We start from the raw sequence: 132,340 nt of genomic DNA on the forward strand, positions 1-132,340 counted from the left end.
TCACAGAAGCTGTTGATAAACCCCTAATAAACCTGCTTGATACTTCCACCCAATTTTTCCAACAGAACCAAACTCAACATGTCAGAAATGAACACATCATTCTACCCATCGAATCATGTGTTTCTGACTTTACTGTTTCCATTAGAGCAATGTAATCCTCTCAGTCATGGAAATTTAAATATTTAAAGCCACATTTCACCTTTCATTCTTCTCCCTTATTATTAGGTCTTACATCAACAAATGCCAAATTTTAAATGATTACTTCTGTGAGGACTCTCTGCCTCTTTATTCTCACTGCCACCACACTAGTTCAGACTTTAATCTTTGAACTGTTTCAATCATCTTCTAAATAGTCTCTTGATTTTTATCTCTGAGTGATTTTTTATCCCATTATTAACTAATCACTCTAAATCATATCTCTTGTACTCAAATCTTTAAATGTCTAAAATTATCTATTTTAGCTTCAGTGACCATATAATTTATTGTCCAAACAGGAACACTTTTGAGAGTGAAAGGGGCACTATTATTAATTCCACTGGGACAGCAGGTATGGTCCAGAACTGTTCAGGAAGACTGTGGTCACTTTAACTTTCACAGGGACTGTTGGTTGCCTACTCAATAATCATGCCTCCCTTTTTCTTTCTGAAAGAAAAACTTTTTTTTTTCTGGAATTCACTCCTCCTCAACATAATTTAGTTGATACAAATTAAGTCATCTTAGCCAACATGACTTTTGTCAGTAATTGATCTAGGAAGAAGCATGTGATGTAATTTTAGCCCATGAAATATGAAAGATAGTCTGCTTCAGGGAAGGAGATTTTTGAAAGATGTTTCTATACATGTATTAAGACGGTTCTTATTCCTCTGATGGTTCATGTCTTGTCCACATTGGATGCCTGGGACTATAATAGACAACTTGTGATCATGAGGTAGCTCGCAGAGGACAAAGCTGATATCCTAGCTTTAGCAGAGAGAAAAATGAACAGAACTTGGTTCTTTGATGATATGGTTGAGATACTGAATTAACCAAACCCAGGATACCCTGAATCCAAAAGCAGGGTATTTTTCTGCTAATGTGAGATAACAAATTTTCCTTATTCTTTAAATGAATTAAGGCAGAGTTTTCAGTTACTTGCTGCAGAAAGCATTCCCATTTGATGCAAGCTAAATACAAATCTCTCTTTCTGGCTTTCAAGATTCTTCAACTTATGTCCGTGTCCTCCCCGATCTACAACCTGTTTCAATACATTTCACTTATGAGCCAAACTGGAAGGCAGTAATCACTTTTTGGAAATATTCTTTGATTTCCCATGACCATATCTTTGTATAGGCTGCCCCTAATTTCAGAAACAACCTCTGTTCATTTGTGCATACTAAAATACTTAGGGCCCACTCCTCTCAGATATTATCTCCTCAGAAAGGTACCCTGATTCCTGAAATAAGTCTTATCTTTCTCTCTTTTGAATTCATGTTGCAATAATGAGCATACTTCTCTCATGATGTACATTTGACCCCATTCTCTAGAATTATGTACAATTCTTTTTTTTTAACATCTTTATTGGAGTATAATTGCTTTACATGGTTGTGTTAGTTTCTGCTGTATAGCAAAGTGAATCAGCTATATGTATACATATATCACCATATCCCCTCACTCTTGCATCTTCCTCCCACCCTCTTTATCCCACCCCTCTAGGTGCTCACAAAGCACCGGGCTGATCTCCCTGTGCTATGTGGCTGCTTCCCACTAGCTATCTATTTTACATTTGGTAGTATATATATGTCAGTGCCTTTGTCTCAGCTTACCTTTCCCTTTCCCTGTGTCCTAAAGTCCATTCTCTCTGTCTGTGCCTTTATTCCTGTCCTGCCCCTAGGTTCTTCAGAACTTTTTTTTTTTTTTAGATTCCATATATATATGTTAGCATATGGTATTTGTTTTTCTCTTTCTGACTTCACTCTGTATAACAGACTCTAGGTCCATCCACTTCACTACAAATAACTCAATTTTGTTTCCTTTTATGGCTGAGTAATATTCCGTCGTATATATGTGCCACATCTTCTTTATCCATTCATCTGTTGATGGACACTTAGGTTGCTTCCATGTCCTGGCTATTGTAAATAGTGCTGCAGTGAACATTGTGGTACATGTCTCTTTTTGAATTATGGTTTACTCAGGGTATATGCCCAGTAGTGGGACTGCTGGGTCATACGGTAGTTCTATTGTTAGTTTTTTAAGGAACCTCCATACTGTTCTCCATAGTGGCTGTATCAATTTACATTCCCACCAACAGTGCAAGAGGGTTCCCTTTTCTCCACACCCTCTCCAGCATTTATTGTTTGTAGATGTTTTGATGATGGCTATTCTGACCGGTGTGAGGTGATACCTCACTGTAGTTTTGATTTGCATTACTCTAGTGATTAGTGATGCTGAGCATCCTTTCATGTGTTTGTTGGCAATCTGTATATCTTTGGAGAAATGTCTATTTAGGTCTTCTGCCCATTTTTGGATTGAGTTGTTTTTTTTTTTTTGATATTGAGCTGCATGAGCTGCTTGTATATTTTGGGGATTTATCTTTTGTCAGTTGCTTCGTTTGCAAATATTTTCTCCCATTTTTAGGGCTGTCTTTTTGTCTTGTTTATGGTTTCCTTTGCGTGCAAAAGCTTTTAAGTTTCATTAGGTCCCATTTGTTTATTTTTATTTCCATTTCTCTAGGAGGTGGGTCAAAAAGGATCTTGCTGTGATTTATGTCATAGAGTTTTCTGCCTATATTTTCCTCTAAGAATTTTATAGTGTCTGGCCATACATTTAGGTCTTTAATCTATATTGAGGTTTTTTTTGTATATGGTGTTAGGGAGTGTTCTAATTTCATTCTTTTACATGTACCTGTCTAGTTTTCCCAGCATCCCTTCCCTTACTGAAGAGGCTATCTTTTTTCCATTGTATACTCTTGACTCCTTTATCAAAGATAAGGTGACCATATGTGTGTGGGATTATCTCTGGGCTTTCTATCCTGTTCCATTGATCTCTATTTCTGATTTTGTGCCAGTACCATACTCTCTTGATTACTGTAGACTTGCACTATAGTCTGAACTCAGGGAGCCTTATTCCTCCAGCTCCGTTTTTCTTTCTCAGGATTGCTTTGGCTATTCGGGGTCTTTTCTGTTTCCATACAAATTGTGAAATTTTTTGTTCTAGTTCTGTGAAAAATGCCATTGGCAGTTGGATAGGGATTGCATTGAATATGTAGATTGCTTTAGATAGTATAGTCATTTTTACAATGTTTACTCTTCCAATCTAAGAACATGGTATATCTCTCCATCTGTTTGTATCATCTTTAATTTTTTTCATAAGTGTCTTATAGTTTTCCACATACAGGTCTTTTGTCTCCTTAGGTAGGTTTATTCCGAGGTATTTTATTCTTTTTGTTGCAATCGTAAATGGGAGTGTTTCCTTAATTTCTCTTTCAGATTTTTTCATAATTAATGAAATTAATTAATTAATTTTTCATAACTAATTAATTTCATAATTAGTGTGCAGGAATGCAAGAGTTTTTTGTGCATTAATTTTGTATCCTGCTACTTTACCAAAGTCATTAATTAGCTCTAGTAGTTTTCTGGTAGCACTTTTAGGGTTCTCTGTGTTTAGAATCATCTGCAAACAGTGACACTTTTACTTCTTCTTTTATGATTTGGATTCCTTTTATTTCTTTTACGTCTCTGATTGCTGCGGCTAAAACTTCCAAAACTATGTTGAATAATAGTGGTGAGCGTGGGCAACCTTGTCTTGTCCCTGAACTTAGTAGAAATGGTTTCAGTTTTTCACCACTGAGAATGTTGTTGGCTGTGGGTTTGTCATATATGGCCTTTATTATGTTGAGGTAAGTTGCCTCTATGCCTACTTTCTGGAGAGTTTCTGTCATAAATCGGTGTTGAATTTTGTTGAAAGCTTTTTCTGCATCTATTGAGATGATCGTATGGTTTTTACCCTTCAATTTGTTAATATGGTGTATCACATTGACTGATTTGTGTATATTGAAAAATCATTGCATTCCTGGGATAAACCCCACTTGATCATGGTGTATGATCCTTTTAATGTGCTGTTGGATTCTGTTTGCTAGTATTTTGTTGAGGATTTTTGCATCTATGTTCATCAGTGATATTGACCTGTAGTTTTCTTTTTCTGTGACATCTTTGTCTGGTTTTGGTATCAGGGTGATGTGGCCTCATAGAATGAGTTTTGGAGTGTTCCTCCCTCTGTTACATTTTGGAAGAGTTTGAGAAGAATAGGTGTTAGCTCTTCTCTAAATGTTTGATAGAATTTGCCGGTGAAGCCATCTGGTCCTGGGCTTTTGTTTGTTGGAAGATTTTTAATCACAGTTTCAATTTCAGTGCTTGTTATTGGTCTGTTTATATTATCTATTTCTTCCTGGTTCAGTCTCGGAAGGTGGTGCTTTTCTACGAATTTGTCCATATCTTCCAGGTTGTCCATTTTATTGGCATAGAGTTGCTTATAGTAATCTCTCATGATCCTTTGTATTTCTGCAGTGTCAGTTGTTACTTCTCCTTTTTCATTTCTAATTCTGTTGATTTGAGTTTTCTCCCTTTTTTTCTTGATAAGTCTGGCTAATGGTTTATCAATATTGTTTATCTTCTCAAAGAAACAGCTTTTAATTTTATTGATCTTTGCTATCGTTTCCTTCACTTCTTTTTCATTTATTTCTGATCTGATCTTTATGATTTCTTTCATTCTGCTAACTTTGGCGTTCTTTTCTTCTTCTTTCACTAATTGCTTTCAGTGTAAGGTTACGTTGTTTATTTGAGTTGTTTCTTGTTTCTTGAGGTAAGATTGTAGTGCTATAAACTTCCCTCTTAGAACTGCTTCTGCTGCATCCCATAGGTTTTGGGTCATCGTGTTTTCATTGTCATTGGTTTCTAGGTATTTTTTGATTTCCTCTTTTATTGATTCAGGGATCTCTTTGTTATTTAGTAGCATATTGTTTAGCCTCCATGTGTTCGTATTTTTTCCTTTTTTTTTTTTTTTTTGCTGTAATTGATATGTAGTCTCATAGCATTGTGGTTGGAAAATATACTGGTACAATTTCAATTTTCTTAAATTCACCAAGGCTTGATGTTCCATGAGCACTTGAGAAGAAAGTGCATTCTACTGTTTTTGGATGGAATGTCCTATGAATATCAATTAAGTCCATCTTGTTTAATATGTCATTTAAAGGTTGTTTTCCTTATTTATTTTAATTTTGGTTGATCTGTCCATTGGTGAAAGTGGGGTGTTAAAGTCCCCTACTATGTTGGTGCTACTGTCTATTTTCCCTTTTATGGCTGTTAGTATTTGCCTTATGTATTGAGGTGCTCCTATGTTGGGTGCATAAATATTTACAATTGTTATATCTTCTTCTGGGATTGATCCCTTGATCATTATTTAGTGTCCTTCTTTGTCTCCTGTAATAGTCTTTATTTTAAAGTCTTTTTTGTCTGATATGAGAATTGGTACTCCAGCTTTCTTTTGATTTTCATTTGCATGGAATATCTTTTTCCATCCGCTCACTTTCAGTCTGGATGTGCCCCTACGTCTGAAGTGGGTCTCTTGTAGACAGTGTATATACGGGTCTTGTTTTTGTATCCATTCAGCCAGTCTGTGTCTTTTGGTTGGAGCATTTAATCCATTTACATTCAAGGTAATTGATATGTATGTTCCTGTTGTCATTTTCTTAAATGTTTTGGGGTTGTTATTGTAGGTCTTTTCTTTCTCTTGTGCTTCCTGCCTAGGGAAGTTCCTTTAGCATTTATTGTGAAGCTGGTTTGGTGGTGCTGAATTCTGTTAGCTTTTGCTTGTCTATAAAGATTTTTATTTCCCCGTCAAATCTTAATGAGATCCTTGCTGGGTAGAGTCATCTTTATTGTAGCTTTTTCCCTTTCATCACTTTAAATATGTCCTGCTACTCCCTTCTGCCCTGCAGAGTTTCTGCTGAAACATCAGCTTAACAGCTGATCCTTATGGGGATTCCCTTCTATGTTATTTGTTGCTTTTACCTTGCTGCTTTTAATATTTTTTCTTTGCATTTAATTTTTTTTTTGCGGTACATGGGCCTCTCACTGCTGTGGCCTCTCCCACTGCGGAGCACAGGCTCCGGACGCGCAGGCTTAGCGGCCATGGCTCACGGGCCCAGCCAGTCCGCGGCATGTGGGATCTTCCTGGACCGGGGCACGAACCCGTGTCCCCTGCATCGGCAGGTGGACTCTCAACCACTGCGCCACCAGGGAAGCCCTGCATTTAATTTTTGATAGTTTGATTAATATGTGCCTAGCCGTGTTTCTCCTTGGATTTATCCTGTATGGGACTCTCTGTGCTTCCTAGACTTGATTGACTATTTCCTTTCCCATGTTAAGGAAATTTTCAACTATAATCTCTTCAAATATTTTCTCAGTCCCTTTCTTTTTCTCTTCTTCTTCTGGGACCCCATAATTCGAATGTTGGTGTATTTAATGTTGTCCCAGAGGTCTCTGAGACTGTCCTCAATTCTTTTCATTCTTTTTTCTTTATTGTGCTCTGTGGTAGTTGTTTCCACTGTTTTATCTTCCAGGTCACTTATCCGTTCTTTTGCCTCAGTTATTCCACTATTGATTCCTTGTAAAGAGTTTTGAATTTCATTTATTGTGTTGTTCATCATTGTTTGTTTGCTTTTTAGTTCTTCTAGGTCCTTGATAAACATTTCTTGTATTTTCTCCATTCTATTTCTAAGAATTTGGATTATCTTTGCTGTCATTATTCTGAATTATTTTTCAGGTAGACTGCCTATTTCCTCTTCATTTGTTTGGTCTGGTGGGTTTCTACCTTCTCCTTCATCTGCTGTGTATTTCTCTGTGCTCTGATTTTGCTTAACTTACTGTGTTTGAGGTCTTCTTTTCGCAGGCTGCAGGTATGCAGTTCCCATTTTTTTTGGTGTCTGCCTCCAGTGGGTAAGTTTGGTTCAGTGGGTTATGTAGGCTTCCTGGTAGAGGGGACTGGTGCCTGTGTTCTGGTGGATGAGGCTGGATCTTGTCTTTCTGGTGGGCAGGTCTCTGTCCTGTGGTGTGTTTTGGGCTGTCTGTGAACTTCGTATGATTTTAGGCAGCCTCTCTGCTAATGGGTGGGGTTGTGTTCCTATCTTGCTAGTTGTTTGGCATGGTGTGTCCAGTGCTGGAGCTTGCTGGTCATCGAGTGGAGCTGGGTCTTAGCGTTGAGATGGAGATCTCTGGGAGAACCATCACTGATTGATATTATGTGGGGCCAGGAGGTCTCTCGTGGTCCAGTGTCCTGAACTCAGCTCTCCCACTCAGAGGCTCAGGCCTGACACACCTGGATGGAGCACCAGACCCTGTCAGCCATACGGCTCAGAATAAATGGGAGGAAACAAAGAAAGAAAAATAAAATAAAATAAAGTTATTAAAATTAAAATTTTTTTTTAAATTTTATTAAAATAAGAAAAATTTAAAATGTAGTAAAAAAAAAAAAGAAGAGAGCAACCAAACCAGTAAACAAATCCACCAGTGATAGCAAGGGCTAAAAACTAAACTAAGATAACCATATAAATCAGAAACTAATCAGTCGCATACAGCAAACCCCAAATCTACAGTAGCTCTCAAAGTCCACTGCCTTAATTTTGGGATGATTCATTGTCTACTTAAGTATTCCACAGATGCAGGGTACATCAGGTTGATTGTGGAGATTTAATCCGCTGCTTCTGAGGCTGCATGGAGAAATTTCCCTTTCTCTTCTTTGTTCGCACAGCTCTCGGGGTTCAGCTTTGGTTTTGGCCCCACCTCTGCATGTAGGTCAACCTCTGGGGTTTGTTCTTTGACCAGACAGGAGGGGCTTAAAGGAGCAGCTGATTAGGGGGCTCTGGCTCACTCAGGCCAGTGGGAGGGAGGGATACAGAAGGCGGGGTGAGCCCGTGGTGGCAGAGGCCGGTGTGAAGTTCCAACAGCCTGAGGCGCCGTGTGTTCTCCTGGGGAAGTTGTCTCTGGATCACAGGACCCTGGCTGTGGCGGGCTGCACAGCCTCCCAGGAGGGGAGGTGGGGATAGTGACCTGTGCTTGAACACAGGCCTCTTGGTGGCTGCAGCAGCAGCCTTAGCGTTTCATGCCCATCTCTGGAGTCCGCGCTGATAGCCGCGGCTCGCGTCCGTCTCTGGAGCTCCTTTAAGCAGCGCTCTGAAACCCCTCTCCTCGCGCACCAGGAAACAAAGAGGCAAGAAAAAGTCTCTTTCCTCTTCAGCTGGTCCAGACCTTTTCCCGGACTCCCTCCCGGCTAGCCGTGGTGCATTAACCCCTTCAGGCTGTGTTCATGCAGCCAACCCCGGTCCTCTCCATGCGAAACCTGAGCCTCAGCTCCCAGCCCCCACCCGCCCCGGTGGGTAAGCAGACAAACCTCTCGGGCTGGTGAGTGCTGGTCGGCACGGATCCTCTGTGCGGGAATCTCTCCGCTTTGCCCTCCGAATCCCTGTTGCTGCGCTCTCCTCCACGGCTCCAAAGCTTCCCCCCTCCGCCACCCGCAGTCTCTGCCCGCAAAGGGGCTTCTAGTGTGTGGAAACCTTTCCTTCTTCACGGCTCCCTCCCACGGGTGCAGGTCCCGTCCCTATTCTTTTGTCTCTGTTTTCTCTTTTGCCCTACCCAGGTACATGGGGAGTTTCTTGCCTTTTGGGAGGTCTGAGGTCTTCTGCCAGCGTTCAGTAGGTGTTCTGTAGGAGTTGCTCCACATGTAGATGTATTTTTGATGTATTTGTGGGGAGGAAGGTGATCTCCACTTCTTACTCCTCCGCCATCTTAAAGGTCCTCCCAGAAGAGACTTAAGATAAAGTTTTGTTTAAAGTAGACACTGCTCTTTTTGTGTAATTATCTAGCTGGATTATTGAAATAATCTTCAAAGGAGCAATTCCATTCTCCATTGTTACCAAAGACTGACATTTTTATAATTCTCTTTCCTGTTCTCTTTGACACTTTTATGAAAATCCTGACTTGACCTACCTTTCAGATCTTCTTCAATATGTTCTTTGAGTTAATTTTCCAGTCTGTTGGATCAAGGAGTTTTCCTTCTTCATATTTTACAAAGAATTCTCCCTTTTTTTTTCCACTTCGTGCTTTCTAGTTTCACTCACTCATTTGGTGCCTGGGGCAGAGGCCTCACACCTGGCTCTTCAGACCAGAGTCCATAGTGCAAAATGGCTGCCGACCTATTATGTACAATTCTAAATCTTACCCCTACACTTACTCTTCTCTGTATGCTTGCACCTGACTGTAAACAAAAGGAATGTCACTTGCCATCTGGTTCTGCAAAGATTAAGTTATTAGCCACTGCAGTCACTGACTTACAGTACAAAACAGGCCCTCAGATAGTTAGGTATATTTCAGGAGAAATTTTTATGAACGCTGATGCTTGCATCTCGACTTACAGCTCTTACATTGTATTTTTTTTTCCGTTGACATGACACAGAATTTTGCATATGCAGGAAATATTTCTTAAATTGAAGTTCTGAAAATATTTCTTTATCTCTAGTTATAGTAAGTTAAATAATATATTTTTTATAATTTCAAGGCACTGCACTTAAATCACTTTTTTGTCCTCTAATCACTATTTTTTAATTGTTTTTTATTTAGTTCGAGAGTTTTTTTTCGTAAGTTTATTTATTTTATTTATTATTTTTGGCTGTGTTACGTCTTCATTGCTGTGCATGGGCTTTCTCTAGTTGTGGCGAGCGGGGGTTACTCTTCGTTGCGGTGTGCGGGCTTCTCATTACAGTGGCTTCTCTTGCTGCAGAGCACAAGCTCTAGGCACATGGGCTTCAGTAGTTGTGGCATGTGAACTCAGTAGTTGTGGCTTGCAGCCTGTAGAGCGCAGGCTCAGTAGTTGTGGCGCACGGGCTTAGTTGCTCCACGGTATGTGGGATCTTCCCGGACCAGGGCTTGAACCTGTGTCCCGTGCATTGGCAGGCAGACTCTTAACCACTACACCACCAGGGAAGTCCTCAAATCACTATTTTAAAATAAGGAATAGAAAAAATGAGTATTTAATGATCAACATCTTTTTTTGGACTAGCAAACATATGCTACAAATAATGCAATACTTCTTTTGCACACATCAGCCCTAGGTAACCAGTTGGCCAAAGTAATTATTTTTTTGGCAGTGTATTTCTACAATAAATATCAGACGCTTTAAAGAGATATATGGAAGGTTGCCATATATGATGCTAAATTCCTTATTGAATTAAAAGGAATAGGGAGAAATACAGAAACATGTATCAGTTTATTGTTATACTTCTAACTCAGATGAAATGCCTCTGATTTAGCATGCTGTATTTCAAACAGGCTTGAGATTCTGTTCCTGTTCCAGTTACTTTATTTGAAAAAATTGAACTTAGCAAAAGAGTGAAAGGCAGGGAGAGGCAGGAAAGGACTTACTTACATTGACTGAGTGCCTATGTATGCCAGGTACTGTGTTAAGAACTTTTTGTACATTTTCTTATTTTATCCTCAGAACAATCGTATAAGGCAGGTATTTTTTTTTTTTTTTCTTTTTGCGGTATGCGGGCCTCTCACTGTTGTGGCCTCTCCCGTTGCGGAGCACAGGCTCCGGATGCGCAGGCCCAGCGGCCATGGCTCACGGGCCCAGCCGCTCCGCGGCATATGGGATCCTCCCAGACCGGGGCACGAACCCGTATCCCCTGCATCGGCAGGCGGACTCCCAACCACTGCGCCACCAGGGAGGCCCTAAGGCAGGTATTTTTAATCTCCAGTTTACCAATGAGAAATTGGAAGCACAGAACAGTGCTCACAAATACAGTCATTAAATGATAGAATCAGGATTTGGAACCCAGGTAATTGATTACCTAAACTCAGGTCACCTTTACCAAATATACTGGTAACTTAATATTTTTGGATTAAAAGTCAAAAGCTATGTTTAATAATGTAGAATTTTTAGGATGTAAATTGAGGAACTCACAAGTTTGTAGAAGAAACAAATGCCCATAAATAATATAAAGAAAAATCTAATAAGACCATAAAGAATTCAGAATTGAAGTGCTAAACTATCTGAATTTATATTTCCCTAAAGGAACTGGATGTGGATAGGTTATTTACAAAATGAATACAAAAAGTACAGTGAGAGGGTGCAGAGAGTGAGACAAGGAAGGGCAAAACACCAGTAAATGGTGCATTAATAAACAGGTACTCTGGGCAACTGATGCTTAATCCCATTGAGCGCCTCTGAGGAACTCCACCAGCAGATGGCAGAGCTGGAGTAGTTATCTACCCATTCCCATCGCTTAGAGCTTGAAGATTATCCCTGCGGGGTGTTAAATCCCCAGCACTTCTGGGCTTCCTTCCACTCCAAGCAGTGGCACTGGAGAAAGTCCTAAGGCAGAGAAGCAGAGATGCAAGCACTTGAGATGGGAAACTGTCAGATGCACATGCACAGGTACAGGACACGTCCACCACTCAGGGGAGATGGGTGAGTAACAACACGGTCAGCCACATATGGGAATGTAAAGGAGAAAATATTTAAGGAATACTGAGAGAATACTGACACTTATGATAGTTCTTGGATGATCAGATAGAAATAATAAAGCCAATATCTGTTTCTGACATTTAAGTTTACACCTACTGTGCCCTGACAAAATGAAATTCATTTGTATAGATTACCATAATTTGGAAATATTCTTAATTGTATTGAAGTTTACCTTTGTGCTAATTATGAAGAAATGGTTTGTTAAGCAAATTAATAGAGGAAAACCATTGTGAACAGAATACTTAAAGTTTATAACTAATTCAAAGAAGAAATTACTTTCAAGCAACCTCAATGGTGCTTTAAAAGCATCATTTACATTTATATGTAATACCTGGGATGATAGGCTAATTACAGTTGTTTGAGCCTATTTCTCAAAGCGTTCTCTTAAACTACATTCTCATATTCTATTATCCAGCTTCCTGGGAAATAAAACAAGTGGGTTTTTAAAATATCCAATACTTTAGATTCTTCCCTAAATCTGCTTCCACCCAATCAATGAGGTTTGCCAACACTGAATTCACCAGCCATGAAGCAACATCCTCAAATTAAAATGTCAAAAGCCCAATGCTATAAGTTTCAACATGAAGAAATTTCAGGTTTTATAGCATTGTTTGAAAAGAACAAAGAAGCACTGAGTGAATATTATTTAAGCCAGATGCTAAAAGCTCCCTCGTGGAGTATAACACAGTCAGGGAAGCCATAGTCATATAAAGCAATCCTTTGAAGGAATCTTGTGCCTTTAGAAGATAGAGGAGCAAAGAGAAAAATGACTTTCTTGAAGTGTCTCATTGTCTGAGCACTGATATCTCCATTGCTTATTTCACACTGCAAACTCTAATGTCTTTTTATCCTGATAATTGCTAGTGCTAAAAGGCATGTCTTCTGAATATTGTGTGGATATGTTCCTCCCTCCAACTATAATTCTGCCTCTGTTTCAGCCAGAAGTTCTCTGTATTTATCTGTTATACTTTGTATGAGATTGTTTGAAGAAAGAACTTGAAAAACACGTCTTTAGTGTTTGCCCTAGTAATTAGTGTGATGATTTTAGTTTTTGTGTTTTAACTCTACAATGTCATTGTATATAACATTACCAGTTGCTATATAGATTCAGTGAATGAGTTTTTCTACTAAGAATAGTTATTCATACTAACTTTTCTTTGCTCACATTTTTTTTATTCTACAAAGAAAATAGTTGCAAGCCAAAGACAGATGGGAAATAGAAAGGCATGCTGAGGATAATTACTGACTGGCACACTGGGGTGAAATTAGGAGTACAAATGGATCAGGCTTACACAGGGCTGACCAGCCGTGTCTATGCCGAAATTAGCTCCAGTATCTACTAAACAACGGAGGAAGGCAATTCATTTGATTATGCTTGGCTTAACACTCCCTTCTGTATTGTTACATCTGCCATTGAGACCCCCTACATTGACTGGTTCAGAGACTCTCTAGTTCTGTTTCACCAGAAAAAAAATATTTCTTGTCTCTTACAGGATGTGGAGGAAAGTTAGGTACCTGAAACACCTGAGTTGGGTTGACAGCCTGGAGCAATAGCTAGTCTTCATGTACATTTTCAAATCATTCTCTCATTTTTATCTACTCCATCCACTTAATCTCTCCCAAGCTTTTGTAACTAATGCTTCTAATTCTTTAGGCCTTTTCCAAATGCTATGGCAAAAAAAAAAAAAAAAATCTTCATTCTCATAGTGTCTCTCTCTGCAAACACTTAAATTTGAATTTGTTTATTCTGTTAAATCACATGCTATTTCACCACCCATTTCCATGTTCATATGTCTTAGATTAGAGTTAGACATTATCTAGAGTACATATTTAGAGAATGTGCTTCTGTGTCTTGTTCTCCTTACTGTTTGTGTGTGATTCTCCACAAGGAAAAAGAATTGAAACCTGAAGTTGAGTGTTCTCTCTTAAGAAAATCTGAAGTTAATTAAAACAGGAATGAGGCGAATGGCATTCCAGGGATAGGCAACAACGTGGTTTCTAATAGCTACTGTAAAGCATGTATGTGATAGGCAGAAGAATGCCTCCCTCCCCGCAAAGATGTCCTTACCTTAATCTCCAGAATCCGTGGATATGATAACTTACAGGGAAAAAGGGACTTTACAGTTATGATTAAATTAAAGATCTTCAGATGAGGATAGTAGCCTGGGTTATCCAGGTGGGTCCAATCTAATCACAAGGGTCATTAAAAGGAAAAGAGGGAGGAACGAGACAGATCAGAGAAGATGAGCAGAAGCAGAGATCAGAGAAGAGCAAGATTTGAAGAAACCACAATGCTAGCTTTGAAGGTGGGGGGATGGGCCACAAAGCAAGGAATGCAGGTGGCCTCTTGAAGCTAGAAAAGTCAAGGAAATAGATTCCCCCTTAGATTCTCTGAAAGGAATGTGCCCTGCCAAAATATTTTGGACCTCTGACCTTCAGAATTGTAAGAGAACAAATTTGTCTGGTTTTAAGCCACTAGGTTTCTAGTAATTCTTTAAAGTAGCAATAGGAAACTAATTAAATATATATATGTGTGTATATATATACATATATATTAATATATACATATGTGTGTGTGTGTTGGTGTGTATAGGAAAAATATAGGGAGGAAAGGTAAGTATGTAGTCAGGTGGAAAACAGTGAAGAGTCTGGTATATCAAGCTAAGGAATTTAAATTTTATCCTGAATGATATGACCATTGAGAGATTTTAAGCACAGGGATCTCACAATTAGTTTTGCACTGTGAGTTTTTCACTCCAATCACAATTTGGATGGAGATAAATTGGAGGGGTCAAAACCAAAAGCACATAAGTCAACTTGGAGACTATCTCTGTAATCCAGTCAATGAATGCAATATTCATTAGCTAAAATTATCAATAGGAATGGAGAAAAGGTAATAAACTGAAGATATACTAGAATGTCTGATTAGATATGGAATACTAAATAAAAAGCAGGATTCTAAGTGACTCACTAATTCTGTGATAAGGAGGATGCTTTCATTTTTATTTTTTTGAAAATAAAGAATGGAAAAGAAGGATTGGATTTGGTAAATATAGGAGCTGGATTTTAGATATTCTGTGTCTGAGGTACCTATAAGGCTTACAGGTAGAAACATTCAGTAGCAGTTCGGTACGTGGTAAATGGATTGGGCTTTTCAACACCCAGAGATGTATAATAAATGACAAAGAGGAAGAAAATATATGAAGAATAATTTAGAGAAACTTCCCACACCTTTTAACCTCATTTAGACCCATGAATTTAAATAATATTTATAAACTAATGATTCTGAATATATAGCTCTAGCTCTAGTCCTTATAATCTACCTGAGCTGAATCCCTACTCAACTGTTTTCTAGACCATACTACCTTAACATCTAAAGACATACTAAGTCTTATCCTTTATCTATCTAGGTTAATAGAACTATCACTCCTTGGTTTCCAAGCCAGAAACCTCATGTCATCTTCAGCAACGCCTGTTCTCTCACTCATTATATCAAATCAATCAGCAATTCCTGTCAACTTTACTCAAATATCTCTGGAACCTATTCTATCCACTCTATCCTCACTGCCATTTCTTTGGTTCAGACTCATATAACAACCTTCAATCCATCCACTGCACTGGCACAGAAGAGACGTGATAATATCATGGTTCCAACATGGCTTTAGCATCAGGTACACACAGAATACTTTTGAGGCAGGAAAGAGCCACCATACAGTGAGCATTCTGAGGTATCATAATGAGCTCTACATATGGATGCTGAAAAAAATTAATGTATTGAATTCCCAATAATTATATTTGCAAAAAAATGTAGAGGAATAGACTTAGATAGTAATGCATTTTTATGTTTAAATGTGGGAAAGCACGTGTCTGCATGGAGGTTGGATCTAAGTTCACCTAAATTGACACCACAGTTCATCTCATGGCATACATCCAAAAGTCAGGCACAGCGCATGCAAATAATTATTTGATCTCCATATGACTAGTCACTCATTTTGTGTTCATTTTAGAAGCATAACCTAATACATTCTGACTGTGTTTTCATATATTGCTATATCTGCCTATTTAATGGCAACATAGCAATTATAAAACAATAAAGTGGTCAGTGGTATCCAAATAAAGGATAGATGAAGCCAAATGAAAAGGGGAGAGAATATCACAGCCTTTTATTTTAAAACCCAAGTTTCAAAATGCATCATCTCCGTGGCACCTTCTGAATGTCAACAGTCTCTGTATTATGGTTTCTTTATTTGACCCTAAGGTGGAGCTCAATATTAGTTTCTCAGCATGTATTATCTTCTTTATTATTTTACTTTCATGTAAGTTATTGAACATAGATGTCCTTGCACCTAGACTGTAAATGACAATAAACAACTAGTACACCAAAAGGCTTACGTTACGTTACTTATAGTAAGTTTACAGCACAATCCACCAAATGTCCATTATCTACAATTATTTTTCTTCATGGACATTTCTTTTGGGTCTATTCTAGAATTCATGCTGATAATGAGTTTTTGAATATTAATTTTATATGACACAGGGTCATATTTGAAAGCTTTTTATCAAATAACTGGAGAGGTGATCTTAAATACACCTCATCAATACAGCTGTCTTAAATCTCTGAGAATAAATAGTGACAAATGAGACTTAGTTTTTGACTTGTATACCTGTAGCTGAAACAGAGTGGGTGTTTTAGTGAAGCTTTTAAGTGGATAATAGACATGCAGTGAGCATTCTGAGGTATGATAATGAGCTCTATATGTGGATGCAGGACTATATTTTTCACTGTGTTTCTGCACAAGAAAGCATTTGCAATTTATAAAAGAATCAGGAGTCTATTTACATGGCCACTGGGATGTGTGCTAAATTTCCTTATGTATTTAAATATCCCTATTTTCACACCCACTACAACCATTATTTAGTTTGCAGATTCATTAAACTGTATAATGTGTTCTTATTAACTGCCAAAGAAATCATGTCAAATTAGGTGTAGATTTTTATGACTTAAAAAAAATCACACAATAATGCAACATGCTCAAGATGTTTGAATCACAAAATGGGTATGAGGAGAAAAAAAACTTTAGATAAAAATCTTTCATCCAAGACTTCAAATTAATACATTTAATGTTAATGTACTCCAATTACAGGAAAGCACTAGCTGTGATTTTGGGGAGTGGTTTGATGAAACTACATCTAGATTCTCTAATTGCTAAAATGTGACAGACCACACAAGTGACTACAAACAGAATACAAGGAGCCATAGAATCCTGACAAAGCAGCAGAAACTCCTGCTCTTGCAAATCTCAGTGTGGTTAGTTTAAAAGAAAGAGTAAGTGAAGGTTCAAGTATAAGCTATGGTCGGGCACTTTGACAATAAAATATTCTGATTTCCTAATAAAATCAACAATTGATTTCTTACAAATAAGATAATGTAAAAGCAAATATACAAGAATTTTATAATGCCTTATATTTCCCATTATATATACCCTACAGAAGGTGAGAACATGATTTGATAGAAACAGCATGGACTTTAGTACAGACAGCTCTGGATTCCCATCCTATCTATGACACTTCCTAGCTCTATAGTTGTGGACAGACTATATATCCTCTTTATTTTTGGTTTTCTTCTTATTAAAATGTAGCAGGGGATGTACTTTTGACTCAGCTGATGAGCTGACTTCTATTTATAATCCTATGGAGTCAAGATATTCTGAAGGGCTCTCTAAATGATAAACAACTAGATATTTTATGTATGTATATAGTCTTTAAAACATTACTGGACTCACAAGAAATTTTAAAAATTCAATATCTTCCCCTAAAAATTTTTTTAAATGGAACTAAAACCAAAAGGTTTGACCTTGATGGTATCTGAATCACCCTTAGGGCCCTCCTTCTCTTTTATTGAAGGGTAGCACAAGTTCACAGCCAAAGAACTCTAAGGTCCGGTCCTGTAGGGTATAAGAAATCCATCAGCCTTCCTTCATTTCATCCTACTTTCTCTGTCCCTTTTAGTGCAAACTGGCAGTGTCTTTGCTGGCATAATTCCATCTCTATTCTTGGCCTCTGTTGAGGTGGTTGATTGCATCCATGGTTCACACCCACACTTAATCTCCTTATCAAAAAGTCATTCAGACACACCTTGGTATTCTTGTTTTTTGTATATTTTTTGTAGTATGAACAGGCTGAGAATTTTCCAAATCTCTAAGTTCTCTTCCTTTTTGCTAAACAATTCCATCTTCAATTTATCTCTCTCCTGTCATACTTTACTATAAGTAGTCAGAAGGAACCAAGCCATTCCTTCAACACTTTGCTTAGGAGTCTTCTTAGCTAAAAGTCCAATTTCATTGCTCATACATTGTATCTTCCAGAAAACACTAGAACACGAACATAATTCAGCCAAGTTCTTTGCTACCTTATAACGGGGATTGCCCTTTCTCCATTGTCCAGTAACACATTCCTCATCTCCATCTGAGACCTCATCAGAATGGCCTTTACCATCTGTATTTTAACCACCATCCTGTACATCATTATTAATGTATTTTTCAAGACAATGGAAGCTTTCCCTACACTTCTAATCATTCAGTCCTGAGCCCTTAACAGACTGCCTTTCAAAATACCTTTTTAGGGAGATTGCCTCAAGATGGTGGAGGAGTAGGACATGGAGATCACCTTCTCCCCCACAGAAACATCAAAAATACATCTACATGTGGAATAACTCCTAGAGAACACCTAATGAATGCTGGCAGAAGACCTCAGAGTTCCAAAAAGGCAAAAAACTCCCCACGTACGTGGCCATGTGGCTGACAGGGTCTTGGTGCTCCAGCCAGGGATCAGGCCTGAACCTCTGAGGTGGGAGAGCCAAGTTCAGGACATTGGATCACCAGAGACCTCCCGGCCACATGTAATATCAATCGACAAGAGCTCTCCCAGAGATCTCCACATCAACGCTAAGACCCAGCTCCACTCAATGACCAGCAAGCTCCAGTGCTGGACACTCATGACAAACAACTAGCAAGACAGGAACACAACCACACCCATTAGCAGAGAGGCTGCCTAAAAACATACTAAGTTCATAGACACCCCCAAAACACCACCCCAGATGCGGTCCTGCCCACCAGAAAGACAAGATACAGCCTCATCCACCAGAACACAGGCACCAGTCCCCTCCACCGGTAAGCCTACAAATCCCACTGAACCAACCTTACCCACTGGAGGCAGACACCAAAAAAAATGGAAACTACGAACGTGCAGCCTGTGAAAAGGAGACCCCAAACACAGTAAGTTAAGCAAAATAAGAAGACAGAGAAACACATAGCAGCTGAAGGAGCAAGGTAAAAACCTACCAGGCCAAACAAATGAGGAAATACGCAGTCTACCTGAAAAAGAATTCAGAGTAATGACAGCAAAGATGATCCAAAATCTTGGAAATAGAACAGAGAAAATACAACAAACGTTTATCAAGGACCTAGAAGAACTAAAAATCAAACAAACATTGATGAACAACACAATAAATGAAATTGAAAATTCTCTAGAAGTAATCCATAGTGGAATAACTGAGGCAGAAGAACAGATAACTGACCTGGAATATAAAATAGTGGAAATAACTACCACAGAACAGAATAGAGAAAAAGAATGAAAAGAACTGAGGACAGTCTCAGAGACCTCTGGGACAACATTAAATACACCAACATTTGAATTATAGGGGTCCCAGAAGAAGAAAAGAAAATAAAAAAGGACTGAGAAAATATTTGAAGAGATTATAGTTGAAAATTTCCCTAACATGGGAGAGGAAATAGTCAATCAAGTCTAGGAAGCATAGAGGGTCCCATACAGCATAAATCCAAGGAGAAACACACCAAGACACATACTAATCAGACTATCAAAAATTAAAAACAAAGAAAAAATATTAAAAGCAGCAAGGGAAAAGCAACAAATAACATACAGGGGAATCCCTGAAAGGTTAACAGCTGAACTTTCAGCAGAAACTCTGCAAGCCAGAAGGGAGTGACAGGACATATTTAAAGTGATGAAGGAGAAAAACCTACAATCAAGATTACTCTACCCAGCAAGGATCTCATTCAGATTTGATGGAGAAACTAAAACCTTTACAGACAAGCAAACGCTGAGATAGTTCAGCACCACCAAACCAGCTTTACACCAAATGCTAAAGGAACTTCTCTAGGCAGGAAACACAAGAGAAGGAAAAGACCTACAATAATGAACCCAAAGCAATTAAGGAAATGGGAATAGGAACATACATATCGATAATTACCTTATCGATATGTATGTAAATGTAAATGGAATTAATGAAATGTAAATGGATTAAATGCTCCCACCAAAAGACACAGATTGGCTGAATGGATACAAAAACAAGACCCGTATATATGCTGTCTACAAGAGACCCACTTCAGACCTAGGGACACATACAGACTGAAAGTGAGGGGATGGAAAAAGATATTCCCTGCAAATGAAAATCAAAGACAAGCTGGAGTAGCAATTGTCATATGAGACAAAATAGACCTTAAAATAAAGACTATTATAGGAGACAAAGAAGGACACTACATAATGATCAAGGGATCCATCCAAGAAGAAGATATAACGATTGTAAATATTATGCACCCAACATAGGAGCAGCTCAATACATAAGGCAAATGCTAACAGCCATAAAAGGGAAAATCAACAGTAGCACCATCATAGTAGGAGACTTTAACACCCCACTTTCACCAATGGATAGATCAAGCAAAATGAAAGTAAATAGGGAAACAAGCTGTAAATGACATATTAAGCAAGATGGACTAATTGATATTTATAGGACATTCCATCCAAAAACAACAGAATACACTTTCTTCTCAAGTGCTCATGAAACATTCTCCAGGATAGATCATATCTTGGGTCACAAATCAAGCCTTGGTGAATTTAAGAAAATTAAAATCGTATCAAGTGTCTTTTCCAACCACAATGCTCTGAGACTAGATATCAATTACAGCAAAAAAACTGTAAAAAATACAAACACATGGAGGCTAAACAATGTGCTACTAAATAACCAAGAGATCACTGAAGAAATAAGAGGAAATAAAAAAATACCTAGAAACAAATGACAATGAAAACATGATGACACAAAGCCTATGGGATGCAGCAAAAGAGTTCTAAGAGGAAAGTTTATAGCAATACAATCCTACCTCAAGAAACAAGAAAAATCTCAAATAATCAACCTAACCTTACACCCAAAGCAATTAGAGAAAGAAGAACAAAAAATCCACAAAGTTAAGAGAAGGAAAGAAATCATAAAGATCAGATCAGAAATAAATGAAAAAGAAATGAAGGAAACGATAGCAAAGACCAAAAAATCTAAAAGCTGGTTCTTTGAGAAGATAAACAAAATTGATAAACCATTAGCCAGACTCATCAAGAACAAAAAGGGAGAAGACTCAAATCAACAGAATTAGAAATGAAAAAGGAGAAGTAACAAGTGACACTACAGAAATACAAAGGATAGTGAGAGATTACTATAAGCAACTCTATGCCAACAAAATGGACAACCTGGAAGATACAGACAAATTATTAGAAAGGCACAGCCTTCTGAGACTGAACCAGGAAGAAATAGATAATATAAACAGACCAATCACCAGCACTGAAATTGAGTCTGTGATTAAAAATTATCCAACGAAGAAAAAAGCCCAGGACCAGATGGCTTCACCGGCGAATTCTATCAAACATTACAGAAGATCTAACACCTATCCTTCTCAAACTCTTCCAAAGATAGCAGAGGTAGAAACACTCCCAAATCATTCCACGAGACCACCATTACCCTGATACCAAAACCAGACAAAGATGTCACAGAATAAGAAAACTTCAGGCCAATATCACTGATGAACATATATGCAAAAATCCTCAACAAAATACTAGCAAACAGAATCCAACAACACATTAAAAGGATCATACATCATGATCAAATGGGGTTTATCCCAGAAAAGCAAGGATTTTTCAATATACACAAATCAGTCAATGTGATACACCATATTAACAAATTGAAGGGTAAAAACCATATGATCATCTCAATAGATGCAGAAGAAGCTTTCAACAAAATTCAACACCCATTTATGGGTGTTGAAAGTAGGCATAGAAGGAACTTACCTCAATATAATAAAGGCCATATATGACAAACCCACAGCCAACATTGTCCTCAATGGTGAAAAACTGAAACCATTTCCACTAAGATCAGGAACAAGACAAGGTTGCCCACTCTCATCACTATTATTCAACATAGTTTTGGAAGTTTTAGCCACAGCAATCAGAGAAGAAAAAAAAATAAAAGGAATCCAAATCAGAAAAGAAGAATTAAAACTGTCACTGTTTGCAGATGACATGATACTATACATAGAGACTCCTATGAATGCTACCAGAAAACTACTAGACTAATCAATGAATTTGGTAAAGTAGCAGGATACAAAATTAATACATTACTGATGAAAAAATCTGAAAGAGAAGTTAAGGAAACACTCCCATTTACCATAACAACAAAAAGAATAAAATACCTTGGAATAAACTACCTAAGGAGACAAAAGACCTGTATGTGGAAAACTATAAGACACTGATGAAAGAAATTATAGATGATACAAACAGATGGAGAGATATACCATGTTCTTGGATTGGAAGAATCAACATTGTGAAAATAACTATACTACCCAAAGCAATCTACAGATTCAATGCAATCCCTATCACACTACCACTGGCATTTTTCACAGAACTAGAACAAAAAATTTCACAATTTGTATAGAAACACAAAAGACCCCGAATAGCCAAAGCAATCTTGAGAAAGAAAAACGGAGCTGGAGGAATCAGGCTCCCTGAGTTCAGACTATACTGCAAGTCTACAGTAATCAGGAGAGTATGGTACTGGCACAAAATCAGAAATAGAGATCAATGGAACAGGATAGAAAGCCCAGAGATAAACCCACACACCTATGATCAACTAATCTGTGACAAAGGAGGCAAGAATATACAATGGAGAAAAGACAATCTCTTCAATAAGTGGTGCTGGGAAAACTGGACAGGTACATGGAAAAGAATGAAATTAGAACAGTCCTTAACACAATGCACAAAAATAAACTCAAAATGGATTAAAGCCCTGAATGTAAGGCCAGACACTATCAAACTCTTAGAGGAAAACATAGGCAGAACACTCTATGACATAAATTACAGCAAGATCCTTTTTGACCCACCTCCTAGAGAAATGGAAATAAAAACCAAAATAAACAAATGGGACCTAATGAAACTTAAAATCTTTTGCACAACAAAGGAAACGATAAATAAGATGAAAATACAACCCTCAGAATTGGAGAAAATATTTGCAAATGAAGAAACTGACAAAGGATTAATTTCCAAAATTTACAAGCAGCTCATACAGCTCAATATCAAAAAAACAAACAGCCCAATCCAAAAATGGTCAGAAGACCTAAATAGACATTTCTCCAAACAAGTTATACAGATTGCCAACAAATACATGAAAGGATTCTCAACATCACTAATCATTAGAGAAATGCAAATCAAAACTACAATGAGGTTATCACCTCACATCGTTCAGAATGGCCATCACCAAATGTCTACAAACAATAAGTGCTGGAGAGGGTGTGGAGAAAAGGGAACTCTTCTGCACTGTTGGTGGGAATATAAATTGATACAGCCACTATGGAGAACAGTATGGATGTTCTTTAAGAAACTAAAAATAGAACTACCATCCAACCCAGCAATCCCACTACTGGGCATATACACTGAGTAAACCATAATTCAAAACGAGATATGTACCACAATGTTCATTGAAGCAGTATTTACAATATCCAGGACATGGAAGCAACCTAAGTGTCCATCAACAGATGAATGTATAAAGAAGATGTGGCACATATATACAGTGGAATATTACTCAGACATAAAAAGAAAGAAAACTGAGTAATTTGTAGTGAGGTGGATGGACCTAGAGTCTGTCATACAGAGTGAAGTAAGTCAGAAAGAGAAAAACAAATGCTGTATGCTAACACATATCTATGGAATCTTAAAAAAAAAAAAAAAAAAGGTCATGAAGAACCTAGAGGCAAGACGGGAATAAAGACGCAGACCTACTAGAGAATAGACTTGAGGACACGGGGAGGTGGAAGGTTAAGCTGAGACGAAGTGAAAGAGTGGCATTGACATATATATACACTACCAAATGTAAAATAGATAGCTAGTGGGAAGCAGCCGCATAGTATGGGGAGACCAGCTCGGTGCTTTGTGAGCACCTAGAGGGGTGGGATAAAGAGGGTGGGAGGAAGATCCAAGAGTGAGGGGATATGGTGATATATGTATACATATAGCTGATTCACTTTGTTATACAGCAGAAACTAGGACAACATTGTAAAGCAATTATACTCCAATAAAGATGTTAAAAAAAATCCCTTTATGGAAACATTGGATTTTTCTAGTATGCACCTCAAAAACTCTTCCAGCCTCTACTCACTATCCAGTTCTAAAGCCACTTCCACATTTTCAGTTATTTGTTAGAGCAGAACCCTACTTCGTACCAGTTTCTGTCTTAGCTCTGGCTGCCATTATGGGAGCTCTACACTCATGACCTCATTCAAAACTACTTCCTAAAGGCTCCACCTCTAAATACCATCACACTGGGGATTAGGAATTCAACATATGAATTTGGGGGGGGGACACAAACTTTAAATCCATAGCACTGCCATGGTACCCTACCATAAAATTTATTGATCTGTACAGTTATTGGCTGTTCATTTATCTGCCATTTTTGTTAGAATAAAGAACAGTATTTTTGCCATTTTTATGGTTGTATTCCATGCATAGAGCATAGTGATTATTGGGCCCAGATAAATATTTATTGAATTGCAGAAGGAATTAATATGTGGAATAGAAAGATATAGTTCTTTTTCTAATAGAATGTTTTCAATATTTATTAATACTTCTCTAAAGGGCAGCAAATGCAATTTTATTATTTTACATATTTTCGATGAATTCACAGTTCTTTTCATTAATTTATAGTTTGTCATACCTTTTTCTGAGAAGAGAGAAATTACTATTAATTTATAGATAAACTCAAATCAGGTGATACCTCTTTCAGAAGTTAGTGCTAGCATTCAGACCAAAATCTCCTAAAAATCAGCATTCAGCACATAAAAATGATTCCTTAAAATGCTCAGTATTATGATGGTTCTTTCTGTGGTGTAGACAGAAAAAAGAACTCTATATTTTTAATAAAGAATTGTGTAACTTAATGGGGAATGTGAATGGTATAATTAGCCAAAATCCATACAGCTATTATTATTGAAAAAAGTGTTCTCATTTTTCAAAAATAACACACAAGACATTGAAAACACCATTTTCCAGAATTCATTTTTTCCTTTTTCCCTGTCTAAGATGTATTGAAGTGTTGAGAACTGGTGAATAATTGTTTTATCATTCATTCTAAACTCTACCCAATGCAGACTACATAAATCCAAGCCTATTATTCTCATAGCATTTATTTCATATTGATGTCAGTTTACTGCTTCAAGAACATTTAATTGAATCTGTTGAATAAAGGAGATGAAGCATTTTTGGAAATAGGAAATTACACTGATATTGATAAACTATAAAAAATCAACTTATAGGTGCCTCCAAGGTCTGACATGGGAGTAATTAGTTCCATTTTATCAATTTCTAATTCTGCTTTCGTTTATAGCACAGGAAGCATTTTATCAATAATGAAAAATATAAATAAAAATTAAAATCTCTTGCAATCCCACCTCACTAAAAAATCCTTTGTTTTCATATTTTATGTTCTCTTTATCATAAGAAAACAAATTTTATGCATTTGAAAGTAGTGCACACTTTAATGTTTTTTGCACTTGACAGTATGTATAAGCATTTTTACATGCTGCTGTTCTTCACAACAATATGTTTTAATGGGTGGTTTATAGTGTACATATTGATATCCTGCTTTTTACTGAACCATTTCTCAGTTTCAGACATTAAGCTGCTTTCAAGTTTTCACTATTATAATTAAGTTGGCAATGAGTACTTTTGCATGTGATTTCTTTTTTCCTTAAAATAATATAGTCTCAAAAATGTCAACGAGAGGTCCAAAAACTTGAAAATTTTCAAACTTTTTTTTTTTGCTATTTGGTTTTCAAAAAATTACTACAATTTATACTCAGGGTAGTGTGCATTAATGCAGTAGTTTCAACACACACTCACTTGCTCATATAAGGTAATTTAATAGTTGTAAAAAGATATATCATTTGATTTTACTTCTTTAATAAATAGTCACATTAAACTTTGTTCCCTATGTGATTATTGGTATGTGGACTCATTATCCCCTTCTAGATTGTGTCCCCCTGATATAAGGACTCTTAAGACAATGACAAGATTATAAAGGAAGCTAATAATCCTCTGAATGGAAAACGATCCCATCCCTCTTTTAGACCCTTTCCAATTTGCTGGTTTATTCTTTAACTATGTCTGATAGGGATTTGTATTATACTTTATTCTTACCACAAAATCACTAATTCAATATTTTCTGATGTTGGGACATGATATGTATCATTCTGCATTTCATCTTATAGAGGAAGTAGGGATACTAATTAAGTTGGGGACGTGGGTAGGTGCAAGCTCTATAATTACAGAATAGCATAGGTGTTTCTATTTTACATATAATCTAAGAAATCATATCAGTAAAGTATGAGGAACCCCTGAACTTAAGAGTACCACTGAGCTTATTCATGATTGTGTCACTTTAAGGTCGCTATTAACACTTTGATTCTAAGGGGACTTTTAAAATGTATTAAATGCTAATTTTGTAAAAAATAGCTACTATGTATCAAGTGGTATATTTTTTCTATATACCTTATATCTAATTTTGCCAATAATCCTATAAAATAGATATCCATTTTCTCCACTCTACAGGTTAGGAAACTAGGAATCAGAGAAGTTAAGTATCTTGTCCAGGTCCATGTAGTAAATGGCTAAGATGAATTTCATATCCAATGTTGTCTCTCTCTACAGCTATGATCTTTCACTTATACTGAGTTATTTAAATGGGTAAGTATATTTTCTTCTTTAAACCTTAATTTTCTATTATAAATTATACTTTAACATTAGTATATTTTAAGATATGAATAAATTATAATCCATGTAATCAAAACTCTCAACCAATTTCTATTTCTGCTTATAAACCAAAGAATATTCCTTTCCATATAAATTTTCACCTGAATTTTAAAAACCCAGTATAAATAAAAACCACTTTGGAGGCCTTATCTCCCAGTGCTCTGTTACACTAACTGTACTTTCTGGGTAACAGGCTCATTTGCCATTCTTTGAACATGATTTACACCTTCTTGCTTTTGCACCTTAGCTTATTTTCAACTGCAAACCTCCTTCTCCAGCTATTAGGGGCGTAATCCAAAAGATATCTTCCTTATGACAGATTTCTTAATTACTTCAGTCAAAGTAACTCCTACCTCTTTGGAATAGCTATACGACTTTGTTCTATGCTCTTCTACTTCATTATTTTTATTCCACACAGTGTATGGAAAGAACATGGGCTTTGAAGTTGTACAGGCGTGATTCAGTACTCTTCCCTAGTCTAAATTATGTCACTTTTCTAAAGATTGGCGTGTCAGTTAACTACTGCTGTGTAACAAATCACCCCAAAACTCAGTGTCTTAAAACAGTACAGATTTCTTCTTGCTCTTCAGTCTATGAGTAAGCTAGGTGGTTCTTTTGGTCTTGGCTGTGCTTACTTATGTATCTGCAATGAGACTTGTATCAAGGAGGCAGCTTTACTGGTCTTGGCTGGAGTCTTTCATGTATTTGGTGGTTGGCTAGCAATAGATGATGTAGAGAAGTCTCAGGACCGCTAGACTTTTTCCACATAATTTCTCATCCTCCATTAAGCTAGCCTGAGCTTTCTCCACATGGCAGTGAGCGTTCCAAGAGAGAGCAAGTGGGTGTCTTAGAGCCTAAGCTCAGAAATGACAGTCAGTTCTACCACATTCTGTTGGCCAAAAACTAATCATAAGGGAAGTTCAGATTCAAGTGGTAGGAAATAGAGTCCACCTCTTAAAGGGAGGAGCTGCCAAAATCAGCATATTGGGAATATCTACATTTCAGAGCTGTTAAGAAATAGGATATCTGATTGAAAAGTACGTAGCAAATGCTTTAAATATATATGTATACTCAACATGCTAAGTTACGTGTTCCTTACACATCTCGGCCTGCCATACCCTGCACAAAGTCCACAAGAAATACCAAATGAATGGATTATACAAATATATAATTTAGAAGACTTTCTGAAAAAGATTTTTTAAAAACATTTTAATAAAAATATGCAATTAAATAGATACACTATTGCCTCAAAATTATATTTAACTCAAGTTATGTAAAATATATAGCAAAATAAAGATCGATGCTAAAAGTTATGACAACTTTAACCATTTTTCCTTAAACTTCTGTTTCCTAATTTATATTTTTATGTGATATAAAAAGTGGGAATTTTGAGAGGAGGTATTTGATCATTTTCAGTATATGATTTGATCAGGACCATTATTTTTGGCAATAGATTTTCTTTTATGGGAAGAAAATAGAGTATATAAATTCTGCATCGCATGCTGGGAGAAAATCAGTATGGCTACACACTTCTCATGCTTGAAGGATTTTTACTATAATAGAAATCTACAGGAACATAACACCTTCGAACTTCACTGCCTCAATGGACAGACATGGTGAGAATGCATTCTCGTCAGTTTTACTTGCTGAAATAAAGCACACATTGTGTTTAGTAGCCAAACAAATGTGCTGACTTCACTTACAGTTTTAGAAACCACCTTATTTTGTCAAAGAGCTTTGAAACAATAATCTGAGAAAACTAGTATTTCCAAGAGAATTTTAAACTATATATTTATATATAGTTTATATTTATATTTATAAATTATATATATATATAAATGGTATGTTATAGGTATTACTTTTCAAATTGCTTTGTGAGCTTTATCCATATTAATATGTCTTGCTCAGGTTTGTCTGCATTATTTTTGTAACATTCTATTTTATGACTATATTGCACTATTTATTCTCCTGTTGATGGACACTGCAATTGTTTCTGATTCCTCTCCTTTTCAAACAATGCTGCCAAAAAGTCTAGGACATATCTCCTTTTGTACACATAGAAGAGTTTCTCTGCTAGAAAATGAGCAGCTCAGTTATAGGGAATATACTCCTTCAACTTGACTAGATATTACCAGTTCACAGTTCATTTGCTGTGGTTGAGAGTTCCCATTCTCCACATTTTTCTTTCTGTAATAAGTTATGTGCTTTCTTATTATCATATAATAATACCTGTAATGTGTCTCTTAACTCAGACATCAGTGTAGTACTCAACTATGGTAATTGCCAGACTCCTCATCAAGATCATGGATCATGATTAAACATATCAGTTGGTCTACCATGGTTTGCAGCAAGGAAGATGTTTATTTTGTGAGAGGAAGAAATTGGGAATGTTGAGAATGGGACCTCTCTCTGCTCCCATATGGAAGGAATGTTTGATTGGTTAAAGACTGGCCATATCCAGATGAATCCTCTGCAAATAAACATATGGATCCCACAGGGCAAGGCTCTTGGTATTTTGTAGCCTGGGAATCAGTAGTTAAGCATTCTTACCCCTCCACTCCCAAGTTCTCCTAGAAAGTCTATATATTGAGAAGCTCCTCTTGTCTTTGTAATGAGACACCTTTGGTACGTGTTGTGTTACAGTCCAAGAGACACCAGATTTTGCCCTCCTATCCCCCAGAAAGTGATAAGTCTATTTTGCCTACTGTTCTGATTTTGATCTTCCAGGTAGCATCAAGTTTGTCTGATATTATAATGATACATTACAATGGTATATCATTATAATGATATAATGATACATTAACCTCTTCAATTCCCAGCAGCCTCATTTATTCCAAGAGAGACAACTGGGAATCAGAGAGGGAAAGCATTTTCTCAGAGCAGCGAGAAACTAGCAAACCATAGATTGTAACCCAGTCCTTCTGCTTCTTAGCAAAATGTTCTTTTTCTTATACCATTTTTCCAAAATGACTCCCTTTAGTTGCTGTAGTTTTTCCTCTGAGATTTTATTGGCATTTGCAAAACTGGGTTTTATAATGTGTTCCTAGAAATAATACTGTGTAAATATGGACTTTAGTCTCAATATTATATAGGTCCTCTGCATTCAGTATTCTACCCCCTGTCGAGTCTTACAGCCACAGAATTTCAAAGCAGGAAAGGATCCTCAAAAAGTTGGCTCAACACTGTCAATTTCCAGATGAGACAAAGGTGAAAAATTAAATATAAAGAGATTATTTGCCCAGTGTCATACTGCTAGCAAGTGGCACTACCACTATCATACTAACTTCTTCTAATTGTAACTGTAAAGGACAAAATAAAACTCAGCTACAAAATCCTACTAAACAGAGATAACTACTATTAAAATATCTTTGTTTCTCCAATCTAAGTATCCACCAGAAAAATTTATAAAAGAGAAATAAAGGGATGCCTTCTCCCCTGTATGAATTGTTTATATCTGAACCATAATACATTTTTAATTGAAGACAAAGACAAATCTTTGAGTGTCCAACTTAGGCTGACTTACATTACAGTATGTCACAAGTTAGGCCACGCCTCTGTGTTTTTGCCTATCTGTGTTTTGCTCCCACTGCCTGTATCCCCTTTTCTCCTTTTACCTCCAACTGTTCATCATCACCCTGAAGGAAAAAAACCTAACCATATTGCCAGACACAACTTGATTCTCCTCCTGAATTAAGATTTTATTAATTACTCAATAATAATTGACCTCTCCTATCTTTGTAACCCATTGTAGCTTGAACATATACTTGTCATAAAATGAAGCAGTTTTTTTCATCTTTCCAAGTATATGTCTGTACCTTGGGATTACAGACTAATTCATCTTTCTTTCTTCAGTACTTAGCAGAATAGGTGTTCTGTGAATATTTGTTAAGGAAGGAGAAAAAGAGAGAAGGAAGGAAAGAAGGATGGACTCTGATAAACTGGAGCCAGACTATGGTAAGGGACAATAGCCTTTCAGCAAGAGAATTGTCTTTATGAGTAGAAGGAATTGGTCTGAAAAGAGATGGGCCCCTTTCAGTGTTAAGTTTTTATTTGTATCTGTTCTAACCCAGCTAGGATTGTGTATACGTCCAGAGAGAATAAAAAGGGCTGTGTGTCAATTGAAAGGTTTGTTTCACTAGACTCAGTAATGATTTGGGACCCAAACAACTCTGCTGTGGAACACTTCTTTTTACAACTGAACATAACATACTTCATAAGTGCAGAGGTACTTGCATATTGGCAGCAGTAATACTGGCTCATGCCATCATAGATCACTGGACATGATACCGTTAAAATAAGGGCAAAACAGTTTTGGAGCAGCAGCTGGGAAATCCCTATTATACTAGCAACCTTGGCTGTGACATCAGCAAATCTTGAGAGTAGCTCGTTTTCAATAAATTGTGGTGGTAAAAATGGTCAGATTCTAAGGCCAGTGAGAGGTATCTCTGCTTAGAGCAGAGATGTGTCATCTTGGAGCAGCATTTCTGTAGAATTTTTGAGGCTGGTGGTTGTGGAATCCTGACTCAGTTAACAGAAATGAATTAGCTAATTAATTTCTTCACAAATTCATTCATCATATATTTGCCTAGTGCCTTACCTCTATGTAAGTCATAGTCCTAAGTTTTTGCAAGTGCTGGACACACACTAGGGGACAAAACATTTGAATTTTCTTACCTTGTGGAACTAAAATTTTAGGAGGAGGAGATAGGAAATAAACAAGTAGATGAGTAAATAAGTAATGGAATTTTAGGTATTCATACACAGCATGGGAAAGAAAGGAATCAAGAATGGCGTCTAGGTTTTGGAGAATGGTTATGCCATTTACTGAAATGTAGTAATTTTTTGATTTTTTAGTGAGCAAAACCAAGTGTTTGGTTTTGAACATGTAAATTTGAGATGCTGACTTGATATTAATGGAAATGTTGATTAAGCAGTGGAATATAGGAGTCTGGAGCTTGGTGCCCAGCAATGACTCTCCACTGCCACAAGCATGGAATTAGGGATAGGAGCATTGGTAGTGCAGCCTGGAGCAATACATATAGGCTGACAGCAAGTGGCTGCCTGGACTGATTCATAATCCATATGTCCCCATCTCTTGTGTGTTCCCATATATATTTGATGATGGTTACTCTGAAAGGAAAGGACCTAGAATTGTTGAGGAGCATGTGGGAGCTTGAAGCAAGGAAGATTTGAGTGCTAATGTTGATGTGCTCACATTGATACCTACAAATTAGTAAGGTATGGCATATTCCCATAATAGATGTACATGCAGAGTGCTATGTAATTGTTTAACAGTGTCCCAATGTGATTATTTACTTTCACTATATAATTCACAATTAACATTTATTAATGTCAACAGACTAGTGGTGTTACATCAGTGGAGATGGGTGACAAAATGGGAGGGTACTGGATTTGGAACCAGTGTAAGTAATCTTCCTTCAATGAAGAACTTGTTGCCTCACTTGCTGGGAATCCTACTGGCAGACAATCCTCAGCTGTCACCACCTTCAGGGGGGTTGCTTCAGCTGCAGAGAACCACGTTTCCCCAGTTCACGCCCCTTCCCAGGGTGGCCCACACCCAATGTGGAGAGCCCATGTAGGCAGACCACGGAGAGAGCTATGGCTGAGAAGCCCAAACTGCTCTCACACTGGATGTTAGAGACTTCTCAGCCCAGGCATCAAGCATGTGAGTCGAGCCTTAGAGGTGACTTAGCCCCAGCCATCACCTGATGGCAACTGCTTGAGAGACCCCAGGTGAGGATTGACTAGCTGATCCTAGTCAACCCTCAGGTGAGCAAAGAAATGAGCGCTATTATTTTAAGCCACTGTTTTAGGGTGGTTTGTTCACAGCTACAGATAATTGCAATTATGATTAAATTATTTTACTTCTTTCAGCCTCAATTCCTCTATCTATGGTATGGGAATAATTTTATTAAAACTTCCTGAACCTAACTCATGAGCATGTTGTGGAAATAACTTTAATAGTAATGTAAACTAGGCATTAGAGGAGCAACTTACTATAATTATCACCGTAAATCATCATTAACTTGGAAGGGACTGTACAGAATACCAAAAAAGCAGGGATCTTAATTTCAAGGAGCAATGATATCACCTTTCAGTTCACAATCATTTGTCCTAACCACATAAACATTTGTGGCATTATCTATGGAATTTTTTAAATATAAATAAAGGATCTGGAATGGGAGGTGTGGAATGGAAATCAAGAAGTGGACTTCAAAGCGATAATGTAACACTTACTTTTGTTTAGCCCCTCTGTATAGCTCAGATCAGCAGGCTATTTTCAAGCATATTTGTAGAAGGCACAATTTTGTCCACTCCAGCTACAAACCTGGAAACTCGGCACTTAACAGTTAGCCTCTTTTACACTCACTAAACATGGCCTGCCCCGCACCCGTCTTCTCTTTGTTCTCTTCCCCTATATAATTTGAATGCCTATATCTCCAACTAGATATGTCTTTAAAGAAACAGATCCAGAGATTTTTTTTTGTAGTTGTGCCCTAAGAGTAACCATCATAGCACTTCATAAATAGCAGATACCTAATACATGTTTTCAAAATAGATAAATATAAAATCCAACAGTGCAAATATAATTTGAAAGATAATAAAGGATCAATGAGTACTTACTACTAAGATGCTTTTCATTTAATTGAAAGTTGAAAATTCAACTATCAGTTTAACCTGCTATTTCTTTTCTTTTTTGATTTTCTAGATTCCAACATTTTCCCCTAGTTGTTAGTGCAGCCTGCCAAATAGTCCAGTTCTCCCCTTCTCCTTGTACCTTTCCAGGCACATTTTGAGATTGCATTTCCTGAGCCCCTTGTCATAAATAGCTGTGGTGAATTGTGAGTGTAAGTGATGTGTGTCACTTTGGATGGAGCATTTTAAATTCTGGTTCTAGGCACTTCCAGAGCTCTTGTTCCCTCTAGCAGGTATCTACAAGATTCTAGGTAGTGGCTGCTCTATTAGGCTGGCTTCCTTACTGACTATGAAAAGAAGAAATGCCTCCTCCCTCTGCAATGGATATGTAGCATGAACAAGAAATAAGTCGTTGTTTTTAAGCCCTTGGTAATTTTTTATTTTTTTTCCCCACAGCATAACTTCCTGATATAGCCATTCTGATAGAGCACCTAACGCTTAGCGACCAGAACTGATTGATGGGTTTGACAAAGCCTGAGAGCAGAAGAATCACAGCTCAGGTATGATTTCTTTCCTTTCCAGTTCTTTGTCAGTGGAATATAAACCGGTTTAGTAATTCAGCACTTAACTTGAGATGCCAACTTGTTACCATAGAGACCACGAGTCAGCACTTCTAATGACTGAATCATATGCACACTTTAGGCTTTCCAAACTCTACATTAAATTCTGTTAATATAGTATCCCAAATTTTATCTGGCATTATCTTAGGTGGGTTCCCCAAAGAGTAGACTGAGACAGAGATTTGTGTGCAGTAAGTTTATTTGGGAGTGCTGTGCAGAACACCTGTGACCTAGTGCAGAAAGCAGAATTGGCCAGAGGGAGAAACCGCACTGCGATGCAGTCACAAGGCTTCAACTGATGGCATGGGGAGCTCTTTAGATGGCCCTTTATAGTTGTCCTGGTTGAAGCAAAGGGGCTTTTGTGTCCCTGCATCAAGTCACTGGATAGGGGCCAACACAGAAGAGGAGGTGTAACTTTCAGCTGGGCAGCTTCCTTCTGTGGAGGACAATGCTGGGGAAGAGGCTCAGCTGTAAGCAATCTGCAGACAACACTCCTGGCAACTGGAGGATCTCATGCCTCGACCCGAAGGAGGATTCTGAGTGGTATGGCACAGCACCCGCTATAAGAGTGGTATAAATTTCTAGTAAAATTATTGGAAGCCTGTACAGGGTTATCTCCTATCAAAACCATTACCTCCTTGTATTGTCCCCAAATGATCTGTCCACTTGGACTGTTGTTTCCCTATCTCCAACCGTCAAAGGCATAATTTTCCTTAAGGATTCAGCTCAAATACCATCTAGGAAAATCCTCTGAGGATGTACCTCTTGATGATGTCCCCAGCCATGACTTTTTTCTTCTTTTGGGCTTCCCTGGGACTCTGCACCAATCCTGTGTTACAAGTTTGCCTTATATGAGGAAAAGGTCTTTTAAGTGAATGACTGTAGGGTTGCTTCTCAAGCAAGGCATAGAGAAACTAAGATGGAAGATGGTGGGGTCGGGGGGAATAACAGGAGGGATTCCGATGGGACACTCTAGTGCCATTTGTTTTTCTGGGGTCCCACACAGATGACACTATGCCTGTGAGTCCCAGACTTGTTGACCCATGTTGTGTCTTGTAAGTTAGAGTCTTCTCTCTTTTCACCATATTCTATTGGTTGTTTCCCCAATATTATTCTTAAAGTTCTAGTCAAGGATTGTTTAAATGTTCCATTCTTGACTTGGCCTTATTTCAGAGCCTTAAAGGGAGAACAGATCATTTCAATTCCTTCTCAGGCTTTCTGTCCCCACTCCCCACCCAACTCTATCTGCACCCACAGGTGAATCCTGCATGGTGGTTGTGCTATTACTTATTGAGGTGTTTGTCGGAGGGAGAGGGAAATGTCAGATAGTAAAAATCTGGGCTGTTAGGTCTAACTGTTATTTTACAAGTAAAAATCCTACCTACAGAGTCAACCTCTGATAATCTGTTTTAATTTTTATTTCGCAGGAAAGCAATTTCTTTATACTTTGAATTAAAATCATTCATATACCTATTTTATTTCCTCATTAGACCTTAATTTATTTGAGATAAAGAATAAATTTAAGAAAATCATCAGAAGCCTTAATTTCCCCATTTGCAAAATGAGTGGCTATAATTCTTCCAGGGCCCTTCCATCTGTAGAAATTGCTGATTTGATGTGAGTCAGCCTAAAATGATAGGAGGTCACAATTCTAGAAAAGTTGAGAATACCTTATTCTCCAGTTTCCATATTAGTTTGCTGGCAGATATGCTGCCTACATCTTTTTGTTACTGTCAAGTAAAATAACCGCTCTGGAATAGAGGGCAAGAATAACACAAAGAAAGTAAAACAAAGAAATTTCACAACAGCCATCATCAGGAACTCAGGGGCAACTTGACTTAACAGCAGCTTGAAATTTTAAAAGAAAAACAGAAAATGCAGCCTGTTTTTTCATTTGCTTTCTGTTTCTTCTTTAAACAAGCATATTCTATCTCCCCAAAGATTTTCCCCTAAAAAGAAAACACATTGCACAGCTTGACCTCTAATTTAAATCATAATTAAGCTTCCAGTTAATCCCCCAGTGTTCCGTTAAATCCCCTTATCCTCTTAAACAGCATGACCCCAGTTTTATTTTCCCTAGACATAAGATGCTGAATTATAGCTTATTTATGAGTTTCATGAATAAGACTAATTTGATTGCTGTTTGCAGAGAAATTCTCACCAGGTTATTACACTTCTAGATCCCATTAACTAATAAAAATATACAAAATAAAAATTATTCTAAATTAGTCTTCCAAGCAGAATCGCTGGCAACATTTCTTTCTATAAAAAGAAGACGTGGGGGCTTCCCTGGTGGCGCAGTGGTTGAGAGTCCGTCTGCTGATGCAGGGGACACAGGTTCGTGCCCCGGTCCGGGAAGATCCCACATGCCGCGGAGCAACTGGGCCCGTGAGCCACAGTTACTGAGCCTGTGCGTCTGGAGCCTGTGCTCCGCAACAAGAGAGGCCGCGATAGTGAGAGGCCTGCGCACCGTGATGAAGAGCGGCCCCCGCTTGCCGCAACTGGAGAAAGCCCTCGCACAGAAACGAAGACCCAACACAGCCATAAATAATAAATGAATGAATGAATAAATAAATAAAAAAGAAGACGCCACCAACCAGCCCAATTAGGAAACTTTCCTCCTGTTGTCCCTGCTCAGCACTACTACCTATGCTAAATCCAATCTATTTTTTACTTTACGGGTCAAAAGATCAGGACTGAGGAAAGTATATGGCGCTGAGAGCTCTGTGAAACCAAAAGCTGTAATGTTCATTTCATGATAGATTCCTCAGCCTTATGAATGTCACAGTGGTCGCTGGTGGTATTACACAAAAAGAACACTGCAAGCTGAAAAAAGTTTTCAGTGTTAGATCAATGAAATAATCACCACCATTAACTTGCTGAATCTTATAATATTGACTAGTTTGTGGATCATGTCATATAATTCAATATTTTCCAAATCTTTCTTATTTTTTAAATCTATTCTTTCCCTTTACCTTGATCAGAAAGCAGCAAATGAATCTCCTAAATTTATTCATATTCAACCAATATTGTCTACTATGTGCTGTGTCACAAAGATATGTCACAATAGGAATATAGGTCAGAAGAAAAGTGGATAAAGGGTTAAGGGATTACAGAAAAGGTTGCAAATAAGTCACCCAGAAATGGATAAGATTTGGGGTTTGAAGTATCAGTAGAAATACACATGGGGGTAGATATGGAGAAGGGATAAGCATTTCAAGTTCAGCATGGGCAAAGATACAAAGAAGATAACAAAGAAGAGAACATCAATATTTCAGGAATGACAAAAAGTTCTTTAAGATGGCACATAAAATGCTCCATAATCTGGCTTCTGTGCATCTCCTACACTAAATGTTGCTACTTCTTGCCTCATACATTATGTTTATCTTCTATGCCCTTGCCTGTGCAATCTATTCTGTTTATAATACCTTTCACTCTTCCTCTGGTTAATGTCTTTATACATGTCATCTCTATTCAACTACGGACTCCTTGAGGACAGGCCCACATCTTATTCATCTTTGTATCCCAGAACATAGTACAATTCTCAGAATAAGGTAGGCATTCTATAAATGCCTATTGAATTCAAACATTCATTAATCTATCCATTTAAAAAGTTATCGAACACTTTTTTTTTGTCATTGGTTGGTGCTTAGTTTACAGTAGTGAACAACAAATGACATGGTAATCTAAGGAAGAAGCTGCAGGAGATGAGTCTAGGAAAGCAAGGTTGAGAATAAATTATGAAAGGCCAGGCATGCCACCTTAAAGAGGTTAGAATTAATTCTGTAGGCAATTTTCACCAAGTTTATACAGAGTAAAGAGATATCATATTTCTGATATAGAAACATATATTTTGTAGGACATTAGAGAGGGCAGAGACTGGTGGCTAATAAGTATTGTTGAAGTAGAAATTTAAGTACGAATTTGAATAATGTAACATAGAGGAAACGTTGATTACAGAGGGGCTGATCTTGTGGGAAAAAATCTAAGAGGGAAATCTAGTAAGAATTGAGTTGGTAGTAAAAGGAAACGAATGGAGGAAGGTCAAGCAGATGTGTGTGGATTTGAAATAAAAAGTAATAAGGGACCACTGTGAGAAGGGAGAACAATGAAATGAGAATGATATTTGAGAAAGGGGAATGAATAATCCTCCCATAATGGAAGGGGTGTGGCAAAGCAGAAGCGCAATGAGATGAGTAGCGCTGGCTATTAACCAGTGTGGACGTGATAAAAGCCAAGGAGAACTGGAAAAACTGAACAAATGTGAAATAAGTACAGAGACACTGGATTTTATGAGTAGTGCATGAAAATATTTTCTTAAGTGCTAGTACCAGACATCTTTCCCTGTTTTTTAGGAAAAGCTAATTTGGATGTGGAATGTGAGAATCTGGAAGCAAGGTTCAGCAGGAACAAAACAAAGATCCCTGATGTGCTTCATGAAAGGTCAATGGGAAGACCTCCTCTAACCTGGATGACTAAAATTCCCTTTATAAACTCATAGGAATACTGGGTAAAACATAACTATTGTCACGTAAACCATATATCAAGCACGGTAACAGAAAACAAAAAACACTTAGAAAATTCTAAGTGCCAGAGACAAACTGAAAATTTGAAGAGCAGGCACTGACAGGCAGCCCTCCAACATTTATTTTACACTTGGCTATAGGGCTCAGAAGCCAGTGGCTGGGCTCTAATGCACAAGCACTGGCCCTTGAGCTTCACTGAGTCAGAGGAGCTGGAACTAGGCCCTTAGGTAAAACCTGGAGCCTTAAAGATCTGCCAGTCATTGGGATTGGAAAAACTCCACCTACTAGCCTGGGTAAGAGGCAAGGAAATTTGTTCTTTGCCTGGAGCTTTGGATAGGGGAATAAAACAAAAGATCACTCCTGAGCAATCAAAACCCCAGATCTGCAACAGATATAAATTTACAATATCTGTATAATTCAGGAACCAAAAACTGAGAAACAATCATTTACAAATGTTCCCAGATCTTTAAGAACCAAAGAACCCTGGCAGAAACAAATGTGTAACTGCTCTGAAAGGACGCTTTCACACCTCAGGGCATAAGAGACTCCCATTAACAAAACAACCCCACCCCAGAACAGCACCGCAGGAGGAAATAAATCACTATGAGTAAGAGTCAGCCACAGCTGTAAACAGTAAGAGTTAGGAACTCAAAAGCTGGAAATAGTAGAAGTACCTGAAAGAGAAGACAAAGATATTTAACTTGACTAAGGAGGCAAAATAGTAGAAATCATAATGAAAGTACAGGCAGATTTCACAAGGCACCAAACAGAACATGGAGTACTGAAAAGAATATTGTCATTGAAATGAAAATGAATGTGTCCAAGCAGATCCCACAAGTGAATGAATATAATCAACTCCTTTTCTATTCCTCATTTTAAATTATGCTCAGCTGTATTTCTTTCCAAGTTTGTCAGGTTATACTTGGTGTATTCAAAATGTGCTGCTCCTCAATACAATTTTGCAGTGTGAACTTCAGTTCATCCCCTTGAACCAAAAATGAATCTCTCAACAAATTGAATCAACCTTTCCTTATTTCTGCAATGAAGGTAAAGTTCTTTCAGTTTTTTCCTTCTGTCCTAAATTCCAGGGAAAGAGGATTCACCCAGGTCCACAGAAGAACTACTGTAGGACTCCAAAATTTGAAAAGTGCACCCAGGGAAAGACGGTCCCTCCCAGTGCCCTGGAAGAGGAGAAGACCAAATCTTTTTCCTAGGTCTTGTTTTATGGCTTTTATCAGTGTCCTTGCTGGTGCTGCTGCCTTCTACATAAGGACGAAGACTACACTAGCCAGCCAGTGTTAAAGCTTTCAAAAGCTTTTGATACACGGTGATGAAACAAGAACAGTGCTCTATTTATACTATATCCACCCTACAGCCTATCTTTACTTCCAGCCCTAACCTCTCCACATTAGAGTGGTTTTAGCAGCTTTGTGCCTTGGTGTTCTCCACTTCTCTGTGGTGATCTCAGGGGCCAGTTGTAAGTCAGCCATTAGTGATTTCCTCAAGTTCACCTGTACTAACGGAAATTCCTTCGTGCTTCTGACGTGTTCTAAGACTAAAGTTGCTCTAGATCTCTCCTTTTATAAGGAATTTTCATTTTAATAATTACTTTTGGTAGTAGTTAGATGTGTTTGTTTTTATAACTACCCAGAAGTTCTTATCCAGCAAGCGTATTTGCATGTATTTTTTATCCACTTGACTTAAATAATATCAGCTAGTTATTAACTTATTAAAATAGTGCAAAGGCTAATAATGTCTGTCTTAACACTTACACTTTCACCCCAAAGAACTGTTTATCTCACAACTTGGTAAAATCCACATTAGGGTTTGTTGGCAAATTAAAATTCTTTATTCACAGTGATGAAGAGGACAGAGTTGAAAAGAAATGTATATTAAGACTGAATAGAATCAATACAAGTGAAGAGCTGTGGAGTGTAGATGAAGGAATCACAGTACACAGAGATAACTGCTTGACTAAATGATGTTAGGCCTGTAACGACTGACTTATATAAGTGGGTGGGATGAGAGTAAACAAATGAATTCTTTCTTATACAAACAAAAAACTTCATAAAACTTATTCTCTTAAGTAGAGAAAGAACTTCAAAACACTGCCTCATTCTTGGTAATTCTTGGTAGTTCGACTGGTGTTGAATATTGCAAAGCCAACCCGGGGAGAAGAAAACAACTTTAAATATACAACCTAAAACAGCATACTGGCTGCACCATCTTTTTATACATCACCTAGGAATAGACAGCACCATAGGGCACTATGAAGCCAAGCCCTTCCTAACTCATTAGTATCAATATCCTTAACTGTGAGTAAACTGGCCTTTTTTTTTTTTTTAAAAAAGAAAAGTACACACTGATAATAGGATCTGTTATTACTAGTACTGGAGTCTATATACGAAGAGAAGTAATTAAGAGTACGTGCTCTGGAGCAAGATTGCGTGGGAACAAATCTCCGCTGCTCCGCTTACTACTTGGAATAAGTTGCTTAACCTGTGACTCAGTTTGCTCATTTGTAAAATGAGTGTAATATCACGGATTTCATAGGGTTGCTACGAGGATTTTAAAAAGCCCTTGGAACGCAGCCTGGCACACGAAACGCAATAAATATCAGCTGTTACAAGGTGTTCCCCCTAAAATTCTCTGAAATGTTAGTTCTGCCATTGCTTATCATTCTACAGCTTTTCAGTGAAAGGAGGGGAACTCCTATTCGTCCAGCACCTACTATCGGCCCCACTCAATTTCTCCCCTGGGCGCTGCATAGCTCTGGCTGCGCGCCTATCGTCCCTTCCGGCCACTAAACCCGAGATGAAAAGGCCCGTCAGGCTTCGTAGCCGGCGAGGGGTGGAGCCAGACCGCGACCCACAGTCCTCACAAGTTCGGTCGGCGCTGCCCCAGTACCAACAAGGGGCAGCTTCCATTTTTGACGAATCTGCGCCAGCACGGGGAGATTCCGGGGCTTCTGAAGCAGAGCGAGGAGACCGGTAGGAAGCCACCCTGCCTCCGCTGCTCTCAGACCACACAGCGGCCTGCACCTGCGAGTCCCCCCAGGCCCGCGGGAAGGCGGGGCTTTCCGAACGCGGCGGCCGCACAACGGGGCCTGAGGCGGGGCGGGGCCGGCGAGCGCGAGGCCCCGAGGCGGAGGTGCGGGGCTGTCCGAGGTGTGCCGGACGCCGAGCTCAAAGTATGCCACCAGCTCCTTTAGTCCTCAGGCCCAAGCCGTCGCTTTCCCGGAGCCGACACCGTCGCGACCTTCTTTTCTATCTCCCTGTCACTTTGGTTGTTTGATGGAAGAGAAAAATGGAAGTCAGGCATCTCTGAGGCACCAGCCAATGAAATAGGCAGAGGAGGTGGGGTCCTTTGCTCGCGCCTAAATTCAAAGGCATAAATAGTTCCTCTCCGCTGCTGAGCGCGGGCTGAGTGTTGTAGCAGCTATGGTGGAGTTCGCTTCTTAGCGCCCGAAGCCGGGCAAGGCTGGCCCACTCTCCGTCCTAGTGACTAGGAAGAGCTTTGGTGGCGCCGCAAGCCCAGGCGGCCTGACGCAGCGGTGAGGCAGGTGCGTGCGCGCGGCCGGTTGGGCCTAGCCTGGCATTCCTGGCCGGAGATGGGCGTCGGGGGCTGGGGAGTCGAGGAGCAAGGGACCTCAGACTGAAGTTAGTTCTAAGGGGTTCCTGGCAGAATGGCTAGTTCCTGCCATTGAAGTAGGGCGAGGAAGTGTTGACAGAAAGGCCTGGTGAGGCGAGGAAAGAGCCTGAGGAAAAGCAAAAAGCTTCATCTCTTTATGTGGGATTTATCTATTTAATAAATATTTACGAACCCTCCCTCGCCCCCATCCCGCGCCCTCGAGTCAAGGACTATTCCGGCATACAGCGGTGGACATAGGCGAAGATGCTACGGAGATTACATTGTGATAGGTTGGATAGAGGAGTAAATAAGTACTGTTTAGTGTCAGCTTTAAGTTCAATGAAGGAAAAAGGAAGCAGAACGAGGGGGTGGGTAGAGGTGCTCTTTTATATAGGGAAGTCAGGAAGGACCCCAGTTAGGTGACGTTTGAGCAAAAACGTGAGTGTTGGAATGGAGAGTGAGCCATGCCAGTATCCGGGAGAAGGGCATTATGGTCAAAGGGGATGCGGTGTGAAATAATCAGCCTACGTTACCTAGAGTATGATAACGGTGGAAGATAAACCTGGAGAAGTAAGTGGTTGGCTTCCAGGTTGACTTAATGGTTTAATTAAGTTCTAACTAGAGACTAACACCTGTATATCTTTAAGTTAAAGAAAGATACCTTTGCATCAGAGGAAGTAGCTTGGCAGTTTTATTTCTATAGAGCTGTCATTCTTATGTTTCAGTCTTCTACATTTATTATGGTTCCAGTTTTATATTCCACTTACGTGTTGTTATTTGTTTTGTACAGAACTGCTTTGTGGCTTGCTTGATTTCTAGCAGAGGTTTGCCTGTCGGAGTCAGTAGTGAAAATGCACATTAAGTCAATCATTCTTGAGGGATTCAAGTCCTATGCTCAGAGGACTGAAGTCAATGGTTTTGACCCCCTCTTCAATGCTATCACTGGTTTAAATGGTAGTGGGAAATCCAACATATTGGACTCCATCTGCTTTTTGCTGGGCATCTCCAACCTGTCTCAGGTAAAGTGTAAACTTTCTCATTTATGTGAATTTAAGTTTGAGGAGCCTCGAGGGAATCCTCATTGCACTTGGAGACTATTGCCAGTATCCTCTTCATTTGCATTTTTATGTGAAATATCTTATACCTCACCGCAGTCCTTTAAAGGTCGGTATTATTACTCCATATTTAGGTGAGAAAATAGAAACTTAGAGGAGTTGCCTAAGGTTCATCTTCTTAAGATGTTTGGAGCAACACTGAAACTCAGGCATTCTCATTTCAGAGTTGTACCCTCACCCCATCCCTGCCCGCCCCCCCATTATAATGTCTTTTCAGGACCTTCTAATGGGATTGGATGAATAGTGAAATTCTTAGACACTGTCTTTTCTTAAATCTTTCAAATGAACTTTTGTTAAGAAATGAGTAGAAAACAGTTCTGTTCAGGGTTGAAAAAGTCCTATAGAGAAAGGTGCCCATTTCAGGTTGTTACCCATTTTCTTTGCTCTTCTTGCTTATGAATGCCACTGCCTATCCTTGGCTGCTTAACGGATACTACTTGGGTGATTTTCCAACAGCAAGAAGCACATTTTTTTGTGCTGTTTTGCGTAGTATGGGGTTTTGTAACTGAAACTTTTCCTTTATTTTAGGTTCGGGCTTCTAATTTACAAGATTTAGTTTACAAAAATGGGCAGGCTGGTATTACCAAAGCCTCCGTGTCAATCACCTTTGATAATTCTGACAAAAAGCAGAGTCCTTTAGGATTTGAGGTTCATGATGAAATTACAGTAACAAGGCAGGTGAGTGGATACTAAATAGTTGGTTACCTAGAAACTTGCAGGTTTGATGTGCGTTTTGGCAATGTGACTACTGGAGAGAAAGTTTATGAGCAAAATTGATGGATCAAATACTGACTAGATTCCTTAAGAATATCTTCCTTATGTTAAATTTTGATCATGCAAATTCTGCCATGTACCAAGAGGATTGAAAGGGATCTGAAATCCATCAGTCCAAGCACTCAACCATGCTTAAATCTTGAACCACACTTGAGTCTTCTCTCTCTGTGCTGGAACACCTGTAGCTCTTGGGATCTTTCTGTGTTTGAGGTAACCCATTCTGTTTTTGGAAAGGTCTAATTAGAAAGTTATTCCTATATATTGAGCCAAAGTGCTGTCTTCAAGTTTTACACATTAATCCTCGTTTTCTTGAGAGCATCAAGAGTAAATCTAATTTATTCCGTATTTCAATATTTAAGTGTTCTGTAAGCCTGTTTCCTAAGCTAAATCTCTAGGTCTTTCAATTGATATTTAGTTGTTTATAGGTCTTTCAGTTGTCTCATCACATTGAATACAAATTTGCTCCAGTTTTTTATATCTTTTTTTTTTTTTTTTTTAATGCTTGGCACCTCAAATTGCATATACCAGAATTGGTCTAGCTACGACAGGATTAAGCAGAGTTGTTGCTTCTTTTATTTTAAGTACTCTACTTCTATTTTTCTCAATATGGTGTTGGAGAGTTCATGATACATTGTGAATTCATATCTGATTTACTAAAAATCATTCTATATTGTTCATGTGTGTTATTACTTAGCCACATACTGCCAGTTCTGTATCTAATCAGGTTTTTGAAACCAAGGGAGGACCTTACATCTGTCCCTTAAAATCTTTTTTATTATAGTCAGACTGTTTTCAGTTTGTCAAAGTTTTATTTTAAAAAATTCTGTTAATTTGCATTTACTCTCCAACTTAGCATTATGTAACTTAGATTTCCCTCTCTTTTAATGAAAGCCTCTGGTGAAAAAAAAAGGGGGGGATTGACTAGATTGGGACAGAATCCTGTTCTCTGTCATTAAGCATCTATAAAATAATAACCCTTTAAGGATTTTAAGTAAGTCTGCTACTAATCTACCCAAAATTCCTGTCCTCATGCAATCCATATGCCTGTATCTTCACCATAATTTCGTTATAAAGAGTGTCTCAAATTACTTATGGGTATATTAGGACTGTTGTTCAAATATATTAATAAATAATCTACCACCCTCGTAATCCTGTCAGGGAAAAGGAGTGAATTAATATTTATTTAATATTTATTAAGTGCTTAATGTGTGCTGGGCATTGTTGAATGCACTGGGAAATACAGATAGAAAGAATGAGAAACATACCTTGTCTTTAAGGACCTCAAAATATGGGTGAGACAATCATACCCAAAAAATGATAATGCAAGTGCTGTAGTAGAGTGTGAATAAGCTGGTATCTCGTATAAGTTGTTCCTATTAAACGCATGCCGAAGTTCCATGGTTACTCTTTTTCTTTCAAGTATTTTCCAGTCATGTCTTTTACTAATCCCTTTTAGCATCTTGACAAGGATTGATATTAAACTATTTGCCTTTCATTTTCAGTATCTGACTTCTTTTCCTTTGGAAATCAAAAGGGAGGAAGAGGGGTTAACCTCTGAGTATGGAAAATTGTAGAAAGAGGGTGATCAGGGATAGAAACTACAATCTACACATACTTGGAAACATGAAGCTAGAAGGGCCCTTAGAGACCTAATCCACTGCAGCGGAGGTTAGGAGGCTTGTACTTGGTTACATAACTAGTTAGTAAAAGTCCCTGGATTAGAAGCCAGTTATCCTGACTCAGTCTCATATTCTTTTTTGACCATGTCACACTTTCTTTATTATTTACCCTATATTGATTTTGTTTACCATTAGTTGGACAGAACAAACATGAAAAATAATGTATTTGGGAATTTATCATCATAGCTCAAGATGTGTGTGTTCATTTATATCTTTTAAAATTCTTTCCTTTTTAGGTGGTTATTGGTGGCAGAAATAAATATTTAATCAATGGAGTAAATGCAAACAATACCAGAGTACAGGATCTCTTTTGTTCTGTTGGCCTTAATGTTAACAACCCTCACTTTCTCATCATGCAGGTATTTCGTTTGTGGTCTTTATATCTCTTTCATAATAGTCTTGACATCTTTTATTTTTTAACTTATAAGAGAAGTGCTTCTGTTTGGATTTTTCATTTTTTATTTTACTATTAGCCTGCTGTTTGGGCACCTGTTAAGAAATATGGGTTAGTTTTTTTGTACTTACGTGTTCTAGTATATTGTATACATTTGAATTTTGAAGAATGTCTGGAAGTAATTTTCTTCGACTTATCTTGGAGGGCCATTGTTCCAAAAAATCAAGAAATGTTCAATAATTATGCTAACATTAATTTATATACTTAACCTGTCTTAGAATTGGAGACTTCTACATCATTAATATTAACTGTCTTGGAAATATGGTCGAGTTAACTTTGTATCATTTAATAACTTATGTGATTTGTATCACTTGTGAGAAAGTGGGTAACAAAATTCTAGAGTTATAAGCTACCTTTGGTCTCAAATCTAATAAAAGAAACATCTTTTCATGTAGGTGGAAGAAATAACTCCCAAAAGATTGGTGTATTAGGATACAACAGCTTCAGTGCAGATAAACATGTATGTCTTTAGGTTATTCTTTCTGTATTTTGTTATTATCATAGTAAGTTTGCCAATTTTATTTTCAGGGCCGAATTACCAAAGTGTTGAATATGAAACCTCCAGAGGTAAGAGTACTCTTTAAGGACAGTAAAAAATAGTAATTATAGATATTGTCTTAATCTTCTAGGTAATCAATTTTTTTAACATAATTTTTTCCATTATTAAAATTCTTGGAAACATTTAAGAATGATTAGTAGAGAAAATAGTTTTGTTTTTTAATATTTAATACTGTGCCCCATTTTTTTTTTAAGTTATGTAACATAAACCTTCTGAGCCTTACTTTCCTCATCCATAAATTGGAGCCAATAATCCTTACCTCAGGGTCTGTTCTGAGGATTAAATGAGAATCCTTAAAAGAAGTAAAAGAAAAGCCTTAGGACCTTGTTAAGCAAAATTTTTTAAAAATTATTTTTTTAATTGAGATATAATTCATAAAGTAGTTTCAGGTGTACAACATAATGATTCTATATATATACATATATTTAATATATGTATATATCACAAAATGATCACAGTAGGTCTACTCAACATTTGTCACCACACAGGTAAAATTTTTTTTTAAGATGAGAACTTTTAAGATTTATTCTGTCAAATATGCAGTACAGTATTACTAACTGTAGTCACCATGCCATACATTACATCCTCAGGACTTATAGTTTGTACCTTTGGCTACCTGTACTCATTTTGCCCACCACCCTTTCCCCACCTCTGGCAACCGCCAATCTGTTCTCTGTATCTATGAGTTCACTTTTTTTTTTTTTTTAGAGTTTACATATAAGTGAGATTATACTGTTTTTGTCTTTCTGTGTCTGACTTAATTTACTTAGCATAATGCCCTCGAGGTCCTATCCATGCTGTCACAAATGGCGGGATTTCCTTTTTGTATGGCTAAATAATACTCTATTTAATTTATTTATATAGATAAATATCACATATTCTTTTTTTTTTTTTTTTTTTTTGCGGTACGCAGGCCTCTCAGTGTTGTGGCCTCTCCCGTTGCGGAGCACAGGCTCCAGATGCGCAGGCTCAGCGGCCACGGCTCACGGGCCCAGCTGCTCCGCGGCATGTGGGATCTTCCCGGACCGGGGCATGAACCTGTGTCCCCTGCATCAGCAGGCGGACTCTCAACCACTGCGCCACCAGGAAAGCCCTCACATATTCTTTATCCATTCATCCATCAGTGGACACTTAGGTTGTTTCCATGTCTTGACTATTGTAACTAATGTTGCAGTGAACATGGGAGTGCAGATGACTTTTCAAATTCGTGTGTTTGGTTCTTTGAGATAAATGCCCAGAAGTGGAGTTGTTGGATATGGTAGTTCTAGTTTTAATTTTTTGAGGAGCTTTCATGCTGTTTCTCATAGTGGCTGCACCAATTTACAGTCCCACAAACAGTGCACAAGAATTCCCTTTTCTCCACGTCCTCACCAGCACTTGTTATTTCTTGTCGTTTTGATAATAACCATTCTAACAGGTGATATCTCATTGTGGTTTGGATTTACATTTGCCTGATGATCAGTGATGTTGACCATCTTTTCATGTACTTGCTGCCCATTTGTATGTCTTCCGTGGAAAGATATCTATTCATACCCTCTGCACATTTTTTTATTTGATTTTTTTCTATTGAGTTGTATGAGTTCTTTGTGTATTTGGTTATTAACCGCTTATATATATGATTTACAAATATTTTCTCCCATTCAGTAGGTTGCCTTTTCATTTTGTTGATGATTTCCTCTGCTGTGCAGAAGCTTTTTAGTTTGATGTAGTCCCGCTTGTTTACTTTTGGTTTTAGTGCCTTTGCTTTTGGTGTCAAATCCAAAAAAAAATGATTGCCAAGACTGATGTCTAGGAGTTTTATGTTCCTGATACGGTATTAAAAGAAATTTTGCCTCTATAAAGTAGCCTTTCTCAACTGGTGTTCCATGTCAGCCTATAGAAAAAGATTTGAGTGAAATTAATTCATTACATACAATGGATTGCTTAGGACATTAAGACTTAATTTTCTCTTAGAGCCCCCTTGAGAAGAGTTGGTATGAAGGAATGAATGTTTTGTATAAGAGCAAAAGCTCTTTTGGTATTTTTTTTCTATGGAGAAGAACTAAGAAGATGACTGATATTTGATAATACTAGTCTGGTTTGACCATAGGTCATGCTTATTTTCTTTAGATAACATCTTAAGGGAAAACTTCTAATTCAAAACCTGTCAAATACATAGAAATCAAAATGGTTTTCAGAGAAATAATCCTCTTGAGATAGGGGTTGATGGTGACTAGAAGCTTCTGAAAAAGGAGTGCTAGCAAAATTGTCCTTACAAAATTGTAATTAATATTTGCCTTTTTCAGAGTACTTCTCATGAATTATTTTACTTCATGTTTACTTCTCAGCAATGTTGTGAGGTATTATCAGTACTCTGCAGAAGAAGAAACAGAGGCACAGAGAAAATTAAGTTACTTTCCCAAGTTCTTAAAGCATGTGCCACAGTTGGAATGCAGATGTTAGGCCATGCTTCATCCTCGTAGGAACAAAATGGCTGAAGTCTCACTTGGAACAATTTTAAGTAGAAATTTCTAAAATGAAAACTGAATGTTGCTAGCCTTTACTTTTTCTAAGACTCGTATTTGAAGGAAAAGAGGAGGAAGGAATTATTGGCTTCAGTTTTAAAGGAGATGTACTCTGGAACCTCAGTGTGGCATAAAGTTTGATTTTAGAATTGGCGTGAAGGCCAGAAATGTTTCTTGAATGTTAGGGTTATTAGCTAATATGTACAATTTTATGTACTTAACTTTTATGATCCATAATTTTGTTAAGATACTTAGGTTAAGGCATTAAATAATATCCTTAATGTAAATTCCAATGAGACTCATTGTCTTGGATTCTGAAAACATTAATACAATCGTCTTTCCAGATTTTGTCCATGATAGAAGAAGCAGCTGGAACCAGAATGTATGAATACAAAAAGATAGCTGCCCAGAAGACTATAGAAAAAAAGGAGGCTAAGCTGAAAGAAATTAAGACGGTAATTAAATTTATATAAAATATTTTGAGAGAAGAGAGTACTGTTGCATTTAGAGTTTCCCTGCTGTAAAAAGGGAAATTTTACCGCCCCCCCCGCCCCCGCCTAGCCTTAGTTCAGTTTTCCTTAGTCTTACATCCTACTTCTCCCTTTTAAATTTCTTTAATGGTACTTCACATACTGAAAAATATGATCTTTCTTTATTTTCCAGATACTTGAAGAAGAAATTACTCCAACCATTCAGAAATTAAAAGAGGTATGTACTATATATGTGAGGACAGCCAGCTAGAATGTCTCTCAAAATTGGTGATGTATCCACGATCATACACATGGGGATGAAATGTGTACCACTTCTCAGGAATTATTCTGGCGGATGAGATAAGGCGTTAGAGTTGATAGTCCATACTCAGCCTTCTGCTTGTAGAGGACAATGTACTTCATATCTATTAAGTCATAATGGTTTTGTAAATAGATTGCCTGTCTTAATCTCAGAAAATATGCCAGATTTTAATTCTTTGTTGAAGAGAAGTAAGTCTAAATTTTCCTGTACACTTAGAATTGAATGGAATAATATTTTATAAAGATATGGCCCTCTCAGTTTTTTTTGGTAGAGTGAATAACTTCTCCGATAAGAGGGGGCTGTCATTATAATTGCTGCTGTCAAGGCAGTTCGTAAATGAAAGGTATTGAAACAGATGACTGTTTTCTCTATAATCTTTGCAGCTTCTGACATTGTAATTAGTGTTTCAGTGAAAGAATGTGTTTATAGCACATTGGTTTTAAATTATTTAGGAATTTATTAAATGTTCATTAAAGTTTGATATTTCTCAAGCTCTCTTCTGAATCCATATAGTAGCATAGACATTATTGGAAAAACTGAAAAATTGTGATCTTGAAGGTTCTGGCTTTTGTATATATGATTTAGTAGAAAACACTAGATCATGAGTTTAAACCTAGATGTCATGTTTGATTTTGACAAGTTCTTTCTGAATCTAATAATATAGAGTGGTCATTTAATCACCCTGAATTTGTTTCTTCAAACTAGGAACTTTTTGTTATTTTGTTACTTTGTCCCAGTAGGTCCTAATGGGAATCAAGTTTAGTAATGTGTGAGCAAATACTTATAAATAGTTACATGAATGACTGTTGGGTGGGCATCATGGTAATACTACTACAAAATACATTTAATAGTGCATCATTCATGGTTGTGTAGGTTGTATTTATATAGACTTCTTATTACTGCCAGTCTGTGAATCTTATGTCTGCATTTCTTTGTTAATCCCAACTGCCTGATTATATTTGAGAAGAAATAACCACAAAGGATTCACTAGAGATGGTATTATGCTATCTAACCATAGTTGTAATGTTATTTAAATCTTCCTAAAATTTATAATCCATGATCACTCAGTTTAAGACAAAATCCATTATATCATGTAATGGGAAATTTTATACATGTTGCTGTATTTTGATTTTTTCCAAATTTGTTTAAAAATATGAATTTTGAGTTATACTTTACTGGTGATTTCTCTTTCAGGAAAGATCTTCCTACTTGGAGTACCAAAAGCTTATGAGAGAAATAGAACATTTGAGTCGTTTATATATTGCTTATCAGTTTTTGTTGGCTGAAGATACCAAAGAACGCTCAGCTGAGGAGTTAAAAGAAATGCAGGATAAAATTGTGAAGCTTCAAGAAGAATTGTCTGAAAATGATAAAAAAATAAAAGCACTTAGTCATGAAATAGAAGAGTTGGAAAAAAGAAAAGATAAGGTCAGGCATATATGTAAGAATAGAATATACACTCTGAAAAAAATATTAAATTATATATTATACAATAACTATTTAGGATTTACTGGGCAATGTCTTCTGTATCGATTTCTTAATCTTAAAGTATAATAATGAAATAGCTTATAAAAAGTCAATAATTTATGTAGAAATTATACAAGAAAAGGACACCATGAACAAATTTTTCAGTACATTGAATTGGGTGCATTTGATTATAGGAAATTGGAGGTATACTCCGATCTTTAGAAGATGCTCTTGCAGAAGCTCAGCGAGTTAATACTAAATCTCAAAGTGCCTTTGATTTCAAGAAGAAAAATCTGGCAAGTGAAGAGAACAAACGCAAAGAGCTGGAAAAAACTATGGTAGAGGTAAGCAAATGAGAAGCGTAATTTAATTCTAGTAGTATACATTTATCCATTCTGTTAATATTTATTGAGTGTCTGCTATGGATCAAGGGTAATTGTTTGGGGTAGGATGTAGCAATGGACAAAATACCTTGTAGGTCTTTGTTCCAGTGCGGGAAATGATGATAAAGAAGATAAATAAGTGAAAAATATCATATGTTATATAGTGATAACTGATGTGGAGAGAAAATAAAGCAGTGGAGAGGGTTGTAGTATAGGGGAGGCGGGTGTAGTTTGGGATTTTAAATTGGGTAGCCATCGAAGGTCTCATTGGAAGGGCTGTATTTCATTAAAGACCTGAAGGAGGTCAGAGAACAATGTAGATAAATTGGGAGGCTGTGGGGAAAGATGTTCCAGGCAAAAGAACAGCAATTGCCCCAAGTGCCTAAGGTACTGGAAAAGTAAAGAAATAAGTGTAGGGGCCTCCCTGGTGGCACAGTGGTTGAGAGTCCGCCTGCCGATGCAGGGGATACGGGTTCGTGCCCCGGTCTGGGAGGATCCCATATGCCGCGGAGCGGCTGGGCCCGTGAGCCATGGCCGCTGGGCCTGCGCGTCCGGAGCCTGTGCTCCGCAACGGGGGAGGCCACAACAGTGAGAGGCCTGCATACCGCCAAAAGAAAAAAAAAAAAAAAAAAAAGAAATAAGTGTAGCTGGCTATCACTAAGTAGTAGAAATGCAAAAAGGTAATGGGGTGTAGGATCACATGTGATTTTGCAAAACATGTGAAGGACTTTGACCTTTATTCCGAGTGGCATGGGAAGCTGCTGGAGTTGGCTGAGCAGAAGCATGACGTTTTTTTAATAGGACTATTGCTGTTTTGAGGATAAACTAAAGATAAATGGAAGAAGCAGGGAATCCAGGTAGTAGGTGTCCAGGTGATAGCCTTTGGATAAATGCAATAGAAGTTGGGATATTAGAGAAGTTGTGGGAATTTATGTGTATTTTAAGGATAGGTCCAGCAGACAGACCCAGTAGATTTTTTTTTTAATTGAAGTATAGTTGATTTACAATGTTGTGTTAATTTCTGCTATACAGCAAAGTGACTCAGTTATATGTATATACTTTTTCATATTCTTTCCCATTATGGTTTATCACAGGATATTGAATATAGTTCCTTGTGCCATACGGTAGGGCCTTGTTGTTTATCCATCCTATATATAATAGTTTTCATCTGCTAATCCCAAACTCCCAACCCATCCCTTCCCCACCCACCTCCCCCTTGGCAACAAGTCTGTTCTCTATGTCTGTGAGTCTTCCTGTTTTGTAGATATGTTCATTTGTGTCATGTTTCAGATTCCACGTATAAATGATATCATATGGTATTTGTCTTTCTCTTTCTGACTTACTTTGCTCAGTATGATAATCTCTAGGTCCACCCATGTTGCTGCAAATGGCATTATTTCATTCTTTTTAATGGCTGAGTAATATTGCATTGTGTGTGGGGTGTGTGTGTGTGTGTGTGTACATACACACTACATCTTCTTTATCCATTCCTCTGTCCATGGACATTTAAGTTGTTTTCGTGTCTTGGCTGTTGTAAGTAGTGCCAGCAGATTGGTTTTTGACTGTGAAAAAGGACTGAAGGATAACTCCAGAGATTTGTCTTTGACAGTTTGAAATATGGTTACCATTTACTGAGTGGAGGATAATAGGCTTGAGGAGCCAGTTAGACATCTAAGTAGAGATGTTGGTTTGATAGTTGAATATATGAACCTTGAATCCAGGTTGGAAATACAAATCAAAATACATATGCTGGCATGCCCTAGGGCTAGTGCTCAGACTTCTTTTATATACACTCATTTCTTAGGTGATTGCATCCAGCCCTATAGCCCTAAATACCGTCTATATATTGATGCCTTTCAAATCAATAATTAGCCTTGACTCCTTCTTTGAAGGACTCATTTGTCAAGCTATTTAATTGACATTTTTATATGGATGACTTTAGAAGTCTAAAACTTAACATAACCAAAATAGAACTCTTAAATTTTCCATACCTACCCAAACCTGCCTGAGTTACTGAATTTTCCTCATGTAAGTAAATGATACCACTATTAACCTAGCTGTTCACTCCAGAACCTGGAGTCCTCCTGAATTTTCCCTTTTCCCTCAAACTCTATGGTATCTAATTCATCAACAAATTCTGTTGACTCTAAAAGTATATCCAGAATACAGCCACTTTTCACACCTCCTTCACTGCTAACCTGGTTGAAGCCATCATGTCCCAGGAGGGATACTCAGTAGTGTCCTTAATAGTTACCCTGCTTTTACTTGCTCACTGTGCTCCAACCACAGTTCCTCTAACACCCAAGCATATTCCTCAGAGCTTGCCAAGTATGCTGTCCCCCTAGTATTAGCGTGATCACTCCTTTTGATTCATTTAGGTTTCTGCTCAAAATATCATCACAAAAGGCCTTCCCTCATTCTTAAAACAGTAGTCCCATCATTTCTTGTCCCTTTACCTTGCTTTAGTTATTTGTTTACTATGTCTTCCACCTTAGAAATGTAGGCTCCCTGAGGACCCTGTGTCTTTAATGTCTAGAATAATGCCTGGTACATATCTAATAAATATCCAGTGAATCATGAATTAAGTAAGCCAAAATTTCTGGTCACTTTCATGTAAATATGACTAGATTTTTTTTTTCTTTCAGTGCTGGTATCTTACATAGCATTAGATACCTGGTTACTAGAACTTAAAAGGTGTTAAGTGTTAGTAATGCTGTTCCCATAATTATTTAACACTTAAATTTATGGCCTTTAATAGCTTATATTTTCATATACATGCTCTTAATCCTAAAATCTCTACTTTTAAGCTTTGGGTAGGGTGGTTATTATTTCAATTTTATAGGTTTAGAACTTGATTTTTAGTTTTTTCAAGTGGTTTATTTAAATTTGCAATGATGTTTTAGTTCACTGTCTCCCAGATTTGACTATAACATATGGAATGAAAGTATTATTAGGATAAGAGGTACATTTATCCTAAAAAGTGAGAAAGGCTGAATTTCAAAATGGGAATAAAGTATAAAGTTATGATGGTTAAAGTACCATGTTCACTTCAAATTGCTGTGAAATTTGATGACATAAAGGTATATGTGTTTAAGAAAATGGATGGTTTTCGAAAATATAATACTTTCCAATCTGAAACTCTTCCTAAAGGATTCTAAAACTTTAGCAGCAAAGGAAAAAGAGGTTAAAAAGATGACAGATGGGCTGAGTGCCCTTCAAGAAGCAAGTAATAAAGATGCTGAAGCTTTGGCTGCTGCACAGCAGCACTTCAATGCTGTTTCCGCTGGCCTGTCCAGTAATGAAGATGGAGCAGAAGCAACTCTTGCTGGTCAAATGATGGCCTGTAAAAATGACATAAGTAAAGTTCAGACAGAAGCCAAACAGGTAAATATAGACAGTAAGCACTATGTGATTGCAGTTTTTATTCACTTTTTTATTGTCATTTTTTTTTTGAGAAGCTCCTTGACATTATGCTTTGGCAGTTGTTATAAAATGTTGAAAATAATCAGATCAATATCAAGGAACTTGTTTATTGTTTACTATATTCTGTCACTCTTTAGCACCTAAAACAATGAAATTCAAATATGTTCATTGCTAACTGTTGACAATGTTAGTTTAAGATGCTATAAAACGTAAAATACCTTTATAGATTAATTGAAATTATAAGTGCCATAAATGCTCTGTTCTGCTTTCAGCATTGTATGGAATATTTGAGGTTAGTTTGTTTTCATCTTTTTGCTATTTTATTGACATCATAAAATTGAAGTTTTAAGCTTTAACAGGAAAACAAAAATGTCTTCATTTCTATGTCCACCACACTTAGTTCTTTAAAACCTTGTTTCTGAAACTTTGTAGTATCCTCCTTGGAAGTATCTCTACCTCCCATTTACCCCCATTCCAGTCTTTGGTTTCCCTACTCTGATTTCATAATCTTCAATGGCTTTTCGATCTATAAAATTGTTTTCATATTTGTTTAGATAGTTGTGCAGCTTAGAAGTCCTATGAACGCAGGAGTTTTGATGGCAGAAAGAAAAAATGTATATATACACACGCACATTCTTTTATTTTTTAATGGAGGACTCATCTTTAAAAATATACACAGATGTGTGTGTATTAATCCCATTCAATGTTTTCTATTATATATTTGCAACTTTTTCATTTGAAGATTATGGTCACAAAAAAGGTGATGGTCAGTTTTTTTTGTTAACTTATTTTATATTGGGAAAAGTCCACCATTCAGTTTTAAAGGAAGTATACATTCATTTAGATCTTAGAATACTAGTTCATGGTTTTAAGGAATAGTGCTCAATTATATAAACTAGCATTTAAGTATCAGACTTACAGCTTTTAAATTTTTCTGTCAGTTTAGCTTCCTTTTCCTGTATAATTTTATTTCTCATTGTTCAATACAGTTGTACAGTTAATTATACAACACAAATATACATAAATGCATATCTAAGTGGAAAAGGAGGGAAGAAAGTGATAGAAATAGCTTTCTATTTTGTTTTTAATTTAACCAGCTAATGACAGTTATTCTTTGATATAATTTTTGAGCTCATTGATGTCAGTTTTATAAATATTAAAAATATGGACTTAAATTGCAAATTATTTAACGATTGGAGCTTTTATTCATTTATATTCTGAGTAGTGTTTTGAGGTGAAAACATTGGGAAATGATTGATCTATTGAGATATTGATCCAAGTGACCAAACAGTTGCATTTTCAAGGCTGATGTCTCTTAAAGCAGTCTGAATCTGTGGCCATTTTATCACTAGCAGTGTCTGCCTCATATAGTCTGTTACATTTTTCTGTTATAGGCTCAGATGAAGTTGAAACATGCCCAGCAAGAATTAAAGACTAAACAAACAGAAATTAAGAAGATGGATGGGGGCTATAGGAAGGATCAAGAAGCTTTAGAAGCTGTGAAGAAACTTAGAGAAAAACTTGAAGCCGAAATGAAAAAGCTAAATTATGAAGGTTGGCCTTTAAAGATGTTAAATCATTAGGAAGTAGTGATTATTGATAGAAACTTCCTTAAATAAAGGAAATAGCAAGTAGGAAATATTTTATCCCATTAATATTAATAGGTATTAGTATAGGAATTATTTATAAATATAGTCACAAAAAATAAGTATAAATCAACCCTTTGAATTTTTGAAAGCTCAATACTGAGAATTTCCTGCTTCAGTCACTCTGAAGTGCCACTTGAAAACTCAAAAATGTTATTTATATATTTCTACGTTAGTAGGTATCCAATTCATATGTTGTTTCTTGGCATGAAAATGGTGTTATGTGTTGGAAATATGTCTACTTGACACTTGATAGAAATTTGAATGTCAAGCATGCTTTTATTAATAATACTTACCAGAAGTTTGTATTTTGCTTTTAGAAATGCTTTGGAAATAGAGGTTACTAATATTTTCCTTAAAGCAGTAGAATATTTGAGTTTTTAAAACTTGGTTTCAATTTACTTATGACTTATTGTTCAGAAAACAAGGAGGAATGCCTTCTGGAAAGGCACAGGCAGCTATCTCGTGATATCAGTAGATTGAAAGAAACGTATGAAGCTCTCTTGGCCAGGTTTCCCAATCTTCGATTTGCCTACAGGTAAGAGAGCTAAACATTGAATTCTAACATCATGGTAATAACCAGGACATATTTTTGTATGAAAGTTATTGTAAGCTGCTTTTCCTTAATTGATATTTTTTCCTTAAATGTTTATTGAATGTTTCAGATTTGTAGGCAGGGGAAATTCTTGTGAAGTTTAAGGCTACTAATGCCACTAATCTTAAAACCAAAATGAGGGGAATTTAATCTCAGTTGGAAAGTTCCTTTAAAGTTATTATATCATTAATATTAAATAACTGTAAACATTAACATTTTACAGTTTATTTTACTATATGGTTCTTTTTTCATGGAATACTTAATATATGTATTACAAAGATTAGAACATCAAAGTTATTTTGTTACATTGAAAACATATATACTGAAAGATCTTTCAATTGATTTTAAAACAATAGTCAAGTGTATAGTAGCATACTGTGTAAAAAAAACCAATGTCATACCTTAATTAAAAAAGGCTTTATTACTGAAAAATACTATCAGCTGACAATGCAGGGTTGCCATAAACCTTCAATTTGTAAAAAGCAAAACAACAACAAAAAACAGCAGTATTTGTGAAACACAATAAAAGGTATGCCTGTAGCTGGCTAGTCACTTGAGACATTTGAAATTTTTTTGTTTCATTAAAACTATATGATTCTTGTGCTATCACTTTAATGTATTGTCAGAAAGAGCTCTTGACTACTAAAGTACAACTTTTTCTATTTTCTTATCTAAGATTTATTTTTGTCCACTTTTCTGTTTTAGGGATCCAGAGAAGAACTGGAATAGAAATTGTGTGAAAGGACTTGTAGCTTCACTGATTAGTGTGAAAGATACATCTGCAACCACAGCTTTAGAATTGGTGGCTGGGGACCGACTCTACAACGTTGTAGTAGACACAGAGGTAAATTGATTTTAATGAAAGAAAACCTATAATTGCTGTTTAGCTTGAAAAATCATGTGCTCCTAGTACAACTGGGTACTTTCTTGATGTTTTAAGCTTCTCCTAAGGCTGGATGCTTATCTTTACAGGGTAAAACTATAGAATTAATGACTTTTTTATTATGTTATTGATTATATTTAATTAACTGTATTCTGTTCTTTATTATGACTGAGTAATGCTAACTCAGGAGCCCAGAATGCATATTATCGATCTTAGAATTTTGATTGTTCAGGATAGTGGGCACTCAGCATTTATTTGATTATGGATTCCTAAACTTGCACTCATTACATTTAAATGTTCTCTGTCATTAATATTTTTTTCATTTCTAATGCACAATGTTTTAGGTTACTGGAAAAAAGCTACTAGAAAAGGGGGAATTGAAGCGTAGATACACTATAATTCCACTCAATAAAATTTCAGCCAGATGTATTGCTCCAGAAACTCTGAGGATTGCTCAGAATCTTGTAAGTCTTTTTTATATGCTTTATCTGCATCTTACTTTTTTTTTTTTAATTACAGGACATTAGCTTTGTCCTTTGAAGTAAATTGGGATTTAAATCATATATCAAAGCACAAAATTTTATTGTGATACCATGCTTAAAAAAGTTAAGATACCAAAGAGAATAAGTTGGCTTTTGTTAAATTAGATGGAGAGAGAATAGAAATGTTGGAAGACTAAAATACCCTTTGATATTTTAAAGTTGTAGTATTAAATGTCCTTATTTTATTTTTTAAATTTTTACTGGAGTATAGTTGATTTACAACGTTCTGTTAGTTTTAGGTGTACATCTACGTGATTCAGTTATATATATATATGTGTGTATATATATATATATATATATATATATCCATTACTTTTCAGGTTATTTTCCCGTATAGGTTATTATGGAATATTGAGTAGAGTTTCCTCTGCTATACAGTAGGTCCTTCTTAGTTATCTGTTTTATTTATAGTAGTGTGTATATGTTAATCCCAATCTCCTAATTTATCACTTCCCCTCACGTTTCCCCTTTGGTAACCATAAGTTTGATTTTGAAATCTATGAGTGTTCCTGTTGCTGGTCTCTTAACTTCAAATGCATTTCCCATTTCTTGGCATTTGTACTCTTCTCACAGTTGCTGGTTTTGATATCGTATTTGTATCTGGATGATTTCCAACCTTTACTTTATGTTTGCCTTTCTTGGTGAGCTTTCCCATTTGTGATTTTCTTGCTTCTAGTTGTGGACTCCTTTTTGTCTTTTTTTCCTGCCTAGAGAAGTTCCTTTTGCATTTGTTGTAAAGCTGGTTTGGTGCTGTTAAATTCTCTTAGCTTTGGCTTGTCGGTAAAGCTTTTTTTTTTTTTTTTTTTTTTAAATATCTTTACAATGGTGTGTTAGTTTCTGCTTTATGACAAAGTGAATCAGTTATACATATGTTCCCATATCTCTTCCCTCTTGCGTCTCCCTCCCTCCCACCCTCCCTATCCCACCCTTCTAGGTGGTCACAAAGCACCGAGCTAATCTCCCTGTGCTATGCGGCTGCTTCCCACTAGCTATCTATTTTACGTTTGGTAGTGTATATATCTCCGTGCCACTCTCTCACTTTGTTACAACTTACCCTTCCCCCTCCCCATATCCTCAAGTCCATTCTCTAGTAGGTCTGTGTCTTTATTCCTGTCTTACCCCTAGGTTCTTCAAGACATTTTTTATTTTCCTGGATTCCATATATATGTGTTAGCATATGGTATTTGTCTTTCTCTTCCTGACTTACTTCACTGTATGACACACTCTAGGTCCATCCACGTCACTACAAAAACTCAATTTCGTTTCTTTTTATGGCTGAGTAATATTCCATTGTATATATGTGCCACATCTTCTTTATCGATTCATCCGATGATGGACACTTAGGTTGCTTCCATCTCCTGGCTATTGTAAATAGAGCTGCAATGAACATTTTGGTACATGACTCTTTTTGAATTATGGTTTTCTCAAGGTATATGCCTAGTAGTGGGATTGCTGGGTCATATGGTAGTTCTCTTTGTAGTTTTTTAAGGAACCTCCATACTGTTCTCCATAGTGGCTGTTCCAATTCACATTCCCACCAGCAGTGCAAGAGTGTTCCCTTTTCTCCACACCCTCTCCAGCATTTATTGTTTCTAGATTTTTTGATGATGGCCATTCTGACCGGTGTGAGATGATTTCTCATTGTAGTTTTGATTTGCATTTCTCTAATGATTAATGATGTTGAGCATTCTTTCATGTGTTTGTTGGCAATCTGTATATCTTCTTTGGAGAAATGACTATTTAGGTCTTCTGCCCATTTTTGGATTGGGTTGTTTGTTTTTTTGTTATTGAGCTGCATGAGCAGCTTGTAAATTTTGGAGATTAATCCTTTGTCAGTTGCTTCATTTGCAAATATTTTCTCCCATTCTGAGGGTTGTCTTTTGGTCTTGTTTATGGTTTCCTTTGCCGTGCAAAAGCTTTGAAGTTTCATTAGGTCCCATTTGTTTATTTTTGTCTTTATTTCCATTTCTCTAGGAGGTGGGTCCAAAACGATCTTGCTGTGATTTATGTCATAGAGTATTCTGCCTATGTTTTCCTCTAAGAGTTTGATAGTTTCTGGCCTTGCATTTAGGTCTTTAATCCATTTTGAGTTTATTTTTGTGTATGGTGTTAGGGAGTGTTCTAATCTCATACTTTTACATGTACCTGTCCAGTTTTCCCAGCACCACTTATTGAAGAGGCTGTCCTTTCTCCACTGTACATTCCTGCCTCCTTTATCAAAGATAAGGTGACCATATGTGCGTGGGTTTATCTCTGGGCTTTCTATCCTGTTCCATTGATCTATATTTCTGTTTTTTTGCCAGTACCATACTGTCTTGATTACTGCAGCTTTGTAGTATAGTCTGAAGTCAGGGTGCCTGATTCCTCCAGCTCTGTTTTTCGTTCTCAAGATTGCTTTGGCTATTCGGGGTCTTTTGTGTTTCCATACAAATTGTGAAATCTTTTGTTCTAGTTCTGTGAAAAATGCCATAGGTAGTTTGATAGGGATTGCATTGAATCTGTAGATTGCTTTGGGTAGTAGAGTCATTTAAACAATGTTCATTCTTCCAATCCAAGAACATGGTATATCTCTCCATCTATTTGTATCATCTTTAATTTCTTTCATCAGTGTCTTATAATTTTCTGCATATAGGTCTTTTGTTTCCTTAGGTAGGTTTACTCCTAGATATTTTATTCTTTTTGTTGCAGTGGTAAATGGGAGTGTTTTTTAATTTGACTTTCATATTTTTCATCATTAGTGTATAGGAATGCCAGATATTTCTGTGCATTAATTTTGTATCCTGCTACTTTACCAAATTCATTGATTAGCTCTAGTAGTTTTCTGGTAGCATCTTTAGGATTCTCTATGTATAGTATCATGTCATCTGCAAACAGTGACAGCTTTACTTCTTCCTTTCCAATTTGGATTCCTTTTATTTCCTTTTCTTCTCTGATTGCTGTGACTGAAACTTCCAAAACTATGTTTAATAATAGTGGTGAGAGTGGGCAACCTTGTCTTGTTCCTGATCTTAGTGGAAATGCTTTCAGTTTTTCACCATTGAGGACGATGTTGGCTGTGGGTTTGTCATACATGGCCTTTATTACGTTGAGGAAAGTTCCCTCTATGCCTACGAGGCCAACATCACCCTGATACCAAAACCAGACAAGGATGTCACAAAGAAAGAAAACTACAGGCCAATATCACTGGTGAACATAGGTGCAAAAATCCTCAACAAAATACTAGCAAACAGAATCCAACAGCACATTAAAAGGATCATACACCATGATCAAGTGGGGTTTATTCCAGGAATGCAAGGATTCTTCAATATATGCAAATCAATCAACGTGATACACCATATTAACAAATTGAAGGAGAAAAACCATATGATCATCTCAATAGATGCAGAGAAAGCTTTTGACAAAATTCAACACCCATTTATGATACAAAACCCTGCAGAAAGTCTGTAAAACTTTTGATCTCTGTTGATTGAATCTGAATGAGAGCCCTGCTGGGTAGAGTATTCTTGGTTGTAGGTTTTTCCCTCTCATCACTTTGAATATATCATGCCACTCCCTCTGGCCTGCAGAATTTCTGCTGAAAAATCAGCTGATAACCTTATGGGGGTTCCCTTCTATGTTATTTGTTGCTTTTCCCTTTTTACTTTTAATGTTTTTCTTTGTATCTAATTTTTGCCAATTTGGTTATCATGTGTCTCGGTGTGTTCCTTCTTTGGTTCATCCTGTATTTGATTCTCCTTGCTTCCTATAGTTGAGTGAGTGTTTCCTTTCTCATGTTAGGGAAGTTTTTGGCTACATCTCTTTAAATGTTTTCTCAGACCCTTTCTCTCTTTTCTCCTTCTGGGACCCCTATAATGTGAATGCTGTTGCATTTAATGTTGTCCCAGAGGTCTCTGAGACTGTCCTCATTTTTTCTCATTCTTTTTTCTTCATTCGGTGGCAGTGCCCAGTGTTGTGGTGACTAGAGCCTGCACTGGATATTGGGCGGGTCCTCCACTTTCCTCTGTGGTTGTCACTGCCGTCAGGGGCAGGGTCTGCTCCCTAGTTGTTGGAGTAGAAGCCCCCAGATCTGTTTCTGAGCTGTGTTTCTGATCTGCGGTGTGAGGTAGGCAGGATTTCTCTCCCACTGGGAGAGAAACCACTGAGTATTCCTCCTCTGGAGCTGTTCACCTGTGATTGTGCTCTTGTGTCACCTTCCACCCATTGTGCTGGCTCACAAAGTACACTGCTGTTGGCCCTGCTCTCGTCCCCTCTTAACTGTGGGTTTGCTGGCAGTTGGCCCTGGTGTCTCTAAAGCATTGTTTTCACCAGGCCACCAATGTACATCCACTGAAGTCAGGTGCCAGGACTGCAGCAGTCATGCACATGGAGTTGCTGTGGGACCTATGGAGGCAGCTCAGACTCTGGCCTGGTTCAACTCGCACAAAGCCCACAGCTGCTAAAGCCAGACCTGTCTCAGCTGCAGGAGCACTCGTTGCCTGTTTGGATATTCTGCAGGTGGTAAATTTACAAAGCCGGCAGCAGAGGTGTAAATCCATGGTTCACAAAGCTGCAAAGAGAGATGTCAGCTCTTCTTCCTTAGTCACACGGCCCCTGAGGCTCAGACCTACCAGCCTCTGCTCCTGAGGCTGCCCCTGAGCACATGAGCCTGACCAGGTGGGAGGGGGCCAGGGCAGCGGTCAGGATGTGTGGGCTGCCCAGGCGGGAGCCCCTTGTAATGCCTGCAGCGGCAGGTGCCAGTGCGTGGGGAAAGAGGCTGCTGTGGCGGCTGTGCCTTTCGCACTCTGCTCAACAACAGCGCTTTGCTTCTGTGGTGGCTGGGGCTTCTTCCACGAACATTCCTGGTTGCTCCTGTCCCTTCAGGCTGACTCCATGCAGACAAAAGTGGTCCTCTCTGCAGGTCAGCTCTCCAAACCCCACATTCCAGTGCCCAGCCCCTGTCCATACCACCACACGTGTCTCAGGCTGGGGCGCACAGGACTGTGGCACGGACCATCTGTGTAGGTCTCACTCTGTCCTGCCTGTCACAGACTGGTTGCTGCACTTCCCTGTGAGCCCTCGAAGCTCCCCTTCTGTCCCATCTGATCTCCCCACTGGTGAGGATATCTCCCCAGGTGTGGGAACCTCTCCTCTCCTTCAGCTCCCCTCCAAGGGGTACATGTCCCATCCCACTTCCTCTTTTCTTTTTTATTTCTTTCATCCTACCTGGTTACATGGGGATCTTTCTTGTCCTTTCAGGTGTCTGAGGTCCTCTGCTAGTATTCAGAAGGTGCTCTGTGAGAATTGTTCCATTTGTAGATGTATTCTTGATATATTTGTGGGGAGGTGTGTTCCACGTCACCCTACTCTGCCATCTTCTAGAATGTCTTTAAACCTAAGTCACATGACTATCAGGTGGCATTAAATGTTAAATTTTTGATTTCCAAATAGAATTTTAGAGCTTATAGATAAATACAAGAATTCTTCAGGTTTTCTCATGCCAGGCACACTTAAACTGGCTGCAGTGACAACCGTTATGGAAGGTATCCATCCATCTTGCAGAGATGCTTCTCTATTAGAGCTTTTCTAGATTGCTTACCAACCTATGAACATACAAAGCAGGTAACCAGTATATGCAGTCAGCTGCTGTGGTATATGCAGTATATGCATATATACTTCTCCTTTAGGAAACATGTTAACTTGTAATTTGTGTATATGTTACTACTCCTGTCAAAAGTATATGTGGTATATGTGGTATATGCAGTATATGCAGTATATGCAGATCTAAAGTGGTGTGGTTACTAGTAAATAGATGAGTACAAGGAAATACATTTAAAAGGCTGTAGTGGTTGCATAATATTTGGTAAAAACATGAAGCCAATCATAAGATTCAGCAGTGATATCAGTTATTGAACAGGCATTCCAAGTGCATGAGTTGAAAAGAAAATACTATGAAACCTGAAAATGCATGTATAATTAAGATACTAAATGGATAGTCAGTATATTTCTTGAAATTGAGACACCTTCAATGAAAATTGTTTACTATCAGAAGAAGAAAGATGAGTACAGAGTAATTGAAAGGTGGTATTTTTGGTTAGTATTTACATCCTTTACTTAAAAAAATCACCTTAGGGTCTAGAAGGTTTTGGAAGTTATTTTAGTCCTGTGTCAAGTTCCAGTGTTAGAAGTCAATTGGGGTTTTAAGTAACAACTAAAACACTTCTACCCAGATCCCTCAGCCAGACCCACTTAATGGTAACTGCTATGTCAGAGGACACTGCTGAACATATGTTACATAGATCTGCCTTCATTATGATTTCTGCTACTACTAAGCTCCATAAAGTATGCTAAGTTGTTCTAAAAATGTGGGCAGAGGTAGACATTATAAACAAAGGTTGAGAAAAGACAGTTGGATCAAAATAAAAGATTGAGGGATTTAAAAAAGATTTTTTTTTACTCAATTATTGTTTTTATTTCTGTAACTAGCAGGTGGTTGCCTTAGCATGTTTTATTTGAATGAAAAAGTATTCACTTTGGAACAACCAAGTTAATAATTGAAGTAAAACATTTTATGTAATTGTGTTGATCCAGAAATTGATGTACTTTAATTAAGAAAGGATGTTCACTAGAGGGGTGGGATAGGGAGGGTGGGAGGGAGGGGGAGACGCAAGAGGGAAGAGATATAGGGACATATGTATACGTATAACTGATTCACTTTGTTATAAAGCAGAAACTAACACCATTGTAAAGCAATTATACTCCAATAAAGATGTTAAAAAAAATTTTTCTAAAATAATCCACTTTGAATTTAGAAACTTGGTAGTGGCTTCTGCTTGATTGAAACTCTCATAATGATTGGTATTCTAGCTAAATATTTTACTTAGATTTTTCAGTGTTTAAACTTAGAATTGTTTTTTTCTAAAAGTGTTGAGTTTTCTATAGCATTTTAGAAAATTCAAAAGGAGTTGTAGTGCTGGATAGGTATTCAGTTTCTGTTGTGGCAGTTCTTACTATTTTATAAAATAATATTTGAAAGGAAAGGAGTAATATGTATCACGACATAACTGTTTTCCCCTAGGTTGGCCCTAATAATGTTCGTGTGGCTCTTTCCCTGGTTGAATACAAACCAGAACTTCAGAAAGCAATGGAATTTGTCTTTGGAACAACATTTGTTTGTGACAATATGGATAATGCAAAAAAGGTAGCTTTCGATAAAAGGATAATGACTAGAACCGTGACTCTAGGAGGTGATGTATTTGATCCTCACGGGACGTTGAGTGGAGGTAGGTTTTATATCATTTTGTCCTCACAATTCTGTGTGGTAAATAGGATGGGGGCTTTTTTTTTTAAACAGGAAATATTGGGCTTGGAATGACTTAATCCAGTGTTTTATTCCTAATCAAAGGATCGAGTTTTCTTTTGAATACCTACTTTGTGACAGGTGCTTAATATTAATTGAGAAATTATACACTGTCATTGTCCTGAAGGAACTCATAGGCTAGTAATCAGTCCTATAGCTTTTCTTATTCATCTTAAGTCTATTCATGTTTATTTTCTCTTGCTTTTTGTCTTATTAAGATATTCTAGTCACTGGGATATGAAGTCTTTTTAGTCAGAACATTTGTAGCTTAACTACCCACTTCTCCTTTAGGAAACATGTTAACTTGTAATTTGTGTATATGTTACTGCTCCTGTCAAAAGTAAAACAAAAAATTAAATCTGCCTGAATGCCTTAAGTAAGGAATTCTTAGATAATGACCATATATTTCTTGTTCTAATATTTGCAACACTGAGTTTCCAGATCTGTGTCAAGTGACCATGTAATAAATAACAAACACTAAATAGTAGTTACTGTGTACTGGGCAGTGTTGTAAGACTGTACTGTCCAATACAGTAGCTACTAGCCACATGTGGCTCTTTACACCAAAATAAGATAATTAAAATTAAATAAAATTAAAATAATTTCCTTAATTGCACTAGTCATATTTCAAGGGCTCAGTAACCACAAGTGGTTAGTGGGTAATTGGACAGTGCAAATATAGAACATTTCTATCATTCTGTAAAGCCCTATTCTAAGGACTTTAAATGATTAGCTTATTTAATCCTTATAGCAACCATAAGGTAGACATTACTATCATCTCCATTATACAGTTTTAGAAACTAAGGTATAGAGTGATTAAGTAACTTGCTGGTAAGTGGCAGAGCTCAGAATTTGAACTCAGGTGGTCTGATTACAGAGTTTGTGCTTTTAACCAAACCAAGAGACTTGGATGCCTCTTGAGATATCAAGTGTCTTAATTTCTTTCTAGGCCAAGAAAACAGCCAATATAATGAATTCCATGATAAAGTATCAAGTTCCCCAGTGTACAAGATGACTAGCATCTGCAATTGGAAGATAGAGACCAAATATTTTTAAATATCTAAAATAGAAGAAACATTTTAGATTTCATTGAATTGGAGGTTCTTAAAATTCCTGCTTAAGAGATAGCAAATATGTAACCCCATATCTATAAACAAAGTGCTCACAATAGCATTGCTAATTGACCTTTGCATCCTCCCATCAAACCTAGAGTTTTCTTGCCAACCTAACACCTCAGCCTGTTACTGCCAGTTATAGTGCACGTAAGGTGAAACCAGGTTACACTGCTACATCGAGTTTAGACCACATTATGATGTGGTAATAAACAGCTCCCAAATCTCAGTAGCTTACAAGTTTATTCCATAATTATGCTACATTATCTGTGGGTCACTTGTCTCTGCTCCCTGTTATTCTCATTATGGGACCCAGGCTGACTGAGAAGTAAGTCCCTTTTTTGAACATACTTTTCTCATGGGAAGGGAAGGGGAAAACATGGTAAATTATGTGCTGCCTCTTAAAGCTTCCTTTCAGAAGAGGTACATTTCCCACTGATTGGCTAGAGCAAAGCACATGGCTAAGCCTTATGACAGTAGAGAGGGAAATGGGCCTGGGAGGGATGGGCCCAGACGGCAAGGGCAATGATTATTTTGAGTAAATAATCCACCACATCTACTTAGAAGTATTTGTTATCAAGAATGTATGCCCTACGATTCAAATGATGAAGTGAATTCTGTAGCTTCATAAACTTACTAAAGATTGGCTGTTGAATTATTTCAAGTATAATTCTCTCAGAAAAGTTTTTATTGCTTACTAAATACATGGTAACTTGGTGTCAAAGGCCTGTTTCAATTTGCCTCTGTCAGGTGCCCGATCCCAGGCAGCTTCTATTTTAACCAAGTTTCAAGAACTCAAAGATGTTCAAGATGAGCTGAGAATCAAGGAGAATGAGCTACAGGCTCTAGAAAAGGAATTAGCAGGTCTTAAAAACACTGCTGAAAAGTAAGACTTTGGTTGGATTAAGCTGTATTTAAAAATTTTCTTGGTCAAAGATTTGCATGGTAGAAGATGAAAGAAAATTTTATTTAAAGAAATACTTCTGACTTTTAAATAATAACCTTGGTATTATTGAATAAGTTGTGAATTGATAACTTGTTTATCAGGTTTTTTTAATATAAATAGTGTCTTTAAGAAATTGGGGAAAGCTAATTAAAAGAAGGAAAGAAAAATCAGCCAAATATTCCCCTTTTTCTGCTGAGATACACTCTGTTAACATTCTGCTGGGATTAGTGAGGAAATCCATAGATACTCTAGAGGTTGATGCCAGAGGATACTTGAGTCCTTGATTTGAAATGATGTAATATTATAGCATCAATCAGGTGACCTCACTAAGTTTTGCAGCATTATGGCTGTCCTGTACATGTTGAAGATCTCTAAGTTTACTATGGAGAAGTTAAACAAGTTATGTCAAAAGTCACTGCTAGAATTAAAGTGTTTACTTACAGTGTATTTTCTGTGTGGGTGTGGATATAGGTATGTATGCGTACTTTTCAACATTACTTCTGTTTGTGTATGATGCATATTTTGTGTATGACACAATATGCATATGGCATTTTTTTTTTCAAAATTGGTACCATGCTATTTAATGTAACCTTTTTTTGTCACTTAACATTATTTACTGTTGTTTGCCTCATGCCAAGTACTCTTCGAGGAGCTGGGAATATAGCAGGGAGTCAAACAGATATATCTCTTCATCTTGTTTTGATATGTGTAGCTGGGGCAACAGACAATATAAAAAGTTAAACTGGTAAAATGTATGTTAGATAATGCTAAGTTCTAAGAAGAAAAAAGTAAAATAGTAAAGGAGATATGAACTATCCAGGGCAAAGAAAGAGGTGTTGAAATATTATATGGGGTGGGCAGGGAAAGCCTTACTGAGAAGAAGACTGTTGAATAAATACCAGAATGATGTGAGTGAACTCGCCATGTGGTTATCCAGGAGAACAGTCCTTACTTGCTATAAAAGCTTCAGGAGTATAAATGCCACAGACTTACTAAGTACAGTATTTGAGAGCTTAATTGTAATTTTTTTCTAGTCACTCTGAAGATGGCAAATGGGAACTGAGATAAAATTAAAATAAAACATTTTATTTAGAATTCACAATACTGAATAAAGCTTTAAAAAAAAGAGAGCGAGAGAGATAAAAACCTTGAAATGAGAGACTTTCCTGGTTCGAGCCCTGGTCTGGGAAGATCCCACATGCCTCAGAGCAAATAAGCCAGTGCGCCACGACTATTGAGCCTGTGCTTTAGAGCCCGTGAGCCACAACTACTGAATCCTACACACCTAGAGCCCATGCTCTGCAACAAGAGAAGCCACCACAGTGAGAAGCCCACACACTGCAATGAAGAGTAGCCCCCGCTCGCCTCAACTAGAGAAAACCCATGTGCAGCAACGAAGACCCAACGCAGCCCAAAATAAATTAATTAATTTAAAAAAACTTGAAGTGATCTTTTTTTTTTTTTGGTAAACTTTTGGCATTCATCTTCTGAAATCACCAAAACTTAGAATGGTACCAAGACTTCTTTGGGACACAATATTATATGGAAGAGATTGCTACAGCAAGTCAAAGTGGCCATTTGAAGATGTAAATTGTATCAAAATGCCCACTTTCAAACATTATATACATGTAAAGTCTGCCTTTTACCTTCATTACCATACCTTAACCATAAAGTGAATGAACTTTTTCTGTGAGAAAGATACAAAAAGATTTCTTTGATATGTGGAAGCTCTGTCAAGGCAATGAGTTTGTTGTCACATTTGGCTTGGAACTGTTAACTTTGTTGAGCAGTACTGGATCATTTATTCTGCAGAGTTGTCTTGTAGACTAATTGTGGCCCAGAGGTTAAGGAAGAGAAATAGATTTGGAAAAATGAGAGTGGAAGGGTCAACTAAAGCCATTCTTTCATAGATCATATCAGGAAAATAGCTTATATCTTTTTTCACATTTCTACACTTTACATTTTTAAATGAGTTGGAAAATGACTCAAGTTAAAATTATGCTGTCAAGTAGTCTCAGACAAGAATACTCAAGGGAGTACTTATGCTTTATAAGTTGCTTCCTTACTTTTTCCTCAAACCTCATGAATTTCTAGTGACAAGCAACCTTTGAATTTACTGTAATTTAAAATTTCACTGCAGCTGAATTAGCGAAATACCTTCCAAAGAAATAACTTGAAGCATCCAGAACTGGGGGAGAATTACAGGGTTTGCAAAAAAAGTGCTTTGCAAATGTTTAAGTTCAGTACTGTGCCATTTTAAACTACCAGTTTCCTTACAAAATGTAGGGAACAATATTATTTTTTTAACATTTGAAACTAGGGATTAATAGATAACAAAATTTTTGAAATATTATATAATTGTTATGTATTCTATTTCTGTGATGGGGAGCTGTTATGGAGTTTTTCTTTTTGATAAGGATCAGTGGGAGGAGTTATTTTTAAGGAAGCCTATTTATTCAAAGATTATTAGTATTTTCTAAAATTAAGAATATTTCTCTGGATAGTTACAATTGGTCTTGGTCATTTAGGGTTGTTTACCTTCAGTAACCAAGTCAAACGAGTTTAATTGATGCCGCAGAAATGCGGAAGTTATCAAAATGAGTCTTGTAACCAGTGGCATCTTATATTATGTTGTATGAGTTTGTTTTGGGTAAGAGCCTGTTATTTAAAAGCATGTCTCTAACATCAGAAAAACTTGTTATTTATTATAAACTTCTCTTTCTTAAGGTATCGCCAACTAAAACAGCAGTGGGAGATGAAAACTGAGGAGGCAGATTTATTACAAACCAAGCTTCAGCAAAGCTCATATCACAAGCAACAAGAAGAATTAGATGCTCTTAAAAAAATCATTGGTAAGACAAAAACATTCTGTGCTAATCTGTTTCTACTGATAGCCTTACTTTCGGTATTTAGCAGCTCTTGTGCTTATTATATATTTATCTGCATTAATTACTTTAAATATTTTAATTTTAAAAAATATTTTTCAATTTAAATATTTTAATAATTTTCTATTAATTTGCCCTTTTTTTATTGGGTTGCTCATAGCTTGTTTTTATTGTACTCATACATAAGAGTCCTGATTTTTTCTTATAGGTCACCACATTACAAATATCTTTTTTGTTATGTGCTTGTCTTTTAGTTTTATGTTTATAGTATTTTTGTTATACAGAATTTTTTAATGTGTAATTCAATTTATAGCTGCCTCTGTCCCAAATTTTAAGAACCTATATTATACCTTTAATCAGAATTTAATTGTATATGGTAGTTTTAAATTTGTCTTGTTCCTTAGGACAATATTCACAGGCCTATTTCCCTCACTAGTATTTTCATTCTTTTTTTTTTCTCTTTTACAAAACTAAAAATTCATCTATTTCACTCACCTCCCCCACCCCTGCCTCTAGCAACCACCAATCTTTTCTTTGTATCTACAAGCTAGGGTATTTAAGAGTCCACGTATAAGTGAGATCATATGATATTTATCTTTCTCTGACTTACTTCACTTAGCATAATGCCCTTAAGGTCCATCCATGTTATTGCGAATGGTAGAATTTCCTTTTTTTTTTTTTTTATGGCTGAATAATATTCTGTTGTATGTATATACCACAGTTTCTTTGTCCATTCATCCATCAGTGGACTATTAGGTTGTTTCCATGTCTTGGCTGCTGTAAATAATGCAGCAGTGAACATGGGGGTGCAGATATCTTTTCAAGTTAGTGTCTTTGGTTTCTTCAGACCAATACTCAGAAGTGGAAAGTTGGATCATACAATAGTTCTATCTTTAATTTTTTGAAGAACCTCCATACTGTTTTCCATAGTGTCTGCACCAATTTACAATCCCACCAGCAGTGTACAAGTGTGCTCTTTCTTCACATTCTTGCTAACACTTGATATTTCTTGTCTTTTTGATAATAGCCATTCTAATGGTCAAAGTGATATCTCATTGTGGTTTTGATGAGCATTTCCCTGGTGATTAGTATTGAACATCTTTTTATGTACCTGTTGGCCGTCTGTATGTCTTCTGTGGAAAATGTGTATTCAGGTCCTCTGCCTATTTTTGGATTTGGTTGTTTTTTTCTGTTGAGTTGTATGAGTTAATATATTTTAGATATTAACCCCTTATCAGATATATAATTTACAAATATTTTCTCCTATTCAGTAGTTTGCCTTTTAGTTTTGTTGATGGTTTCCTTTGCTGTGCAGAAGCTTTTTATTTTGATATGTAGTCCCACTTGTTCATTTTTGCTTTTGGTGTCAAATCCAAAAAATCATCAAAACCTATGTCAAGGAGCTTACCACCTGTGTTTTCTTCTAGGAGTTTCATGGTTGCAGGTCTTATGTTCAAGTCTTTAATCCATTTTGAGTTAATTTTTATGTATGGTCTTAGTGGTCCAGTTTCATTCTTTTGCAAGTCCAGTTTCCTTCCACCATTTATAAAAGAGACTGTCTTTTCCCCATTGTATATTCTTGACTCCTCTGTCATAAATTAATCGACCATGTATGTGTGGTTTTATTTTTGGGTTCTCTATTCAGTAGTTCCATTGATCTGTCTGTTATTAATATCAATACTATACTGTTTTGATTACTCTAGCTTTGTAATAAAGTTTGAAAACAGGGAGTATGATTCCTCCAGCTTTGTTGTTCTTTTTCAAGATTGCTTTGGCTGTTTAGGGTCTTTTGTGGTTCCATACAAATTTTAGGATTGTTTATTTCTGTGAAAAATGCCATTGAAATTTTGACAGGAATTGACTTGAATCTGTAGATTGCTTTGGGTAGTATGGACATTTTAACAATATTCTTCCAATCCGTGAGCACAGAATATCTTTCCATTTATTTTGGTCTTCAATTTCTTTCATCAGTGTTTCCTAGTTTTCAGTGTACATGTCCTTCACCTCCTTAGTTAAATTTATTTTTAGGTATTTTCTTTTTGATGCAATTGTAAATGGGATTGTATAGAAACACAACAGATTTTTTATATATTGATTTTGTATTCTACAACTTTGCTGAATTTGCTTATTATTTCTAACAGTTTTTTGGTGGAGTCTTTAGGGTTTTCTATTTATAATATTTCTGCAAATAGTGACAGTTTTACTTTTTCCTTTCCAGTTTAGATGCATTTCTTTTTCTTTCCCAATTGCTATAGGACTTCCAACACTATGTCAAATGAAAGTGGAGAGTAGGCAAGGATCCTTATCTTCTTCCTGATCTTAGAGGAAAAGCCTTCAGCTTTTTACCATTGAGTGTGATGTTAGCTGTGAGCTTGTCATGTATAGCCTTTATCATGTTAAGGTATGTTCTCTCTGTACTCACTTTATTGTGAGTTTTTATCATAAATAGATGTTGAATTTTCTCAGATGCTTTTTCTGCTATTAAGATGACCATGACTTTATCCTTCATTTGTTAATATTATGTATCACATTGACTGATTTGCAGATGTTGAACCATACTTGTATCCCTGGAATAAATCCTACTTGGTCATGGTGTATGATCCTTTTAATGTATTGTTGAATTCAGTTTGCTAAAATTTTGTTGAGAATTTTTGCATTTGTGTTCATCAGGAATAATAGCCTGTAATTTTCTTTTCTTGTGGCGTCCTTGTCTGGTTTTGATATCAGGATGATGCTGGCCTCACAAAATGAGTTTGGAACAATTTCTTCCTTGTCTGCTTTTTGGAAGAATTTGAGAAGGAAGGATTGGTATTAATTCTTCTTTGAATGTTTGTTAGAATTCACCAGTAAAGCCGTCCAATCCTGGACTTTTGTTTGTTGGGAGGTTTTTGATTACTTACTAAATCTCCTTATAATCTCTTTTCAGATTTTGTTTCATCATGATTCAATCTTGATAGGTTGTCTTTTCTAGTAATTTATTTTTTCTAGATTGTCTGGTTTGTTGGTGTAAAATTGTTCATAGTAACCTTTTATGATTCTTTATATTACTGTGGTATCAGTTGTAACATCTCATCTTTTATTTCTGACTCTGAGTCTTTTTTTCCTTAGGTCTAGCTAAAACTTTGGCAGTTTTGAAGAACTAGCTCTTAGTTTCATTAATTTTTTTTTCTATTTCTTTTTAGTCTCAATTTCATTTATTTCCACACTGATCTTTGTTATTTTCTTCCTTCTGCTAACTTTGGGCTTTGTTTGTTTTCCTTTTTGATGCAGTTGTAAATGGGATTATTTAGTGTATAGAAACACAACAGATTTTTGGTGTAAAGCTGTTTGAGATTTTTCTTGTTTCTTGAGGTAGGCATTTATGGCTATGAACTTTGCTATGAACTTCACTCATAGCTAGAACTGATTTTGCTACATATGATGTAAGTTTTGGTATGTTGTATTTCCATTTTCATTTGTGACAAAGTATTTTTTTATTTCTCTTTTGATTTCTTGGAATGACATTTCTACAATGAAAAGTAGTATAGGAAATTGTCTAATCATGGCTTTTAGGGTTATATTTGTACCTAGGTCCTAACGCTTAACAGCGTATGTCAGTTGTGACCATAACATGCTCATTCTATCTTACTTTTTTATTTTTAAATTTATAAATTTAGAGGTAATATGTTTACTATGCTTCATCCTAGACATGTTCTCACAGTGCTTCTCTATAATAAGAGATTCCTTGAATAAAAATAAAGGAGCAAGGAACACTAAGTAAGCTTGCTTATGAAGTAAACTGTAAGCTTTCTTTTTTTTTTACTTTATTGGAGTATAATTGCTTCACAATTATATGTATGTTAGTTTCTGCTTTATAACAAAGTGTATCAGTTATACATATACATCTGTTCCCATATCCCTTACCTCTTGCATCTCCCTCCCTCCCACCCTCCTTATCCCACCACCCCAGGCCGTCACAGAGCACCAATCTGATCTCCCTGTGCTATGCGGCTGCTTCCCACTAGCTATCTACCTTATGTTTGGTAGTGTATATATGTCCATGCCTCTCTCTTGCTTTGTCCCAGCTTACCCTTCCCCCTCCCCATATCCTCAAGTCCATTCTCAAGTAGGTCTGTGTCTTTATTCCTGTTTTACTCCTAGGTTCTTCATGACATTTTTTTTTCTTAAATTCTATATATATGTGTTAGCATACAGTATTTGTCTTTCTCTTTCTGACTTACTTCACTCTGTATGACAGACTCTAGGTCTATCCACCTCATTACAAATAGCTCAATTTCATTTCTTTTTATGGCTGAGTAATATTCCATTGTATATACGTGCCACATCTTTATTCATTCATCGGATGATGTACACTTAGGTTGTTTCCATCTCCGGGCTATTGTAAATCGAGCTGCAATGAACATTTTGGTACATGACTGTTTTTGAATTATGGTTTTCTCAGGGTATATGCCTAGTAGTGGGATTGCTGGGTCATATGGTAGTTCTATTTGTAGTTTTTTGAGGAACCTCCATACTGTTCTCCATAGTGGCTGTACCAATTCACGTTCCCACCAGCAGTGCAAGTGTTCCCTTTTCTCCACACCCTCTCCAGCATTTATTGTTTCTAGATATTTTTGATTATGGCCATTCTGACTGGTGTGAGATGATATCTCATTGTAGTTTTGATTTGCCTTTCTCTAATGATTAATGATGTTGAGCATTCTTTCATGTGTTTGTTGGCAGTCTGTATATCTTCTTTGGAGAAATGTCTATTTAGGTCTTCTCCCCATTCTTGGATTGGGTTGTTTGTTTTTTTGTTATTGAGCTGCTTATAAATTTTGGAGATTAATCCTTTGTCAGTTGCTTCATTTGCAAATATTTTCTCCCATTCTGAGGGTTGTCTTTTGGTCTTGTTTATGGTTTCCTTTGCTGTGCAAAAGCTTTGAAGTTTCATTAGGTCCCATTTGTTTATTTTTGTTTTTATTTCCATTTCTTTAGGAGGTGGGTCAAAAAGGATCTTGCTGTGTAAGCTTTCTTTTAACTAAAATAAAAAGAAAATACCATAGTTAGTTACACACTCAGTTCTGATGTTAGGAAGCATACAGTCATATAAAAAAAAAGATGGTCTGTGATCTTTTTATAAGTTAAGTTGTAGGTAAAGTTTATGTTACTCAATTTCATGTGATTGGAAATAATTTCTTTACAGATCATTAGATATTTCAAGTATGGCTTTTAGGCATGATCTGTGTTTCAATATACCATTTCTAGAATAAGGTTAGAACAGTTGATTTTTTTTTAAACTCTTGGCTCCAACTTTCCATACCTTTTCTTCTATTAAAAGTTGAATTTGTAAGCCATTAATATCTATACCTGTTAATAGTTGTTGGAAGACCTCACATAGGCATATTTATCTGCTTTATGATGTAGAGGAAAGTGAGGAGACCTTAAAAAACACCAAAGAAATTCAAAAAAAAGCAGAAGAAAAATATGAAGTATTGGAGAATAAAATGAAAAACGCAGAAGCTGAAAGAGAGAGAGAACTGAAGGATGCACAGAAAAAACTAGATTGTGCCAAAACTAAGGCAGATGCTTCTACCAAGAAAATGAAAGAAAAACAACAGGTAATAACTTTGTTTTGAAATGGAACTAATCTTTTAACCTCAGAATAGAACTGAAGGTGGTAGAGCACCACTGGTTGGCCTTGGCCTTATTCATCGGTATTTATCACAAAATCCAAAAGTGAGATGTACTTCTTTAGGAGACACATTACACATCTTACGAGTCACATTAAAATATGCTTTACTCAAACCCTGGAATTAAGTGTTATGTAATTTTGAATAGGGGTTGCATTGGCTTGCTAATTTTGGAGAAAGAGCAAAGTTGCCTTTTGGTAAATGTTTCATTCAAGAGTGGAACAAAGCTTATATCATGTACGCAGAGCTGTGTCGTATCAGAGATTCACTGTTGACATTTCTGTTTGATCATCTTTGTGAACATACATACACTGTGAAAGAATGATGTAAGACCAGGCATGTTATATATACAAAGTGCTATTCGATCATAGACTGGTGATATCTGATTATATCTTTTGGATAGTGCCAAGGCTGGAATTTGACCTGCGTTTTTCTGTCTACAGAGGCTGTGCTCAATCACTATTCTGTACAGTTTCACTTAAGTCTAACTTTTGTTCATAGTTTTTTTGTTTGTTTTTTAACCCACTTTATGATTCTTTCATAGCTTGCACAGTATTTTCTAAAGAACTAAAGGCTATAATGGGAAAGAAGAAAGTTAAGAAACTAATTTTTTTGTCACTGAATAATTGTTTTTAAAAGGCTTTACCTCTGTTAATTTATCTGCTATTTAGAACTGTATATTGTTTATCCCTATAGGAATAAAAGGATAAAGGATATAGTTTATACAAAGTTCTTTGAACCCATAAAAATTGTATGTACATTTGTCTTTTTTTTAATATAGAAAAATAAATTTCCTTTCCTCTTTCTTCTTTGGAAGTAGCTTACATGTTTTGGTAGTTGAGTAACTAAGCTATGGGTCTTACTTGCTTGAGAATCTTACTAATTTTGTTGACATGCATGTATTTATTTTTCAGTAGTTAATAACCTGTTGAATGCCCAGATGCTGTGTTTCTTATAGGAAGTTGAAGCTATCACCCTGGAGCTAGAAGAGCTCAAGAGAGAGCATGCATCCAATGAACAACAGCTTGAAGCTGTAAATGAAGCTATCAAATCCTATGAAGGTCAGATTGCAGTAATGGCAGCTGAGGTGGCTAAAAATAAGGTAAGATTTACTAACTGTATTAGAGAAATTACAGATGTTAATCTCCTTCTGAAATGGTGGCTTGAAGATGTTTGACTTTAGAGGTCTCAGTCTCTTCACTCCTGTCATGATGAGTTAAAATGATTACCAATCCAGAAAGAGACCTGAAATATTACTAATAGTTTTGGTCCAGGTCTATTCAGAAGACAAAAACTACACAGTAGTTTGACCAGGCAAAGTTTAAATAAAAATTATTAACTATAACAGGAGTTTGGAATGATGCAGCATTGATTGCTAAGAGATAAAGAAAACTCTAAAGACTATACGAACAGCAGATACAGGGAACAGCGTTACCCATAAGGCTGAGGCAGTGCACCCTTGGAAGGAACAAATCTGGAAAGGAGCCCCATTTTACCTGCAGGGCTGAGAACCACATCTACTTGGAGAAGATAACTGTGGCCCACTGGTGGTGGAGTTTGGTGGAGTACTAGGGGAAATCATGCATAGGAAAGTGCTACACAGGGGCACTTGCTGGGAAATAGCTTTCCAGGATGCCATGGGGAGGTGCCCAGCCTGCGGACAAGCTGGGATGCCAGGGGAAGCCATGAAAGCTGCTAGCCCCTGCACGACAAGCTTGCCTTTGAGAAAAGCACATTGGACCAGGAAGTAAAGCCCCTTCCTTCTACAGTGACCCTATAGCATCCTTTACTGATGAGGCTTCATGCTGTTGCATCTGGCAAGGGAGAAATGTCCCCATCTCAGAAGCAGGAAGTAAAGGGTGGATTTGGGGCTGAGGGGCTTTCAAATGTTATGAAGACATTTCTGTTACCTACAAATATTAGAAATGGTCCCTCATGAGTATTGGATACCCTCTTAACCCTTTTTTTAATTCTGAACTTGAATTCTGTTTTATTTCATATTATTTCTACTCCTGCTTTTTAAAACTGAGATATAATTAGCATAACATTTATATTAGTTTCCTGTGTACAATGTAATGATTCAATATTTGCATACATTGTGAAACAATCACCACAATAAGTCTAGTAGCCATACATAATTACAGAATTTTTTTTCTTGTGATGAGAACTTCAAGATGTACTCTTAGCAACTTTCAAATATACAGTAGTTATTAAATATTGTCACCATGCTGTACAAAGTGTACCCACTTTTGTTTTTTCAATATAACTTTCATTTTTAAGTGTTCTGTGTGGCTATATAGATACTGTTTTTGTAAGTAATATATCATTGATCTTCACGTTAACTAAAATATAACAGCTTTTAACGGGAGTTCCATCCATTTTACCTACATTATAGTAAAGTGTGTTTTTGCCTTTTGTCATCAGCTTTTACATTTTCTGTTGTTTTTCCCTTGAGATGATTGTTTTAATTGTTGTAGCATGCAGTGTTTTAGAAAGTAGTTCCTTCCTCTTCATTCTGTTTGTGGTTAAATTCAAGTTTTGTTGTTTTTTTAAACACATTATTTATCATACCAATAGCAGAATAACAATTCTTTACTCTTTTTGAAGATAAGGGATAGAAATGCTTTTCAGCTTTGTGTTTTGTGTTGCTGAGTACACTTTCTACAGTTTCTTTCTGCCTTCTGACTTGTCTTTTAATCTCATTTTTCATCTCGTTCCTCCATATTTTCTACCATCTTTCATGGACATCATGTGGAATTTTTAAAAATTAGATGTCATGTTTCTAAAGAGAAATGTGGAAGTAAAATAAGCCACTTCTTCCTTTATCTAAGTAAAGATAAAATCAAAACATGTACATATTTCTATTAAGAGGGCATCCATTTCTCTTTATGGAAAACTATAAAGTGGATCACTTAGTTTGTAAAGGTGGTTCTTTCAGTCTTTACATTCTAAATTGTTTCCATTTGCTGATAAGAGTAACTAAGGACACTCTCAGGGAGCTAAGAAGAGAAATTGCCTACTAACTAATTAGGTTCAAACAAAACTAAAATTTTATTTTTGCTCAATTTTAAGTGATAGATTTCCTTGTTTTTTCTTACCATTGTAAAGATTGAAACAGTCATACCCGCGATACAATCTTCAACCTGTAGGCATGAGGGAATCTTCTTCATAAACACGATTTTGTCATGGGTTTTTGTTTTGGGTTTTTTAGCTGAATGCTGTGATTTATCTTCCTCCTGCAAAGGACCTTAAGTGAGACAAATTAAACATTATAAGGAAATTAAAGCATTTATGGCTCATTCATAACCTAACCATAATGTCAAGTATCGTTTACTGCTCAAAATGATGTTGTTTTCTAATGAGCATGCCTAAAAAATTCCTAAATTTTTACTGGTGCTTTTCATCACTTACAGAGATCTGTTCTTCCTCAGAGTCTTTTAGCAGGTTGTTCTACTTATCTGTTTTCCCTCTACCTAAATCTGAGTTGAACTAGGTTTTTTTGTTTTCAGACATTTGTGTGAGTCTGTGACCATATCTTTACCAGAAGGACTTTTAAGATCTAGCAAAGAGGTTTGAGGGGGAGGAGGTGAGAGTTGATAGACTAAATCCCAGCTGTCATTATTACTTTGGAGGTTGAATGACTTCAGCCTCGGGAGGTGGGGGATAGTAAGAGTCAAAGCAAGAAGTTTTCCTTTGTGCCACAGATCCATTTCTTCAAAAAAGTTTCTCTTCCTCTTCCATATCTCCGTTTTGATCCCTCTGCTAGAACGAAACACTGACTTTCTACTGCCACTGGTAAAGTCCCTATGGCTTACTTCTGTAGAAGGGAAAGGAACAAATGCCAGCTTACTTGCTTCCACCCCTGTTCTTTGCCCCTCCTAATAAATGTCATTTGGGAGTCTGTCAGATTATCTTGTAAACTCCCCAAAATGCCACTTTTTTGAGAGACCTCACAGGGCGGCGGACGGCGCAGGACCACCTCCCGGGGCGGGGGGTAGTCCCCCTCCCTGAGGTGATCCCAATTACACTGTATCTTGCAGAAACATTGTTGCTTTCAGCGTGAACAACAATACATTCTTCCCTTTTTTTTTTTTCTAGTGTTAATACAAGTTTTCACTTACCTGTAAATTCATTAGTCATTTTAATGGGGATATAAAGTGTAGAGGGTTAGATGACTACCTGTCTGTAATCACATTGCCATCTTGCCCAGAAGTCTGTTAGATGATCTTTCAGTAAACTAAAAATGTCTCCATCTTACCTTGCTATATGTTGTCTTCTAATTATCTGTTTTAGGAGTTAGTAAATAAAGCTCAAGAAGAGGTGACCAAGCAAAAAGAAGTGATAACAGCCCAAGACAGCATAGTTAAAGCTAAATATGCAGAAGTAGCAAAACATAAGGAGCAAAACAATGAATCTCAGCTTAAAATCAAGGAACTGGACCACAACATCAGCAAACATAAACGGGAAGCTGAAGATGCTGCTGCAAAGGCACGATTGTGTTGTTTGTTTTTACCCTTGAGCACATTTTTGCCTCTGTGTTGAAATATTCTGGTAAACTGCTCAATGAAGACCTTACTATAAATGGCAGAACTACTGTGTAACATAATTTTGAGGCTTACAACTATGTTAACTGCCCCTCAGCAATCACCAAGAGGCAAAAATGTTTTATTTTTAAATTTAATTTCAGGTGTTTATTCCATTTCCAAGATGTTTTTAACCAAATATTTAGTGGTCTCCTATGGAAATGACTGGTTTTTATCCCCAGTTGCTCATAGAACTAGTTATTAATGTGTTAGTAGTAATAATATATATATTCTTTACCTTACTGCAAATTGAATTTAGGGAACTCACAGAGAAATATACACAGGCAACTTCTAAAATAACGTCTTAAATGGTTTCTGGATGCCCTTATGAGGATCGGGTATAGTCAGTTTTAGCAGCCTCATTTGAAATCGGATGTTTTGCCAAGCAGTTATCTTTTTGAAGTTATCCCACAGTTTTTTGGTCACTCTTGAAGTTTTTTTCTTTTATGTGTCACAGTGCCTTAAGTACTTTAGAGAAAATACATGGTTTTGTAGAAATTCGTTGTTTAGTTAAGAGATTGCATTTATGTGGTCTTAGTAATTCACTCAGCATGTTTTCTTACTGGTGTGTAACAGTTTGGTGCCTTTTAAATCTTTTTAACATCATAAAAATACAAGAGATTTAATTCCAAAAAGATAAGAACATACAAAACAGTCTTCCACCCTCTCTGAAAGAGCCATGAGTATCTGTTCAGGTTCATTACTTGGTTTAAAAAACATTTTTTTATGGCCACGTCATAATATCCTAGTATTTTATTAGTATTGCTTTCCTAGTAGCCTCCTATTAGTGGATTCACTGAATTATTACCAATGCTAATATTACTGTTAATGTTTTTTTATAATTGAAAATGCTAGTATTGGTGATTGCTAGGGGATTTTATTTACAGTTAAGGGAAGGGGGTAGAAGGAAGGACTTGTAAGTGGAACGGCTAAAAAGTCAAGGATTCTTTGAAATACATAGTTTGTCAAATATTTATTGCATACTATGCCAGGCACTAAAGATATAAGAATGAGCAACATGAACACAGAATGTGTTCATAGAGCTTATAGATCAGCAGGAAAGAAATGATTATTTTACTTTGGATTCTAGTGGTGAGACTGTACCTATGGAATTAATAAGGATGATTGATGAGGATTAGATTCTACCAGTCAGAACCAACCTTGAACAATTCTAGTAGAAGAAAGTCTTCCTTAAGCACTATAATTAAAAAAAACTTTAATTGGTTATATTATATGAAGAAGTATTTTACTGTGCCTTGTCAAAAGAGGGTGGCAAGGGGATAGAGTCAATATTTAGGACAGTTTTTTACTTAGATTATAATTTCCAGAAGAATTATTAGATATCACTCAGGATTAGGCTTCCATGATTTTACCAGATCTGTGACTTAAGTATTCTTATAAGACTTTTTTCACAAGTTGTTTTTTTGAAGCAATAGATTGAATTTGGTAAAATCTGGAGCCTCATCTTGTATTTCATTATAATGGAGATGTTCTATATGTGTATGTGTGTGTATACACACACACACACACTTTGTAACTATTTCTCTTGAGTTGGCTCTTACTCTCATGCTTGAGTAATTGGAAGATCTTTTTCTATATAGTCTCAAGTTTCTTACCTATCCTCCAGGTAAAAATATTCATACTTATTATAGGTTCACTGTCAACAGTGAATCTCATTTTTTCCAAATGTGTCATTGTGGGATTTTTTTCCCAAATGTTTGGTTTAAAATTAGTAAATATTTAAGAAACTAATTTTTAAATAAAGGTTTGTAAGCAATGATATCATTCTATTATCATTATCACATGTGGCTAGGTGTCCAAAATGTTGAAAGATTATGACTGGATTAATGCAGAGAAACACCTCTTTGGGCAACCCAATAGCACCTATGATTTCAAAACTAACAACCCAAAAGAAGCTGGTCAGAGACTTCATAAGTTGCAAGAAATGAAGGAGAAACTAGGAAGAAATGTCAATATGAGAGCTATGAATGTACTGACAGAAGCTGAAGAGCGGGTAAGTCACTTTGCTATGACTATTTGGCCACTTCAGAATAAGAGGAGCATTGATGGCTTCATATAACCTGAGGCGATTATTAGAGTCAATCTTTTACTTGATGCTTTTGATAACTTGTTTTCTTTGCGTTTTCTCTTTCTCCCTTTTCAGTTATTTCTTTTCTTATTTCATTCTTTTTGCATCATCAGTTATATATTCTGTTTTACCTTGAATGACTTTTCCAACTCCTTTCTTATTTTTGGTGTAAATAAAAACAACATTTTTGGTCATGTTAGCTCTTCACATTTCTATCATTTCTTTCACTTGCCTTTTTGAAAGATTTTGAAAAATAGAGTACAGGTTTCCCCCACTGTCCAAAAGTAGCACCAATCCTGTGAAACTATTCCTGTGAAATGGTATAAAGCAAAGAAGCAATTACCTTAGGGCACACCTTGCTAACAGATGCACAAAATAAACTGAGATAAAGCACAGATGCTCATCGACACAGTTCAAAGCTCTGGCGGCTTAATGCTGAGAGGCTTAATGGTGTTCCCTGTGAGGAGCTTGATGGTGCCGCTCTCCCTGCTCGGGGTGTGTGCTGCTTCTCTAAGGGCCACTGCAAGACACATGCTGAACACTATTTGTGCTTTTTACCTTTTCTTATAAAAGTAGGGGTGTAAAGCAAACTTTCGAAAAATGGGGGACACCTGTGTCCTGCTGTCTGCCTCCTCACGGTCAGCCACTCCATAACTCCTGTCTTCCTTTGACTCCAGTATATACTGGAGCCATCACATAAGTAAATGGCTAAGATTGTTATATACATAAACACTGTTTTACTAATCTGTAAATGCAGCAGCATCTTCTCTGTTTTAATGCTCTCAGTTACTTGATAATGTTATCCATCTCCCCTACCTTTTATAGTCTGCATGTCCCTAGGAAAACCCAAAGGAGAAAGCAGTTCCTATTCTTGATGGCTCCATAGGAAATAGCAATCTGAGTAATTTTATATTATACCTTCTTTAATTCTGTAAAATTCTGTTTGAATTTGTATAACAGAGTTAATGAGAGCTCTGTAAAGATGGAAATACTTATGAGCTCAATCACTTTTAACAAATTTTTTGGTAACAGGTTTTTTAAAATTGTTATTGACATTAGTGTCTACAGAGAATCTATATTATGTTAGATGCTGAACAGTCTAATAATGCACATGCTGTGATCTCTCTATAAAATGTTCCTGCTGGTTTACATTTCTCCATTAAAGCTTTGCAGTATATGGCACCTTTTTGGAAAGGAAATATTTTTTCTGAATTTGAGCTGCTTAACATCATGAAACTTGTTTACTTTTACTTGTTTGCTTCCATTAGATAATGATAACTGGGGCTAATATTTTTTTAAAAGAATTTACCAACTCCCATCTCTTTACCAGAGAGGAAGGCTCTATTGTTGATCAGCAGCTGGCCTTTTGTTTTTTGTTATATTTTGTGTCACCACATATAAGAAACTGTATGGAATTAGCAAGGAATAGGATAAAAATATGGCCAAGCTCCTAAAACCTCCTCTCCACAAAGGAGAGGGATGGCAAGGAAACCAGAGTTTCCTTGGAGTTTTTCACGGAGAATTTGAAGCTCCTTGAAATGTGAGGCTTTGAGGAGAAATAAGTTAAAAGGATTTTTAGAAAGTTTTGCTGCTGCTCATGGTTTATTCTCCCTCTGTTGCCTCCATCAGAATTTTTTTCAGTAAATTTCTACATTAACCAGGGAAGGCTACTTTGAAGATGTGATATTTGAGTGGAAACTTGAGGCACCTGTTATGTCAGAAATAGAGGACGAACAATGCAGGGGCCATAAGGCTACATACAGTGAGCTTATTATGTTCACGAAACTGAAAAAAAGAGACCATATGGCTGGAGCCTGGGGAGGAGTGTGATGCCAAAAATTCAGAGATAAATAAGATCCAATTTATGTAGGACTTTATACATCATGGTGAAGAATTAAAATTTTATTTGTGTCACTGCTAAGACTGACCTTGCTTCTTAAGCATGCAGGGCTACTTTTGAGTTTACATATGACAAATTTTCTTTTTGCCTTGGCTGCTAGGAAGATAAGGGACTATTAGTGGAGTCAAAATATTTCAACAGCTTGTCCTATAAATTCTCAGTTATAGTAATTGAATTTTACATATAGATGATATATTTACTTTCCTTAATTTGGCTTACATTATAACTCAGTGTAGTATATCTTTTTGGTAAATAGGAGTTGTATATATTGCATACAAAAATAATGAAATCTCTTTATTCTTGACTGAATTCTAGAATATAAAGGAAATTGTGTTTTCCCAATTAAGTATGCCTTTTATCTTACTAGTATAATGACTTGATGAAGAAGAAGAGAATTGTAGAAAATGACAAATCCAAAATCCTTGCAACTATAGAAGACCTTGACCAGAAGAAAAACCAAGCCCTAAATATTGCTTGGCAAAAGGTATTTGAGCCAAAAATTGTATCATTTATTCTGTATGAGGAAAGGATGAAAGATAAAGTCAATAGGGTTGTACTCTAAGATGAATTTGTAATAGCTAATTTTTGTTTGAAGCACAGCTCAGACCTTAATTAAAACCTTGCAGGCTTTTTAAAGCATTTTGTCCTTTTGGACTTTACTACTGATTTGCAAAGGTAAGTTGTGTCATTCCATCATGCTCTCATAGTCTACTTCTCTGGTTCCTAAGCTATATTAAATTTCTAATTTTCTAGATTTCTACATTTTTCCTTCTTACATCGTTTGCTGGGTCTGGGTTACTGTTTACCCTCTTTCCTTCTTATGAGATCATAGGTTCTAATATTGGACAGTATCTAAGGTTTCTTCCAAATACCTGCTATAGTCCCACTCATCCTCTGCTTAAAACTGGAAGCATTATCTGTTTCACATTGGGGAAGCTCTAACTGTTGGAAAACCTCTCCAAAGGACCCCTTCAGTTCTTAGCTCTTCAGCTTCTCTTGCCCAGACTCACAGAGGTCAAATATTAGTTCTAAGAATGTTTCTATAGCAAGATTGTGTATTTCTTACCACTTATAAATTAATTGCATTTCAGAATTCATAAGTATTAGGCATTCTTAGGTTTTTAGCAAAGGATTTTTATACATGTTAGATTAATAATTACATAATTATAAAGTAATATTAATTTTATAATTATAATTAAGAGCAGTTCTGTCATTTTACATGAATTATCTTAATTCCATAACTTTGATAATTATTATCTCTATTTTACAAATGAGGAAACAAGCTTAGAAAGGTGAAATAGCCTAATATCCTAACAGTCAAAAAGTAGAAAAAGTGGAATTCGCTTTTCCTAATTAGAACTAAAGTTAAAATTGCCTTTTGTTGCTTTTTAAGAAGTAGAACTGGGTAATAAACAAGGAAGTTCAGTATTCATTTCCAGGATTCATATGCAACAGAAGCCCGATTACCATTTTTGTTTTGTTTTATGACAACTTTGGCAGATTTCAAGGTTCTTTACTATTATTTCTACTTCCCTGGCTGCATAGATTTGTCTCCTTTAGGATAATTCCTTAGCCTCTTCTGTGAAGTTTTCCTGTATCTACCATAGAAAAAGACTCCTCCTCAAAAGATTCCATAGTTACTATGCTGTTTGGTACTTTAACAAGCCTGGGCCTCTGGGATTTAACTGGCACCTTACCTCTTTTTCTCTTTTTAATTCTTCGGGAACTTTATTTTTGGTAATGACAGAACAATTATGTCTTTCAATTGCGTTGTTTTTCCTGCTCTACAACTTATTTTCATTGTTCAGTCTCCCTGTAGTATTTGTCTTTTTAAAAATGCTTGCAAAAAGTTGGCCCCATTATTTTTGGACAATATGTGGATTTAACACTAGATCTGAGAGATCCTGTCTTTTTCCCCATGGTTCCTGGATTTAGTGTGAGTACAAATTTATCTTTTAAACTGATTTTTCCCCAGTCTCTAAAGTTCTCCCAAAGCAAGTAAATTTATTGAGTGCTTATGATATATGTCAGGCACTATTCTCCTATTAATTTTCTCACTTAATTCTCAAAGTAACCTAATGAAGTAGGTACTATTATTATCAGCATTACATTACTTCCTTATGGCTTCAAGTATAGTTGATTCACAAAGCCAGAGTATTTTAGGCACTGGTTGTGTTTTTTGCTTTTTTGTTTCCTTCTTAGCCTTATTGGAATTTCAAAATTCAGTTTATTTCTTATCTATATTCTTCTCTACCCATTAACTGATAAGTTTGTCTTTTCCCTTTTGGAGGAATTTCCACATGGGATCCATGGTCATCTTTGGGATTTAGTAGCAATTAGTAGTCTTAGTTTTGAGCTGCCTCTCTCCTGCCTGGTCAAAAAATTTTAAAAAGAACAGGGTATGTATAAATACTATGCTATCTTCTGTCAGTCATTCTCCTAGAAAAGACAGTGATCCTCTCCTCATTGTGATGAACCTTGCCTAGCTCTGGAAATCTATCCCAGATAAAACTAGAATCTACTTTCTCTGTGTAGGGTATTAGCATGTGTGCAGTTGTTCTTAAGATATGTGTTCCTTAGTAAATTTATATTTGGAGACTGTTTATGTCTAGGAGATTTCCTTATTACTACAAATATTCATAAAGTGTATTTGCACTTGAATTTTATACTTGAAGGTGGAGATTTCCCTAGAGAACATGGATGTCAAATCCTCGTGTGTGTGTGCACGTGTGTGTGCATGTATACATTCTCAATTTTGTCTGCTGAACTCTCTAAGATTATTAGTCATGTCTTTGAAGACAGATGGCTGAATTCTCAAGGCATTGATCAAGTGTGTATGCACAAAAATTACTCAGTTACAGTCTAGAATATTGGTCCTAAATCTCTGTGTAATATTCTGCTGAGCCTTTATGGGAATGGGCCAAATAGCTTCTTTAGCCTTTTTCTTTTGGGGCTCAATCCTGTTCCTGTCCCTTGATACCTTAACTCCTTTGGCTTTGAGAAGAAGCATAGAAAAGAACCATTGAACACCTTTAACAGATCTGGTTTGATTTCATGCCTCTTTTTCTCCTAGACTTCACCCTGATCTTAGCCTTCTTAAAGTTAGCTGATAACCACAGGCCTTACCATACCAGTCAGCAGAAAACAAATTTTTTAAGAGAACATTTTATGCCAAAAAGTTTTTGTTTTTCTTCTCCAGCTGAAAGTTCAATCTCCTATATTATCCAATTGTGTGTCTCTGAGGATTCCGGCAACCATGGCCTTTTGTTGTATCAAAACTTCATGGTAGAGTTAGAGGTATAGCCTCTAGTTTCCCCTGGAAGTTAGAGCAAAGCTCAGTAAACTCTTTCTGTAAAGGGACAGATAAGTATTTCAGAGCCATATAGTCTGTGTTGCAACCACTAGACTATATTGCTGGCAGCCATAGACAATACATAAATGAACGGGCATGGCCAGATTTGTCACGTGGACCATAACTTGCCAACCTCAGAGCTAGGGTAACAGACAACAAAATGCTCCTGCTGGTTTGCGTATATACACATCATTTGGTTCTTGGAAAACCTTCTGATATTTTAATATCATTTTTTTATCCAGGTGAACAAGGACTTTGGATCTATTTTTTCCACTCTTTTGCCCGGTGCTAATGCTATGCTGGCACCACCAGAAGGGCAAAATGTATTGGATGGTCTGGAGTTTAAGGTTGCCTTAGGAAATACTTGGAAAGAAAACCTAACTGAACTTAGTGGTGGTCAGAGGTGAGTAAGTAATCCCTTTGCAATAATCCTCTTATTTTATTAGAGTCCAACATCTCATTGCCTCCTAATTTTATTTCAGATTTGCTTTGCTATATTTGCATGTAGAATTTAAGGAGCCTAATATGTGAGACTACAAATTTTAGTTAGGACATTTGATTAACATAGTAGGCAACAAAGTAGAAATAAGGATTAGCAACTAGAAAACTAGACAAAATACATGAGAAACAATTACTTTCAGACATTGGAAAATGGATAACCCAGGAGATACCTGAGAGAAATGAAACAAAAATGCTGAGTCCAGTGTTTACCCTAGCTTTCTCCCTGGGAGCAATTTTTTGACTGCAGATGCAGGGAGGGAAACCCACACAAAGCCCAGTAGTCTTACTAAATGAAGGAAACAGATTAGAATTTGGGGAAGCCCCAGAGAGCTACACATTAGAATTACATTTTCACTACCCCTAAAGTGAAGGCTATTTTAGACACCCCTTAGCAAAGGTTCATTGCAGGCCCAAGATGCTTTAAAGACAGACAACAAAGTTGAGACTAAACAACATAATCACAGTGTTCAGCATCTAATAAAAATTACTAGACAGAAATCAATAAAATATGATTCATAACCTAGAGGAAAAACAGACCCAGAAATGACAGGTGATGAAACTGGCAGACAAGGAGGTTAAAGAGTTACATTAACTACTTACAAGAAAAAAAGAATGTGATGAGAGAAATGGAAGCTGTCAACGAAGAATCCAGTGGAACTTCTAGAGATAAAAAATATACCTGAAAGGAAAAGTTTACTGCATAAAATTAACAACAGATTCGACAGAATAAAAGAAAGATGACTCAATTTGAAAACATATCAATAGAATCTATTCAAGCCAAGCCAAGCTTAGAAACACAAAACTGTAAAAACAAAAAGAGCTTCAGTGACCCTTGGGACAATATTGAGAGATCTAACATACATGTAATTGGAGTTTCAAAGGGAGAGGAAGAGGTAAAACAGAAAAAAACATAAAAAAATCATGGCCCCAGATTTTCCAGATTTGATGACTTCTGTAAACCCACATACTTGATTTATGTGAACCTCAGGTAAGATAAATGCACACACCTGCTTCCTGCACATACAGTAACACAGCAAGGCATGTCATATAAAGTTGCTGAAAACCAGTGATTAGGAGAAAAATCTTAAAAGCAGTCAGAGGTAAAAGGCATATTAAGTGCCAAGGAACAAAGAAGAATGACTTTAGACTTCTTGTTAAAAACTATGCAAGCCATTATAAAGCAGAAACTAACACACCATTGTAGAGCAATTATACTCCAATAAAGATGTTAAAAAAAAAAAAACCCAAAAAACTATGCAAGCCAGAAGTCTGGAACAACATCTATAAAGTGCTAAAAGAAAGATGTGTCAACCTAGAATTCTGTATCTAGTAGAAATATTCTTCATATTGAAGGCAATATATTTTTTCAGAAAAACAAAAGGTGGAAGAATTTGATTCCAGCAGAACTGTACAAGTTAAAGGAAGTTCTCTGGTGAAAGGAAAATGATACCAAATGGAAATTTGGATCTACATAAATGAAAGAAGAGTACTGGAAATGGCATGTTCTGGGCTTCAGGGAAGTTTCTCCCAGCCTTACACGTGATTCAGACAATCAGTATATTGAGAGAAACTTAGAAAGTCATTTGGCCTAACTTCTTTTTTTTTTTTTTTTTTTTCCGTACGCGGGCCTCTCACTGTTGTGGCCTCTCCCGCTGCGGAGCACAGGCTCTGGACGCGCAGGCCCAGCGGCCATGGCTCACGGGCCCAGCCGCTCCGCGGCATATGGGATCCCCCCAGACCGGGGCACGAACCCGTATCCCCTGCATCGGCAGGCGGACTCCCAACCACCGCGCCACCAGGGAGGCCCTGGCCTAACTTCTTAACTTCAGAGAGCCAAATAATTAAAACCTCCTGAGAGAAAATTGTGACTATCAATATAATTGAAGATGCTTATTAATTTTGTATTTTTTCCCCTGCAGGATGTACAGTCCACAGTTCTTGAATTGTTCTCATGTGCTCTATGCCATCATGTAACTCTTCTCTTATGGATGTAGAAAATACTAAGACCTGTTAATTTCTCTTATGAAATATTTTGTCATTTTTATGAATAGAAGTCCACTCTTTATTTTTCATTATTGATAAAATTCCAAAATATTTTAAGTCAAAAAAGACAGCTTCTGCTGCCTGTCAATCAAAGTTGAATTCCACAATTTAGATCACAGCATCTTTAACTGTTTTTGCCAAAGTCCTACAAAATTTTTTGAGGAAAATAGAGAATGTATGCCTATTTTCTTACTGGAACCTAAAAATTATTTCCATAATTAAGATGATATAAACTTATTTTCAGATATACCATAATCCAGCATAGTAGTTTAACTGCTGAGTTGTTTTTAAGCTCAGTGCCTTAAATATTTGGTACAGAGAAAGACACTGAAAAGTAATTTTAGGTTTCTTGAGTGACCTCAGCTACCCTCTATAGCAGTAAAGATCAATTTGTTTGGTTTTTATTGTACTGTTTCGTTCATTTCCTTTGCTAGAAATTTTGGTTTCACCTTCCTAGACCCCCTCTACTTATACACACAATTTTTTTTCCCCACTTACATGTTTCTTATTAAACACCCTATTGGAATACAGTAAGCATTAGACTGACTATTTACTGCAGTGCTGCATGCCAGGAGATATTTGAAGTTATAGAATTAAGTGTGCTACAGATGTTACTGTAATTTTAATACTATTCTTAAATAATTCTAAACATTTGTTTTACAATAAACAAGGCTTTTTAATGAAATATTTAAGAAAAATATAAGAACTGTTATATTTCTTCATTCCAGACTAGAACAAAAACAGCTATAGTTAACGGGGATGTAGAAAAGAACTGAAAAAGAGTCTTAGGGAGAGAAAGAGAAAACTATTAACACTAATATGATCTTTTCTTAAAGTTAGGTGCCAAATATAACATCCTAATTATCTGACAGGAAAGAAGAATATATACCTGTTTTATTCAAAATAAAACTTGTTGAAGAGAGGGAAAAATGGAAAGCTAAAGTAAAAAACATTTTAATGAAACAAAAGTTTTCAAGTTTGAAACTTAAGATTCTTTTTTCTATAACTATCTTTCAGCTAAATCGGCACTATTCATAATAGTAACAGGATAGCAGATTTGCTTCAGTGCTTTGGTAAAAAGTGGTAAAATCAAGTTCTGACAGCTTTTCTTTCGGCCTTCTTTTCTTAGGTCTTTAGTGGCTTTGTCATTAATACTGTCCATGCTGCTGTTCAAACCTGCCCCAATTTACATCCTGGATGAGGTAGATGCAGCCTTGGATCTTTCTCATACTCAGAATATTGGACAGATGCTACGTACTCATTTCACACATTCTCAGGTAAGAACCAAAAAAAGTCTCAGAATAGTTCTAGTATTTGTTTTCTAAAACTATTTTTTAGTTATGGTCAATATAAATAAGATATTCAGGATTGAGGAATACTAAGGTGTTATGTATCTCTTTAAATATATTTCTATTCAAATGGGTATAGAAGGAAAGAGGGTTTTGTCTCTTATTAAAGAAAAGAGCCTGGAATTATAAATTATAGGTTGTAACATGAGGGAGAATCTAATTTTTTTGTAATTTGGAATTTTTTACGGTAATTATTTTCTCTAGCTAGCTGCCAGAAGATGCACAATCAAAACAAGACTGTTTCAAGGATACACCTGAAAAATATATCAGAAAATCATGTGGCACTTGATGGGGTACTCTTCATTCCTCCTAGAAAGTGATTTAAAAAACCCTTGAAGCTAAAAACAGTTTGTTTTTATTGAACTGTTGCTGCAGGAACTAAGGCTACTAAATATGATTGTATAGATAATGCATTAAACAATTCTGGGAGGCTTCACTTACCATAGTTATCATAGACTGTGTATTTATTGTGGCAGTTTTTTAGCAGCTAACAGTGGCATTTAGAGCTAGCAACAAGACTAGTGATACTAACTGGAGAAGATAGCAACAAGCAGCCAACCAGCAGAAGATAGTAACTTGGGTAATGAAGTACTCAAAGTAAAATTAAGAGACTCCTAAAACTGCCTATGGAAAGAATTCATTGAGGTGCCTAATAATAACTATTTGTTACTTGCATTTGAGGATGTGCATATGCATGGAGCCAAGCATTTAAAGCAATAACAAAATCACAGTATCTCCAATGATTCTTAACCTCAGTATAAAAAGAGTGAACTTCTTCAAGGATACTGCCAAAAGTACTTTTTATGCTGTTTTTCTTTTTCCCTAAAGTTCATTGTGGTGTCCCTAAAGGAAGGTATGTTCAACAATGCAAACGTCCTTTTCAAAACCAAGTTTGTGGATGGTGTTTCTACAGTAGCCAGATTTACTCAGTGTCAAAATGGAAAAGTTCCGAAGGAAACCAAATCCAAGGCAAAAGGACCCAAATGATCACATATGGAAGTTAAAAGTACAAATTTATTCTTTCACCTTGACTTATTTTTTAAACATAAACTTTTTAAGAACTTGGGATTCATGTAATTTGTTCATATAAAAAATTTAATCATTTTGTTACCTAACCCATTTTCTCTTCCTTTATATAATCACTTATAAATGAGCATAAATTCCTCTGTTCTGAATTAGTGTTAACTATGGTCCAATTACTGGGATTGTGATTTTATGTATGTCATCAAATGTTTTTTCTTACACAAGTCTTTTATATATTAGGGAGCCAGAGATACATATTTGGTGGTAAATTTTGTATGTAAAAGCAAAATTACAAAGAAACAGATGAAATTAAATTATAGTATAAATATAGCTGATAATCAGCTTTTAATAATTAGCTAATTCCTACGGTAATAATTGTGTGTTTTCTATTGCTAATAATGTCATTCAGGTAAGGAAGAATTATAAAGCAAGTAGCTGGACCAACAAAAGGAACACAAAGAAAGCTATTAGGCATGGACTGAGTTATTTGTGGTTAGTTCCTTGAGGACAATGCCAAATCCTTGATTTAGACTCAGATGGGAAGCAGATCTTAAAAGATTTCTGTCATTTTAATGATGTTTGAATATCATGTTTCTGTATGCTTAGTAATTGGTCTGTGCAGTCTTGTCTTTTTAAAAATATGAGTATTTTAATAAAAGCTTGGGAGAAAGGTATGTTGCATGCTGCTCGCTGTTGCAAGTTTATCTGAAGTCTCCTAATTTCAAAGATTTTTGTCAGCCTTTTCATAATCCAATCAATAACAATCTATTGGTGAGTGAGAATATAGGAGCTAATATATATAAATAAATAGATCCATCTGTTCTACCAAAAGGACTCAAAATTTGATGATTATTATATTTCTTAGGGTCCTCTGCTTTCCAGCTTAAAACCATGAATTTCCTTTAAGATTTCAAAAGATGGCACTAATAAACACTGTAAGAATACTATATATGGTTCTTAGTATCTCTTAGTATGTCCCTAGAACCATGTGTTCCAAACTCCAAATCTTGAAAGTTCTGACACGATCTAATCTGACCTTGGGTATGTTATTTTGGCCCCACATTTCTTAATACTTGAGTCTCAGTTCTTTGTGGTTTTCTTTTCCTAATGTATGCTCATACTTCCTGGCCTGGGTTTAATACTTCTCATCCTTCATCCTCATATCATATCTGAGCATGTCAGATAACACCCAGGTAACCAATACTGTGGGGCACATTGAAAAGACAATATGGAATTAGTTCTGTCCACTGTGGGAGGAGAAGGAGACAAAGCTGAAAATGCTGAGTTACAGGAAGTCCAGTATCACATGCAATAGACGTAAGTATAATTCTTTTCAAATGTTTTGCAAATCATTTGCCAAAAAGAATTACATCAGTTCACACTGTCACCAATATAGTATGCCTGTTGACTAAAACCTAGTCAGACCTGGCTGTTAATTTTAATATTTCTAATTTACTAGTTATAAAATGGTATTTAATTGCTATTTGAATTATAAGTAACTTACGGGATTGAATATTTTGCATATGTACTAATTTTGTTTCCTCTGCTAACAAGTCTTCTATTTGTTTGCTTTGTGTTGGAAATCCCCAAACATTAAATTTTTGTGAGTAATGTCATTATTCTTTGATTAGAGGGAACACATTAAGGGGAATGGGAACATTTGTTTCAAACATCTGCAATAATATGAGTAACTAATATTTATTGAGCTTTTTCTATACATCAGACACTATTTTCATTTGCACACTTTCACACTTAATCCTAGTAATCCTAGTAATAATCCAGTGAGGTAAGTAACTGTTGTCATCAGCACTATATAACTGACGAAATTGAATTGAGCAGAGACATTAAGAAACTTGCCCACAGTGTTCATACAGTTAGTGAATAGCAGAGCCAAGATACAAATCTTAGTAGTTGGTCTCCAGAACCTATTATACACTACCTCTCTGACAGCTCAAACATCTGCATTAATTGTACATAGTAAATTTAAAAGAGGTCTGGATGACTAGTATGCACAACATGTGAAAATTATCTTTAGGAAGAACCGCCAACATTTGAAGAAAGGATTCCTTGTATTTTTGTTTTGGTATTTCATGTATGCTAACAGCAAAAGCAAAGACTTGAGAATCCCTCTTCCATGTGGTGGAGTAATCTAACAGGCCAGTACTCCCACAGTCATGTCATTTGCAAATAAGAGTGATGAGAGCTGGCATATTTGCCTTTTCCCCAAAATTAGGAGCATTCAATCTATCACCACTGAATATAATGTTATCTCTAGGCCTTTGATAGATACTCTTTATCAAGTTAAAGAAGTTCCCTTCTATTCCAAGTTTGATCATAATTTTGTCATGGATGGGTGTTGAATTTTCTCAAATGCTTTTTCTGCATTGATATGACCAGATGACTTTTTCTTTACACCTGTTAATGTTATAAATTTACATTGCTTAATTTTTGAACATTAAACAAGCCTTGTATCCTTGGAATAAACCCCACTAGGTCATGATGTATATTTCTTTTTAGCTGTTGCTGGATCCTGTTTGCTAATAGTTTGATCATGATTTTTGTGAATATTCATGAGGGGCATTGTTCTGTAGGGTTTTTTGTTTTTGTTTTTTTTCTTCTACTTTTTGGTTTCAGGGTAAATACTAGCTTTATAAAATGAATTTGGAAATGTTTCCTCTTCTGTTTTCTGGAGGGTTGTATAGAATTGGTGTTAATTCTTTAGAATTTTCCTGCAAAACCATCTGGGCCTAGAAATTGGGGAGGGGGGGTGGTAAAATGAGTACAGTTTCTTTAATAGTTATTGGGCTATTTAAATTATCTATTTCATATTGGGTGACTTGTATTTTTTGAGGAATTGTTTCATCTAAACTGTCAAATTAGTGTATAGAGGTTATGGCATTTCCTCATTATCCTTCTGATGTCTTCAAGTTCTAAATTGCTATCGCTTGTTTTATTCCTGATAATGGTAATTTGTGTCTTTTCTCTTTTTATCTTTGTCAGTCTTGCTGGAAATTTGTCAATTTTATTGTCTTCAAAGATTTTCTAATTTACATTTTGACTATTGAATTTTTTTTGGAGTGTTTTTCTTAATATCCAAATACTTGGAGATTTTCCAGGGAGCTTTATTTTACTGATTTCTAGTTTAATTTTGTTATGGTCAGGGCTCATACTTTGTATCATTTCAATTTTTAAAAAAATTGTTAGAAAATGATAGATTTAAGTACTTCTATTAGAAAATTTAAAAAGATACAAATTCAGTGGTCTAAAGTTCTCTTAATCTTTTTTCTAGATAAGAATAAACCCAAATTAAATAGATAGAAATAAGAAAGTATAAAAGTCAACAATGTGTAAGACAGAAGAATGGAGAAAATCAATGAAACCAACATCTGTTTCTCAAAAGAGCAACAAAATCAGTAGATCTCTAATTAGACCAATCAAGTAAACCAGAGAAATTACAAATCACAAATACCAGGAATGAAGGAAGAGTTGACACTATGGATCTTACCTTACTTAAAAGGATGCAAAATTATGACCATTTTTATGCCAGTAAATTTGACAACTTAAGACAGAACAATTAGGAAAATAAAACTCACCAAAACTGACACAAGAAGAGACAAAACCTGAATAGCCTCACATCTATGAATACAATTGAAATTATTATGAAATATCTTCTCACAAAGAAAACTCCAATCCCATATAGTTCCTCTTATAAATTTTTCCATTCAACGAAGAAATAATACCAAGCATAATTATACAAAGTTTTTCAGAAAGTAGAGGGGGAGGGAATACTTCCAACTTATTTTATGAGGCCAGTGTTGTCTGATACTAGAACTTGACAAAGACATTACAAAACAAGAAAATAACAGGACAGTGGTCCTCATGAACATAGGATCAAAAATCCTGAAAATATTAGCAAGCCAAATCTAACAACATCTATAAAAGTTAAGCCATTTTCAAGTTTTTCAAAAGATGATACTGACATACTTATTTGGAAAAACAAGCATACACGAAGAGTAACTAAAAATGAGTCATAGACCCAAAAGTAGTTAAAACACTTCTAGAAGACCATTTTGGTGGCCTTAGATTAGGCAAAGATTTCCTAGGTCAAAAAACAAACCATAAAAAAAAAGAAGACAAATGGAACATTAAAATTGAATTGAAAATCTCTTCAAAAGATAACAAAAAGACCACAGACTAGGAAAAATTATTTGCAGTGTACAGAGTTGACAGAATTGAGTACAAGATGTATAAAGAACTTATAACTAACATTGGATATTTGCATAAATGGTGCAAAAGCAATGGTAGGTAAAACTGCTGTCACTTGGCATAAATCAAGGCAGTGCCACACACTGTACAAGTAGTACTGATTGCATTCTTCACTGCCATTTATTTGAATTTTTTTAAAATGGCAGTTTCACTTGAGTGTATTTAATGAAGCTGTAAAAGTTATATCTCAACATCCTGAGTACACGTCTTCAATAACCTGAGTGATAAAATGAGAATTATGTATAAAGCACATATCAAAACATGATGGTTTTTTTTTCAGAAATGCAGTTATTTCAGTTGGGGTCTGAAGTAACCCTTTTCATGGAATTCCATTTGTACTTGAACAGATAGACTAAGACAAACTATAGTTATTAAGTCTATGGTATTTGGTAGACATTTGTCAAAAATGAACAAAGTAAGCCTGTCATAAGAACCTGACATTTTTGTTGCAAATAATAAAATTGTAGCTCTCAAATGAAAATTAGAATTTTGGCAACCTTGTATTCCTCATTGTGGACTTGACATCTTCTCAATACTAAAGACTTTTCTGATAACACTGGTAGTAATATTAACACATGGGATTTTTTTTTAGATATTGTATTATGAAATGTGTTAACATTTTGAAGATCTGCATAACTCAGTGAATGGTATTTTCCAGTGACTAATGTGTGATGTTACAAAATCATGGATGGGTAAAATAGCCATTCTAATTACAGGAAAGACCAGTGATTCTAGTGTTAGAAGGTAGGAGAACTTTTTTTTTTTTTTTTTTTTTTTTTTGCAGTACGCGGGCCTCTCACTGTTGTGGCCTCTCCCGTTGCGGAGCACAGGCTCTGGACACACAGGCTCAGCGGCCATGGCTCACGGGCCCAGCCGCTCCGCGGCACGTGGGATCCTCCCAGACCGGGGCACGAACCTGCATCCCCTGCATTGGCAGGCGGACTCTCAACCACTGTGCCACCAGGGAAGCCTGGCAGGAGAACTTTTGATACAGTTTCAGATTCCACATAGCAACTGGCTTAAGAAGCTGTCACTTGCTGCATTTTGTTGTTAGTTTCAAGAAAGAATATCTACATTATCTAATATTCCTCCCCTTCCCAACTATGTATTTATTCTCAACTCTAGACAGGAAACTTGAATAAGCTGTATAAGTAGAAAGGGGTGGAGGCAGGATTTAAACTCAGACTGTCTAGCTGAAGAGCCATACTCCTAGCCATTATGATGTAACAAACTGTAAGGTAGGTATACTCCTTGCTTTGTACCTGGAGCTGAGAGAACACATTGTTTTGCATAGGTGAGATTCTTATGTCACATGTCATGCATGGGTGGGAGCAAGGAGTGATATATTTAAATCCATTGTAGAGAACAAAGATTGCAGAGTAGTCCTAAGGGTTTAGTGAGATAGTATGGCTACTAATCCCTAAAGGTGTGACAGAATGGTAGGCATAAGCGGTCCCTTTTCTTGCCACCAGTTAAGGACCAGAGTTTTCTTCAATGGCCTGAGGCTTTACCACTTAGCAGAGTTATAGGATGAGCTCTGTTACCTGATGGTCATTAAGTATCTAAAGTTCTTTTAAATCTCAAGGCTCACTCTTGCTCCATTCTGCATATTGGTCCTAGTGCACACTGCTGCCCTGTTTAGACATTTTGGCATTCTAAGCCCTCTAATCACAGCCTATCTTAAACTGTGTATGAAGGAGCCCTACCCCACCCAATCTGCAACAGCTGCCACTCCTAAACACAGCTTTCTTCTCTATCTCTACGTTTTTGCGCATGCTCTTCTCTCCACGTGGAACAGTTACTCTGTACCATCCTACCGACAGTGTACCCATTCCTCAAGATTCTGCTCAAGTCACCACTTCTATGGATACTTCTCTATTCCCATCCCCTTCAAATGGCATCAAAAAATAGTCCAAAGTTGTAGTAACTGAACACGTCTTAGTTCTTCTCGTAGATTATAAACTGCTGAGTGCTTCACTTTAGAGCTCGTAACCTATTAGTGCCTTGATCTCAAAGATTATTTGCTTAATAAATGAGTATAAGGAATCATAAAAGTTAAAGATGGAATAGACCATTAACTCATTATCACACTGTATGGATTATCAAACTAACTAGAATGAGATAGATGGACCCACAGTCACTCTGAAAAGTTACTAGTAGGATTTTGTCATGTAACCATGCTTGTTAATGAAGTGTCACAGTAAAATTTTATAAGCCAGGATTTCATGCTAGAGATTTTTTCCTCCAAAGCATTAAAAGAATTGATGGTGTCAGCACTTTATATTTATATATTATCTATTATTTCCTATTATACTGATATTTTTGTAGGTGTGAAAAGTATATAAATTGTCTAAACTGTTGTAGTCCAAAGTTGAAAGGGTTTTATTTCACATCAACTTTAGTCAAAGGCATAATTTTAAATCCCTTAGTAACTTAGGTATAGAAGTTTGCTTCATTGTTAATTACTTAGGATTGAAAATCCACAGCAGATGTTAATTTGAAGAAAAGAAAAAGAAAGATCTCAAAAAGACTTTTATCCTGAGAGTGCTTCCAGCTTAGCATAAGGAGGCAGGTGTTAAACATACCCTGACTACCCGTGCTTTGGGGGACCAGAAAGAGCATGAATAATTTACTTTTATAAATAACTCCAATACATTAGCTTTATCTTCCACTCCCTCTCTCAGTAATTTCCACCAGGGCTACATGTACCAAAACTGCACTGCACTGCCAATCCACAGCCTACGCTCTTCCCTGGTGGGTTGCTATTGAAAACGTGAGAAGGCAAAGTAGATTCAGGATAGAGAGAGAAAAGAAAGGAAGAAAACAAGCATACATTGCACATAGTTTCACCTGTTACCTGATGTAACAACAAAGTTGCTGTGATCATTCTCATAGATGAGAAAACAGGCTAAGAGAAGTTAATTTACCTCCTCAGTTAAGGTGTAGCAAAATCAGAATTTGAATATGTCTAACGCCAAGGTTCATGATCTTTCAACTACACAACTGTTTCTAAAATATTTTAAAATGTAAAAACTGTTTAAAGGAAAAAAAACTTTACACACAAGATTTACTTAAATATGTATGACTTTGAAATGAACTCCTTTTGCCTTCCATTCTCATAAAACTGTAAAATAACAAAAAATACAAAAAAGTACCACCACAAAAACAAAGTTTAGCTCAATAACGTCTAATTATGCAGGTAAAGGTGAAATAGTTAATGCTTAGAGCGAGACTCTGAAGAGCAGCATGTTAATGAGAATCTTGTAATGACTCATTTTCCCACCACTTTCCTCACTCTTCACCACTATAAAACCTTGTACGGCACGCTATAATGTCATTTTCTCATCACCTGCTGGGTGTACATATTAAGAACACCTCGGTTCTTTTATTTCATAGCCTATTAAAATACCTCTACTTCATGCTAAAAAGATTGTTTATAGAAGTATAAATAAAATCACCATGCAATTCTTAATATGCAAGCTGTTGAGATGAGCCCCAAATATGTATGTATGTATGTATTTTTAAACTTAGCAAAATAAAAGCACAAAAATTTAACTGAAGGCATTACAGACCTGAGAATGTATCCTGAGATTGCTCCCCAGAGATCCTCAAATTGCAGTTTGAAAAAGATTGCACTATAGTATATCAAAGATATACTTACATAATTTGTATAGAGGATCATTATTCTCTAACAAAGGCAAGGTTCTTTTCACAGCATTTTTACTAGTACTTCACATCTCTGTTCTACTATACTTTATGTAGGATAAAGCTTCTCCACCTTCCTGAAAGGTGACAGCTTCAGAACACTCTTCCTGCCTGTTATTTTGGGACTAAGGAAAGCTAGCTGGAATAGCTCTCCCATTTTGGGTCTAATTTTTAATTTCACAAAGTCCTGTAAAAATGTCAAATGTAATGCAACCTATTTATTATGCCTCTTTCATAATGTGAAATTGATAATATCAAACTGATAAGATGATAGAAAAATTAAATTAGACAATGGTACATGTTTGTCCTTTCTTGAAACATATAAGGTACAAAAAACATGTTAAACCCTATTCCCACTAGCATATGGAGACAAGGTATGGAAACAACCTAAGTGTCCATTGATGGATGAATGGATAAAGAAAATGTGATATACACACACACACACACTCACACACACACTGGAATATTCTTCAGCCATGAAAAAGAAGGACAGACATCTTGCCATTTGCAACAACATGGATGGACTTTGAGGACATTATACTAAGTGAAATAAGTGAGTCAGAAAAACAAATACCATATGATCTCACTTACATGTGGAATCTAAAACAAAACAAAAAAACCCTAAACTCACAGAGAACAGATTGGTGGTTCCCAGGGGTGGGGGATGGGCGAAATGGGTGAAGACGGTAGAAAGGTAAAAACTTTCAGTTATAAAATAAATAAATAATGGGGATGTAACGTACAGCATGGTGATTATAGTTAATACTATATTGTAATTTGAAATTTGATAAGAGATCTTAAAAGTTCTCATAAAAAAATTTTATAACTAAGTATGGCAATGGATGTTAACCAGGCTTACTGTGGTAATCATTTTGCAATATATACAAATATTGACATTATATTGTATACCTGAAACTAATGTAATGTTATATGTCAGTTTCACCTCAATTTTTAAAAAACAAAGCTGGAAAGGCAGTCTAGGACTGGCTTGAGAAAAGTCTATTTGACTCTCAACTGTCCTCTTAACAAATTAATTTGAATGGAAAATTGATGCTAGAAAATCTAATCAGATATCAGGAGAATAAAACTGAAACTCCTAAAATATAAAAGGAAAACGGACAAAAATTATTCAAAGTGGCTGTAGCCCCATTTAGAATTTAGAAAATTTAGCACAATTCTAACAAGAGCAATAACCAGAGACATAATTAAAATGTTCCTGAATGGGAGAAAAATACTACAAAGGCAGGTAAAAGATGTTCCTGCATTTTAGGCAAAATTGTTGGAAAAGGAACCACACCTAAAGCTATCTAGGCCTTCTGATTTGCTTTTTATTACAAAGGCACCGTCTCTAACTAAACTGGAAGTCTGATAAATTCAAACTTGAATTCATGGTGTGAAAATCATCAATTTACTAACTATTTAACTCCAGGCACATTAAATAGACTACACTTTTTGGTGCCTCCCGCTCTGTCTAAACTACAGACACTGACAACAAACCTAACTCAGTAACCCGGGGTGGAAATAAGGTTCCGCTTAGGTTCTTAAGCCTTAGAGAGAGTCAGAATCAACAAGTCACTTTCAGGAGCCTCTCTCATCCTTTCACACCCGCCTCAGGCACTCCTTCCCTCCTGAACCTATCCGCTCAAGTCTTGCTGACAAACCTGATTCTCCCACTTTTGCCTGGCCTTTTGGTGTTTAATGGCATGCTCTTGTAGGTAGATCATTTGCCAGTATTTCTACAGGACAATTTTTCCCCAATACTAGCTTTTTTTTTTTTTCCCAAAGGCCTGTTCCTACCTCATTTCCAGGTCCAGCCTGTCTCTAGAACTACAGCCCAGGCTAAGCCTGGCATCCTCTGGTTGTCTGGGAAGGAAATTTGGACCTTTAGAATATTTTTAAGTAAAAATATTTTAAAGTAAAAATATTCTAATAAGGAATTCGACTCATAAATGCTTTCTTTCTCTAAAAGAACATCCAAACTTTGGGAGAATAATGCCAACTAATCTAGTTATTGCAGAATCCCTTAAAGCAATGATGCTCTCCAACATGTCACAGGGAACATTATCAAATAATCCAGATAAAAAGGCTTGTCGCACATTAAGTTTATAAATGTAGCAACTACCACAATGGAAGAATTTCTTAGCACTGAATCTTTCAGGTGACCACAACAAATTAACGTGCTGGTGCAAAGACCTGTTTTAGCCTTGTGCAGGTTGTGACAGATTCCACTGAAATTGCAATTAGCAGTCTTCATGTTTTTACATTTTTTTTTCCTGTGAACACACGCTCAGAGATATTTCAGTTCTAGTTTTTAGCTTCTCACCCAAATTATCATTCTTAATACAAATTCCTGTTTGCACCTGAAAGCACTCCATTTCAACTGGTGTTTTCTTATAGCATGTATATATTATTTAATATTAAAATGTTTCAAAGTGAGCTTATTAAAACCCGCACCATCTTTTTGGTTGGTATGACTCAGAAAATACAGTGAGAAGGCAGCAATTATTTGGAGAGGGAGAGGCATCAGTTCGTAGATCACTTTTGTTAGAAAACATGGTGGGGGAAGTTATATGTTGAACACTTCTGCTATTTGCCATTTCCCAAGAAAGCAAAAAATGCCCCAAACCACATATAGCTTTTCCATTCTACATGCATATGAAACAAAATTAGAAAGTACTAACAGTAGTGCAGGACTTTTAGAATTACACTTGGATATTCTCTCATTTTCAAACTTTAAATTACATCATTAAACTTATTTTAACTATTTTTTTATGTTTTTGTGTTTTTCTTGAATTTTATTTTTATACAGCAGGTTATTAGTTACTATTTTATACATATTAGTGTATATATGTCAATCCCAATCTTCCAATTCATCCCACTACCACCTCCCCACCCCCAGCTTTCCCCCCTTGGTGTCCATATGTTTGTCCTCTACATCTGTGTCTCTATTTCTGCCCTGCAAACCGGTTCATCTGTACCATTTTTCTAGATTCCACATAACTATAACTGTTCCCAGTTTGTGAGTCACCCACCCAGCAGTTGTGGGATTTGATTTTTATTGTGATTGTGCCCCTCCTACCATCTCACTGTGGCTTCTCCTTTGTCTTTGGATGTGGGGTATCTTTCTTGGTGAGTTCCAGTGTCTTCCTGTAGATGACTGTTCAGCAGTTAGCTGTGATTCTGGTGCTCTTGCAAGAGGGAGTGAGTGCACGTCCTTCTACTCCACCATCTTGCAACTATTTTTTATTTATTCTAAGTTATAAGAAAAATGGATGTGCAGGGCAGAAGAAACTCAATTTATATTTTATATCTAAACATTAAAAAGAAAATTAGTCCTCCCCCCTCCCCACCCACACTCCTATTTCTAGAATAATGCCTTTGGACCACTTCTGTTTCAGTCTTTCTTTCCTAAATAATATTAGCAATTCCCTTTCCGTTGTGTCAGTATCATAAAGTTTCAAGGTTCTATTTGAGCAGGTTTCTTTTTGATCTACAAGATATGGAAGTGACCTTTCTATTTAATTGGTTTAAGAAGAAATTCCATCATGCATTCTACTTATTTGCATCCTCAATTAAATATTGTAATCCACCTATCCTTGTTGTATAGTGGACTTCTCACAAGCTATACAAGGCAAATCAACTTTAGCCTATGACGCGACTCAATTGAATGATACAGTACTGGTTCACACTTGTTTTTCTCTCATTGGTGATATTCTTTTATGTCACTCTTATTGTAAACATAGAACATTAGTTTGTCTCTGAGGCCATTCAATTATTTTTACAAAAGAATTCAAGGCAGTGTTTCATGTCAAGTTTTCTGTGGCTTTACATACATCTAGTTATTTAAGGTTCAACAATGAATAGCATAGCTTCTGTATACTTTGAACTCTGTTTAGACAATATTGAATCAATTTTGCCATGGTCCACTGACCTGCCTCACTGCCCTCTGGGTAGAAAGAAAGAAAATTATATCCTGAGGGAGGAACACAACTCTGTAGGTCCCAGCTGTCTTAGAAAGGCTTTCTTGGTCAAAACACAAATGTGCATTTTTTCCTTATTTATGATTGCTTCTAGGAGAATACTACATATGTTTACTTTCTTTCTTCCTATATAAAATTTTGAAAGAGTACATAAAAGATTTGGAAGGTATTGTGCAAAACATGAAATCACAGAGGATAGTGGTATTTATGAGTGTTTTTTATATTCAAATAATTCATCCATAATATTGATAAGTATATATATTGTTATGTAGTATACTTCATGTTTTAAAAATAATGTTTATGTGGATAACATTGTTAAGAAACTAGAAACCACTGTAGTTTGTATCTGACCTGGATGCTGGGACACAAAGGAAGTTATGTAAAGAAAATTGATTCAACTCAGAAGAAGCCTAGTGAATAATATGTCACTTCCCTGCTTGAATTATCCATGACTCTATTTTGTTTCCCAGTCAGCCACATCTGAGCTGATCATACACATTTATATCAATTTATTAGCCATCCATCTAAAAATGAAAGTAAGATTCTAAGAGTAATGAAAGCGTATAGTGAGGATGTCCAAGAAATAAATAACCGCCTATATATGTGTAAGCACTAGGCTGTCAGACACTTCTAATAGGTAAACTAAATAAATTACCCCCCCCAAAATCACTTAACAGTATATAGTGTATAACATGATTCTGCAACATAAAATAAAGGAATAAATTACTTAAAATGTAGAGAATATACACTTTAAAACTTTTAAAGCAATAAGTCAAGAAAATCAGGAATTAGGTGCTTCCTTTTCTCTCAATATTTATGAAACAAAATAAACTTTATGAAATAAGAAAGATATGATTAAATGAAAGAAGAGCCTGGAATAAAATTGTGCTGAGAAGCAAACAAATAAAAATAAACTGCATGAGATAAGAAAAAATATAATGATCCTAAAAAGCAAATAAAATTAAAATTTACATTAGAAACTGTTAAGCTCAGTCTGAAAAACCAAATCAATATTATGGAAAATGTACTCTTTTAGTTACTGAAAAAAAAAAAAAGGACATAAAAAGAGAAAAATAAGTAATTGAAAATAACAGAGTTTAGCCAAAAGGGGCCTAATACTCTTCCTAAAGAAGTGTCAGGAACAAATTTCCTAGAAAATAAAGATGTAAGGGAAGAATATTTTTCTGAAGTGAATAAAGGCTTGAGCTTAAAAGGTTTCACTGAGTGTTTAATGTTTAATGTATCTATAAATAATATATAAATATATAAATTAAATGTAAGTAAGGTATAAACATGTATTTTTTTAAGTGTAAATAAAGAACTTCATTAGCATTTTGGCAAAAATGTCTTATGAAGGAAAAATCTCCGACTGGCCTTTATATCTCCTTCACAATATTATATATCAAAAGATACTTAAATAGAATCTACATGGAAAAAAGTTGTAACAGATGAATCCTACATTCAGTCAAATTGATAACCATTTGAGAAAGCAATTAAAATTGCATATAGTCCAAATTGTATTCCAGTGGTGCCTAACTTAAATGCTTTTCCTTCTTTCTAATTTTTTTTATTTGTTTGACAAACTACCTGAAAAGAATTCAAATTAGGTTAGGCTTACAAAGCGCAGTTGAGTTCCATAAAACAAAGAAGTTATACAGCACAGTGATGTTTACTATGTACATTTCCACTAGAAGTCTACATTCTAATTTTTAAGTGGTCACAAATCTGTATTTCATGCAAAATAAAATTTCTTTATAATAATAGCTTATTATAATTATGGTACCTTAAATTTATTGGGGCTCTAAATTTTATTAGAAGTATTAAAATAAAATTAGAAACAATTTAGCTCCCAATTTACTGACATACTATTGAAGAAAAAGTCAGCTCCACAGGCCAAATTAACTCTATGTGTGCATTTAAACATTAAGTGCATGCTGTTCAGATGCAATCTAGATTTATGATCAAGATTTCTATGCCAAGAATTTGAGGACAGGCTGACTTAGCCTGACATAAACAACCCTGGTGTATTGCTAAGGTAACATTCAGAAATGCAGGAATAGTGTGGACAGAGGTAAGATTCAGATATTGCTAGCTAAGAGTTTATAAGTAACCATCATGTATAGCCAGGCAAACATATTCACATTTCACCTTGCATTCATAGGTCATAGAATAGTTTGTGCAAGTTTTATTGGCCTTTGCAACCTCATAAAGAGATGGACAAGTTTTGACTATATCCGGTCAAAACTATTTTCTCTTTACAAAAATATGTGGTTCACTACTGAAAACACATATAAGACAATAAAAATCACTCACAATGTTATTACCCAGTTATAACCAATTCACATAGTCATGTATACACTTTTGGTATTTCTTTCTGTAAGTATGGAATATATACTCTTTTTTAAAAAGGTGCATATTTTTACAACTTTTTCTTGAACAACCTATGTTGCTTGCAAATGTTTTCATGTTCTTTTACTATAAAATGTTAAATTATGTGTATTACTTAATGCATTCATAATTATAGTACACGTTTTTATATGATATCTCAATACTTACGTGTGTGTTACATGTATACATATATGCTATAACTATGAAGGAATGCATTTACATTCAGATGGCAAATAATTATGGAAATTGTTCATGATATTTTGTAAAAGGGAAGAAAATGTACAAAAATGTGCCTTTTAAAAAATAAATTGTATACATATACTATATGTATAGTGTATATGTTTGTGTGTGTATAAAATAGAAAAATAGATATTTTTAGCCAATCTAATAATTGTGGGTCTCTGATTGTTTCCAGATCTTGTTGTAAGTAACTTTGTGATGAACATCATTATAGTTAAATATTTGCACACATCCTTATATATTTCTGTTTTTTCAATGCCTGTTACATGACGCAGGTATCTAGTAAATGTTTGTTAAATAATTTTCAAAGCATTTATAAATTTAATTGCAAACATATAATTCTGCCTTTGATAAGACCTTTCCAACACTGAAAATATGTTAAATGTGACAGTAAATTTTACTACTTAGATTTTTGCTATGGCCTTGCAACATGTCTCTGTCCTTTGTCTATTTCTTCATGAGTCCATTGCTCACACTACTTCCAGTATTCTTCTAAAATGAAGGATGGTCCAATTACGTCTTTCTTTTAAAACTATATGTATTCCCTGTTATCCACAAACTAAGTATCCAAGCACAGTGATATTGTAACCGTAGTCTCTGCTTCAGGTTCAGTCTCCACCACACAACTCCTTCACCCCCAGGTCCTTCGCTGCAGCCATAACGTGATAGGCATGTTCATTCATGCCCCAGCCCTCGTGCAGCTCTTCTTCCTGAGGAACTCTCATTCTTCGAAGCCCAACTTACGCATGACTTGCTTTGTCATGATTTTCTTCGTGCTTCTAGGATTTTGAACATTCTTCTAGTATAGCCCTTTTGACTCTGAACTGTATTTATTTATATTTCTAAATCCCAAAATTAGACCATAAACTACTTGAGTTCAAGAATAATATTTTCATCTATGTTTTCCTAGCACCTTAGTACAATTTGTGAATAATCCATTTTCTTTAGTATGGGTTTAGAATAAAGAGAGTAACTACAATGCTTCACATACTTCTAAACATTTTTAGAACCTAACTTTTTATCAGAGCAATTAAATACTATTACACTTTAAAGATTAGAACTGTTAGAAAGATAGATCAATGGAACAGGATAGAAAGCCCAGAGATAAACCCACGCACATATGGTCACCTTATCTTTGATAAAGGAGGCAGGAATGTACAGTGGAGAAAGGACAGCCTCTTCAATAAGTGGTGCTGGGAAAACTGGACAGGGACATGTAAAAGTATGAGAGTAGATCATTCCCTAACACCATACACAAAAATAAGCTCAAAATGGATTAAAGACCTAAATGTAAGGCCAGAAACTATCAAACTCTTAGAGGAAAACATAGGCAGAATACTCTATGACATAAATCACAGCAAGATCCTTTTGGACCCACCTCCTAGAGAAACGGAAATAAAAACAAAAATAAACAAATGGCACCTAATGAAACTTCAAAGATTTTGCACAGCAAAGGAAACCATAAACAAAACCAAAAGACAACCCTCAGAATGGGAGAAAATATTTGCAAATGAAGCAACTGACAAAGGTTTAATCTCCAAAATTTATAAGCAGCTCATGCAGCTCAATAGCAAAAAAAAAAAAAAAAAAAAACCCACTCCAAAAATGGTCAGAAGACCTAAATAGACATTTCTCCAAAGAAGATATACAGACTGCCAACAAACACATGAAAGAATGCTCAACATCATTAATCATCAGAGAAATGCAAATCAAAACTACAATGAGGGCCTCCCTGGTGGCGCAGTGGTTGAGAGTCCGCCTGCCGATGCAGGGGATACGGGTTCGTGCCCCGGTCTGGGAGGATCCCATATGCCGCGGAGCGGCTGGGCCCGTGAGCCATGGCCGCTGGGCCTGCGCATCCGGAGCCTGTGCTCCGCAACGGGGGAGGCCACAACAGTGAGAGGCCCGCGTACCGCAAAAAAAAAAAAAAAAAAAAAAAAAAAAACTACAATGAGATATCATCTCACACCAGTCAGAATGGCCATCATCAAGAAATCTAGAAGCAATAAATGCTGGAGAGGGTGTGGAGAAAAGAGAACACTCTTGCACTGCTGGTGGGAATGTGAATTGGTACAGCCTCTATGGAGAACAGTATGGAGGTTTCTTAAAAAACTACAAATAGAACTACCATATGACCCAGCAATCCCACTACTAGGCATATACCCTGAGAAAACCATAATTCAAAAAGAGACATGTACCAAAATGTTCATTGCAGCTCTATTCACAATAGCTCGGAGATGGAAACAACCTAAGTGTCCATCATCGGATGAATGGATAAAGAAGATGTGGCACATATATACAATGGAATATTACTCAGCCATAAAAAGAAATGAAATTGAGCTATTTGTAATGAGGTGGATAGACCTAGAGTCTGTCATACAGAGTGAAGTAAGTCAGAAAGAGAAAGACAAACACCGTATGCTAACACATATATATGGAATTTAAGAAAAAAAATGTCATGAAGAACCTAGGGGTAAAACAGGAATAAAGACACAGACCTACTTGAGAATGGACTTGAGGATATGGGGAGGGGGAAGGGTAAGCTGTGACAAAGTGAGAGAGAGGCATGGACATATATACACTACCAAACGTAAGGTAGATAGATAGTGGGAAGCAGCCGCATAGCACAGGGAGATCAGCTCGGTGCTTTGTGACCACCTAGAGGGGTGGGATAGGGAGGGTGGGAGGGAGGGAGACGCAAGAGGGAAGGGATATGGGAACAGATGTATATGTATAACTGATTCACTTTGTTATAAAGCAGAAACTAATAAAAAAAAACTATCATGATACAGCCACCTATTAACTCCAAAAAAAAAAAAAGATTAGAACTGTTAGTCACTAGACTTTGGTGTTTACGAAGTCCATTTTTGGCAAAGATAAACAAGACACCATGAATACCTATAGCTCACCTATCTCTAGTTTCAAATAAAATGAATTCAAAATGTGGCCTCTATAATACGGTTTCCTTTTTCCTTTGCTCAAACTCTGTACTCCTCTTTGTGTGAATAGGGGATAAGCCCATAAACAAACAAATGAAATCCCACAATATTTCAGAAATATGGCTCATAATAACCTCAGAGTGTCCTAAGGGAAAAAGAATAAAATTTTTCCACGGTAGCATAGTTTATGTAGATTAGGGTTATTCAGTGCACTGTCTTGTCATGATATAACTTATCTATAGATAGTTTTTACTCTTGTCCTCCAGATTAATCACTTAAATGAGCTTTCCTGATCCATAAAAATTACTAGTAACCTTTTCATGTCTGAATTTTCTCACCCCAGCCTACCTGGGACTCAGGTCAAGTTGAACTTTAAATAACAGTGCTGAATATGTTTTATGGCCTGCTCAACATCAGAGAGCAGAAACATTTATATTATGTGTGAAAACATTTGACATGGCTATAAATTTCTGCTGGTTTTGGCATACTGGGGTCAGTACAAGATAGGTGTTCAGGAGGGCACAGGAAGTGGGGCAGGGCCTAGAAAAACTGACCCTGAAATAGGCTGATTTTTTGGAAGGCATTAGGGTGCACAGCCCTTATTCTGTCACCTGCAGATGCCAATTAAGCAGTTATGGGCACAGCAAGGGAAACCCAGATATGACAGAACCCCTGGAGTCACAAGAGTAATATGGAAGCTTCTCATCAGAAAAGTACCGGGTAGCATTTTGTAAAAATCATTGCTGGGTTTAACTAAAGGCAAGACACCTCTGAGGGCTTTTTTTTTTTAGCTATTTGCCTTCTTTCTACACACACACACACACTCTCTCTCTCTCTCTCTCTCTCTCTCTCTCTCTCTCTCTCTCTCTAATGCCTAACAGAACAATTTATCCAACTTCTCTGAGCATGTAGACAGTCTCCTCCCAAATCTTGTCCCTGTAAGATACATAAAAACTTTTTCTAAATCTTTGGTGTTTTGGACCCAGCCCTCTTGTTTTTGCCTAAAGTTTTTTACTTCAATAAACATCTTGTTAAGTATAACATAGTAAAGAAGGGAGAACAAATCATGAGAATATAGCTTAATCAGAGTGAACACATCTACCCAGAGGCTGGGGACTGTGTCAGCTCCCGGATACTTGTTCAGGAGGGGAAACATTATTGTAAAGGGAGGTAGTCCTGGGCATTTACAGAACACCATTCTCAGGAAAGCAGAACATGAATAGCAAATAAGAAGGAAACTCAGTCCCAGGAACTGGGCCAAGGAGGAAGTGAATAAGGAGGGTCACAACTCAGAGTCTAAGGGACAACAGGGTTTATCACTAATCTACTAGATATTCTGGTTGCCAATGAAGCCTAAGGATTAAAACCAAGGGAAATCAATTCTAGCAGTTGTTGGGGAGTAAGAGTGGGCAGTGGTGGAGAAAGAAGTTTCTGGGAAGTGGGGATTGAGGCAACAGAGGAGCAAAGAGGGAGGGAAGTGCTGAAATGAATTATGAATTACAGAAGGCATCAAACAACAAGCTTTCTCCATTTTTTCCCCCACTGGTCCAACTGCCAGTCTAGTACGGACATAATAAAAAGATTTAAACACTTATTTACTTTTTCCCCCAGTTTTTTTGAGATAAATTAACATATAACATTGTGTAAGTTTAAGGTGTACACGTGATTTGATATATGTCCATATTGCAAAAATGATGATCACAATAAGGTTAATTAACACATCTATCATCTCATATAATTACCATTTGTGTTCTGGTATGTGTATGTGTATGTGTGTGTGTGTGTGTGTGTGTGGTGGGAACACTTAACATCTACTCTCTTAGCAGCTTTCAAATACAAAATACAATGTTAACTATTCCCATCATGTAATATATTACATCCCCAGAACTTATTCATCTTATAACTGGAAATTTGTACTCTTTGAACAACATCTCATGACATTTGGGGAAGCAATCTCCTCTTCCAGTTTTACAAGTTTGCTTCAGCAGGGAAAGACCTTCACCAGTCCGTTCAGCTTGGGATGCTGGATGGGTCAGCTGGGAGCATTCACACACAGGCAGGGCTCTAGCTGGGCAAGGCTGCTGCCTGTGCTCTGAGGTGGGGTGGGGGGATGGCCACTTGCTGGGCTCCATGGTCAGGTGGGCCCGCTGGCTATGCTCTGCAGTCAGCCGGGGCCCCTAGCTGGACTACACTCAGCCTTGATTGAGCAGAGTCACAGACTGTGTTCCCTGGCATGGAGGTGCCCTGGGTTGGACAGTGTAATTGGGTGGGTGGGGTTGCACTCCTGTCTCCAGAATCACTCCTTGGTTGGGGGCCTCCGGCTGTGCTCCCCTAAAGGGTGGTGCCATTGGCTGTGCTCCATGTTCAGGTGTGGCTGTGGGTAGGGCTTCATGACTAGACAGCGCCTGAGGCTGTGCTTGGAGATCAGGCAGGGGCCTGCCGTTGGGCGGGGCCTCAGGTAACTTGCTGGGCTCCCTGATCTGGCGGGGCCTCCAGCTACACCCTGCTGTTGAGCAGGGCTGGAGGCTGTGCTGTGGCCTGGTGGGCTCACTGGCTGGGCTGCCTGCCTGGGTGAGGCAGCAGGCTTTACTCTGCATTTGCAAGGCCTTAGCCTGGGCTTGGCTGCTGGATGGAGCTGTAGGCTGGGCTCCCCCATGGTTGGGCATTTGTAATACTGTGATTTATAATAGGAAATATGTATTTGGTCTTTGTCCCCATTCCTGGCACAGAGCTCCTAAACCCCTTTCTGCTAAATGATGAGAACCCTAAATGTGTTTTTGTTATGTTAATGAAGTGACTTTTAGAAAGCCCCTAGGTAACCAAAGGATGAAGGACTGGTTCCAGGGGAACCAATCTTGTGATTAGAGTGTTGGAACCTCCTTTCTGAGAAGGGGAGAGGGGCTGGAGACTGAGTTCAATCACCAATGAATCATGCCGATGTAATGAAGCCTCCGTAAAAACCCAAAAGGATGCATGTGGGAGAGCATCCAGGCTGGTGAACAGGTGGAGGTGCTGGGAGAGCTCAGGAGCACGTGAGCTCTGTGACCCTTTCCCTATAACTGACCTTATGTATCTCTTCATCTGGCTGTTCATTTGTCCCCTTTAATACCTCTTGTAATAAACCAGTAATCTAGTAAGTACGCTGGTTTCCTGAGTTCTGTGAGCTGCTCTGGCAAATTAATCAAACCCATGGAGGGGGTCGTGGGGACCTCTGATTTATAACCAGGCAGTCAGAAGCATCGGTAATGACTTGAACTTGTGATTGGCATCTGAAGTGGGGGCAGTCATCTGGGACTGAGCCCTTTGCCTGTGGAATCTAATGCTACCTCCAGGTGGATAGTGTCAGAATTGAGTTAAATCTGTGGGACATTAGGTCAGTGTCCATAGAGAACTAAGTTAATTGGTTGGTGGTGTTGGAAGAAACGCTCATTGAAGGGGTACCATAGGCTGGGCTCTAAGGCTCCCTGCTCAGGTGGAGCCGGGTTCAGGCTCCACAGCCGGGCAGGGCTTCTGGCGTCTCCTGCAGGGGCAGGGCTGTAAGATGGACTCCTCGTCTGCCTGGGCTCTCTGACCAGGCTTCCTGGTAGGGCAGAGTGGAGGCTCTACTCAGCAGTTTAAAACCCTTTGAATATGTAATATATTTTAATCCACATTCTTATTTCAAACTCAATTATTTCCCACTTCTCCCTCAGACAATGGGCTTAATCTGCTCCCTGTATTTGTATTTGTTCCTATGGAGCCCTTCGAGATGAGAACTCTGAGCTGTATGGATTAAAACGAGGAAGTGAAGAGAGAATAGGATTTACCATATCTCACTGAAACATACTTAGAGAAACCATAATCAAGAGGGAGGCTTAAGCAAATCTTCCACAGAGCTGCGACCCTCCCTATAACCCACAAGACTTGGTAGGAGCTGTGAGGAATACGTTTGCTTTCAGGACAGATAGGATCACGAACTCCTTTGCTATATGGCAAGCCTCTGACTCTTACTATTTTAATGAAAATGTAACAAAGAATAGAATTTGTGATTTTTGCTCAGGGTAATGATCATACGTTGTTCTGACAAGATTTTTGCATAAAAGAACATGGGAGGCACTGAAGAAAAGCTAGATTGTGCAGACACCATTCAACAGGACACTCTTCGCATCTGATATGACAAGTAGTGGTACCTCTTTAGGAGGATGGTTTTCAAATTGGGTTCCACAGGGTTCCTTAGATATACTGCCACGGGGTTGAGAGAAGCCAAGAGGCTTTGAAATCCTGTCCTGAGTCTATCAAAACAGTTCCAGTTTTTACTATTGGGATTATATTTTGTGGAAAGGGTGTGACCCTAAAAATATACAAATAGATTTTAAAAAGTAAAGCACTACTTTAGAAGAGGTTTCTATAGTGTTTAACCCCGCTGTGTGTCTGTCTGTCTCCTGTCTTAGTGTACCAATAAGGAAATAGAAATAGGAAAGGAGAGATTTCCATTGTCATTCCTTTCCTGTCAGAAAGTTGTGACAGGAATACCTGGGGACTCTGGGGACTCAATTTAGATCCGGAGGGTGGTGCAGGGTATGCTAAAGATGATGCTACCTAGAAATAAAAATTAGCCATGAAAGTTAACTCAAAAATTTAACTTACTACTTTATCATATGTCAGAAAGTCTGCTAAATGCTGAGAGCACTAAGATGAATGAAACAAGATCCCTATCCTGAAAGGACTTATAATCTAGTTTAGGGATTTCTAATTTTTCCACAAATCTGTGGGTAGGCATATTTTTTCTGCATTTTAATTTCTAGATCTCAGCCCAGTTCTTGGTATACAGTTGGAGTTCAGGAAATATATATTGAATGCATGATTCCCTTTGCACTCCTGAAAATAATTCAATTGTCCCTTTGGCTCATTTCAGCTTGGTAATGTCACCATTACCAAGCTTGTCCTGATAGCCTTCCTAAAAACAACTGGTCACTAAGAAACTGACAGTAATGTTTTCACCCAGTACATTCTTCTAAATGGAGAACACACGAGGATTCTACTAAGAGCACCCACATGATGGGATCAGAGGGGTTATACTTGGTCCAGCCGGGGACACCAAGAATAGCACAAATGTCATCTACTGACAGTGGGTGAGTTTGATCATGAGAAGGTATGGTGGTAGTATGGAGAAGCAATACCACATTAGAACCATTAGTGACTACAAATTACTATGCTTGTCAATTTCACAGACATTGTATCCTCATTGAATCCTAGCAACAATCGTGTAAAGTGGTGGCTGCTGTTCCAATGTTATAGCAGAGAAGCTGCAGCAACAACAGACGAAGTAACTTGCTTAGAATGATTGTTAGTAAGAGATGGAATAGAGAAAGATTTTTTAAAATTTAAATTTCATTATCAAGATTAAAATATTCATGTGAATTTGAAAATGTAGAAATTATAGGAGGTGTGGCCATTATTAAAAGTTAAATTGTTCCTTTCTATTATGAAAAGTATTTAATTTAGAATTTAGTGCATCATCAAGGGGTAGTTTTACAGCCAATGTTCTTTCTTGTTATAATGCATTTAAAATTTTTTAAGTTGTGCATAGAGCATGTAGATGCTATTATGTAATTTACTATGAAATATAGATGATAAACCATTTTTGCTATAAAGCAATTTATTCTCAAAAATGACTAAAATTCTTAGCATTTAAGAAATCACTTTGGGGCTTCCCTGGTGGCGCAGTGGTTGAGAGTCCGCCTGCCGACGCAGGGGACACAGGTTCGTGCCCTGGTCTGGGAAGATCCCACATGCCGTGGAGCGGCTGGGCCCGTGAGCCATGGCTGCTGAGCCTACGCGTCCGGAGCCTGTGCTCCGCAGCGGGAGAGGCCCCAAGAGTGAGAGGCCCGCGTACCACAAAAAAAAAAAAAAAAAAAAAAAAAGTCATTTCACTTAAGAAGAAAAATAATACAGAAAAATTAAAAGACCTTTACTCTTTGTAGTAGAAATGTCAAACAATTCCACTTATTCATAAATAGGTCAAATGAATCATTTGTCAAACAAACCACTTCCAGTCCTTATTATGTCAAGGAGTGATGAAATCATTTAATGCATGAGAAGAACAAAACTACAGGATAATTCAAATCCAGCCAAGTAAAAAGGGCCTAACATGAAAAAAAAAAAACTATTGAATGCTCCTTACAGTTATTTTTTAGGTTTCTTAAATGTCATGACCCTAATTTATCAGAATAGTAATGACTTAGTAATACATAACATTCTTTTGTGAGGTTCACATTAATCTATTTCTAAATTTTTCAAACTTCAGTTTTTTGAGGTTTGAATTCTCATCAAGATGGAGTAAACACAATCCACCCTATTTCTCCCAAACTTATTAAAACTAAAACCCCTCATCAAAATGCATAAAGGCACTAACTGAGAACTCTCAAAAGTAAATAACAGCAAGCAGATTTGGGAGGTAAATAAAAAACATGAAGAATAACTAATACAGCTTTGAGTCACCTGTTTTGTTTTTTTCTTTTCCCATGACTCCCATGATCTTAGGTTTTAAGACATCCCAAATCTGTGAGTATAAGCAGAAAAATCACCAAGAAATTCTCTCTTTTTCTGTCCAGAGAATGAGGAAAGGGAGCCCTATAGAATAGTTGTACAGGAAATTTAAGTTTTTTTTGGGGGGTGGGTGGGTTTGTTTTTATTGAGATAACTTTGGTTTATAGCATTATATAAGTTTCATGTGTACATTATATTTTGACTTCTGTATACACTAGCATGCTCACCATCCAAAATTAAGTTGCCATCTGTCAACATACAGTTTTCCCCCTTTACCCATTGCATTCTCCTCTCAGCCCCTACCCCTGGTAACTAGTACTCGGTTCTCTGTATCTATGTGGGGTTTTTTTGTTATGTTTTATTTACTTTTGTTTTTTTGTTTATTTATCTGTTTATATTCCACATATGAGCAAAATCATACAGTATCTATCTTCCTCTATATGACTTATTTCACTTGTATAATAACCTCAAGATCCATCCATATTGTTGCAAATGGCAACATTTTATCTTTCTATGGCTGAGTAGTATTCCACCGTATAAATGTATACCATATATTCCTTACTATTCATATCCATTGATGGGCACTTAGGTTGTTCCCATATCTTGGGTATTGTAAATAACATTGTGATAAACATAGGGGTGCATATGTTTTCATTTTCTTCGAATAAATACCCAGAAGTGGAATTGCTAGATGGTGGTTCTATTCTTAATTCTTTTGAGGAAACCCCATACTGTTTTCCCCAGTGGCCCCATCAATTTACATTCCCACCAACTGTATATGAGGGTTCCCTTTCCTCCACATCCTCGCCAATACTTGTTATTTCTTGCCTTTTTAATAACAGCGTTCCTAGGAGTGTGAGGTGATATCTCACTGTGGTTTTGATTTGCATAGGAAATTCCAGTTTTAAAAAAACTCACCCAGCCCAGCCCTATGCAAGCCCCAGTCAGGAAGCTGCACTTGCATAGCAAGTATAGGAGTTGTGGCCACTCGGGCACCTAAAACTATGAGATAAAATTCTTCTTTCTGATAAAAAGAACTCAGAAGAGAAGTTCCTGTGGTCCAAAGAGTGTGGGGGAAATTCAGGTTATCTTTCTCTCTCTTTTTTCTCTCACCAGTTTGCTGCTGAGGTAGACCCAATAAAAGGAAGTGAATAACAGAACAGGACACTAAAACTTCAGCCCAGTGGCTAAAGGGTCAGCAAAAAGGATTTCCTGAAGTCAGAGAGTATGGGGGAAATCACAGAGAGGAAGGATCTGTAGTGAGGGATCCCTAAATCTGTGTATAAAGCCACAGGCTTACCCTCTAAACTGCATAAGCATGGAATTAACCTGAGATGTGCTGTTACACTAGAGTTTAAACCACTGATGAGTTCCCAGACTGGCACAAATAGCATTGTATAAACTTTGAAGACTACATTGACATGTATACTATAGCCCACAAGATACAGGTTAAGACTTGCATCTGAAACTAATGAGGTTGGTTGCTGCTAAAACAAAATGCCAACAACATTCTCTGAAGAATTTAACAATGATATTCAAAAAGTTCTGGATACAATTGAAAATTACTTGATATATAAGTACCTGTAAAATCTTAATAAAACTCACAGATGCTAGAAAATTCACATATGCTAACCCTGAGATGACTCAGATGCTGGAGTTATCAAACAATTTAAAGCAGAAATTATAATCATGCCTCATGAAGGGAAAATATTCTTGAAATGAATGGGAAGATAGAAGTTCTCAAAAAAGAAGTAGAAACTATAAAGAAGGAAAAAATGGAAATTTTAGAACTGAAAAATACAATAATGGAATTAACAAAAAGCACATATAGCTTACTTGCATAATGGATATGACAGAGGAAAGAATTAACTTGAAGACAGAGCAATTGAAATTTTCCAAACTGAAACTTTTTTCAGATTGGAAAGTTAACATACACATCAGTGGAATCCTAGAAAGACAGAAGAGAAAAATCAATGCAGAAAATTTATTTTAAGAAACAATGGCTTAAAATTTCCAAGATTTGGTGAAAGATATAATTAAACAGATACAAGAAATTTGGTGACATCTAACCAGGATAAATGCAAAGAAAACTACATCCCAATACATCATAATCACACTACAAAAACTAAAAATGAGGAAAAGAATCTTGAAATTAGCCAGAGGAAAGCAACATATCACATATAGGGGAATGCCAACTTGAATGACCTCAGATTTCTCACCAGAGACCATGAGGGGTGTAAAACAGTGGGAAAATGTCTTTGAACTTCAAAGAGAAAAATTTGTCTTCCCAGAATTCTATATCCAGATAAAATAGCCTTCAGAAATAAAGGAGAAATAAGGACATCTTAAGATGAAATAAAACAAAGAGAATTTGTTTCCAGGAGACCTTTTCTAAAAGAAAGAAGTTATGTAGGCAGAAGGATGACATTAGAGGGAAACTTGGAACTTCAGAAAGAAGAAACACAGAACAGTAAATAACTATACAAAATAAACTTCCTTAGTTCTTTAAAACCTATGACTATTGGAAGCAAAAATTATAAAATTGTCTGATGGGGTTTTTGATGGGTCTTCTGATCTTAAACATACATATCTTCTCCAAAGCACCACCCCCATCCCAACTTGTCAGCCGCCAAGCCTTTCTTAGCCATGGCAAAAATTGAAAAGCAGCATACTGATGAATGAAATAAGGAGCCTGTTTAGTGTGGATATTTTACATTTGATAGGAGGAATGAAAACACGAGCTTTAATTTCATTGAAAACTTCTCCAAAAAAAAATCCCTAAGAATTGAATTTGTCTTTCTGTTAGTAGAACTTATCAATATTAAGAAGCTAGGTACTTTTTCACTGCTCCTTCTTGCTTAGTCTTTCTTCTTTAGTTTATTACTTTCTTGTTCATGTCCTAGTCCCTCCCCACAACTTCCTGTCATGTAAATGCATGACAACTGCAAGATAAAGCAGGTAGGGTAAAGACACCTATGTAGCCATAAGGATTCTACATTTCACTTGAAGAGGTAAAATATTAACTTTAAGTAGACTGAAAAATTAGGTGTATATACTGTAATCCCTACAGCAATCACTAATGAAAACTAAATAAAGGCATACAATCAAAAAGCCACATAAATTAAAATGGAATACTAAAACATATTCAAATAATCCACAACAAATCAGGCAAGAAATAGAAAAAGAAAAGATGAAGAGAATAAGAAAATGGTGAGCCAAAATCCAAATATATCAATTATTACATTAAATGAAAATAGTATAAACACACCAAAAGACAAAGATTTTCAGACTAAATTAACAAAGAAGACCCAATTATGTGCTAGGAAAATTGTGTCCTAGGGGAAGGTAAATAGCCAAACATTTTATGGAATGATGGGTAAAGAGTCTGAATTAAATTGATGCCTGGAAGTCTAAAGTATCATCATGATCTGTCAAAGTGGGGCCTATAGAGGCCAGGTAATAAATGAAAACTGTGTCAAAGGATTCACTGGGTGCTTGAACCCACCAGTGGTCATTTTCCTGGTCCCAAATATAGTCAGAATAGGCATCCTTGGTAATGGCACAACACCTACAATGGATGATTGGCCTGTGGGGTAAAAGGTGTTACGGTGTGAAATTCTAAAGGGAAGCTTCTGATACTGTAAAACTCCCTTCCAATGCAGCAAATCAAAATTAATACTACAGGGCTTCTCTGGTGGCGCAGTGGTTAAGAGTCCACCTGCCGATGCAGGGGACACGGGTTCGTGCCCCAGTCCGGGAAGATCCCACATGCCGCTGAGTGGTTAGGCCCGTGAGCCATGGCCACTGAGCCTGCGCGTCCGGAGCCTGTGCTCCGCAACGGGAGAGGCCGCAACAGTGAGAGGCACGCGTACCGCAAAAAAAAAAAAAAAAAAAAAATTAATACTACATCCCATTTGACTGATGGAGATGCACGCCCCTCAACAATCTACAGAATACAGAGTTGGTGTTTCTAGCCAGTTTTACACTTTCTTCACTAGTCTGGCCCCTGCGATAACCAGATGGATTCTAGAAAACGGCATTAGATTATGGCAAACTCAACCAAGGAATAGCCCTAATTACAACTACCATACCAGGTGGGATATCTTAGCTTGAGCAGATTAAAATAGCCCCAGGTACACAGAATATAGCCATTGATTTATCAAATGCACTCTTTCCCATAACTATCGGGATAGGGGATCAGAAATAGTTTGAATTCAGATAACAGGCAACAGTATAAATTTAGAGTTTAGTCTAACTTCTTGCAAAATAAATACCATGTTGATCCACTATATCAATGACCGCATGCTATTTGGGCGAGATGAGTGAGAAGTGGCATATCAGAGACCTTGGTAAGATACCTGTGCTCCAGAGAGTGGGAGATAAACCCTAACGACTCAGGGGTAGGCCACATCAGTGAAACTGTAGTGGGCACAGGCATTCCAGGACATTGCAAAGTAAAAGATAAATTATTGCGTCTTGCACCTCCCAATACAAAGAAACAGGCACGATGACTGGTAGGGCTCTTCAGATTCCAAGGGCATTCAATAACCGGGAACACTGTACTGACATGTACACCAAATGACATGGAAGCTTTGAGTGGGACCCAAAGAGGAAAAGCTCCGTAGCGAGGCCAGGCTTCAATGGAGGCAGCCTTGCTTCTTAAAACAAACGAGGCAGACCCTGTGGCATTACCAGCTGTGGGAAACGATACCATGTGGAATTTATGACAACCTCCCAATGGGATACTCACAACCCAGAACCACCGGGCAAGGGCATACCACCTGCAGCAGAGACTTTAATATCTTCAGAAAAACAATTCCCCATGTGCCCTTGCTGAGATGGAGCACCTAACCGCGGGGTACCAAGTGACTACAGCCTCAACTTCACGTCATCAGCTCAGTTCTCTCAGACTCGCCTCAAGTCAGCTGGGCCCCGTAACAGTCCTTTTTAAGATAAAAATGCTCTATCAAGAATCAAGCACAGGTCCCTGATGAGCTAGCCCGCTGTTGAACACGCCACATGTAGTCCGCCATTGTTACACAGCGCCTCTCCCTCCTGCCCTTGCCCGCACCTGCGCAATCTCCGAAAACCATGGCAAAGGGATTTCCCCACAACAAACTCCCCCTGCCCCAACGGTCAGGGTCACACTGCGACGGCAGCCGCCCCATGGTCCCGGCAAAGAGAGAGGGACAAGGCTTGGTCCCAATGGGAGTGCGAGGGCAGGAACCTCTGAGACCTGGTCACGGCAGAGACCAGCACAGGCAAGCAGGGGAGTCCATCCCCTTCCAGGCTGCCCAGTGCGCCGGGGGCCAAAGCCCCAGGGTACCGGCGGCGGCACAGGCTTACCTCTAGCAGGGTCCAATGGCGCCGCAGCAATCCAACAGCACGGGCTCAGAGAATCCTCGGGGCAGCTTCTCCTCCCAGCAGCTGCGAGGGGTCTTGAGTTCGTCCCAGGACACCGTCGCTGCCTGCTCCTCGAGCCTTCCCCAGAACGGCGTCTGAGCGCCGCTCTTCCTTTTGACTCAGCCCTACCGCCGGCACGCCGCCACGGGGCAGCTGGCTCCACCCAAGCCTCCCGGTCAGCAAATGTTCCCCTCTTTTGAATACCCCGAGTGGCACCTGAGGGCCGGGCCCAGGGCCAGGTGGGGGTAATGCGGTGGAGTGTGGCGCTTCCCAGGAAGGCAAACAGGAGCCCTCCGGCTGCGCTTTGTAGCTTAGCGGGGAGTAAGTAGGGGCCCTGCTGGAGGGGCAGGGAGAGGCCGCGCTGGGACGCGCTAGGGGTCAGGGAGGCTCAGAGAAGGGCAGAAGCGGGCCCGAGGTGCTGCCGCCACGACCACTCTTCCTAGAGGAAGCCCAGTATTGCAGGATCTCGGGGGATAGAGTGGGGGGTGAGGGTCGGCATGGGAGTCCTGGGATGAGAAACACCTGGGTGCCCTCGGCCTCAGCAGCCCCCGCATCCCTGACTCTTCTGGTTCACAGGACCTGACCACAAGGGGCACACAGTGCAAAGGGGTACGTGCTTGTGCCCAAGAGTATGGATTTTTACTTACCACTGCTGAGTGAGCTAATATTGCTACCGATGGTGCCTCTAAAATGGAGAGTGCTGGTCTGCTGTGAGGGAGACAATGAGTACCAGCTGTGGCTCTGAGATCTGCTGCAGGGGCTGTAGTTTGTCCTCCCACTAACTTTCCTCCGCTATAAAGTTCATTTAAGAAGAGAGGTCTGCTAGAATCCTATGGAAGTTGCTTGCAGATTGTTTATCGAGAAATTGGATGCTATTTGCACAAAGGGTGGATTTGGTGGACACTGTGATATGTCCCCTGGATCTCCCTTCAGTGCAGGACTTAAGGCCCCAATTGTTGGAAGTGCTGCTGGCTGACAGCCTTCAGCTGTCCGCTCTTTCAGGATTGACCTCAGCTGCAGGGAGTAACCTTGCTCAAGATTACATTCCTGCCTGGGAATCACATCCAGTGAATGACTGATAAAATTGTATGGAGGCCTGGCTATCTTGGCCCAACTCAGGACAACTCTTAAGGGGTATTTGAGCTCCAGAGAAACTTTTGGAGTAGGTGGAGGTTGTCACTGGTCCTAATTCTTAGCTTGACCTTTCTCTCTGTTCAATCCTATTTCCCTTTCGTCCCTTCTACAGGGATTGTCCCCAGGAAAGCTCCTTGATAAGCATTCAGCAAACTAAACTCAGTCTTACAGTCACCTTCTGGAGAAACCCAGCCTGTGACAATACTTCACACTCAGTGTGAATTTTTCTCTTTTGCATTTGTTAATTCTTGTTATATTCTTCTAAAATTATTCTTGGGTAGTTTCATGTCTGTGTCTTTTTAAGCTCTAGAACAGAGAAATTGAAAGAAACATTACTGGCCATCTACCTAGTTTTTTCTTGTGTACAATACTTTTTCCCCCTATAGTGTTCTCAGCCTCAACTTATGTTTGGATATTTCCAGCGGTATCCTGAGCAGACAGTCACGCACCACTCGGACGTTTACCAAGTCTCCCCCTTGTGTCTTCTGACAATGTGCCTTTGTTTTGTTTATTAATCCACTTCCACATTTAATAAATTTAAATAATGAAAGCATCTAGCATGTCCTCTGCTGAATCTTCTTGAGGCTAAATAAATCCAGTTTCCTCAACCCTTCTTCATACGTTTCAGGATCCCTCACCATCATAGTCCCACCTCTCCTATAAACTTCTGGTAAATTGCTTATCCCTAAGCATAGAGAGAACTCAATTTTTTAAACTGTTCGCTCATTCCCATTATCAAAACATCTTGTCCAGAGTGGGTATTAAAATACAAATGAACAGATAGTACAGGAAAGATGATACTTCAGGTTATTTAATCCTTTTCAAGTACTAATATACCTAAAAAGTATCCAAACCGGGCTTCCCTGGTGGCACAGTGGTTGAGGGTCCGCCTGCCGATGCAGGGGACGCGGGTTGGTGCCCCGGTCCGGGAAGATCCCACATGCTGCGGAGCGGCTGGGCCCGTGAGCCATGGCCACTGAGCCTGCGTGGCCGGAGCCTGTGCTCCGCGGGGGGAGGGGCCACAACAGTGAGAGGCCCGCGTACCGCAAAAAAAAAGTATCCAAACCTTTTTATTTAATCCTCCTCTTCCTCAAATATAATGGCTTGCCCATAAATGTTATGGTGGGAATTCTGGTCCCTTTGTAGGCCTAATATGGTTTATTAATGGTATCGTTACTCTGTGAAATGATTTGACAAATCAGAGGTAATTAAATCTTTCCTTCTTTAAGTTAAAAGTGGGTGACTGATTTTTATTCTGATTGTCATCACTAATGGCAGTGCGGGACTTAGCATTCTGTGCTCTGCATCAAGGACAGCAAAAGGGTGAACTAGCTGCCAGTTTGACTGACATTTTATGCAAATGACATGAAGCAGTATACCTCTTGTACAGGGCTCATTGAAAATTATAATTGTGTATTTAAAAATGTATACAAGCCATATTTTATATTGGCAGCATGTGTTTTGCAGTGCAGGTAACACACGACAACAAACAAACATCCTTAAATTGCTAAGGAAATGAGGCTGCTGGCTATGTTAACATACTTAATTTTTTTCTTTTTTTTTTTTTGGAGAATGAAAAGTGTCCACTTCAATGATAAATTCTAATTATTAAATTCTGTTTTTAACTCCGAGTTTCATAGAGGGCTGCAGTCCACATCTTTTGATAACTTAAATGGCAATTTGCTTTGGAAACTACGATGATATGAGGCTTATGTCATTAGGAAGAAAAGCTCATTAAATTAATTCCCAGTTCATAATTTACTTTAGGAAATTATTAACGTTGAAAAGATTAGTTGGGAGGAAGATTGATGAGTTTAGTTTTCTCATGGAACACTGAGGTTGTAAACAAAAGTTCACTGATTTATCATTTTTTATATTGTGTGTACTTCTTATCTTAACGAGCAAGGTGACTTTTGGTTCACTCGATTTTTATTATTTGATAGTTCCCTAAGAGAATAAGTTTCCATCTTTGCCGAGGAGCTGTACGGCATAGTGGATATGAGCATAAGCTTCAGAATCAGTTGACATTCCAACTCTGTTGCCTATTAGCTACATGACCTTGGTCCAGTTGTATTTTACCTTTAACAGCCAAATTTTCCTCATCTGAAAAATGAGAACGGCAGCAATAGTCACACGGTAGCTACTCTCATTATATTTTGGATGGAGCAAGGTTCAGGAGCTTTGCTAATCAATGTTCTCTTCATATTAGAGAAAAATGACTCTAACACAGATATTCATTAAAACTTAGAGAACAGTAAAAGAGGAAAAATTCAGGTATTCTGACTCCAAAGGCCATTTTTTCCCACTTCTTAGCCCAAAACATATGAGGGTATCTAGCTGAGAGAAGATATTTTGATAACTCTAGAGAAAGACGCAGTATATTTTTCTGGGGGCTTCAGAGAGAAAAGCTATCGGAAGATTATACAGTAAATATTAGACATAAAGTAATCTCAGAATGAGAAGGGAAGGAAAATGAACGCTGATTTCTTACTGTGTGCCAAACTCTGTGATGTCACCTCCATGATTTTACAGCCTCCTTGAACTTTGTTCAGTGTCTGTGGGAACCTCAGTCAACAACCACATAGGTATGTCTTCCATGAAGGCCTGCACTTAATACCTTTGTTGCTATAGCCCAAGGCTCCAAAGTTGTCCTAATCATTGCTACAACCTCAGCTACCAGTCTCACTGAACATTCTGGCATTCATAAAGCACTTTGTTAGCTAGCACGGGCTTTGCCTCCAAGGATGGCTGGAGAGCACTTTCAGAAGTGATGTCTTATGATATTCTCAGGTGCCTATTCCTCAAGTGGTAGTTCTACTACTGTCTTGGATGTTTTTCTCTTAAAATACATAGCATGCAAGCCTTCCCAGAAATGAGATGTTTCAAGCTGTGTACATGGTTCATATAGGGGTTTCTTCTATGGGGACTCGCTAGAACCCACAGACCCAGGATCCAACCTATGACTTAAATGTCTAATAGGTTATTTCCTCCTTACCAAGTTGCCTCTTAAGTGAATTGTAGCAATTCTAATGTAAAATAAATATTGAAAGTAAAATATTGGCTTCATATTTAGAAGGTAACATTTTATAAATTTGGGGTACCAGTTCAATTTACACACACGGTCTCCAAAGCAATAGTGGCATAAACTCTCAGTATATATCTATTGTATTAAATTTATAATGCTGCTATTCAAAATCGGGAATAATCAGAGGCACCAAGAGATACACAGGGATCTCAGAGAGGAAATTTTGTTGAAAGAAAACAATAGATCATAGCAATAATATCTTTTCAAGTTACGGAAAAATGGCTTGATACCTTAACTGGTTTCTTATCTGAGGCTCTGAGATCTCAATTCTGAAAGATATTTTATTGTGGAGAATAAAAAGAAAATATCCCAGAAGCTCTAGTGAGTTAAAGGGAAAGGCCACTGACTGAGGCAATCAAGGTAAATGATGCTTGTATGATGCCCAAGGCCCAGACTGAGAACTAGAGGGACCCAAGGTTTACTGACTTCAAGGCAAACCTAACAGCTTAGACTGTGAGCTGGAAGGTCTGTTGAGACACGTAGTAAATCAAACCCAATTAGTTCCCAATGCAGATAGTTCAAGTGGGAAGTGACTTTCTAAAATAACCTGCTCGTTACAGCAGTGTGGGTTAGTGGCCTTCTTTTACTTTAGAAGAACACTTATTAAATGAATTGTGGCTTGACAACACCCTTCTTCTGATTCTGGAGGAAAAACTCTTACATGAAAGGTGAAATTATTTGAATCAGTCACTCAGTCCTGCTGACTGCCTGTGGACAAGGCCTATCCTCAGATCAGAAAACGGAATTCTTATGTCTGATTACAGTTTTATTATAGGAACATTCATATATATTTTAAAAACCTATCAAGAAGAAAATAAAAGACATAAGCATATTACCTTGAAATAAAAGCTGTTAATCTTGGAATAAAAGCTGTTAATATTTTCTTCTAGAAACATCATAATTTTATAATAAACATTTTTTAAGCAAACTTTGCACACATCCACTATTATTTCCTTAGGATAAATTACTAGAAGTAAAATTTGGTGGTCATAGTTTATGCAGAAGTTTAACACATCGTATTTATCACAAAACTGCCCTCCAGAAGGTTGTGTCAACTAAATATACTACCAGCTCTTTCTATCAAAGTATTAATGATGTAGTCTTTTGCATTTCTTCTGGGAAAAGCCAGGTAGCTCCTTTGTAGCAGAGATAAATTGGCTCTCGGGAGTAATGGAAACAAAAGGGCCTGAACTTTGGAAGTATAGAGACTTTATTTTGGATCAGAGACAAATTTCTTGTGATACTACACTTCAGGAGAAACAGGCTGGAGATTTGGGAGGACAAAATGAGGACTGTTTGGTGAGCTACTCAGCCCTACCTGGAGGATTGTGTGTGTGTGTGTGTGTGTGCAGTGCACACAAATATTGTCTACCCAAAACATGTAGGGTCTAATGGTTTGAACAGGGCTGTTCCTTTTATTTTCCTAAGTTTCCGATAGAGCAAGAGATTATTGTAATATGGTATAATTTATTGATAGATTGATTTTATAATTGCTTATTGAACACCAAATGAAAATATGCGTGTTCCAGATGTTATATCAACTAATACGCAAAAGGACTCATATTCTTCTCTCTGCTTTGTTAAAGCATTGTATGAGAAGTTGACTGCCATGCAGAGATGCCATGTGCTTTGAAGAGGGTAACAGAATTGGAGGTGCATTTCTGGAAATGACTAGTGTAGCTTCAGTAATGGATAAAAAGGGCATAGAAAGAGTTTGAATGGTTTTGGCTTTGAGCAAAGAGATCACAGATTGTATTAAATAGACAGGGACATTACATTGCTGAGGATGAGACGCTGGGGCAGGTTAGCTGAAGCAGGAGTTCTTAGGGGTCTCCTCTAAGAACTTTGCCGGTGGGAATGCAGAGGTGTTTGTATTTTATAGACCTATTCAGCTTATTTATACCAAGAATTTCTGTCCTCACGCTTTGAAAGATAGAGGTAGTAAAGGGGGTAATAAGTGGCAAGTGTGATAGGATCCCTGTCTTTAAAGTTCAAGGCTGTGAATGAGGAAGAGAGGGTGCGTAGACAGCACTGAGAACAGGCTGGATCAAAACACCAAAATGGAGGGCCTCCCTGGTGGCGCAGTGGTTGAGAGTCCGCCTGCCGATGCAGGGGATGCGGGTTCGTGCCCCGGTCTGGGAGGATCCCATATGCCGCGGAGCGGCTGGGCCCGTGAGCCATGGCTGCTGAGCCTGCGCGTCCGGAGCCTGTGCTCCGCAACGGGAGAGGCCACAACAGTGAGAGGCCCGCATACCACAAAAAAAAAAAAAAAAAAAAAAAACACCAAAATGGAGATCCGGAGGAAGATGGTGGAAGAGTAAGACGCGGAGATCACCTTCCTCCCCACAGATACATCAGAAATTCATCTACACGTGGAGCAACTCCTACAGAACGCTGACAGAAGACCTCAGAACCCCCAAAAGGCAAGAAACTCCCCACATACCTGGGTAGGGCAAAAGAAAAAAGAATAAACAGAGACAAAAGGATAGGGACGGGACCTGCACCAGTGGGAGGGAGCCATGAAGGAGGAAAGGTTTCCACACACTAGAAGCCCCTTCGTGGGCGGAAACTGCGGGTGGCGGAGGGGGAAAGTTCCGGAGTACCGAAGAGAGCACAGCAACAGGGGTGCGGAGGGCAAGGCGGAGAGATTCCGGCACAGAGGATCGGTGCCCTCAGGCACACACCAGCCCGAGAGGCTTGTCTGCTCGGCCGCCGGGGCGGGCGGGGCTGGGAGCTGAGGCTCGGGTATCGGGTTTCGGTCGGAGCGCAGGGAGAGGACTGAGGCTGGCGGCAGGAAGAGAGCCTGAAGGGGTTGGTGCGCCGCGGCTAGCCCAGAGGGAGTCCGGGGAAAAAGTCTGGAGCTGCCGAAGAGGCAAGAGACTTTTTCTTCCCTTTTGTTTCCTGGTGCACGAGGAGAGGGCATTAAGAGCGCTGCTTAAAGAAGCTCCAAGACGGGCGCGAGCCGCGGCTGAAGGCACGGACCCCGGAGATGGGCGTGGGACGCTGAGGCTGCTGCTGCTGCCGCCACAAGGCCTGTGTGCGAGCGCAGGTCACTGTCCACCCCCCCCTTCCGGGGAGCCTGTGCAGCCCGCCACTGACGGGGTCCCGGGACCCAGGGACGGCTTTCCTGGGAAGGCGCACGGAGCGCCTCGGTCTGGTGCAACGTCACGCCGGCCTCTGCCGCCGCAGGCCCGCCCCACACTGCGCGCCCCTCCCTCCCCTCTGCCTGAGTGAGCCAGAGCCCCTGAATCAGTGGCTCCTTTAAACCCGTCCTGTCTGAGCGAAGAACGGACGCCCTCTGGCGAGCAGAGGCGGGGCCAGGTTCAAGGCTGAGACCCGGGAGCTGTGAGAGCAGAGACAGGGAAATCTCTCTGTGCAGCCTCGGAGGCAGCGGATTAAAGCTCCACAGTCCGCTTGATGTGCCCTGCATCTGTGGAGTGCATGAATGGATAGCGAATCATCCCAAATTGAGGAGGTGGACTTTGAGAACAAGATTTAAGACTTTTTCCCCTTTTCCTCTTTTTACAACGAATTATCCCAAATTAAGGAGTTGGACTTTGAGAGCAAGATTTCAGACTTTTTCCCCTTTTCCTCTTTTTACAACGAATTATCCCAACTTGAGGAGGTGGACTTTGAGAGCAAGATTTTCAATTTTTTCCCCCTGTTCTCTTTTTGTGAATGTGTATGTGTATGCTTCTGTGTGAGATTTTCTCTGTATAGCTTTGCTTCCACCATAGGTCCCAGGGTTCTACCCGTCCGTTTTTTTTTTTTCAATAATTACTTTTTTATTTTTAATAACGCTACTATATTTTATACTTTATTCTATTTTACTTTATCTTCTCTCTTTCTTTTTTTCCTACCTTTCCTTCCTCCCTCCCTCCCTCCGCCCCTTTCTTTCTTTCTTTCTTTCATTCCTCCCTCCCTCCCTCCTGTCTGTCTTTCTTTCTTTCTTTCCTTCCTCCCTCCCTCCCTCCCTTCTTCCTTTCACTTTCTTTTTCTATCCTTCCTCCCTCCCTCACTCCTGTCTTTCTTTCTTTCTTTCTGTCCTTCCTCCCTCCCTCCTTTCTTTTTCTTTCTTTCTTTCTTCCTTCCTTTCTTTCCTTCTTCCTTTCTTTCTCTCTCTCTTTCTTTCTTCTACTAATTCTTTCTTTCTACATTTTTTCCCTTTTATTCTGAGCCGGGTAGATGAAAGGCTCTTGGTGCTGCAGCCAGGAGTCAGTGCTGTGCCTCTGAAGTGGGAGAGCCAACTTCAGGACACGGGTCCACAAGAGACCTCCCAGCTCCACATAATATCAAGCAGCAAAAATCTCCCAGAGATCTCCATCTCAACACCAGCACCCAGCTTCAGTCAACGACCAGCAAGCTACAGTGCTGGTCACCCTATGCCAAGCAACTAGCAAGACAGGAACACAACCCCACCCATTAGCAGAGAGGCTGCCTAAAAACATAATAAGGCCACAGGCACCCAAAACACACCACCAGACGTGGACATGTCCATCAGAAAGACAAGATCGAGCCTCAACCACCAGAACACAGGCACTAGTCCCCCCCACCAGGAAGCCTACACAACCTACTGAAACAACCTTAGCCACTGGGGACAGACACCAAAAACAACGGGAACTACGAATCAGCAGCCTGCAAAAAGGAGACCCCAAACACAGTAAGATAAGCAAAATGAGAAGACAGAAAAACACACAGCAGGTGAAGGAGCAAGATAAAAACCTACCAGACCTAACAAATGAAGAGGCAATAGGCAGTCTACCTGAAAAAGAACTCAGAATAATGATAGTAAAGATGATCCAAGATGCTATTTCCATGATCCAAAATCGTGGAAATAGAATAGACAAAATGCAAGAAACAGTTAACAAGGACCTAGAAGAACTAAAGATGAATCAAGCATCGATTAAAAACACAATAAATGAAATGAAAAATACTCTAGAT

At 37.4% G+C, this 132,340-nt stretch overlaps 1 protein-coding gene across 4 annotated transcripts; it reads left to right on the plus strand.

Annotated features, from left to right (window-relative positions):
* Positions 1-41,176: 41,176 nt before the first annotated feature.
* Positions 41,177-96,429, plus strand: SMC2 (structural maintenance of chromosomes 2). Of its 4 annotated transcripts, none has more exons than XM_082610982.1 (25): positions 41,177-41,484; positions 42,915-43,143; positions 43,768-43,917; positions 45,929-46,051; positions 46,675-46,713; positions 49,554-49,664; positions 49,873-49,917; positions 51,196-51,429; positions 51,663-51,812; positions 55,002-55,235; positions 56,669-56,828; positions 57,341-57,458; positions 58,221-58,359; positions 58,743-58,862; positions 65,995-66,199; positions 68,139-68,274; positions 71,062-71,186; positions 76,626-76,819; positions 77,850-77,993; positions 81,185-81,379; positions 83,288-83,488; positions 85,831-85,947; positions 89,058-89,218; positions 92,489-92,636; positions 93,537-96,428. In XM_082610982.1, the coding sequence occupies exons 2-25, from the start codon at positions 42,976-42,978 to the stop codon at positions 93,693-93,695; spliced, it is 3,576 nt and encodes a 1,191-aa protein (XP_082467108.1). In that variant the 5' UTR covers positions 41,177-41,484; positions 42,915-42,975; the 3' UTR covers positions 93,696-96,428. The 4 variants fall into 4 exon arrangements, with proteins under 4 accessions (XP_082467108.1, XP_082467106.1, XP_082467107.1 ...); XM_082610980.1 differs by lacking the exon at positions 41,177-41,484 and adding an exon at positions 41,495-42,056; XM_082610981.1 differs by lacking the exon at positions 41,177-41,484 and adding an exon at positions 41,495-42,047.
* The last annotated feature ends 35,911 nt before the right edge of the window (positions 96,430-132,340 follow it).

This window comes from Mesoplodon mirus (genome assembly GCF_964341445.2).
Source record: "Mesoplodon mirus genome assembly, chromosome: 1".
In the NCBI taxonomy this organism is placed as follows: domain Eukaryota; kingdom Metazoa; phylum Chordata; class Mammalia; order Artiodactyla; family Ziphiidae; genus Mesoplodon; species Mesoplodon mirus.

Coding starts and splice junctions, on each gene's coding strand:
- SMC2 (XM_082610982.1), top strand. CDS start 42,976: ATGCACATTAAGTCAATCATTCTTGAGGGATTCAAGTCCTATGCTCAG. Junction 58,360..58,742: donor ACGTTGTAGTAGACACAGAG/GTAAATTGATTT, acceptor ACAATGTTTTAG/GTTACTGGAAAAAAGCTACT. Junction 81,380..83,287: donor CTGAAGATGCTGCTGCAAAG/GCACGATTGTGT, acceptor ACATGTGGCTAG/GTGTCCAAAATGTTGAAAGA.